This window comes from Cyprinus carpio, chromosome B23 (genome assembly GCF_018340385.1).
Source record: "Cyprinus carpio isolate SPL01 chromosome B23, ASM1834038v1, whole genome shotgun sequence".
NCBI lineage: Eukaryota > Metazoa > Chordata > Actinopteri > Cypriniformes > Cyprinidae > Cyprinus > Cyprinus carpio.
The window spans coordinates 1,424,574-1,568,752 of NC_056619.1; the positions used below are offsets into that span (position 1 = coordinate 1,424,574).

The 144,179-nt window shown below is 39.4% G+C and overlaps 1 protein-coding gene across 4 annotated transcripts; it reads right to left on the reverse strand.

Moving 5' to 3' along the window:
- Nucleotides 1-10,794: 10,794 nt before the first annotated feature.
- On the reverse strand, nucleotides 10,795-69,301 carry l1camb (L1 cell adhesion molecule, paralog b). 4 transcript variants are annotated; one of them, XM_042751246.1, is made up of 29 exons: nucleotides 69,144-69,301; nucleotides 55,757-55,953; nucleotides 53,833-53,847; nucleotides 52,350-52,452; nucleotides 50,991-51,160; nucleotides 48,521-48,646; nucleotides 48,249-48,419; nucleotides 47,479-47,593; nucleotides 43,859-44,043; nucleotides 43,625-43,756; nucleotides 42,728-42,871; nucleotides 42,426-42,537; nucleotides 41,771-41,931; nucleotides 39,981-40,140; nucleotides 39,524-39,651; nucleotides 39,341-39,442; nucleotides 38,635-38,835; nucleotides 38,084-38,154; nucleotides 37,601-37,826; nucleotides 37,338-37,453; nucleotides 34,839-35,064; nucleotides 34,632-34,754; nucleotides 33,258-33,434; nucleotides 33,035-33,148; nucleotides 28,123-28,260; nucleotides 27,919-28,050; nucleotides 17,291-17,360; nucleotides 13,443-13,454; nucleotides 10,795-13,349 (listed from the first exon to the last, which is right to left on the reverse strand). In XM_042751246.1, the coding sequence occupies exons 2-29, from the start codon at nucleotides 55,875-55,877 to the stop codon at nucleotides 13,085-13,087; spliced, it is 3,816 nt and encodes a 1,271-aa protein (XP_042607180.1). In that variant the 5' UTR covers nucleotides 55,878-55,953; nucleotides 69,144-69,301; the 3' UTR covers nucleotides 10,795-13,084. The 4 variants fall into 4 exon arrangements, with proteins under 4 accessions (XP_042607180.1, XP_042607179.1, XP_042607182.1 ...); XM_042751245.1 differs by having other exon boundaries at nucleotides 28,123-28,263; XM_042751248.1 differs by lacking the exon at nucleotides 53,833-53,847 and having other exon boundaries at nucleotides 28,123-28,263.
- Nucleotides 69,302-144,179: the final 74,878 nt, after the last annotated feature.

Below are 144,179 nucleotides of genomic sequence, written 5' to 3' on the forward strand. Positions count from 1 at the left end.
AAATTGGGAACACCTTAAACATCAAGCTCCAGTCTGAATTGTTCAATTTTCAGATGCTGTCGAGTTCTTGGTCGATTCACTGCAATTGACGGGTAATTTCACTTTCGGTTGAGGTCCAGGAAGGAAGTTGCATGGCAGCAGGAGGTTCCTGATGAAGAGTTCTTTGTGGACACTCTCTTGTCGAGGCCTCACAACATACACTGAGAACGTCTCCAGACTGATCTCTGGACAACATACACATCAAACTCCCACCTGTCGGCCAGCTTGTGCTTCCCTCTAAGTGCATGTGCACACTGAACAAGACTAATCGCCTTCCTTCAAGGTGGAGTCAAACCACATGCAAAAAAAACCTGGCTTTGTTGCGACTGGCTGTCTTTTTAGCATTCTCAGTTGCTACTTTGTAACTGTCTTCGAGTTGGGATTTCAGATTGCGAACATATTGCGAGTGTGAGCCTGGCTGGTGATTGACTGGTAGGCCAAAGGCTAGGTCAACTGGCAATCTTGGCTGACGCCCGAACATTAACTCGTAAGGGGTAAAACCAGTTGTCTCGTTTTTAGTACAGTTATAAGCGTGTGACTCTTTTTCTGATTCTTGTGGGTTCCCAACATGTTGAGCAGGGTCCTGTTGAAGCGTTCTACAGGGTTCGATCTCGGATGGTAAGGGGTGGTTCTTATCTTTTCAGTGCCAATGAGCTCACACAGTTCTTTTATTGTTCGGGACTCAAAGTCGGGACCCAAAGTCGGGACCTTGGTCACTGTGGAGTTTTTCAGGGATCCCATAATGGACGAAAAAGTGGTCCCACAGGCCCTTGGCCACTGTCCTGGCTTTCTGATTCGGGGTGGGGACGGCCACTGCATATTTCGTAAAATGGTCAGTAATGACCAGGATGTCTTTGGTGCTACTGGAGTCTGGCTCCACACTGAGAAAATCCATGCACACAAGTTCGAGTGGTCTTGTAGCGATGATGTTGACGAGTGGTGCAGCTTTCTCGGGCATAGTCTTACGTCGTATGCAGCAGTTGCTGGTTCTGACCTTAGTTTCCACCTCGGCTGACATTTTGGGCCAATAGAAACGCTTCTGGATGAGATCTAGGGTGTGCTCTGCGCCCATGTGGCCCATGTCATCATGGAGGCTCTTGAGGACTAAGGATTTCAGGTCTTCGGGGAGCACAAGCTGGTAGTGAGTCTGAGCACCCTCTTGCTGCTTGCGATACAAGACACTATTTAAGACCGTAAGTTTGTCCCACTCTCTTAATAAGAGACCAAGCTCAGGAAGTTCCTTCCTCAAGGATGGTGGGGGTTTCTCTTCTAACTCCACTTGCCTGAGTACTTCACGGATGCAGGGATCAGCATTTTGCTTGTCTCTTAATTCAGCTGGTGCTAATGAGGGGATGACAGGTAAGCCACCAAGCTGATCCTCTTCTTCAAAGCTTTGTGGGAGAGCCTTTGGATGATGGGCAAGTGACACAACCAAGGTGGTGCTGGGTGATGTTTCCCCAGAGTGATTGTTGATCATTTGGCAAACCAAGTCCTTCTCACAGATAGCTTTGATGGTGTTTTCATCCAGGTGTGCATAATCAGCCCCTGACAAGAGTCTTTTTGTGAATTGTTGTATCCTCTCCAACTCTTTTTGTGATGATGTGTCATCAGGTAATCTGCCGTGGGGACGCCTGGACAGCCCGTCTGCTTCTTGATTTTGCTTAACGGCTCTGTATTGTAGCTGGAAATCAAATGTCGACAGAGCGGCTAACCATCTGTAGCTCGTGGCGTCGAGCTTAGCAGAGGTAAGAATGTATGTTAATGGATTGCTATCGGTGACAGCAAGGAACGTATTCCCGTATAGGTAGTCCTGGAATTTATCTGTCACTGCCCATTAAAGGGCAAGGAATTCTAATTAGTGCACAGGATATCTGGACTCACATTTCGACAGACCTCGACTTGCATAGGCAACAACTCGCTTCCGTCCCTGTCGCTCCTGGTAAAGGGCAGCACTGAGTCCCTAGGTGCTCGCATCTGTGTGTAAAATGTAGGGGAGCTTGGGGTCAGCAAACCCGAGGATGGGTGCTGTTGTCAGTTTTTCGATTATGGTGTCGAACGCTGCCTGGCAAGCAGGCGTCCATCTGTCACCAAAGAGGTCCTTTGGGTTGTAGTATTTCTCAGGGTTCTTTGTGGTTTTAGCGTGGCGGATAGCCAGCAGTGAGCTCGTTGAGTGGCTTCACAATCTTTGAGTAGTCTTTTACGAACCGACAGTAATAACTGCAGAAACCCAGGAAGGTTCTTAGCTCTTTCAGGTTGTTTGGTTTTGGCTAGGTTTTTAATGCTGCTACTCTGTCTGGATCAGTTTCGATGCCCCTTTCAGACACAATGTGGCCGAGGTACTTTACAGAAGTTTGGAAGAACTTGCATTTCCCTGGTGAGAGTTTCAAGCCAAACTCTTTCAATTGGTTGAGCATGCACATCAACCTTTCCTTGCGTTCCTCCAGTGTCGAGGAAAAGACGATGAGGTCATCAAGAAAAACTAGGGCTTGCTTCAAGTTCAACTCTCCCATACAGTGCTCCATAAGCCTCTGAAACGTGCTAGGGGCGTTAGTTATCCCCTGAGGGGTAAGTTATCCTCACCAGTATAAAATTTATATAACATCCATCACCCAAACTGAACTATTAAGAACAGCATTGAAGTCACTGCAGAGGCCTGGGTAGTTCTGGTAGTTTAAAGGCAACATCAGAGAACAACCACATGTGTGAGATTAGGGCGACATTGGAAGTCACTTGTTTCAATGAAATTCACCAAGATTTGATTCCCAAAGAGCAAATCAGCCCCTGTGCAGAAGCGCAAGAAGTTATTTAAGGTGTTCATAATCCATTCCATAATGTACTTTTTCAGGAATCTTGATACACAGCTCTGCTGGGCTGTCATGACTTGAGAAAAAACAAGGATGTCCTTCGCACGCCTAGGTGCTGGTTTTTGCTCTTGTATAATGTTTGCTAGCTTTTGTGGTGACAAAGTACTAGCAAAAATCCTTAAGAACAGGTCTCCAGGATTCAATCACAAACATAGGGGTTTGGATGAGAGCTTTGTGGCCTAACTGTTCCAAAAGTTGAGGTAGATTTTCTTCAGTAGGCCTCTGGTGACAATCATTGATATCTACACCCAAAGCACATCTGGAATAGAGTTAATCCCAGAATTCTGTCAAGTAGTCACGAAAAACACCTGATCCAATGCCTTGTTCTTCTGCCGAATAGGGATTTTCATTCGAATACTGATCTCTTTGTCCATTATTGCTGGGTCATTGAAAGCTTGGATCAGATCACACAGAACTTGTCCTCTTCGCACCAAAATAATAGTCTTTGGAACATCCTCAGTTGGAACTGTATCATCCAAGCTTCCAAACTCACATGAACCTCCTCCAATTGTGACCTCATTATCAAATGATTCCTCAAATGGTGTCTCTTCCACATCAGTTGTGATCAGTTGTTCCTCTACATTTTGTGATGTGGAACTGGAGTTGAATGCCTCTGGGCTCCATACTTGCAATGTGTTCACATTTTCTGCAGTTAAATCACTTTCCTGACTCCATGTTATCATTTGTTCTTGGAAACTGTCCTCCCTGTTCTCTACCTCCATTAGATTATCAGTCTGCATGACTGATATTTGCTGGGCCATAATAAAAATTATAAAATAAAAAAACAGCTAGATGTTTGGTTCTCATCTTAAACATCAACCAATTCACCATCATTAAAAAAAAGACCCTATACTTTTCCTTCACATCTTTCATGCTTTCATTCAACATGACATCTGCTTCAGGATTTGTGACAGAGTTGTTGTCTTCTGTGTCATGCACTTTGTAAAAAGATAAAGTTGGAGAATTTTAATCTACTTGCTTCTTACAAATCTCCAATGGCATCTGGAAAAAATATACCCTCACATCTTCCATCACATAATTCACATCTAAATACACATCTACAAAGACCTATTTACCATCTGGAAAAAAGAGACCCTCTGCTTTTCCTGCACATCTTTCATGGTTGAATTCACATCTATAGAGTCTGGTTCCAGGACCTTTTGCAGACTGAACTTGTTTGAAGTCATTGTCTCTTGCATTGAAGTTCATCCAGCCCAGTTCCACACACTTGGATTTCTTCTTGGCATTTGTGTTTTCATACTCAAATGTACATACTCATTTCCTTAATCTCTCAAACAAGTTACTTTTCCTGTCAGTATTTTGGATAGAACACTGTTTTCTTTGACAAAAGGCCACAGTTGCCACACTTTCTCCATAACAAGGAATATACTTGGCTAGCTCGGTCTCTGGCATCAAGGGTATTACAGATCCATCAATCTGTCGAAAGAAATAATTCGTTTATTTCTATTTTATTTTTTATTTCTAAATCTACACATTCAGTATACAAAGTATGAAATAAAATTAAACTAAAATAGTTTGTGATACAATTTTACAATCTGATATTATATAAAAAATAGTGCTTTACCTTTGTACACTAAAATATTTTTCTCCACCTTTAGTTATACAGACTTGGCAATAATGTAATATTTAGTAAATTAATGTTTGCCAGTTCTTTGATTTTTTTTTTTGTTTTGCATACAGAGATGTTGACTGATAAAAGCCCTAAAATCTTATCTCATTGTCTTATTATGACTGAAATTTCTAAAACAATTTAAAGACTTGATATGACAAATGACGCATTTTTGGCACACTAAACTTTATTATATCATAAAAAAACAAACAAAAAAAACACGTAATTTCACAAAAACAAAATTGTGGCCAGTGAAAATGCTAGAAACTGACAAAACACAAGTGACAGTGGCTGTCAAGCCCTGCACATATTTATATATAAATATATATAATTTAACTTGTCTTGTTCGATTCTGGCTATGCTTTCCTCCTCAATGTTGTGTTCCCTTAAAAAATTCAAAGGATCATGCTGATCCATGGAAGTTCCGTAAACCTTCAACGATGTTCCAATGTGACTTTCGCAAAAAGCAGATAAAGAAATTTGTGAAACTTCACAAATACAGTAAATAACTATGAAACGAAGAGCCCATCGAATGCAATACAAAACACTTCAACATTAAAACTCGTGGCCATGAGAACCAAATGTCATTCCCTCAACATAAGAAGTCGTGGCCACGAGAAAAATATGTCGTTCCCTCATCTAGAGGCCTTGACATAAGGATGTTGTTACCTCGACAAAATGAACTCGTGGCCATGACATAATATTACGTTCCCATGAGTTAATAGGTCGTGGCCACGATAAAACTAAGTGAACCGACCATGTCACCTTAGGGGCACCGTAGATTCCTGTGTCATCATCACCACTGAACTAATCGACCATGGATACGAACCCAGATGGTCTGTATCATTACAAATTGAATAGAGCAATTGTTAAAAATCAAACCCTATAAAATCTAAAAAGAATGCTCACTTCCCCATTTAAGGGACTGCACCTACAATGAGAAGAAAAGTTCTCCAACTCAGTCGAGCAGATAAGCAGACATTCAGTTAATACTGATCTGGAAACCGTTTATGCCACATCCACATAGACAAACAACCTTCTGTATCAGCTGTGCTAACCAGTCTAGCCCAAACTGCTAACTTTAAACAATTAGGGCTGTGTATTGGCAAGAATCCGGCGATAAAATAGATATCACGATACAGGGTTGTGATACGATATGTTACGGTACACTGCGATACTGTAAGGCGATATATTAGGGATATTTCTTATTTTGGGAATAGGATATATTTTTAGGAAAGCCGTCATTAAGAACACACAACCATATGCAAATCTGATAAAATAAATACATAAAAATTGTTTAACCAGAACACACTGGGATCTGCATTTGCAATAATCAGTCCCTGTAACATTCAGTGTTATTATTGTGGAGTATTGTATAGTATACTACTGTGCAGTACGAGTAAAGGTAAAAAAATTCAAGAGCTTGCAGGATTATTTATTTAAATGTATATGTATAAAATGTATTTTATAAAAAGACCATAGGCTAATATATTTTTAGACCATGTTTTAAAGGTTCACAGTTTAAGTTTAAAACTGTGACATACAATGTCATAACATTTATCTGCTTAATATCAATGAAAAATGAAGTTCCTTCAGAATTCCTAAAGAAAACAAAACAATTGTAAAACAATAAAATAAATACAGATGTTAAAAGATCCTCATAATATAACTTAACATGTTCCGCATGGAATCACAGAGACCGCGACGCCCCAGCTAACGATTTTTGGTTCCCGGAACGTTCGTTTTTGGTTCTCAGAAGATGAGTTTTGGATTCCCAGAACTTTATTTTCTATTTTTATTTTTTATTTTTTTGCCAGGAAAGTTTTCTTAACGTACCCAGAATGTTAGTTTTTGGTTCCCAGAATGTTATTCTAACGTTCCCATAACCTATTTACACCGATATTATCACCCCTGCTGTACGTCAGTAACCATCCAGCACACTCGTGGCCCAGTTTTGGGACGCATTAATGCACTGGCTTCAAGGGGCTGAAGCACAGGGGACTACACTGGAAAGGGGGCCCACTGGCTACAGGGATTTTTTTTTATTTTTTATAATTATTCAAATGGGAGTTTGCAACAGTGACAATAGCGTTCATAAACAAACTCACACACTCATTTTTAGCGATGCTCTGATTGTAGTAGCCTATACAGTGAATTGCTCAGTTTAGGCCCACCCCCCACCACACAGTTTGTATAGTTGGTATGTTCCTCGTGTTCCATATACTGTAAGTGGAATGTACAATGCATTCGCTAGTAAATAACTGCAGCACTAAAGTATCTTTATGTCAACACAAAGATTAACAGAAACACAACACTGCTGTATTACAAGTGTATCTCACAGTATCTGTGAGGACCTGCAGTCAGGATTTAGATCGTATCATAGTACAAAGACTTCTCTCATCAGAGTTAAAAATAACATGCTCTTATCATCTGATCATGGTTGTATCTCTCTGATAGTGCTACTGGATCTTAGTGCTGCGTTCAACACTATCAACCACAACATTCTTTTGAATAGACTGGAAAATTATGTTGGCATTAGAGGAAGAGCATTGGCATGGTTCAAATCGTATTTATCTGACCGCCATCATTTTATAGCAGTGAATGAAGAGGTATCATACCGATCACAAGTGCAGTATGGAGTAACTCAAGGCTCAGTACTAGGACTGTTACTTTTCATGCTTTACATTTTACCCTTGCGAGATACCATCAGGAAACACTGTGTTAGCTTGCACTGTTATGCTGATGATACTCAGCTCTATATTTCTTCACAGCCCGACAAAGATCAATTTGCAAAACTCACAGAATGCATAGTCGATATAAAAAACTGAATGACATGTAATTTCTTACTGTTAAATTCTGGAGAGAAAAAAAAAAACAAGGTGTTAGGACCCAAAACCTCTGCATGTAATGACCTAGAACACTGTCTAACACTTGTTGGCTGCTCTGTCAATTCTGTGTCATCAGTTAGGAACCTAGGCGTACTATTTGATAGCAATCTCTCCTTAGAAAGCCATGTTACTAGCATTTATAAAACCGCATATTCCATCTCTATATATATATATATATATATATATATATATATATATATATATATAAATTACAACCTATGCTCTCAATGTCAAATGCAAAAATGTTAATCCATGCATTTATGACCTCAAGGTTAGATTATTGTAATGCTGCTTTATCTACTTCATCGTCCACCTGGCTCTTACCCACCTAGAAAATAAAAGCTCCTATGTCAGAATGCTGTTCACTGACTTCAGCTCAGCATTCAACACAATAATCTTAACAATTCCATCTGTAATTGGATCCTGGACTTTCTAACTGGAAGACCTCAGTCAGTCCATGTCAGCCACAACACCTCGAGCACTACCACACTGAGCACAGGTGCCCCACAAGGCTGTGTGCTCAGCCCACTGCTTTTCACGCTACTGACCCACGACTGCACTGCCAAGTTCAGCTCCAACCACATCATCAAGTTTGCGGATGACACAACTGTAGTAGGTCTCATCAACAACAGTGAGTAAACGCACTACAGAGAGGAAGTAGCACAACTGTCTGAATGCTGTGGCACTAACAACCTGTCCCTCAATGTGGAGAAGACAAAGGAGGTTGTGATGGACTTCAGGAAAAACTCTGTTGATCACCCCCCACTGACCATCGACAGCTTGACTGTGGAGAGAGTCAGCAGCACTAAATTCCTGGGGGTGCACATCACAGAGGATCTCACCTGGACCACCAACACCATGTCCCTCTCCAAGAAGGCACAACAGCGGCTGCACTTTGTCCGCCGGCTGAAAAGAACAAGTCCCCCTCCACCCATCCTCACCACATTCTACAGGGGCACCACTGAGAGCGTGCTGACCAGCTGCATCACTGTCTGGTATGGGAACTGTAGTGCAGCAGACCGCAAGACCCTCCAGCGGACAGTGAACACAGCTGCAAAGATCATCGGTGCCCCTCTCCCCTCCATCCTGGACATTTTCCTTACATGATGCTTCAGCAAAGCCAACAGTATCGTGAAGGACCCCACCCATCCCTCCCACCGTCTCTTCCAGCTCCTACCATCAGGAACCGGGCATCAGAGCCCACTCCGCCAGACTGCTCAACAGCTTTTTCCCCCAGGCTGTGCGAGCCCTGAACTCAAATCACCCAGCCCTCTTCTGAAACCCCCACACAAACCCTCTACCTCCTGAAACATGGACCATCTCCCCTCCTCCACTCCCCAAACACCCCCCAACCTTACCACATCACAGAAAACTGTCTGAAACATTCTCTTTTTTTGTGCAATTCTTCTCTATGTGCACTAGACACTTTTCACACACACTGCTGTGTGTACATCCCACAAAGACTCAAATATGTTTACATGCTCGTGCACTACAAATCATCTTGCACTATTCCCCAGCCAGCTGCTTGACTTACAATGTTTCTCTTTGCACATGTACAGTATTATGTGAAGCATTCGTATTGTCTATATATTTTTCCTTTTCAGTCTATGTATAGGTAAACATTTATATATCGTATATTCATAATCAAAATCTGTCAGTAGGTCAGTTGTGTATAGGTACAGTGTTTATGTGTAGCATTTGTATAGTTTGTATTTTGTTTTTAGTTTATGTATATGTAAACATTTATATATAGTATTTATAGTCAAAATCTGTCAGTAGGTTAGTTGTGTATAGGTTTATACTGTTTAATTCATTGTTGTATGTCTGTATTTATGTAGCACTGTGGTCCTGTGAGGCACAACATTTCGTTCCACTATATGTCCACACATGTAGCGGAATGACAATAAAGCTCAACATGACTTGAACTTGACTTGATTTGACTTTGTTGCAACCTAGAATTAAACTGGTTTATTCTGGCCACTGGAGAACTGCACATTATTTTCTCTCGATTTCTCTGTTTAATACTGTAAAACTGCTTTGACACAATCTGCATTGTAAAAAGCGCTATATAAATAATGGTGACTTGACTTGACTAGTTTAGAAAAGTATGACTGCATGTGCTAAGCCAGGGCTCTCGATCCTCCTGCAGAGTTCAGCACCAACACCTGTCAAAAACTCATGAACCTAGTCCAGGTGTTCAGTCCAGGGTTATTGAGTATGACAGGCAGGTTTGAACAGAAGTCTGCAGTCGAGCAGCTGTCTGGAGCAGCATGGGAGACCTCAGTTTTTTTTTACCCAAGGTTTTTTTCCCTCCATTTCTTTCACCGATGGAGTTTTGGTTCCTTGCCACCTTTGCCTTTGGCTTGCTTAGTTGGGAACACAATTTCTGGCAATATTGTTGACTTGATTCCACGAATACTATTTGAACTGAACTGAGATGGATAATGACCTCACTGAATCAACAATGAACTGACTTTAACTGGAAAACTGACTGTTTTCTATTGTACTCTTGCACTATAAGCACGTTTTCCTGTGAACTATAGCTATACTTTGGGCTTTGACTTATTGGTGCCACATTACACTGTACATCTGTTGAGCCTGGTAAGGTGGTACTCAGAGTTGAACTACAGCTCGATAATCCTTTATTTAAAAAGCATAATTAAGTCCTGTGGAACTGTTCATTAGAAGAAACCCCCAGACATCAGGAGAAGACCTCCTGCCACGGCCAGGACACGGACCGTACAGGGATTTGATTTGAGGCACTGCTGAGTCACTCCACAATATAATGAACTTGTTAGTGTCCCGTTTGTATGTTCTTTCAATACACTTGTTGTGATTCTTGTTATATTTTTAAATAAATTCTTACTTAATCACATGCAGTGATATTATACATACAACATCAGTTGTAGAGAGTCGTATGTGTAGTTAGATTTTTATCATTTAATTAAAAGCACCTAAATTCTCTGCCCCCTCTGATTGTCTTCTGTAGTTGGGACGGGCCCGTGACGTACCTGAATCAGCTGCTCTTGTTTCTTGTTCTGCTTTATGACTTTTCATCTTTTAGATGATTTGGTTGCTGCTCTGGAGGTCACACAATTATGTTTGATCTATTAAGAAGTGTAGTCATTTTAAGGCTTTATGGCTAAGTCATGATCAGTGAAGTCGTCATATTATGAAATGCATATTAAATGGAATGTATATTTTAAAGTAAAAAGTGTCACATTATTTTCTGCATAATCTAAGTCATTTTATTTTGTTGTATTTGGATACAGCACATGGTAGCACTGCGGCACTCAACTCATCACATTCCCACTGCATCCATCATACCCATCGTCTCTCAGCAGAGTTCAGAGATCACTCACAGAGGCTGTGATGCTTTGAAATATCACTCTGACTACATTTTTATTATCATTTTAGTGTTTTGATTTACAAATAGAAAGCAGAGGTAAGAAGAAGCTTACATACAATATGGAGATATCCCACAGAGCCAGGAGGGATGGTGACGTGCTTTAGGTCTTTCACAGCTCATCGTATAAAGCCATGCACTGCAATTCCACCCGTTTAACTCAAGTCCTTTTTGTAGTAAAATAGATTTTAATGCATACACAGGCTACATACTCTAACATACATTTGTTGTAAATATTCCAAGTATTTAATTTGATTTTAGGCGTTCGGAGCATGACTTTGATCAGTACAATTCAGGATGCTATGGCATATGCGAGAGAAGACATATGAGAAAACTCAAAGCTTTAATTACTGTCTGAAGATCTTTCTACCCATTCCATTATAAAACGTCACAAATGACTCACTCTACAGTCTTCAGACGGGTTGGTTGTGAGGTGATGTCATTAAACTGCAGGCCCATCAAGACATTATCACAGAGCATCCCCCCCCCCAATATGCATTTAATGAAATTCACAACAATATAGTAATTCAGGAGTCAATGCATTTTACTTCTGACCTGTTTTCTAAACTAAAGATCAGATTAAGTGTAATAATAACACTAAATCTAATAATAAAGGTGTTAAATGTGAAAACATACTTAATAAAAGTTGTAAAATATGACTTACATTCAGAATATATACCATCAGTTTGTTCTGTAGTTTGTGTCTATTCGCTGAACATCGGCTCGTCGTATTGTTCAAGGCTATTTCCTTCAGACAGGAACAGCCCAACTACATCAATTCAACAAATTCCCGCACCGGAAAGGACAATTGATGACATGAGACAAATGTGTGAAAGATTATACTGTATGACTGTTATTGTTAGTAATAATTCACTGTACATAATTAGCAATGTTTGAGTGTTAATATTTGCAAGCTGACAGACGGATGACACAGACACTGGAGCACAGCAGTTCTCCGACTCTGCCGGCCGGGGTTTGGCCTCAGCGTTACAGCAGAACAACAGGTACAGCCTCACACTACATCAACTAGCCTAGCACTACATCTCATGCTGTTATTTGCTGCAGGAAATCAGTTTTTGTTGCTGTTTTTTTCTTTTTTCTTTTAAAAATATATGTTAGTGTAAAGATCACAAAATTTGGCTTTAGTGCAGCGGATGTATGTACATCAAACGGATTTAACGTAATAAATTGCATCAAAAACACCATTATTTTAAAAACTTACTTGGGTAACACACTTGCGCAACGATACAAACGATACACCGTTAAAAGCCCTGAACTTTGATTATTAAGACAGAGAGACACATATGGCAGATTATTAATTTTCATACATACTGTTTTATAAAACACAAATTCATAAAGATAAATGCATTACAAGCAAAAATATTAATAATAATAATAATAATAAATAAATACAAATATGATAATATAAACCAAATATATTCGCCTTTATGAAAAAAATGATGTATATACTGTACAGTACATGTATTTCATATATTTTAAAAAAGAACATAAGTAAAAGAATAATACAAAAACAATACTTCAAATAATTGTAACGTTTTGTAATCGTGAATGGGAAAAGAATGCCTTCAAACCATAATGAATAGAAAAAGATTTTCGCTTTTCAGCCTTTAAGACCTGACTTCTATTGACCGCAGTGATTTCAGCTGATGTATTCGACATAAGGAATTGTTCAGAGAGGCAGCAAAATCGCATTGTTTTGGTTTAGTCTGAACAGTAAAAAAACAAATAATAATAATAAAAAATTCTGGAAATGCATCTTAGCCTGTACTGACTGAAATACTGACTACATCATCTAAAGAATCAACCTCAGTTCTACTGACCGTTAAAATTGGTGCAGGCCGTCACTCCTACCGGTCCTATCTTCAAAACAAATTGGATTTATGTGCCACGTGAACAAGGCCCAAGTCTGCCCTACACTCTCAAACAGCTGTATTCATGGAAAAACTTTCAGTGAGGGAGAATTTACAATCCAAACATCACTTGAAGCAGCGAAGTGAGCATTGTAAACAGTTTTCAGTGCTTGGATGGAATGTTAGAAGCAACTGTCCTGCAGGTTATTTGTGTCTGTCGAATGCATGTGTGTCATTATTAATGAGAGTGAAGTCGGCTGTGTTTGCAGATGACGTTTCTTGCGTCATATAGTAACGACTGTCTGTCCTGAAATCAATATCCTGTCTAATACCATCAGGGCCCCTCATTCAAATGGTCAAGGATGTGTGTGTGTGGTGGTGGAGTGTTAGTTTGGCCCCAGGAATCCTGTCACAGACGTGGGAAAGCTGATGCTGGGTGGAGGCATGTTGGGATTGATGGGAGATGTGGCGCCCGAGCTGCCGTGAGTGGCGTGACCGTTTGGATCTCTGCGTCCACTGTACTGGCCGATGAAGGAGCCATCCTCGTTAAACTGGATGTCGACACTGTCTCCGTAGTCGGCTAGACTGTCATTGCTGCTGCTCTTGCTCTCGCAGACAGACTGCTGATTGGTGGAGCACTTCTCATTATCACTGAAGGAGATACAGAGCAGATGCTTGGATTACAGCTGACCAGGAAATAAGAGCACAGTCACGACACAGTTAGTGAGAGAAAGCTGTTCTTACCTCTCCAGAGATCTGTGTGTGTGAGCGTTAGTATGGATGAAAGCAGAGACAAACAATTAGCGTTAGATGTTAGCAGGGTCAAAATTCACCCAAAATCTTTTTTTCCCCTACATTATGTCGTTATTTTCATTAAAATTAATTGGGATTGCTAGACTTATAAGGGCTTAAGGGCTTAAATTTTTGTGATAACCTCAAATTTGTCGGTAGCTCAAAAATAGCCTGTGCGCATTCCAACTTGCCAGCAAAGGGTCTCACACACACATACATACTGTATATTGACATTAGAAAAATAGCGTGTCGATAATGCAAAAGGCAACACTCAAATTTTAGTTAAAATCAGTTTCATCGTTGCCGGATTGTTCATCAGGGTTGTCATTGTCAGCTCAGTTCAAATATTATCTGTACAATCAAGTCGACAGTATTTCTGGAAATTATGAGCTGGGAGGATTGAAAATGCATTGAAAGCGAAGTAAAAAAGTGACTGTACGACTGAGCTCCCCTGGGGAACGAATAGCATGCAGGATTTAAGAGGGGATGTCGAGCGAGTCATGACATGCTACAGGAGCATATTCCGCCTTGATGGTTAGGCACTTTCGCACCGTGTAGTTCTAGGAACTTAGTTCTAGTTTACACGTAGTTCTAGGGACTAGCCAGCATGCTCATATCAAGTCAGTGCTAAACCGGTCTCTTATGCATCAAAAAGCGGTGTTACCATAGCTGTGGATGCCATATGCCCCAGAAACCTCTGAAATTATTACTACAGTACATATACCACTGCAGTAAAAACGCACACTTCACAGACTCCGGGGCCAGCTACATCTGTGCAAAGGGGATGCTTTCTTCTCAGCTGAAAAAAAAAAGGGGATGCTTTCTTCTCAGCTGACCTAAAGCCCCAAGTGGCTGAAGTACCTAAGCACCAAGTCCCTGTGCTTGCACAGCAGATCTTGTGAGTAAGCTAATATAAGCCAGTCATTGAAATAGTTGAGTATCCAAATTCACACTTCCTGTAGTAAGACAAAGGCACTGACCTCCGTGAACTGACCTGTTGTGACCCAAAGGGGGTTACTTCATACTGATATAATTGTCCAAAGAAACGGTCTGTGCTGAAGTAAGATTGAGACATGAAAGTACATGTCTTTAAGGTTAATCACTGCAAAACAATCTTGGGGCCAAATTCATAAAAGGATGTGTTTCTGTGTCACCATCCCCAGACTCCACACAAGCATCATCAAAGGGACGACTAATGTACCTGAAGGATTGTCATGGATTGCAGGTGCAGGCACCTGGCCCACAGCACTGTGAGCCTTGGAAGCCAGAGCTGAGGTCAGATAAAAGGCTTTGGATAGGAGTCATGGAGGATTTCTCCAAGTGGCAGCGTTTTGCGAGCAGAGATGTACCGCAATCCACTCTCCACCTGGGGAACATCCACATACCCTTGGCTGTCAAGCCATCAAGGGTAGTAAGGAGGAATGAGCTCAAGCATGTAGGGTACTTTCCATGCTTTAGTGAGCTCTTCATGCACCTCCAAGAAGAAAGGCACTGGGGCAGACCGTGGCTGCAAATCATGTCTAGAGCCTAGATGCCAGTCATCCACTTGCTCTTTTAGTTAGAGTGCCTTGAAATGCACCTTAAAACACAGCCTGAGAAGTCTCCCAAGTCTTTAACTTGTTGATTTTTAGAGGTCTGCTTATACAAGCATTCAGCTCCAAAGTAAAATCTAAATGAGCGGATGCACACTGCCATCTATTTTAACTGAGTGTATACCTAATATACAAGAAGTGGCTTGGCATGCAAATTCAATTACTTATTGCAATACTTATTGGCAGTTTCTTGTACTATCTCCCAAGCAAGACCCCATAATATCGGTTACTGTGACTGATTCTCCATGTTCTTGTTCACTTTTAATTAGAGACACATGAAAAGCGGTAAATCACAGGATTTTTTTTCGGTAGCAGCGTAGATGGTGTGCAATATTACTAATAATATTTATAATATTCTAAATATCTTGGCAGTTCTAAATAGTGGTTGACCGATATATCGCCAAGGCCAATATATTGGCCGATATTTGCTATTCTTCAAAAATGTTTGGCCAATGCGTTCGTGGCAGTTTTTGGCCAATGAACATTCTCCCTCGTGGCAGGTAGCAGGTGCTTTTATATTGTTAATAATAGAAAGGCAAACATTATAATACTTTCTCATTTGCCGTCAGCATTCAGCAAATACGCATTTATTTAATATAAAAAAATCTTTGAATGACTAATGACCATCTAATTTAAAAAACTTGCAAACTTAGTTGAAACCAGCTGTGAGATCTTGTAAAGTGTGCATTTGTATTCTGCACGATCTCGTAAGCTCTGCGTGACGGTTGATCCGTGGGAATTGAATGCAGACAGGAGGAGAGTTCAGCTTCACTGGAGATGTGCGATCGACAAACTTTAAACTCGTGATTTCAAATTATGCTGCACTTCATGCTTTTGCCCACTGTCATATTCATGTCATTTTCACTGTGTGCTGTGTGTAAAATGAGTGTTACCTTGACTTTATTTGAAAAAAGAAAAAAAAAATGTGATTCCCAATGCACACAAACTTCCCAGAATACTGAGTGCCCTGTTGGTTACAGTGTTTACTTCCTTTTTAATTATATTTTTATTCAATATTTGTTTATTTGTGAAAAATACTTTGTCATTTAAAGTAATAGCATGTTTATTTTACACTTTTTTTTAATCCATTTTCAAATGATTACAAATTTCTTAAATATTAAAAAAATTGTATTGGATTTATATCGGCCACCATGCTTTCCAAGATATCAGCAGTAAAAAAAAAAAAAATCGGTTGACCACTAGTTCTAAATTTAATCTCATGGCAAATATAAATTCACTACATATGAAGAAAATGCATGTGTGTTACATTACTGCATGACTAATATATAACTAAAATGTAACTAATCATACATCTTTGCTTTGTATTTAAAGCAGCACATTACGCTATGCATTAAAAAGTGTTGTGCCACTTGTCACTTACATTGAACTCAACCTCTCCCCCCCCCCCCCCCCCCCCACACTCTCTCACACACACACACAAGTAGATACATAGAGAGAAAGAGTAAATATACATAGGCAAATGCACCATGTTGATCAACCTGTCAATCAAAATTCCATGTAATAAGTCATCAAGACTTTAAATTTGTATTTAGAAACTGTACAGTGGTGTAATATTTCATAAAAAAGCATAATCTATACTACTGTCTGATATTCATTTTTAATTTATTAATTTTTCAAACTCCCGGACTAAAATAGGCCCCACTCAGGTCATGCCATAGAGTAACAGAGAGGGTCAAGGTTTTGGAGAGTGACTACAGACATGTATTTAACACACCTGCCCCATCTCAGACCTCTGTAGATCATCTTACATTTCATTATAGTTGATTGGTGATGAACATTATGCAGGGTAACAACTCACTGCATGCAGTAGCCAATAGAATGCAGTTTTATGCCGTTAAAATTCAAGAGATTGGGGGAAAAATGCCCCTGTAAGAGATTTTGTCTCATATTTATATCAAATGATATAATAATTATGTAATAATACATAATATAAAAATATATTGTATCTAGTATATAATGTTATATGATATAAAAAATATAGTAATAAAAAATATATATTATATCTAATAAAATCTCTCCAGAAATTCAACAGTCACTCTCCAGGCCACTGACCAGTTCTTGACAAGTTCTGTGAGATTAAACTCTTCATGTTAGATGTCCTGTGTTACATAATAATGATCACCACAAAAGGAAAATGTCAGAGCTACTTGTGTAAATACACAATAATGTAACATAAACTGCACTTACTTGTACTCTCCAAACTCTCCATCTTTCTTTGTGTGGGCCCCATTGACCTGATCCTCCTCGTTTTCTTTCACTGAAATTAAATAAATAAATAAATACATACTTCCTAACAAATTGCCAAAAAGACTATTCTTATCAAAAATTCCATACATTGAGTGCCTCTGGCAAGGGGTTGAGTAGGGAGGAAGAGAAAGAGCTTGATATATATATATATATATATAATATATATATATATATATATGCACACAGTATTGTATGGAGGCATTTTTCAGTATGGTGTAATGCAGTGGTTTTCAATTCTAGTCCTTGAGAACCACTAGTGCAGCGGGTTTTAACATTTTTATATCATAATTATAATTTGAATTCGTTATATTTATATAGCACTTTTCTAGGTACTCAAAGCACTTCACATTGTGAGGGGGAGTCTCCTCATCCACCTGGATGATGTGATGGCAGCCACAGTGCGCCAAATGACCACTACACACCAGCTTATTGGTGGAGAGGAGACAGAGTGACGAAGCCAATCAGCAGATAGTGGGATTGTTAGGAGGCCATGATGGTCAGAGGCCAATGGGAATATTTGGCCAGGATGCTTGAGGTCACACCTCTACTCTTTTCGAAAGACATCCTGGTATTTTTAATGACCATAGAGAGTCAGAACCTCAGTTTAATGTCTCATCTGAAGGACCGTGCTTGTTGACAGTATAGTGCCCCCGTCACTACACTGGGGCGTTAGCACCCACACAGACCACAGGGTGAGTAGCCCCTGCTGGCCTCACTAGCACCTCTTCCAGCAGCAACCTAGTTTTCCCAGAGGTGAAGGTGTTCCCATAATGTTATTTTTAAAGTGTTTTAGGTTTTTATGGTTTAGGTGATATGAACAGTGTCTTTTCATGGTTTTCAACAATATGTCAGATGTAACACAAGAAACACTAATATATGTATTGGTTACAAGCAAGCCTGTAACCAAGGTGGTGAGACTTGGTCTCCTGAGAATGTGGAGATATTGAAAGGCTGTTTTCTCTGTGCTCACTGGGAAGCACTGTAAGATTCAAGCACTGACAGGCATAATGAAATCAGGTCTGCATAATGGTCCAGATGGGCTACGTATGTAACCCCTCGTTCCCTGAAGGAGGGAATGGAGACGTTCCCGTCCCATCGCAAAGGCTGCTGTACCACTGCTGAGAAATGCATACTAGCACATGCCACCTGCGGTCCAGATGGGCCAGTAAGGTTCCATAAACAGGATCTGCTCCTTGTCTTCCCTGACCTTGCACAGTGTCTGTGCGAGAAGGGTCACTGGGGGAAATGCATACTTGCGCAGGCCAGCTGCGTGCCAGTGCGTCTGTGCTGAGCATTCCCTCAGTCAAGGAGTAAAACAACTGGCAGTGAGAGGTCTCTGGAGAGGCAATCAGGTCTACCTGAGTGGCTCTGAAAAGACTCCAAATTAGCTGGACCATCTGGGGATTAAGTCTCCATTCTCCAGGAAGCACAGCTTGTGACAGCTCGTTGGGTGCACGGTTGTGCAGGCACCGAATGTGAATGACATGAAGCAACCTCAGATACTTTTGACTCCAGAGGAGGAGGTGGCGGGCGAGTTGCGACATGTGACAGGAGCGTAGATCACCTTGTTAGTTGATGAAGCCAGTGTTGAAGCAGTCTCATATGAAGCAGCCCCAGCAGTGGGACAACCATCCTGCTCTTGAACATATTCAGGCAGTTCAACACCGACTGAGCATGTCCCTGCATGAGGCGTGCTGTCTGTTCGAGCAAATCCAACTCCGTACAGAGAAAATAGTTCCTCTTCCTCTGAGTTTGCTCTTTACCCAGTGACACCAAAGGCCCAACCGTTGCTGAGGTGTAAGCGCACCAAAACCCTGTGTTCGTACAACTGATCCTGAGACTGAGGTAGTATGACCCAATCGTCGAGGTAGCGATAATGCGAACACCCTGCTCTCTCTCAGGGGAACAAGGGGCTGGCTCTGCAACTTTTGTGAAGAAATGGGGAGGCGACAGGGCCATGAAGCCAGCCTGTTGAAGCAGTCCTCATATGATGCATAGCCCCAGCAGTGGGACAACCTTCCTGCTCTTGACATATTCAGGCAGTTCAACACCGACTGAGCATGTCCCTGCATGAGGCGTGCTGTCTGTTTTCGAACAAATCCAACTCCGTACAGAGAAAAGAGTTCCTCTTCCTCTGAGTTTGCTCTTTACCCAGTTGACCCAAAGGCCCAACCGGCTGAGGTGTAAGAGCACCAAAACCCTGTGTTCATACAACTGATCCTGAGACTGAGCAAGTATGAGCCAATCGTAGAGGTAGCTGATAATGCGAACACCCTGCTCTCTCAGGGGAACAAGGGCTGGCTCTGCAACTTTTGTGAAGAAACGGGGCGACAGGGACAGCCCAGAGGACAGGACCTTGTACTGATATGCTCGTCCTTTGAATGCGAACCACAGCATTGGTCTGTGGTGCGGAAGGATCGACACATGAAAGTACTCGTCCTTCAGGTCGATTGCTGCAAACCAATCTTGGGGACAGATGCACCTGAAGATGCGTTTCTGTGTCAACCTCTTGAATGGTGAAAGGTCCTGGTTCAGGACACGCAGGTCCAAGATCAGTCATAACCCACCACCTTTCTTGGGGTACAATGAGGTAGGAGCTGTAAAACCCTGTCTTCATATTGGCTGGAGGGACCGGCTGTTGGTCCATCCGTGACTCTCCATGCCTTCTTGGGACCCAGAGAGAGAGAAAACTCCTCTCTTGTAGAGATTTTCGGAAACCACATTCTCCACCCGGCCCTCCTCTGGGGGAGGGAGAGGTGCATTCACCATCCCCCAAAGAGCAGTTCCCTCTCTCTCTGGGTCACCCATCCCGGGGTCTCTTGCTCTTCCGCTCACCACCAGGTTTGACAGGGGCCAGGATGGGCAGGGCGGCCTACCTACGCCCAGCTCCACGGTGCCGCTTGCTCGAGGCTGCTGCTGTTGTGGTGCAGGAGCATGGGTGGACACAGGGGCCCTCCCTTGGCGACGAGCAGGCTGGGGCACTGCAGCCGGGGACGGATGGGTGGAGGGGCAGCAGCTGCCCGCCAGGACATGTCAGATCACCTTAGTCTGCTCCTGTGCAACCGAGAATTGCTGGGCCATGTTCTCCACTCCATTGCCGAAGAGGCTGGTCTGAGATACAGGAAATTTGAGGAACTGAACTTTTCGGTGTCCCCCATGTCGACCACACACAGCCAGAGGTGTCGCTCCTCCTGACCACAAATGTGGACATCACACGACCCAGAGAACTCACAGTGACCTTAGTCGCTCAGAGCACGAGGTCAGTTGCGGTTCATAGCTCTTTCAGAACTTCTGAATCGTGACCACCCTCATGCAGGTCCCCTTAGTGCTTTAGCCTAAGGAACCTGCAAGTAAAGCCACATGTAAGGTGGAGGCAGCTTCTCCCACAGGCCACATAAGCATCGCCGGACAGACCAGACCCAGTACCTACAGGCCCGGGAGGGGAGGCACGGTTTGCCCTGATGGGTGAAGGCAGTATTAGGACACAACTGCATCACAACCAACCGCTCCACCGGGGGGACCCCCTGTATACCCCCTAGCTGCATCACCGTTGAGAGTGGTGAGGGAGGAGGACTTAAACAGGTCGGTTTCCCGGCAGAAAAAGGTGCCCATTCACACGATCAGGTTAAGCCCCTCATGCACCTCCAGGAAGAATGGCACCGGGGCGGGCCACCCCAAAGAACCAATCGTCCAACCTGAGGGCTCGGAACATGGTGGGTGTCTCCACTTGAGCCCTACCCTCACAGCGGCCCCAGAAAGCATAGCCGTCATTTCCAGATCAGATTCAGGCATTGCTATAGTCCTGGAGGGCAGCAGCGCAGCTGAATCTTCCTCTCCAGAAAGCTCCGGCTCACCCTCCGATGCAGCGATCGACATCCATTCGTCAGGGAGGAGCACCAAGGATACTGCTGGTACGCTCCTTGTAGAGGGCCCAGCACGTTCCATTGGCAGCTCAACTGGTTGTGAAGCGCAAGAGGAGTGATGGTCCCTTGAGGGTTGGTCCCCTGGAGGATTTTCCCATCACTGTTACCCTCAGACCACCCATGCTACTGCCTGAAGTAGCCCCCGCCTGACTGCCACCATGACGAGAACTAGATCGAGGAAGAGGCAATGGAGCTCCGCCCCTTTTGAGGTAATGGAGCTTGGCCCGCAGATCTGAGATGGTCAACTTCCTGCAATGAGAACATGATTCAGCATGCTTAATGCCCAAACAGGCAGCTAGGCAGCAATCGTGACCATCATGCTGATGCTAAGGTAACGACTGCATCAAGAATGGGTGATACGTTGTCTGGTAGCAAGACACAATGTCATCTTTACAAAAGCGTAATTTTGAGGTTGCCAGATGCAACGTCATCTTTAAAAAGATGTGCCCGTGAATGCTCTTTTAGGGAAAAAGAGTTTTTATGTGCTGAGATGCACAGGGGAGATTGGCCAGCCTGCAACATAAAACAGGGGTTAGTGCAGCCTGATGTGTGAAAACCCACTCGACACGGGGAACCACCACCGCTGAAGCGCCTTACCGCCAACACAAAGAGCTTTCAAAGAGCGTGCTGAACTTGTTCAGTCATTTTCTCTCAGTAGAGAAGTCAGGAGCAGGAAAAAAGTTGGTATGCGTTGCACCTGCTACCTTTTTATTTGCTCACACTTTCTGATCAGCAGCAGCTCAATCATTGCATGCTAATGTTCATCTCTAACCGAGATCCCAATTCGTCGGATACGACGTGACTTGTAGTGACTGACTGAAAGGGAAGTCAAGCTCTGTGTAGATTATGTGATACTAGTTAAACAGGTCAAACATTTTCCCAACAACAAGCCTTATATCACCAAGGAGGTTAATGAGTGTCAACACACACACACACACACTTGGCTTTTAATCAGAAGGACCCTGAGAATGAAATAAATGGTCCCAAAATAGCTTAATCACAAAATAAGAGAAACTCATAAGCATTATAGAGATTTAATCGATATTGATTTAATAATTCAAAAATAGTTGTGGTCTAAGGTACGATAACTATTATAACTATTAGTATATATATATTATATATATATATATAATATATAATATATATATATGAGCTTAATGATTTTTACAGTGTAGATTTGATGTTTAACTCCTGTGATTTTAGTGATGTTCTGGGGGCTATTATGATCTATGATTCTGTGCTCGAGCTGCCAATAAGACTGGCTCATGTTATTAAGGTTTTAAAAGGCATAGACACTAAAAAGATGTCTAGTCTGAATGGTCTTTCTGCATTTTATTCTCATAACATTTGCAGAGGAATTAGCTCTGCATGGGTGTATATTTTCCAGAGTACTATTGCTTGACATATCTTACAGATATTAGGGGAAAAAAATTATTATTATACCAGTTCCTAAAAAAAAAAAAAATCAAGTCCTGAGGTGTATAACGAATATTGCCCTTAATTAAGTCAAGTCAAGTCACCTTTATTTGTATAGTGCTTTTTACAATACAGATTGTGTCAAAGCACTTTACAGTATTAAATAGTAAAATAGTGTGTCCCTTAATCTGCATGTGATGCCGTGTGGTGTGGAAGCTTAAAGAACAGGTTAAGGACCATCTTGATCCCTATCAGAACAAAAAGGGCACTGATGATGCTATCCTGACTATGCTGCATCATGCTGTAAAAAATCTGGAGGATCCTAAGGCTAAGTTCAGGTTTTTTCGTCCTTGATCTGAAATCTGCTTTCAATACCATGTAGCCAGACCTTATGCTCTCCAAATTTAACAGCTTGGCTTTCAATCCATACAGTATCAACACTTCCATTCATTTCTTACCAGTAGGACTTAACAAGTTCAAGTGAAGCAGACTCTTGCCAAGTACAGGTCCATTAGTATTGGTGTTCCCCAAGGGTATGTATGCTCACCACTTTTATTTAATCTGTACACGTAATGAGTAATAACAGTCACCACCCTGGGAAATTTGAGGTGGCGGGTGAGGTTTGCGACATTAGAGTCAGGACAGAGGCTGCATGTGACAGGAGCGTAGATCACCTTGTTAGTTGATGAAGCCAGTGTTGAAGCAGTCTCATATGAAGCAGCCCCAGCAGTGGGACAACCATCCTGCTCTTGAACATATTCAGGCAGTTCAACACCGACTGAGCATGTCCCTGCATGAGGCGTGCTGTCTGTTCGAACAAATCCAACTCCGTACAGAGAAAAGAGTTCCTCTTCCTCTGAGTTTGCTCTTTACCCAGTTGACCCAAAGGCCCAACCGGCTGAGGTGTAAGAGCACCAAAACCCTGTGTTCGTACAACTGATCCTGAGACCTGAGCTAGTATGACCCAATCGTCGAGGTAGCTGATAATGGCGAACACCCCTGCTCTCTCAGGGGAACAAGGGCTGGCTCTGCAACTTTTTTGTGAAGAAATGGGGCGACAGGGCCATGAAGCCAGTTGTTGAAGCAGTCTCATATGATGCAGCCCCAGCAGTGGGACAACCATCCTGCTCTTGAACATATTCAGGCAGTTCAACACCGACTGAGCATGTCCCTGCATGAGGCGTGCTGTCTGTTCGAACAAATATCCAACTCCGTACAGAGAAAAGAGTTCCTCTTCCTCTGAGTTTGCTCTTTACCCAGTTGACCCAAAGGCCCAACCGGCTGAGGTGTAAGAGCACCAAAACCCTGTGTTCATACAACTGATCCTGAGACTGAGCAAGTATGAGCCAATCGTAGAGGTAGCTGATAATGCGAACACCCTGCTCTCTCAGGGGAACAAGGGCTGGCTCTGCAACTTTGTGAAGAAACGGGGCGACAGGGGACAGCCCAGAGGAAAGGACCTTTGTACTGATATGCTCGTCATTTGAATGCGAACCACATCATTGGTCTGTGGTGCGGAAGGATCGACACATGAAAGTACTCGTCCTTCAGGTCGATTGCTGCAAACCAATCTTGGGGACAGATGCACCTGAAGATGCGTTTCTGTGTCAACCTCTTGAATGGTGAAAGTCCTGGTTCAGGACACGCAGGTCCAAGATCAGTCATAACCCACCAACTTTCTTGGGTACAATGAGGTAGGAGCTGTAAAACCCTGTCTTCATATTGGCTGGAGGGACCGGCTGTTGGTCCATCCGTGACTCTCCATGCCTTCTTGGGACCCAGAGAGAGAGAAAACTCCTCTCTTGTAGAGATTTTCGGAAACCACATTCTCCACCCGGCCCTCCTCTGGGGGAGGGAGAGGTGCATTCACCATCCTGTTGCCCGTCCTGGGGCCTCTTGCTGGGGTCACCCATCCCGGGGTCCTCTTGCTTGCTGCTCACCACCAGGTTTGACAGGGGCCAGGATGGGCAGGGCGGCCTACCTACGCCCAGCTCCACGGTGCCGCTTGCTCGAGGCTGCTGCTGTTGTGGTGCAGGAGCATGGGTGGACACAGGGGCCCTCCCTTGGCGACGAGCAGGCTGGGGCACTGCAGCCGGCGGATGGGTGGAGGCAGCAGCTGCCCGCCAGGACATGTCAGATCACCTTAGTCTGCTCCTGTGCAACCGAGAATTGCTGGGCCATGTTCTCCACTCCATTGCCGAAGAGGCTGGTCTGAGATACAGGAAATTTGAGGAACTGAACTTTTCGGTGTCCCCCATGTCGACCACACACAGCCAGAGGTGTCGCTCCTGGACCACAAATGTGGACATCGCACGACCCAGAGAACTCACAGTGACCTTAGTTGCTCAGAGCACGAGGTCAGTTGCGGTTCAGAGCTCTTTCAGAACTTCTGAATTGTGACCACCCTCATGCAGGTCCCTTAGTGCTTTAGCCTAAGGAACCTGCAGTAAAGCCACATGTAAGGTGGAGGCAGCTTCTCCACAGGCCACATAAGCATCGCCGGACAGACCAGACCAGTACCTACAGACCCGGGAGGCGAGGCACGGTTTGCCCTGCTGGGTGGAGGCAGTATTAGGACACAACTGCATCGCAACCAACTGCTCCACCGGCGGGACCCCCTTATACCCTCTAGCTGCATCACCGTTGAGAGTGTTGAGGGAGGAGGACTTAACAGGTCGGTTTCCGGCAGAAAAAGGTGCCATTCACGATCAGGTAAGCCCCTCATGCACCTCCAGGAAGAATGGCACCGGGGCGGGCCACCCCAAAGAACCAATCGTCCAACCTTGAGGGCTCGGAACATGGTGGGTGTCTCCACTTGAGCCCTACCCTCACAGCGGCCCCAGAAAGCATAGCCATCATTTCTGGATCTGATTCAGGCATTGCTACAGTCCCAGAGGGCAGCAGCACGGCCGAATCTTCCTCTCCAGAAAGCTCCGGCTCACCCTCCGATGCAGCTATCGACATCCAATCATCGGGAGGAGTGCCGAAGGATACTGCTGGTACGCTCCTTGTAGAGGGCCCAGCACGTTCCATTGGCAGCTCAACTGGTTGTGAAGCGCAAGAGGAGTGATGGTCCCTTGAGGGTTCCACCCCTGGCTGCCACCAGGACGAACTGTTACCCTCAGACCACTCATGCTACTGCCTGAAGTAGCCCCCGCCTGACTGCCACCATGACGAGAACTAGATCGAGGAAGAGGCAATGGAGCTCCGCCCCTTTTGAGGTAATGGAGCTTGGCCCGCAGATCTGAGATGGTCAACTTCCTGCAATGAGAACATGATTCAGCATGCTTAATGCCCAAACAGGCAGCTAGGCAGCAATCGTGACCATCATGCTGATGCTAAGGTAACGACTGCATCAAGAATGGGTGATATGTTGTCTGTAGCAAGACACAATGTCATCTTTACAAAAGCGTAATTTTGAGGTTGCCAGATGCAACGTCATCTTTAAAAAGATGTGCCCGTGAATGCTCTTTTAGGGAAAAAGAGTTTTTATGTGCTGAGATGCACAGGGGAGATTGGCCAGCCTGCAACATAAACAGGGGTTAGTGCAGGCTGATGTGTGAAACCCGCTCGACACGGGAAACCACCACCGCTGAAGCGCCTTACCGCCAACACAAAGAGCTTACAAAGTGCGTGCTGAACTTGTTCAGTCATTTTCTCTCAGTAGAGAAGTCAGGAGCAAAAAGTTGGTATGCGTTGCACCTGCTACCTTTTTATGCTCACATTCTGATCAGCAGCAGCTCAATCATTGCATGCTAATGTTCATCTCTAACCGAGATCCCAATTCGTCGGATACGACGTGACTGACAGCTCTGTGTAGATTATTAGATACTAGTTAAACAGGTCAAACATTTTCCCAACAACAAGCCTCATATATCACCAAGGAGGTTAATGAGTGTCAACACACACACACACACACTTGGCTTTTAATCAGAAGGACCCTGAGAATGAAATAAATGGTCCCAAAATAGCTTAATCACAAAATAAGAGAAACTCATAAGCATTATAGAGATTTAATCGATATTGATTTAATAATTCAAAAATAGTTGTGGTCTAAGGTACGATGTATAACTATTATACTATATATATATAATGAGCTTAATGATTTTTACAGTGTAGATTTGATGTTTAACTCCTGTGATTTTAGTGATGTTCTGGGGGCTATTATGATCTATGATTCTGTGCTCGAGCTGCCAATAAGACTGGCTCATGTTATTAAGGTTTTAAAAGGTATAGACACTAAAAAGATGTCTAGTCTGAATGGTCTTTCTGCATTTTATTCTCATAACATTTGCAGAGGAATTAGCCTCTGCATGGGTGTATATTTTCCATAGTACTATTGCTTGACATATCATTACAGATATTAGGGGAAAAAAATTATTATTATACCAGTTCCTAAAAAAAAAAAAAATCAAGTCCTGAGGTGTATAACGAATATTGCCCTTAATTAAGTCAAGTCAAGTCACCTTTATTTGTATAGTGCTTTTAACAATACAGATTGTGTCAAAGCACTTTACAGTATTAAATAGTAAAATAGTGTGTCCCTTAATCTGCAATGTGATGCCGTGTGGTGTGGAAGCTTAAAGAACAGGTTAAGGACCATCTTGATCCCTATCAGAACAAAAAGGGCACTGATGATGCTATCCTGACTATGCTGCATCATGCTGTAAAACATCTGGAGGATCCTAAGGCTCAGTTCAGGTTTTTCTTCCTTGATCTGAAATCTGCTTTCAATACCATGTAGCCAGACCTTATGCTCTCCAAATTTAACAGCTTGGCTTTCAATCCATACAGTATCAACACTTCCATTCATTTCTTACCAGTAGGACTTAACAAGTTCAAGTGAAGCAGACTCTTGCCAAGTACAGGTCCATTAGTATTGGTGTTCCCCAAGGGTATGTATGCTCACCACTTTTATTTAATCTGTACACTAATGAGTATAACAGTCACCACCCTGGGAATATTTTTGTAAAATTTTCAAATAATACTGCCATTCTTGGGCTTCTGTATAAGGATTGGGACTTCAGCATTATGCTACAGAGAGCCAATTTCATTGCACTGAGTAAAGAACACAGTCTTGTAATCAATAATACTACTACCTCCATCTAGTTTATGTTTTCGCACCCAAGGTTTAATTACAACCGGGACTAAGTCAAAAACATCAGACCACAGAAGGCTTCTTAAACATACTTTTTTCCAGGAAACTGTGGGAGGTGCTTTGTGCGTTACCTGAATACTTTCCTCCCTTGCTCTTCTTGATGTAGCACAGAATGAGCAGCACCAGCAGCAGCAGAACCATGGCGCTGATGAGTCCAATGAACCAGCCCTGAGTCGCAAAGCTGCTGGGCAACTCATGCAGCTCTGAGAAAGAGACAACACGTGAGAGCATGGAATTAATAAAACAACCCAGTGATGGTTGTTACTAGCCTGTACCTGGTCCAGCTGTTTTGAATTCCCAGGAGTTGTTTCCAGGATGGATCTTCAGGTGGTACTGAACGCCTGGCGTCAGACCCTGCAGCTGATAGAACGCCTGCGAGGAGTTGACCTTCTCTGACTCTTCCCATTCACCACCTTCTACCATACATACAAACAACATCATCATTGAGAAGTTCAGCATGAATTACATAATTTTTTTTTCCAGATTATCTCATGAAATCACAACTAATCAAAACAAACTACACAATAACATAAAAAATACAAAAAAAAAAATACAATGTAAAAAATAAGTGTCATTTTAACTGTACAATTTTGTAAAAACGCTACAAAAAAAAAGTGTTAATAGGTTAACAGTAAGTTCCTGTACTATATACAGGGAAAAACTGTAAAAGATCTAACCAGACATTTCATGTAATTTTACAGTAAAATGCTGTTAATTTTACAGTTTTTAGAAATAAAAAAAAGAACAAATCAATGTATAATTTACAGTCAAAAACTGTAAACTGATATTCCCAGAATTCCCTGTGTGGACGCTCCACATTTGAAAGTATTTTGTTTAAATAATCATGTTTTTTAATAGTTTTTTTGTTATCAGTTGTACATTTGGGCTTTATGTTACATCTTCTGATGTTTAAATGAAAGTTTATTGAATTGTTAAAGTATCGTGTGTCACCATGATGGTGTTTTGTGTTTGCATGAATGACTTTGTGCACCTTCTATATATTAATATAAACTTCTGCTTGTGGCGAAGCTACTTGTGATGAACTTCGATTCTTCATGTGGCTTTCTCTTTTACCACCTGCATTATTATGGTGGTTGTCAGTATGTTAAAGGTACAAAACAGATTTTAATAGCAGTGTGCGTTGTTGAATTTACTGGTTTACATTAAAATTTTCTTGTTTGTAAATAACAGTTTTTATACTGTAAATTTTACAGTTTTTGGCCGTAATTGTGTTTACAGTTTTTCTGTATTTTTTACAAAAGTATTCTGGCAACCACCGAAAGACTCAACACCTTAACACACAAAACACCAAAAAAATAACCGTACACCTACACCGTAACATCGATCATACCAATAAATTCAGCCAAAAGACTTAAGGCTTTTCCACACCAAGCACGAAACGAATATCGGTCACAATGACGCACTGGAATAAAACAATAGATTTCTGTGGATGCTTCCACATAGACCGTGAACATTCGTGCACACGAAAATGCTAATGTTTTTTTTTTTCCAACCAGTTCGACTTGGGATGTATATTTCAGTTATTTTTCCTAACCAAAAACCGACACTCATTAACCGATTATTAACTGTTAACCAACAAGATTATTTTAAATTAGAATTGAATTAAATTAGAAAGGATAAGTGTCTCTGACCCGTTAAAAATACTAACATTTGTTTCCCGGGAATTCATTTTACATGCGCAAAAAGCAGAAAACAACAGAACATGAGGTTTCACATGGTCATATCACATCACCCACCTGCAGCGCTTCTGCAAGCGGAGAAAAACATAATAAAGCTAGGCTATATATAGGCCTATATATATATATATATATATATATATATATATTATACAGGGTGCGATTTGTGAAAAAAACAGAGGGGGGGATTAATATATATATACAGGGTGCGATTTGTGAAAAAAACAGAGGGGGGGATGCTTTTGAAAAATTTTAAGAAATGTTTTTAATACGACGGAAATTGTATTTAGTGTGATCTCAGTTTAATAAAAACATTGTAAGCCTACGTTAGGCCTATTAATTGTAATGATTTAATGTCCACGGATATTCAAACAACAAATTACATAGAGAAAGCGAGCAAAGAACACAACGGAGCTCTTTGAAACTCCGAATCAGTTAAACCATTGCGTCGCAAAATGATTCACTGTTTCGAAGCGCTCCAATCGGATCGCGTATCGCGAATCATTTGATTCAGATCTGGACATCAGAGCGTGTATCGCGAATCATTTGATTCAGATCTGGACGTCGGAGCATCGCGAATCATTTGATTCAGATCTGGACGTCAGAGCGTGTATCGCGAATCATTTAATTCAGATCTAGACTTCAAAGTGCGTATCACGAATCATTTGATTCAGATCGGGACGTCAGAGCGGGTTTGCATGATGTTTTTATCCCCACCGGGGATAAAAGTTATTCAGCAGAGGCAGGGATGCATAGACCAGAGGGGGGAAATCCCCCCGGCAAATCGCACCCTGTATATATATATATATATATATATATAAATAACAAATAAATAGGCCTATACGAGAAATATGTTTTTACTTAAATAATAAATTAGGAAAAAGAACGAAAAACTGTGCAACAAGTATCCTAATATGCAGATTTTGGTTCATTTTTGTACTGCGCGAAAGGAATCCAGACGCCAGAAAGTGGCATCCTATTTTTCCTTAGGCTTATATTACAAAAGCACAAAGATTTGTTTTTATTGTGAAAATTCAAGTGATTACGCTGGCGCCGCATGCGCACACACAGTTAAGCATTGCTACCTTGACAATGCAGCCTGTTCATTATCATAATAAAATACAGTCAGTCAAACATATGAAAAAAAAAAACAACAACACACTGCTCAGTTTAAATATGTAGTAAAATCTGTGCCGTTAAGTGTCATCACCATACCATCGTGATGTTATGCAAAACATTTTGTTTTACATGGATATTGGAACGCCAGAGAAGTAGGCTACAAAATAAATAATAATTTGGCATTCAAATACATAGCGAATATGGAAACATTTGATTTTGTGTCGAATGAGAGAATTGCCATAGCTTCGTATATTTTTAATTCTTGTTCTTTTCTAAATACTGTTAATTGAAAGGCTATGTTGTAGAGTGAGGGGAACTAAAATAGCCTAGCTATGTTTACAGTGTTTATTATAATGTTTTTAAACATTTCGAGTCAGCATTAGACCTATTTCTGAATAAAATGCGACTTTTTTTTTCTCTCTCTAAAAAATTGTTTTTGTTTTATTCGCGTAGAATATTTTAAACATGCAGCAAACCTTTTTAAATACTTTGATAAATTACTGAAAATAAATAAATTACTTTTTAAACCGTTTGACTGATTGTATTAATCAGTAAAAATTCTTAATGGTTGGTTAACGGTTAACGGGTTAAAATGAACATCCCTAAGTCCAACGAATCTTTTGAGTTTTGCAAAGCAAAAACACGGGCCGTCCAATAAGAGTTGAGCTAGGATCATGTGACCAGATCAGCTGCTGTTGCACAAAAAGGCAAGAGTGTTGTCGCTGTTTCGAAAACCAGTGTAAACAAACACAGATGAAGAGTATCTCAGATAAGAGAGTGGATGTTGAGTTCTTGTTATTGTTGGTATTTGAGAACAGATTTATTCTCACATGATCTTTATACAGAATAACATTTCTATTAATTGTCCACTGAATTATGTGATCTGTAAAGCACCATCCATTTTCTTCCACGTGCGCTAGTGTTATTAGTCAGAGCGCATTCACTCTTTTCCTACACTTGAAATATGAAAACAAATAGACATATGATTATGACGATATATTTTCTGTATGTGTCTTGTATGCAGTTTGTGGTATTTTTATAGCAATAAAGGATGTTTATGACAAATATTAGCAGTGTAGCATTATTAAACATACAAAGATTGCATGTGTCTGCTTATTAATTAAAATTAACTAAAGATCACAATTGGAAGTTATTACAAGCACTCGACGAAGGTTTAAAGTGGGTAAGCAACTACATTAATAATTACAAGCATTTTCAAGTGTAGCTTGATGCTAACTGTATTTCTAATTATATTTTAAGATGTAGCCTATTCTTGTAAGCATTATAGATAGTTTGGTGTAGAACCTTGTTTATCTTAATTTAATGCTGTATATTGAGCAGCAGATGATGTTCAATCCATTTATGAGATACATATCTGAGGAAAAATGCATTGTTGGTTGGAGCCACCTAGTGTGCAGGCATGAATTAGCAGAAGGCGAACAACCGTTTCATGTTTTTGGTGTGAAAGCACCTTTTGTTGACGATTTGCCTCGCTTTTTCACATTGCACTCAGTGTGGAAAGGCTATATTCACCACCTAAATTCCATTTGCCATTAAAAAGCTTTCATTTGACATATTTTACTGACAAATTAGAATCCAGCTATGTGAGCCTTTGCTCCTGACCTTTTCTAATTTTAGAAATGAAGATGCTTCAATGTCATGGGTTTTTTTTTTAATTAATTAATTAATTTATTTATTTTTTGCCCTGGTTTGGGCATCTTTGTTTTAGAGGATAAACATTTATATGTGTCCCTGCAGCACAGAAGCAGTCATAAGTAGCACAGGTATATTTGTAGCAATAGACAACAATACATTGTATGGGTCAAAATTATAGATTTTTCTTTTATGCCAAAAATCATTCGAATATTAAGTAAAGATCATGTTCCATGAAGATATTTTGTAAATTTCCTACCGTAAATGTATCAAAATGTAATATTTAATTAGTAATATACATTGCTAAGAACTTAATTTGGACAACTTTAAAGATGATTTTTTTTAGAATTTTTTCAACCTCAGATCATTGTCCATACATCAATGGAAAGCTTATTTATTCAGCTTTCAGGTGATGTATAACTCTCAATCTCAATTTTAAAAAAATTACCCTTATGACTGGTTTTGAGGTCCAGAGACACATATCTCTTTATATATAAATAGCTATACATTTTAGATGCTACATTTAGATTTTAGGGTTTATCCGAACATGAAAAAATATACACTAGCTATAAATACAAATTACGATTACACACTTTTATCGCTAATGTTTGATGATGGCGATCAACATCAATGATGATACTATGACACAGGGAAAACACACTATGTTTCAGTCCTCCAGGATTCAGGAAAAGTAGATCAAAGTTGATCAGACTCTCACCTCTTTTTTTCAGGTAACGGAAGCTAAAGGCAAAATTACGCTGTCTTTCTCCTGGCACCCAGCTGACATTAACCGATGTTTGTCCAGCTTCAATGTTGATTGCAGATGGTGGTTCTGCAGAGGGAACATGTAGATAATATAATATTGTAGATCAGAAAAGGTTATATTGTGTCCTGTAACACACACAACGGAAAATGCTGGAATTTTGGCTGTGCAGTTTCACCTCCATCCAACAAGGTGGCGCCCTCTATTTCTATAGGCTCCCCATCACCAGCAGCGGTGAGTGCTCTGAGCATGAAGTGGTATTGGATCTGAGGATTCAGACCCTTCAGTGTGAACTCAGTATCGAGGGGCAGGTTGATGGATTCCATCAGCTGTTCGCTCGAAATTCCAGGCACAGCTGAATAGAGGACAGAACAGAATCCCATTAGAATGAATAAGACTTCACATTAAGCTTCCCTTTGTAAAGGTGCTCATTAATAACTGATAACTTGTCCTTAAATACATAAAAATCACTGATAGGCAGTGTTGGGGGTAATACATTAAGAGAGTTAAGCGAGTTACGTAATCAGATTATTTTTTTCAAGTATCTAGCAAAGTAATGCATTACTTTTTAATTTACAAGAAAATATCTGAGTTACTTTTTCAAATAAGTTACTTTGTTTTCCCATGTATTGACTGGCAACTCTTGTGTTGCCATGTTGAGAGAAATGGGGAGCAAGTGCAGAGGCGTTGTGTGCGCTGTGTGAACATGATGCTAATGTTGTTCTAGACTAAATGTCAACATGCATTAATTCATCTCACTACAGAAAAACAGATAAAAAACCCCCCCTGCTTTAAATATGTTAAATAGCACAAATATCCTTTATGTGTTTAATCCCATTTTATTAACCAGTGTCTTCAACTTTCTATAATAAAAAAAAACCAAAAATTAAAAATTAAAAACGTAAACTGACTTTTCCTTCAGCCTGAGGCTTATTAATTTTAGTTTTGGTGTGAAAGGGCTTTAACGTTTGTCAAAAATAGAACTTTTTATATTAAAAACAAACAAGCAAGCCCTGCCCAGGTTTAAAAAGTAATGCGCAAGTAACACAAATATAGTGCAAAAGTAACAACACAATTCTTTCTATAAAAACGTAACTAACGTTATTATTAACGTAAACATTATTTTAACACATTACTATTAAAAATAACTTTCCATAACACTGCTGATAGGCAGATATATCAGCATATCTCCAAGGTAAACAAGCTGTTTCCATGTGTACTATTTAACATTTTAAGGTAAATACCATCCATTTGTAAACTACTGACTGTACTCTGGCTTGGAATCATCAGTCACACTGCTGTAACAGAAACAATTGTAGCACTTAATTCACTGATACTGTATTATTTTCTTTGCTGCTTAAACTGCTGTAACAGAAACAATTGTAGCACTTAATTCACTGATACTGTATTATTTTCTTTGCTGCTTAAACTGTATTTATAATGGTTGATTCCTGCAAATTCTCACTGGTTTTATGTTAAAGCTGTTTCAAAGTGATCTATATTATATAAAGTGCTAATTTAACTTATAATAAATAATCCTGAGTTGACCTACGTTCATAGTACTGTAGCAGGTAGCCTGTGAGCACTCCGTTGGGTTTGTTTGGAGCTCCCCAGCGCAGGGTCATCTCTGTCTCAGATGGGCTCTCGAAGGTCAAGAATGAAACTGGTCCAGGAGCTGGATGCCAGAAGAGCACAAGTTCAGGTGATCTAAATCCACATTCATAGAGGTTTTCACATGCGCTGTAAAAAATGACCTTACCGCCCTCTGGAGTGCTAAAGTGATATGCCTTTGAATGCGGACCTTCACCTTTGCTGTTGAAAGGTGCAACTGTGAGAGTATAGTTCGAGTAAAACTGCAAGTCGCTCACGACCATCTCCACCTTATTTCCATGAACCACAATCACTCTGTTCCTGTCTGCCGCTGGTTCTTGCATCGGCAGGCTTCTTCGGCTGTGAGTTCTGGGGCCTTTCTTTCTCAGATGGATCTCGAGAGAGAGAAAGAGAAACAACTATGAGAATCAGCAGCCCCTCTAAAAATGTTTATGTTCTGGGAATGTTTTCAGCGGCAAGTTTTATATTCTGCTAAAAGGTAGGATAACATTCTCTAAAAACATTCTAAAAATGTTTCTTGATAACATTATTAGAACATTATCTCCTAACATTCTAATAAAGATTTTAGCGGGAGCTTCCCAGTGCACTAGATGTAGAATTGTGGATGTGAATAACAAGAGAAAATGTGATTAGATTCCGGCTGTTATCAGTTGATCAGATCCCTACACGATGATAATGTCTTTAACATCAACAAGTAGCCAACATCATCTAATCTATGCTATTAATTTCATTTTAATGACTGTAGTAATACATTTCAGCAGTATGAGATCCAGCAGTGCTTTAATCAGACAATCTATATTTTTATCTGCAGTGTTGAGGAAAGTTAATTTTAAAAATAATGCATTACAATATTGCGTTAGTCCCTAAAAAAGTAACTAATCACGGAAAGTAATGCATTACATTACTTTGCGTTACTTTTTCAATCTGGGCAGGGCTTGCTTGTTTGTTTTTAATATAAAAAAAAGTTATATTTTTGGTAAACGTAAAAGCCCTTTCATACCAGAAGCTAAAAAAATAATAATCATCATGAAGAAAAAATAAAGTAAATTCACCAGGGATGTGATTTTTCCGTATAAATATGGATTTCCGTATTTTCTGACCTCTGAGGGATTACCCACGTGATTTGTGTAGATCTGAGTTTTTTTTTGAGGAGGAGAAGGAGAAGGAGAAGGGGGGGGGGGTCAGGTTGGTTACTGCATGATGATTGAAATCGCGCAAATGGCCTTAAGCTAGCACCATCTGCAGGACAGTTCAAAACGTTCAAATGATTTAAAGCGCCAAACGCGAGCAGAATCAGCACTGAAACGTGTTACTCGACCCAGTGACTTTTTATGAATGCCGGTGAGAATTTGTGATTGGTAGTGCTGTCATAAAATTCACAACAGTTGTGATGTAATTATATAACAGGCTGTAGTGTGACGCGCTGCATGCCTGCTGTTACAGTACTGTTTTTGGTTTCGATTCACTGTTAGTGCTGCGCTTGGTTTGAGATGCTTTAATTTGCATTTGGGACGCAACATTCGTCATTAGAAACGTTTATAAATGTGTTGTTGTTTACATAATCCTTCAGAAATCATTCTAATATGCTGATTTGCTGCTCAAGAAACATTTCTCATTATTATCAATGTTAAAACAGTTTTGCAGCTTAATATTTTTGTGGAAACAATGATACCACTCAAACATTTGTGTAAGATTTAAAAAAGAGAGAGAAATTAATTTTATTCATCATGCATGAAAGTGACAAAAAGTGAGTGAAGACATTTAAAACGATTTCTATTTAATAAACGCATTTACAAATTTAATTCATATATTTGATAAATGTAAATAAATGCTGTTCCTTAAACTTTATAAATGATGAAGAAAATTCTGCTTTGCATCACAGGAATACCATTACATTTTATAATATATTAAAATTTTAACTTAACTTTTGTATTTGTAATAATATTTCACAATTTTTCTTTTTTTCTTTCTTTCTTTCATTTTTTTTACTTCATTTTGATCAAATAAATTCAGCCTTGATGACCAGAAGATTTCAAAATCATTAATAATTGCAATGTTTCCAAACTTTAATAATAATAACGATTCTATATACTTCACTATAATATATTATAGTACTTTATTATAATATATTATTATATTGTTGTCATGATTATTAAATGCTACTTTTTATTTTTTACGTTACACCCAACACTGTTTATCTGTAATTTTAAAAACACATTGTTCATGAATCATTTTGAACTACTGATCGCTTAGGCACACACAGCAAATAACCAACATTATCTAATCACATGTTTTCTTGCTGTTTTGTCATAACAAACATAGTTTGGGTTTTACTTTCAACCAAAATTAGACATCTGAGCAACATTTGAGTCCACATCCAATGTCAAATGGGAAGCATCCCACTAAAATCTTTATTAGAATGTTAGGATATAATGTTCTAATAATGTTATCAATAAACATTTTTAGAATGTTTTTAGAGAATGTTATCCTACATTTTAGGAGAATATTTTGGGAACTAAAATAAAACTTGCCGCTGAAAACATTCCCAGAACTTAACCTAATGTTCTCATAACATTTTTAGAACAATACAATTTCTAGCTTGGAGCCAAGTGCAGAAACTATAAATGATGGTTTATAGATCATGTACCTTGTAGCCAAGTAAGTGTCCGCGGACAGATTCCATGCTGACTGGACTCCATCTTACCAGGACAGTGGTTTTGTTCAGCTCGGTCACTGCCACCTCTGAAGGAGCTTCCAGAGGTACTGTGAGATATTGAGAGGCATTTCTATGAAACTGTCAAAAGATTTTTACAAATAAACTGAAAAATATATTTTTTTTCTGGAAATGCTGGGCTAAGATAAAGCAAAGAACAGGGTAAAACTGAAGCAGGAAAATGTTTAAGAACGCACAGTCTTCCCCCGAGTAGCCGATCTCAGCATCGGGTTCTGGTCCTACACCAAGCTCATTGACTGCCTGAACTTTAATCTCAAAGGGGATGAAGGTCCCGGTGCCGTTCACGATGAACGGAGGATTTGAGGCGCTACTTTCCTTCCAATGTGGACTACTGCCTGAAGCTTGACGCCAGTAGATCTTGTACTTAAAACCTGGTCCATTAAACTGTCGCTGCTCCAGTTCCTTTCAAATGTAAAAAAGTAAAAAAAAGAAAAAAAAAAGAGATTAATTGTGACGATTGCATCAAAATCACCTCTTTGTCACATGTAATATGGCTTTCTCTTTTGGAGAAGACTCCTGGACAGCGACCGTCCTGCAGACTTCAGCTCAAATGCCTGTCTGTAATGATCCACACTGAACACCTGAGCTACTTCAAGTGTGTAGGACTGGAGTTGAGCTGAAGTCTGCAGAATGGGGCAGCTCTGGAGATCGTTAATCACCTGCCATGTGATGACCATACTGTTAGAATCAGTAGACACCGTCGTCACATTCTCTGGGTTCATGTCAGGTTCTGTGTGCGAGAGAGAACATTCATATAATAAGGATTTTTTCTTCTATTTGTTAATATTTATTTTTGCCGTTTTTTTTTTTTTTTTGCTTTATTATGATAAGACAGTTGTTAGACCGGAAGTGAAGGGGAAGAGAGAGGGGGGTGAGATTGGAAAAGGTCAGTTTTGCAGTGAAAAAACCTTTACATGTCTGTGCCATGGAAAAGTGTTACTGCAGCGCTGGTAGCCTTGTGGGCAGTGCAGCGCTGTTACGCTCCGGACATCCCAAAATCGAATCCCAACTCGAGGACCTTTCAAAACCACAACCCCCTCAAACCCCATCCCCCAAACTCCCTCCCTCCATAACACTCACCCTATCAAAACAAAAACCTAGCTAAATAAAAGCAAAATGCCAAAAATAAATGTTATTGGTCACTCCTGTAGCTGGAAGCATGAGCACTGAAGAGCTTGTGGAATATGTTTCAGAGCTCAGAGAGTCTTACTGGCTGCTGGCGTGCTGTATGAGTCTGAGGGAGGACTGGGCTCGCTCATTCCTATGCCATTGACAGCTCTGACCCGGAAGTGATATGTGTTGTATGGCTGCAGGTGGATCTCCAGGTGTCTGATGTCTTGAGGAACTCTTCTGTACTCCTCCCAGCGGCCCTTTTCTGGATTCTGCTCCTCTTTCCTCTCAATAACATACTCTGATGGACAACAGAGATGAAAGGTCAGTCAAACTGTAGCAATGTCTGATCCAAAAGGTTCTTGAAAAAACTTTTTGTCCTAATCCTAAAACGAGAGTTTTTTTTTTTTTTGGTGGAGCATCTAGAGTGTATTGAGGATTTGATAAAAGGGGTGCTCCATAATGCTCACTTCGCCTTATTTTGGGTAAAAAAAATTAAATAAAATAATACTCTTTTTTTAAAGAAATGTGAAGTAAGGATATAAGAATCCATCAATATTGAGGAACAGTGTTTTGTAAAGGGCTCTGATGAGAAGCCAGCAGGATTTTTCCTCAGTGGATGTGTAAGATTTTTTTCATATTACATACACATGAACAAATTGCTGGCACTATAAGAAGTTTATAATAAAACAGAGGTCAAAAAAGTCTTGGACCTTTCTAATGATGTATAATGGTGTCAAGATTGAATAAACAGAATACAAGCAGTGGGCTGTTGTGAGCACAGTCAAAGATTTGATTTCGATTACCAGATACAGGACTGTTGTTTTCAGCGCCTGGCATCCAGGACAACGTGACACTTCGATCCTTCTTTTCAGACAACCCCAGAGAGTGAGGAGAACCAGGCTTATCTGAGGAGTGTCCAACACATCAGTGTCTTTCAGAAGCAAGGCAATGTCAAACATTGTATTTGGTGCCAGTGACAGACTCACCCTGTACGGTGATGGAGCCGGTGGCGCTGACCGAGTCCAGTTTAGTGCTGATCTCACAGCTGTAGATTCCCGAGTCCTCCATCTGAACGTCAGTGATCTTCAGAGAGCCATCGGTGTATTCACTGTATCTGCAACCATTGAGATCCCAAACTATAAACACCAGCAGATCCACTGCAGGAAAATTAGGCTCTTATGACCAGCTGGTTTTGGCAGCAGTGCACTGGAGTTATCGCCATGTGTGATGTTTACATACTCATGGGACCGTTTTGTTCAATTAGTTGCACACGCTGATACAGGCATCTCTAAAGAGAGCGGCCAGTGAACTTTTACCCAATATTTACTCAAAATAAACACAAAAATGAACAGATTTAACAGGAACTCAGCTTTGACACCACTTCTGTTAACTGATACCGATGAGCTCAAAATAGCAGAGATAAGTTTTATGTGGTGTGTTTACTTGTCATCATTAGCAGATGATGTGATCTTGTGTTTGTCCTTCTTCCACTGAATCGTGGGTTGTTTTAACTTGTGGTCCACTGTATATTTGCACTGCAAAACAGCATCATCTCCACGTAAAACCCGCAGATCCTGAGGAGGGTCCACAATCTTAGTTCTGTCTGGAGACAATAACATGAAACGGCATTCACTACACATTTAACCTCATTAATGTGACATACAGGAGAAAGATTCAATGATTCAAAGACCTGAATGTGTTTTTGGACTAGGTTTTTGGACTACTTCCCCTCCTTCAACCCACACTGTAGGGAGCATTCTAGGATGTGCACCCATCTATCTACCCACCTGTGGCTCAGTGGTAGAGCATTGCATTAACAGTGCAAAAGGTTGTGGGTTCAATTCCCAGGGCACACACAAAAATATGTATAGCCTGAATGCACTGTAAGTCGCTTGGATAAAAACGTCTGCTAAATGCATAAATGTAAATACCTGCATAAACTATTGGCATGAATTTGGAAATATTAACACAACAGTAGCCTCAACAATGTCAAAAACACCTATTATAACAGTTATTTGACAAACATTAACCAAGAGAGTGTGTGGAAAATAAAGTTCTTACTACTCTGCCTTTCAAAAGGTTGGGATCAGTGAAATTTTAAATGTTTTTTTGTTTTGTTTTTTATGGAGTCTCTTATGCTTAATTTTTTGGGACCTGTAAGACTTTTTTCTTTGATTCTTAGATGAATAAAAAGTAATAAAAAACAAAAAAAGTAAAAGTATTTATTTCGTAAAAAAAAAAAAAAAAAAAAAGACTAACTTTTGAATTGTAGTCAGGGGCGGTTTCTTCATTAGGGCGATAGGGCGATGATTTTTTCTAAAATTTTTAAAGGGATAGTTCACCCAAAAATGAAAACTAAGTTTATTTTTTCCTCACAGTTTTTTTCTGTTTTTCTGTTTTTACTGTATACATAAATTGTGAAAAATGAAAGATACAAATGTTTTAATCTACCTTGAAATACGCTTGCAGAAAATATATTTTTGTGGGAATCATCGTCAGTCTGTAACTTGGTAAAACATGATCTTTATTTAAAATGTTTCAAGTCTTAATACTTTTCCTTTTGTTCTACTGGGATAAATAATACCAGGATGTACGTATGCTAAAATTGTCGGATATGATGCCCTACCTCGAATATTGTCCACCAATTGCCACTGAAAGTAGTGTATATTGTAACACAAAATTTCTATTTTGAATTAACACTGTTCTTTTTAACTTTTTCATTTATCAAAGAATCCTGAAAAAAAATAAATAAATAAAAAAAAAAAAATAAAATAAAATTCACAGATCACAGGTCCCCCCAAAAATATTAAGCAGCACAACTGTTTTTTTTTTTTTTTTTGTAACATTGATTGTAAATCAGCATATTAGAATGATTTCTGAAGGATCTGAAGACTGGAGTAACGATGCTAAAAATTCAGATTACCTTCACAGACTTAAATTATAATTTAAAGCATATTAGAAAAGTGTTACTTTAAATTGCAAATATATTTCACAAAATCAGTTATTGTTTTTTATCCCCCATATTTTTGATCAAATAAATGCAGCCTCGATGAGCATAAGAAACTTCTTTAAAAAACATCAAAATCTTACTGTTCCCAAACTTTTGCATTTTGAAAACAAAAAAACATTTGTGTATAAAGCAAGCAGATTGTGTAATTTTGATTGCATGTTGAGCGATAAGCTACTGCACCTTCAGTGTGAAATGTGATAGGTTTGCATGGATTTGGACTTACTCAAGACCTGCAGCTCAGCACTGATGCTCCTGTTGCTGTGTCTCACTGAGCACGTGTACATGTTGCTGTCATCTTCACTCACGTCACTGATCTGAAGATTTCCATCGCTCGTCTGAGACATTTTAGCATTGGCCAGAGCTGGACCAGAGTTGAAAATCTCCCTGCATACATTCAAATCCACTGCGTTATAAACACATCCTCCAAAAAAGCTGATTACTAGTGCATTATTTTTTCTCTAATTTCCAGAACTTCAGAACACGTGTTATAAAATAATTATATTTGTATTATAAAAATGGGTCTTTTCATCAAACACTAAAGAGACGACATATATCATTGCTTCTCATTGAAAGTTTTGTGGATTTTTATGTTAATATGTTGAATAGGCTCCCTTATTATGCTAGCAAAGTTTTTTTGCACAAAAATAAAAATATATATGTGAGAAATTATTATTTTCAACTGGATAATGTCATTGCATAGGAAATAGCATCCTATTCTATAAATGCTTTGTCCATAAGAGGGGTATTTTAAGCTAAGAAACTTGCAGTATGTTTTTATGGTACAAATACCTGTTTTCTGGAAAACTGATTTCTCATGTCACGATCCCTTTAAAACATAGCAAACGTGTTCAAAGCCAAAACAAAAACCCCATGCTCACCAGTCGACTTTGGGTTGTGGGGAGCCAAAGGTGTGGCACTGCAGCAGAGCCGTTTGCCCTTCTGTGGCCTTGTACACGAGTCCGTCTGCCGTCAGGATCTGAGGAGGCAGCTCTGGCAGACAGAGGGGAAGCGGTTTACTCACATATAGCACCAAAAAGAGTCACGTTTTCCATGTGCTGACAGCATTCATTTTTAAACACAAACCCATATTCACACTGGAGTGACAGCGTTCCCAGGCTTTCTCCAGCGTGGAGCGAACACATGCAGATAGCTGAAGGGCACTGGATTAAATGGTGCTCACCAACTACATGGACGCGTGTGTTGACCAGGATGTTGCCGTGTTTATTGGTGGCCTCGCACTGATAGACCGCCGTATCGCTGTACTGAACGTCAGTCAGGATCAGTGTCCCTGAACTCACATGCCGTCTCGAGTCCGAGTCCGTTCCTGCCACACACAGAGACCAGACGTAGACGTGAACCACAGAGGTCCACAAAGAGTAAAGTGCCTCAAAAGAGTTAGGAAAACAATGACACATTTCCTATTGCGTGGCGTTTACCAGAGAAAAGATCCATTGGATAATTATGAATTAATGTTTAAGACGATTTCTTGACATACACAGTCATATTTAAACACTTCTCTCTTCCTCTTATGTCCCTCATTTTCGCCCAACACTACAAAAACATGTGAACTAACACACCAGCACACACTGTCATGTCTCCTGCGAGTCACATCACCAAAGTTTGCAGCTTCGCAGAAATATACTGTATCTGATATTTATACTAAATCTCAAACACTTACGTAAAGCACCAATGTAAGGACACGTAAGCTGAAGTAGTGAGGCTAGGCCACCTGATGGCACTATAAATGAGAAAATCGTGCTAGAACTGCAGAAACCGCTGGTCCAATTCACTTCTAAATTGACCCGCAGGATATTTGTGTCTCATGAAAAACATGGCCAATCATAAGAACAGAAGAAAATATGAGCCTCCTGGTGATGCTGTCAGTGGTGTCATGTATATTCAATCAGTTATTTTGGTGTTATTAGTGGTGCTTTCAGCTGTTTCTTTAATATAGTAATAAAGCCATCAAAACTACACAAAGTAAGTATACAGAGACTAAGAAACGTATTCTGGAGCACACTGACAGCTCTTTGCATTGCGTCAGCTGATCAGTGTTTGGTTGTGCATCTGTTGGTACCTGCGATGGGAACGCCATTGATGCTCCAGGTGATGTTTGGGGTGGGAATCCCCTCAGCTTGACAGTCCAGCCTCACAGTCTCTCCTGGGGCGTACAGGTGGTCCTCAGGACGCCTGGTCCAGTACGGAGCAGCTGCCAACAATAAAGACCGCTCAAGCTGTTATAAAAGCGTGTGATCTGTTGTAGTACATACTACTGTATGTCATCTGGCAAGTGTCAGCATGTGTGTCTTACCCTCTACTGTCACGGAGTAGTGGTGTTTAACGGAGCCCTGGCTGTTTTGGGCAGTGCATGTGTACTCGCCATCATCCGCCTCCGACACGCTCTCGATCTGGAGCCAGCGCTTGTATTTCAGCATCCGGACCCGCGCCGGAGACAGAGGGCTGTCCATCCGTTCCCACTGCACCTCTGGAGTGGGGCTTAAACAGAAGCAAAGTGATCCTTAAAGACTGCTGCCACCCCAGTCGAATGAGACCAGCCCATCTGACCCCTCTCCAGCGCTCAGACCGAGAACTGAGGTGCAAGGGCCTTCCCTCATGATAAACTGAACAATCATCAAATGAATATTATTGCTCTGTTCCTGCTCTTTGGAAGCTCCTGCAGATAAAAGCATCTGCTAAATGCATGAATGTAAATGTCAGTTTGTTTGGTTTCACAGTGTGTGTCGCCTTTATGTACTTTCTCAAGACAAAAATGAAGAGAGAATATTAAAAGCAGAAGATTAAGAACTTAAAAACGTTATTTTACATTTCCAGTAAACTCTTGCTCTGCAAACACCATTCACAGCTTGAACATGTCTGTTTTGGCCAGTGCCCATGACAGAAGCAGCATCATTATTATTTTAATACGGCTGTTTCTACTTGGGCGATTATTGTCTCAACGTCCTTAGCTGTTATATACACAATATTACATATGTATAATATCCATTATAGGCTGCATGCCTTGTTACCTGTTTATTGGATTTATGTCTGCTATATGTTTAGCCATGTGTCAGTGCTGTCTTTGTCTTGAGAAGAATGGTTGATACACTGTTAAAAATCGCTGTAAAAAAACGGCCAAATTTTGACGGTAACATACTGTTTTTCATTAAAACAGTGCATTCTGGGTAATATTCATCTTTTTCGAGAAGGTAGCCTGCTGCTATATATCGTAAATTAACAACGTTCAAAGTCGACACTCAGAAGCTGTGTTTCAAATCACACCCTACACCGTCATTCACTTTTCCCTACATGAGTTTACTAATACAGTCCACCTGACAGAGAGAATGAAAACTAATGAGTGAATTCAGACAGTGATGAGCAGAATCACTGAAGAAAAGAGAAACAAGACAAACACAAGAACTACAACTGACTTCAGCCACAGCCTTAGATGAAATCAGCTGAAGATTTAAACAATCAACAAACAGCTTTACCAGCTTCACTCATTACTAACCAGACTGACTTTATTTCTTTCAGATCAGAGATCAAAAGATCTTATTGAGAGTTATAGAGATTCAGATGATGATGTTTTACTGTTTCGTTTGACGTTTCCATTGCGAAGATCAGTGTTTGCTTTAGTTAGGCTCCTGACCCTTGAGTTTTGAACTTTAAATTCTGTTTGATTGTTGTATTTGTGTCTTAATGATACATCTGTTATAGCTGTGTTTATTTGGATGGTCAAGTGATTATGACTGTTTCTGTCAGCCATGATCAACTAGACTGACTTAAAATGTTGCTAGAATAATTTGATGTTAAAACATGTGTGAATTAATTTTTTTGTTTTAACTTTATAAGATTGAACAATAATGTGACAACTAAAACATATTGATATGAGAACAGCTTGGGCTTGAAGCATTTAGAGTTTCATTGTCAGAAAAAGACATCAACAATCAGCATATGAATCTCAACAATGGTGACAATCAAAAGGTTCATGATGCAGTGCATGCTGGGTACCAGCACAGGACAAAACTCATGACTCCCAGCATGCATTGCTGCATGAATAAATTATGCCCCTAAATTGTCCACTTATTTTCTTGAATTCTCATGTGCTTATATTTTTGCTTTTGTCTTAAGTTTTAGTAGCATGTTTTGTGATGTTCAGAACTTAACTGAATATTTATTTTGTGGATTGTCACCATTGCTGTGATTCAACACTGATTCTTGATGTGTCCGTCTAAATTATAACAAAGGTTTTTTTTTTTTAAATGAGTGATATTTTCTTAACAGTCTTTCATAACTTGCAGTTCAGCAGTGTTCTTCTTTTGCTGTAGTATCTTTCCAAGTTCTAAAGACACATTGTTATTGCATATTAAAAAAAAAAAAAAAAAAAAAATACCCTTAGTGTTGAGAAGTCACGGTTCAAGAGCGCAACTAAAGTAAACACTGATCTCCATCACGGTAGTGAAAAAAACACCTAAACCTCTGTAACTCTCAATCAGATCTTCTCTAGATGTCTGACAGAAATAAAGTCAGTCTGGTTAGTAATGTGAATCTGGTGAAGCTGTTTTAGGAGTTGTTTGATCAGATCTTGAGAGATTTAATGTCTTTTATTTCAGTTGATTTCATCTAAGGCTGTGGCTGAAGTCAGTTGTAGTTCTTGTGTTTCTCTTTCCTTCAGTGATTCTGTTTGTTAATAGCAGCTGTTCATCACTAATGCTCAATCATCAGTTAATCACAGAATTATCTCATTAACTTCACTGATTCAGTGTTACTCGAACACTCTGTAGTGTGCACACATTATCAGTGTTCATTTAAAACTGAGGATTTTGTTGTGGGGTTTAAAGGGTTAAAGATTTAAGATGAAGAAAAAACAGCATGAAACATAATTTAACAGTAATAAACTGTAATTAATTTACAGGAAACAAACTGTAGAAAACCAGTTATTTACTGGCACCCCTGCTGTTTTTCTACAGTTTGTTGCCGTTGTCAAGGATAAACAGCAATATACTGTAAAATGTAAAAGTCAGATTTACCAAATGAAAAAAAAGTTAAGCAAAGTCATACACTGATGATGAGATTAAATACTGAACTCAGCTGTATTAATGTGTTTTTGCACAAGAGAGATCTGTTAGTTTAATGTAGTTTTGTGGTTCACCATTGTGCTGGAGAGTAGAGCCTGTGCTTCACTCAATGATGAGCCACAAACACTGATGTTCTGCTGCTTTATTTAAAGACAGTAACTGTGGAGTTGTTGATACAGTGATGATATCTGTGTTAAGTATTTAAGCACATACATGTGTGCTATAGCTGACAATGAACTACTGTGATTTGAGTAAAAGTCATGCATTTAGTTACTTTATTACTACACATTAAGTGTTTGCAGTTTTATATTAAGAAATCTTCCTTTTCACTGGACTCAAATGAAATAAATTCATAGTACTAACTTTGTAGGAATGATAGTTTTTAATCTTGAACTGTTTGAAGCAGTGGGAGTGGAGTTAGTTTCCATGGTAGAATTTACAGTAAAACACTGTAAAAAAAAAATCAAGAGTGGTAAATAAACTTTTAATATCAGTAAATTAACAGTACTTTACTGGCACCCCTGCTGCCAGTAAATTACTGTTATTTAACGGCAATTTTTTTTACAGTGTAAACGCCACTGTGCGTGTTGGATATTGAACGGTAAGGCTTTTAATGTGATTTTTGAACTTCAGACAGCAGCAGCAGATTCCTCCTCACGCTTAATGTTTTATTCAGACATTTAAACTGACAAAACACCTGTAAACCACAGTAAATACGTGCAGCACACACGTCAAATTCAAATGTTACTTGGCTGGTTGTTTTGGTTGCTGTCAGCTGAAGAGTGTAATGTCTGTTAGTGTTGTGCTGCTGATTGTAAAGTCAGCGGCCCTGACAGGACACTGGCTGAATACTCACAGGCCTTTTGGGATGCACTCTAGAGTCAGCGTTTGGCCCCTGAGCACCAGGTAAGAGCTGTGGGATCCCGCTGGCTTCTGCAGCTGGGGCCGCCGGTTCTTCACCACAGAATTTGCTGTGAGAACAGAAGAACACATTTAAGTGTGTAACATATGTAACCCTGCATGGTTCCCTGAGGAGAGAATGAGGCGCCGTGTCTTAGTCACACTTCCCTCCACAGATGTCAATATTCAGTAAAATTATAATAATCATAATACTTAGACAAAGTACTGTAACTGCTGCTTGCAGTGCTAGTATTATTAATATTTTTTTTCAATGATCCTCTTTAGACCATATTCTGTATACAGTCTCCACTTCCTTTCAGTATAGAAAAGTGAAGTCAAAACCTCGCGTCCGCGCAGTAGTGATCACAGTTATGACACCACACCCCCGTTTTAAAGCATCAAATAATTAAATAATATACATCAGTATGATAAAAACTACCTAAAATGATGGAAATAATCTTTGGGGAAATGTTTTTGAAGTTTAATCTGATTATTTAGTTTACGTGGAGAGGGCGGGGTTTATGGCCAGTGCTGCAGTCAGCCACCAGGCTTCACTTTACAGGACGAGTGCAGCACACTTGCTGTGGACATGCTTCAGCTTGCTTCTTTTGGTTTTGTGTTGTAAATCATCCCTGGGTTTTGTTATCGTAATATTACTTGATTTGAAACAGCCTGCATATTCACATGCACAGAGTATGGGACTGAATCAGAAGAGAGTTTACACACAGGGTGTGACACTGATGGAGATGCGCTCTTTAGGGAGGATGACGCTGGCGCTGATGTAGTGGGCATTGCAGGTGTAGTCTTCTCTGCTGTCATTGACTATTAAGTTGGCAAAGTACAGATTTCCATCAAGACTCGTGGTCACCCGCTCGTTCAGAGGGATGTGGCGCAGCTCTGAACAACAAATACATAAATAAAGAGAGAGAAAATGAATCGATTCAAATATAATGCAGGGCAATTGAGTTTGGCAAAAGTAGATTCAATAGAAGACTTACGTATGTCCATCCAGTGTATTTTGGGAGTGACAGAGCTCTTGGGAGGGTTACAGTAGAGGACTGCGCTTTCGCCCTCCTCAAACGATCTTGTTTTCTGCCTCTTCTCTTTGGCCAAGGTTGGGATGGCTGTGAAATAGCCAGAATAATTCTTTAAGGTTTGTGCTTTGACAGACAGCAGCAACTCTAATGACATGTCACATGGTCACATTCATGCATGAATGACTTCAGACTCTCACACTGTTTTGGAATGAAATACTGGAGTACTGTGTACTGCCTATGGTCTTAATTCAGCGATAAAACGTTGTAATGCTGTCGTCACATAAGCTTACAGCACTGAATGAGTAGTTCAGCACTTTTAGTCTGGGGCATCTTTTGCATGTGAATTCAGTTTGTGAAGTATGGCTTACAGGAGACCTCGGGCTCGCTCTTGTTCTGATAGTCTGTACACTGACCTGATCTCTCTGGAGCCACAAAGTCTGCTCACTAACTGAGATATTGATCTGTCCTTCATTTTGTTTTCTCCAGCTAGCTTAAAACACACATCAATAATGGACATTGATTCATTCTTGATTTTTTCTTTTTTTGCATGTACGTGACAGTCAGTGCTGGGAAGGTTACTTTGGAAATATAATAGCTTACAGATTACCCTATTTAAAATTTAATTAGTACTATTTCAGTTACTTTATTAAATTAATGTGACTAAATACATTTTATTACTTTTCAAAGATTTCTAGCAAATGTTTTCAATTGTTGAAAGGGTTAACCTTGCAGTGGGACTCAACACTTATCACTTGAATTAAGATTCATTTTAAAACAGCCACCACAAAATCAGACTTTAGCACCTCTTTTCACTTTGAGATCGTTCTGAGGTTAAATACAGATTTAAAATCATAAGATTGAGTTTAATAGCTATGATGAAATCAAATTTTTGCATAGATATGACAGGTAACATTGTAATCTAACAAAAACATCAAATAATAAAAAAAAATATATTCAATTATGCAATAAAAATACTCCCTAGAAGCTGCGAAGACCTGAGAAAACTTTTAGTTTACTTTTTATGTACTTCTCAGAAATGGGCTTTACGTAATCCTCAGATATATACTTAAAATGACATTAAGTATACTTGTCTTATACTTACAAAAAGTCTAAATATATTTGAGCTATACTTGTGCGCCTAGAATCTGTGTTTTCATTGTTGTACAGTAGAGGGCGCTAGTACACACCTTCTGTACAGAATTACCAAAAAACACAAGTGAAGAAGAAGAAGAAACAACAGATACTAACACATGTAATCTAACACCATCATCTGACATGAAACAGCATCAAAACTGTAACGTTCTGGAATAAAATATTGACCGATGAAGAGGTAATAATTACAGTCAAGCTTTGGGGTGTTGATCAACTCCATCTACGTTTTGATTATCATTCTGAATCCAATTCATAGTTTTTTTTTTCAGCTTTTTGTTCAATATGTTATTTCTTTATTTTTATGAAACTTACCACATTAAAATGTTAAAAAAAAAAAAGAATGCGTGAAGCTAGAATAAAATGTTTTTGTTTACAAGCAGATACTCTGTTCTTTCTTTTGATGTTTTGTATGTTCAGATATTCAAAATATATACAAATTAAAACCTAAATAAGGACGTAGTAGCATACTTAAAGTATGATGTAAAGTTCACTTAAAGAAAACTTATGAGTATACTTGCAGTATAAAACTACTAAACTAGTAGTTTCCTAGACTATACTTCAAAGTGTACAAAGTATTTAATTAGTAAACTATCAGTATACCTATAAGTTCACTTTTAGTATAATTGCAGTACAAACTACAGACATAGAGGTGAACTAGTTGTGTACTCAAAGTTTGCTACTGTTATACTTATAGTATACTTTTATATACTAGAAAGTGGGCCAATTTAGTCCCAATGAGTACTGAACTAGTACACTTACAAGTATACTACTAGAACACTGATAGTTGTATACCTGCTACATAAAGTATACTTAAAAATATACTTGACCTTTACTTAAGTATACTTAATAAAATAAACTTGAAGTATACCACTTTTTGGTAAGGGTTGGAAGAAAACAACATTAACATTTAACATTTTCATAAGTAGCTGTAATTTAACTACACATTTTTTCTCAGTAACAGTAACTGATTTATTTTGTAATTAAATTACGTGATTCCATTACATGTAACGAGTCACTCCCCAACACTGGTGCCAGTCTGCTGCATTGCTTTGCTCTGCACTTGATGCTGCAGATCTTACTCTCAATCTGTGGTCATCCCAGTTCGTTTCATCACCCAGACAGGGTGTGTGCACTCAAACTGATGCATGCTGTCATTCTGAGAGCAGCTGTTGACTGTGCTATTGTGGAGAATGGCACAGGTAACCATGCTGTATACATTCTGCTTTTGCAGTCGTAGCCACTGAGACATCGTGCTTGTGGCGCTTGAGGAGAGACTCACGCTCTGTGATCAGATGCGCCAGGTCTGAGACGGCGGTTCCCAGCTCATTGGCCACGTAGCAGCGGTACGAGCCCTGATAAGACCGGAGCTCCTCTTTAACTTCTGCTGTCAGGGTCCCGGACTCAAACAGTTCCCTCCTAAACTCTTTGCCATCTTTGACCCAGCGGAAACTGTCAGTGTGAGGCGAGAAAAGAAAGACAAATTTAAATCTAAAGACGGACAGATGGAGAGAGAAAAACACAACACACACGTACAGTTGTGCTCAGAAGTTCACTGCCCTAAACTACAGACATTTCTATATGATCCACAAAACAAAATAATGAGCCCGTTCACCTTTGCTTGATTCTTAATATGTGACCCTGGAGCACAAAAGCAGTCTTAAGTCTCTGAGGTATATTTGTAGCAATAGCCAGAAAACATTGTATGGGTCAAAATTATAAATTTTTCTTTTATGCCAAAAATCATTAGGATATTAAGTAAAGATCATGTTCCATGAAGATATTTTGTAAATTTCCTACCGTAAATATTTCAAAACTTAATTATTGATTAGTAGATATGCATGGCTAAGAATTCATTTGGACAACTTCAAAGGCGATTTTCTCAATATTTTGATTATTTTACACCCTCAGATTCCAGATTTTCAAATAGTTGTATCTCAGACAAACCATACATCAATGGAACGCTTTTTTTATTCAGCTTTCAGATGATGTATGAATCTCAATTTCAAAAAGTTGACACTTAAGACTGGTTTTGTAGTCCAGGGTCACATATCATTACCTGGGTGATCCACGACTGTTTGTTTTGTAAGTCCCTTGTTCATCCTGTCTGCCGTTCAGTAAAATCCTCCAGCTCCTGCACATTCTTTACTCGTCTTTTGCGTATGTGAACCCTTTCCATTAGCAGCTGTGTGGTTTTCACACTGAGGATGACTGAGCGATCATTACAAAAGCTGAGCACAAATATCAGGGCTGTCCAGTGCTGTCCCTGGAGATGCACCGTCCTGCAGCGTTCAGTCCAACCCCTGCTGCGACACCGCTGTCTGTGACCACGTGCTCTTGAGGATCTGAATGAACTGCTGAACGCTGCAGGAAGGTACAGGAGATCTGCAGAAACCGGACTGGGCAGCCCTGCTGTATATAGTGACGTCAAAGAGATTATGAATCACCAAGAATGATTTACTGTGAAAATCAACAAAAAACTCTTATGATGTCTCTGACTTTCCAAGTCCTGGGTGTCTACAGTCCTGCACATTTTGTTCACAGTTACAGTATGTGAAACACCTGGTTCTAATGATTTGACACACAGTAATGTGGCAAAGGGGTTGATGTTTGGCAGGAGGAAGGACCGTCTCAGACTCACCTGGGCGCCGGGTCTCCACTGCCTTCACAGGCCAGATTGACATCATCCAGAGAGAAAGCGGTGTGAGACACGGGCTGAACTGTGATCTTTGGAGCTTGTTTTACTGGGGAAAAGATGGTTGCAGCATAAACAAAATCGTCGTGAGAAACCATGGTTGTAAGCAGTGTTTTGAGTTAATGGTAGAGTTCACATCTGCTGGACAATACATGCTCCTAAACCTAACTTTCTCATGGTGTTTCCTAAAACACCTACAGACATTTGAATTAAATCTGTAAAAAATAGTGACCAAATCAATCCTTTGTTTTAGTACAGGGTTCCTCAATAGGCGGCCGTGGGTAACATCAGGCCAGGGAGAAGAAAAATGTTTGGCCCGTGCAAATTTCAAATAATGTGGCATTAAAATTCAAACGCAGCTTCAGAAATCAAGATTACATCGTGTCTACACCGGGCGCGAGAGGCACAACAAAATACAATAGAACCCATTATAATCTGTGATGCTAGATGCAGCGCAGTGCAACAAATCCCGACAGAAAACTGCTGACTCGTTCTATTAATGGTGCACTGACACAAAGTTCAAATGATTTGCAATGCTTTATAGCGTCCAGTGTAGATACGATGTGACAGCAAAAACATGGTGAGTGAGTGTGAAGAAAAGAAAAGTGCGGAAAATAGATCATTCAAATGTGAATGGACTGAACAGTTTTGAGTGAGTGACGGACTGATATCTTTATGGAATACACGTGTTGGTTCGCAGTGAGTTCATGGTTTTACCGTACAAGTTTGCTTTAATTTATTTTCAAGATCTGAGCTAAAATATCTTGCTTTCACTAAGGCTATAAAGATCATGCAAAATAATATTCAAGCTCACATATTACACTCTTTTAACTTAAAAGTACATAATTATTACCTGAGATTATCACTATCATATTTTGTAAGTTATTTCATCCGCAACGTTGCAGAAAATAAAAATCGTTTCTAAAATAGAATCCCGTGTAGCTTATTGTCACGGATGGTTAGGACAAAAATTACATGGAAAAGATGATTTTTACCGCGTCACGTCGTGTCTGGTTGGGACACAATTTGATCCCCCCACCCCCACCCAAAAATTAAATAAATAAATCTAAGTATAAAAACATTAATGCTGAAAGATCTAATAATTGAATCTGCAGTCAGGGAAAGTGGAGAGAAGAGATCCAGGCTGGAGATGAGCAGGAACAGTTGATTTGTATGGCAGACACGGAGATCCAGATTTTTGTTTGTTCATTTGTTTTTAATATTCAACAGGCAAAGTTCTTCTGTATCTAAATGCAAAAATGTTCATACTTGTTTGAATAAAATAGACTACTGGGGGAAAAAAATCTGAATATATCTTGTGACCATCTTGTGACTATTTTAACAAAAGCAACAATAATATAATACTACTACTACTACTACTAATATAAAGAAATAAAGGAATATATACAGAGGAATCTGAAGTACTTACGGTTGTAATATTTGTCTGATAGAGCGCAGAAGGAAGCAGTGAATGGAGAGAGAGAGAGAGAGAGAGCACAGGGTTAGGCAGACTCATCCAGGCACTCAGACTATGAGGCGTTTCTGTTGATGTGGGACAGCATCCTATAGAGAAATGCATTTGTCCAAGTGTTTTTCCCACAAAGAAACCAAATTCCTGAAAGATTCAGTCAATGAGGTCACTCCTTTACACGCATTCAAGATTTAAGGGATTAGGCAACTTTTCTGTAATTCATCAGACAGAAGGAGTTCAGCACAATATAACTAGCTGTCTGGAGGAGACAAAGAAACGGAAAAAAGATTTGTTGTGACTTATTGGCTAGCTACTCACCTTGCATATACACAGTAGGGCTGTTGATTCATAACATAATTAACAAAGGGAAAAAATGACGAGTTAAAATGAAGGCATTTAAGGCACCCGGCTGCCCAGTGGATCAGTGACGAACAGCTCACTGCCTGATATAGATTGCACTTAAATGCCCTTAAATGCAGGACAGAGGGACCTGTTTGCGTTTTTGTCTCATATTTATATCATATCAATAGCAACAAGTGCAATATCACATGTTCTGTTTTGTCCCGAACACCACAAGAACCAACAGTTAAATTTTCGATTAATTAATAATAGCTTATTTCATCGCCACATTGTGTAATCATCATCTTTTCCTCAGAAAACAAAACAAAATTAAACATGACACATTCTAGTGTATTGTCTGATTATTTCCAGTGAATCATTTGCAGTTGGATCCTGCTCTCCTTCGTCTCTAAGTTCAGCCGCATTACAGAAGACGTGACCCTGAATAAGGATCCAGCAGATCTAACGGCAATGTTGTGCTCTGACTAGCAGCTGTCAATGACCTGTTTCTTTTTTCTTTTCTTTTTTTCTCAAATCGATTTGAATGAGCCCATGAAGTCATATTTACCAGGAGGTAGACCAGGGCATCAAACTCAGTTCCTGGAGGGAAAACTCAGTTGAAGCTACACTCTGAGGGACAGTGGCTCCAGGAGTCAAATTTGACTCGTGTGTTTTAGACTTTTACTTTGTACTCTGTTTCTCTTCCACAGCGCCCTTGTTATGTCCTGATGGTTTTCACCTGTTTCTTTTTAGTCTATTAGCCTGTGTATTAGCCCTTGTGTTTTCAGCATTCTTTGCTGGTCTTGTCCACTGTTGGATGAACTGTATGCATGCTTAGATTTGTCTCTTTATGTTCCTAGAGATTAACTTGGTATTGTTTTATATTGTCTCTTTATTTTGAATAAATATAAACAATCTACAATTAGCATGTCTGTCCTTTATCTCTTTGCACATGCTATATATACCAGGTTGCCAGCATTCATGGATAAGCAGAAGCTCTTGGTACATTGATTGTGTAAAATGATGTCATTTTTCAAAACACTTTTTATCTACGAGTAGTAACGATCTAGAATCCTTAACCAAAACTGCAAGTAGTGTGGTAAGATTTAAATTTATCTGAATGAACATACTGAGAAATATGTATGTTTTAATTTTAAAGATGTGAATCATTATTCAAAACACAAAACACTCATTACACAATATATGTGCTTTCGGTTGTTCCTACATTTTGTCATAAATTTAGAATAAATCTTGGTACGGTAATTGATGAATCATGATGTGTTTGTCAAAACACTTTTTATGCATTACATTAGTGAACGAGACATGGTGTCTTTGACCACATCACTGCAAATTAAAATGCTGATTTAAAAGTATTTCTTAACATACCACCAAATGCAGTTTTATATCAAAAAGAGTGAAACTGCACCTACTTGGAGTTTGTTATTCAACATTCGAGGAATGACACTTTGCAAAACACTGTACCTGCACATTATAGAAGATTCTTTCTGAAAGAGGTTTAGAGTCTGAATGGGGTGCTACTCACAGTCAGGAGGGATTATAATGTATCCATGTGTTTGTAGCACACTGAGGAAGAGGAGCAGCAGATGAAGCTGTGTCTTGTTGCTCCCTCTTCTGCCTGCCGGCTGACACTGAACTAGAGGCATTCTGCATGCAAACACAGCTGGGTCCAGACAGCCTCCACCGGAGCGAGAGACGGCTCACGTCTGACTCCGCACGCTTCTGCAGGAGAGAGAGGAGAGGAGAGGCGATGAAGGGAGCCCAGATACAGAGCAGGTGAAAACCACTGAATCAATGTTAAAAATAGTTGATTTGTCAATGTTAATGGCACTGAATCAATATCACGTTTGCACCCGCAATAAGTGTTTAAAAAATATTTTAAATTCCCACAAACCACCATTATTGTAATCAGTGTTTGCTTTAGTCTGGCTCTTGACTCTTGATTTTCATCAAGTCAGTTCTCTCTCAGTGCTTACAGTAGTGATTTAATATAAACATTTGTGCATTAATAAAGAAAGAGATGTTTTAAAGTTAAGTTGGAGTAGATTACTTTTTGTGATGGTATCAAGCTGTAATAAATTTGAGAAATAATTCTAAATTAAAGTTGATCTTTCATTACTGATGTAAATGTTGTTCCACAAATGCAAGGATGCTGTGGCAAAACATACAGAAAGATTTAGACATCAACATACATCATGCAAACCTCAACGATGGTGACAATCATCAAACAAATTCAGATAAACAGATCAACTGCAATGCATGCTGGGAGTCATGAATGAGTTTTGTACTATGTTGATACCCAGCATGCATTTCAGCATAAAATCTTCTTTTGTTTATTGTCACGATTGTTGAGTTTTATTCGCTGAGTCTTGATGTCTAATTGAGTCAGCACTTAAATGATTTTTTTTGTTAGTATTTTTTGTTAATTCATAGAAGTGTGATAGCCGTATCACTACTTTAATCTCACACTGTAGTTTCACACATAAAAAACAATACACTTGTGAGCAATTATTTAAATAAAAATGATTACAGTCACCATCACCTGATCCCAATGGATCTTAGTTTTCATTGCCTCAACAAATGTATTTTAGCACATTGTTACAACAGGCAATGAAAACCTAACAATAAAGTACAAGAGTCAAGAGCCCAACTAAACACTGATCACAATAATGGGGTTATGTTGATATTTCAACATTTTTTTCCACATTATTTTTTTATTTATTTTTTTACACTGAATCAATGGCTGCTAGCTATCAGGGAGAGACCAAAATAGAACAGAAGACACATGTACCTTTACTCACCAGAAAGCATTGAAAATCCAATAGAGAAATTAAACCAGAAAAGAAGAAATGTCCACGAAACCGAAAGGTGCATAAAAAGACAAAATCTCATTATGCATTGATTAATGCTAATGACACCATTCTAAAAACATGAACTTCCCTCAAGAAATGTCATTACCTACACAGAAGAGAGAAAATAAAGAAAAGGACAGATTTGGGTATTACTTTAAAGAGCAAGAACACTCATATAATGGAGTAGGGTGAACAAGAGTATTTTTACATTATCCTGCGGAGCAAAGCGAGGTTTGACTGTTTACTGAATATCTCTCATGTGACCACACACAATATGATCAGCTCTGGGTCCTACAGAATCTGACATATCTACAATCAGATACTAAATACAGATACCAATGACTTCTAACAGTGGCATTAATATGATTGACTGCTTTAAAGGAAAGTAGACATTGAAAAATGCATGCATTAATATATATGACACACATCTAATCTTTATCTAAATAAGTGGATGAATGAAAATTTAATGCCAAATCTGGAAGAAAAAACAAAAAAACCTAAAATACATACACATAGTTAATTAGGGCTAAGATTGTAACAGCTAGTTTTTTAAAGTAATAACTCTCCCCTCTTTGTCTTGAACATGAGCAGCAGGGAGGGGTGCAGCACAGCGTGTGCGTGTGTGTGTGTGTGTGTGTGTGTGTGTGCCCGCGCGCGCGCGCACTGAAATATTGAGCAGTGGCAGCTGTGGTGGTAAGTGCCATTAATGGATGAAATGGGGGAGCTGTCCATCCGTCCATCCATCTGTATTTGTTTTCCAGACAGTTGATTCGATCATGCTGAGTCATAGGATTCGCTCTGTCTGCCACACCCTGCACTTTTCCAATCTATCATATCCCTTTTCTTGGGTCTTCCTTGCATGTGTGTAGGTGTGCATGATTTTAATGTGTGCTCATATTATCTCAGCGATTTACATACAGATGTAATACAGAAACCAGTATAATGCTGTTCCCGCCTAACGCGCGTGGCTCACCGCCTCCTCTCCAGCTCCGTTTCCATAACAACAGAATCCCCCCGGGATCCCCGGAACACACGGACACGGCAGCCGAGCGCTCAAAGACGGACGCAAACGCTGTCATGGATGCCTCTGCCGCACTATTGTGCACGCAGACTGCAAATATTCCAGAAACCAGTGAAGTGAACGCTCGAAATACATTATTTAGGTAGCACTTTACAATAATAAACTAACACGTTAATACACTTTAATACATTAACTAACATTAACTAATCGAACCATATTGTAAAGTGTTACAATTATTTGTTATTAAAGTATATATACGTTCACAAAAACACTGTTAAAAAAAAAAAAAAAAAAAAAAAAAACAACCCCACAATTAAAAATACCAACTAAACAAATTTTTAATAGCCCGGAAGGAAGTGATTAAAACTGCAATTCATCGACTGGACGCTTGAGGCTGGCTGCAAAAGGGAGTCAGTCCCATAGTCTCCCCATGTTAAAATGCCCAACTTTACAGCAGAAAAAACTTGTTTACAGTCTGGTTCAAAACATGATTTTGGTCTATATAGCTAATTTTGCCCTTCATGACAACTGTGAGGGGGTGATTTTTTTTTTATAACTCATCCGTTTAAATTATATTAAGCCTTAAAGTTCTGCATAATCAAGGGCGTGGCCTCTTGAGTGAGAGGAGGATTGCTGCTGCTGACATTGCCGCCAAGCTTTATTTAAATTCTGAATATATTATCATATATGACATTCAAAGAGTGCTCCCTTTAAATTTATTAAAACCTATCACTCATTCGTCACGAATTCACAATGTCTTTGTTAGAAAAAAGTTATGAGCACGACAGAACCAAGCGGCAACCTCCTGCTCTCTCGTGAAGCCAACAAGGAAGTGACAATCTGCAATTCATCGACTGGCCGCTTGAGGCTGGCTCCAAAAGGGAATCCCATAGACTCCCCATGGTAAAATGGGCAACTTTACAGCAGAAAAAAAAAGAAAAAAACTTGTTTACAGTCTGGTTCAAAACATGATTTTGGTCTATATAGCTAATTTTGCCCTTCATGACAACTGTGAGGGTGGTGAATTTTTTTTTATAACTCAAATTATATTAAGCCTTAAATTTCTGCATAATTAAGGGCATGGCCACTTGAGTGACAGGTGGATGGACGCTGCTGACACTGCCGTCGAACTAGGTGGGCGTGGCTTCAGAAACAGCTCCCGCCTTTTTGCCCAATTTCAATGATCTTGGAGTGACGCGCGGTGCCCGTCACTGTTAAGAGTATGACTAATACTAATTAAAAAGCATATAAGGTAAGGCTATTAAATAGTAGTCCCAATACTAACATGAACTATTAATGAAACATGGAAACTGCTGCTGAATAGAATGAATATCATACCTTCATGCAAATCCTTCCCAGTTAACACACACAGTACCAGTTATGTTATTTATTGTTACTGTACTTTTATTTCACACGTTGCATGATCTTATAGTTTCTGCGCTTTAGTGAAGTAATATGGAGCGCATTGTGGGCAGCGCTAAACAGGCAGTGATGAAGAATAGGTGGGTGGGGCTAAATAGGCACTGATGTAGAATGGGTGGACGGGCCTTAACAGAGATCGATTTACAATTGGAAACAACATTTATCAAATAAATAACAAAATAAAAATAAAAAGTTTTCTGAGGTGAAAGACTTTTTATTTCATAAGTTACAAAATAACAATAGAATAATGACACTGACATTAAGCCTATCAATATCTCATCTGACTGCATTCTGAATCGGGACAGCGCATTTTTCTCAAGCACTCTTTTTAAACTGCATCTTACAGAAGTGTCAACGGCTTTCATAAATGTATTTTAAAATAAAAGTCTCGCATCAGAAAAAACATTTAGAATTACCGCAACACTCCACAACCCACTCAGAAAGGTCTTGCAACCCACCAGTTGAGAAACACTGGTCGAAAAACTGCCAAAACGACTGCTTGCAGAATGTGCCACTCTATGATGTGATAGTGTAGATAAGCGCCACCACTGTGCCCACCGATTCTACATCACTGCCTGTTTAGTGCCACTAACCGATTCTACATCAATGCCTGTTTAGCCCCGCCCACCGATTCTACATCGCTGGTTGTTTAGCCCCGCCCACCGATTCTACATCACTGCCTGTTTAACCCCCCCGCCCACCAATTGTACATCACTGCCTGTTTAGCCCCACCCACCTATTCTAATTACTGTCTGTTTAGCCCCACCCACCTATTCTAATTACTGTCTGTTTAGCTCCGCCCACGGCTTCTACATCACTCTCTGTTAAGCCCGGCCCACCTGTTCTACATCACTGCCTGTTTTCCTCCGCCCACTGATTCTACATCAGTGCCTGTTTAGCCCCACCCACTTATTCTACAGCATTGCCTGTTTAGCTCTGCCCACCCATTCTAATCACTCTCTGTTTAGCCCCGCCCACCTATTCTACATCACTGCCTGTTTAGCCCTCCCCATGATTCTACAGCGCTGCCTGTTTCACCCCGTCCACTGATTCTACATCGTTACCTGTTTAGCCCCGCCCAATGATTCTACATCGTTACCTGTTTAGCCCCGGCCAATGATTCTACATCGTTACCTGTTTAGCCCCGCCCAATGATTCTACAGCGCTGCCTGTTTAGCCCCGCCCAATGATTCTACATCGTTACCTGTTTAGCCCTGCCCAATGACTCTACAGCGCTGCCTGTTTCACCCCGTCCAGTGATTCTACATCGTTACCTGTTTAGCCCCGCCCAATGATTCTACAGCGCTGCCTGTTTAGCCCCGCCCAATGATTCTACATCGTTACCTGTTTAGCCCCGCCCAATGATTCTACAATGCTGCTGTTTAGCCCCACCCAATGATTCTACATCGTTACCTGTTTAGCCCCGCCCAATGATTCTGCAGCGCTGCCTGTTTAGCCCCGCCCAATAATTCTACATCATTACCTGTTTAGCCCCACCCAATGATTCTACATCGCTGCCTGTTTAGCCCACCCACTGATTCTACATCGTTACCTGTTTAGCCCCGCCCACTGATTCTACATCGTTACCTGTTTAGCCCCGCCCACTGATTCTACATCGTTACCTGTTTAGCCCCGCCCACTGATTCTACCGCGCTACCTGTTTAGCCCCGCCCACTGATTCTACATCGTTACCTGTTTAGCCCCGCCCACTGATTCTACAGCGCTGCCTGTTTAGCCCCGCCCACTGATTCTACATCGTTACCTGTTTAGCCCCAGCCCACTGATTCTACATCGTTACCTGTTTAGCCCCGCCCACTGATACTACAGCGCTGCCTGTTTAGCCCACCCAATGATTCTACATCGTTACCTGTTTAGCCCCGCCCACTGATTCTACAGCCCTGCCTGTTTAGCCCCGCCCACTGATTCTACATCGTTACCTGTTTAGCCCCCGCCCGATGATTCTACCGCGCTGCCTGTTTAGCCCCGCCCAATGATTCTACATCGTTACCTGTTTAGCCCCGCCCACTGATTCTACATCGTTACCTGTTTAGCCCCACCCAATGATTCTACATCGCTGCCTGTTTAGCCCACCCAATGATTCTACATCGTTACCTGTTTAGCCCCGCCCACTGATTCTACATTGTTACCTGTTTAGCCCCGCCCACTGATTCTACATCGTTACCTGTTTAGCCCCGCCCACTGATACTACAGCGCTGCCTGTTTAACCCCCGTCCAGTGATTCTACATCGTTACCTGTTTAGCCCCGCCCACTGATTCTACAGCGCTGCCTGTTTAGCCCCGCCCACTGATTCGTGCATGTAGTTATGAGTGAGGCGAATGTGCAGGTCTACACAGAAACCAAATGATAAAGATACTCTGAAGACAAGAAGACTGTGCCAAGCTGTGGAAAAACAGTGTTTGCACTGCCTTCCTTCTGATCCCAACATTACGAAAGAGTGGATTTTTAATGAAGTTCCAGAATGCGTCAGTGAGAAGTTGGTCCTTTGTTCTCTTCATTTTACCACAGATTTGTTTACAAAAGGCACAGTTCAATGCAGGATTTTCAGAAAGATTGAAACTAAAAGATGCTGTGCTGAATATATTGGATCCGACAGTAATGTCGCAACACAAGTGTGACTGTAACTGTTTTTAATACATGGTCACTCAGTCCAGTGCCTGATTAGAAAACCAACACATTCAACTTACATGTCATCTTACTTATGTGAATATAATTGACATTTAAATGATGTGACTAATAATGGTAAAGAAACAAAGCTCTTTTTGAGCCAGACTGTGAAATCTAATCATTCTGTACTTGGTGAGCACACCACTCGCCTGTTAGCCTGCTAGCTTATGGAATCTCATCTATGATCATTTGGTAAGAACATGCAAATAATAAACTGGAAAAAATAAATCAATACACTTTTCCCCAAATGCACAATACAGCAGGCTGTTAACACATTGCAATAGAAAACTGATAGTTCCACCAAGTTGTAGTTTCGTGTAACAGCAGTGGCTCCGCACCAAACCAAAAGCCTGAATTTGATTGGTTAGCCAGTGTTTAATTTCAGGACATCATCAGACACAGACCATCTGCAGACTGTTCCAGTATTACACACAGCAGAGCCCAGAATTAATGATCTCCCGATTCCCCACAGAACCCTGACAAAGTAACTCAATGATCCCGACCCTAGAGGTACTCCTCCAAACAAAAGCAGGGCGTCCCATGTGTGTTTCCCATTCAAGCCTCTCTTCATGCTACATGTCAGCTGTCAGAACATATTCACATTTACACTGAAATCAGCATAAGACTCTGCGCGGGAATTTACAGTTCTGTATTTTGGGAGGAATTAACACAATTTAAATAGTAAATAGTAAAATAACAAACCAAAAAAGGGATTTCAAATAGTAATTACAACTCCAAATTCATAAAGCTGTATTCATAAACACTGGGCAAAATGACACTGCATGCATTACCATATATTATTAAATCATTAACAGAATATACATGACTATTTAATGATATCAGAGCTGCATTATAGAGCTGGGATGTGATGCTGTCTTTCTCAAGAGCTCCTTTATCACATATCAGAGCTTTGCCAAAGCATTTCCTGGAAGACTTCTGGAATTGTTCATGTATAAGAGCCCCATTCAGTTCACAGAGTTCACACACACACACACACACACACACACACACATCACATTTTGGGAACACACACACACACACACACACACACACACATTTCAGTAAAACGGCATGGGTCACATTTTGGGAATTTGGGAATAAATGTCAGTAAACTGCTGGCTATCCATCCAGGGTGCCCCTGCCTATAGCATGAGATGCTGGGATAAAAACAAAACAAAACAAAACAAAACAAACAAACAAAAATACTTCAGTTGTATATATAAAGTACAGTGCATAAATAAATATTTAATAATAAATAAAACATAAAAACACCTTACTGATGGTGACAAAACTATTTTCCAGTTAACACAACATTTTGTCAAAACTATATCCCAGCTTTGTAAGGTGAATGCACCATATATATATTTACATACTCTAACACTCTCTGTTCTTTTTCTAGTCTATCTACTTGTTTTCTTTTTATTTACTATAATAAATCTGTTCTTTTTTAACTTTCTGTGTGTACTTGGAATCGTTACAGTACTTACTTATTATTTTATACATATTATTTTGTTGGTTTGATTGCTTCTATTGTCCACATTTGAAGTTGCTTTAGCACCTGCTAAATGATTAAATGCAATGTCAATGTCAATATGTCAATATGTATCCATTAATCAATGTGGTTTGTGTTTTATTTAAATGCAAATCAAATCTTCCAGTGTCAGTTTGGCTCAAACCAATGAGTGAGCATGTTATTACAGTAAGCTGGGCTGTTTGCTGGGAGCTGGTTAAGGGCCCAGAGAGAAGCAGGGAACCAATCAAACACACTCTGGTTTGAGGGAAATGAAAAGAATTGCAGCCTTGGGCAGATCAAGTTTTTGCGGTGGTTGAGGGACTGTAATGCTGAAAACCATGTGTGATTATACACAGAGATGATAGAGTCCCAGCAGATTATACTGTTCTAACAGAAACTCCAATTACAGCACTGAGAAATGCTGAAAGTAATCATTTTGATTGCAATGATTTGGAAAGGCTTGTCCCACTCATATACTACTATGCACAATAACACAAAGTGATGTAAATATAATGTATGCAGAGTTCAGGTCAAGTCACCTTTATTTCTGTAGTGCTTTATACAACACAGATTGTTTCAAAGCAGCTTTACAGTGATGAACAAGAGAATACTGTAGTGATTCAGTGATACAAACAACTGAAAAACAACAGTAAACAGTTTGTTGTGGTTTGGGTTCAGTTCAGAGATATTGTGAGAGTATTAAAAAAACTCAAATGATGACTCCATGAAGCGCTCGAGACATTACACTCTACAGCTGCTGTAGTGTAGCTGACTGAAGATGAGTATTGAGGACAAAAAAAGAGAGGCATTTAGTGAAATTCGCAACACTTACTACATAAGTCTAACGGAAAGAAAGCCTAACCTTTCTAAAAAAAAGAAGAAAGAGAGTTTGGATGCTTGAAAGGAATTTTGTAGCGTATAACAGAAATGACTTGACTCTCCGGACACAGGGAGGATCCGTGACATTCAATAACAGAAGAACACTGAAAGACAGGACAGACTTGGGACGCAGGCGACGAGGGAATAAGAGAGCTCCTCTGTATGTGACTGACCTTATGACACTTTTGTAAAATCTAGTTGTTATTATTATTATTTAACAGTGTGTCAGTTCTGTTTCTCCATTAGCTGATTCCTGAAAGTATATATATATTAAAAAACTGAAACACAGAAGCACTCTGGGGACTTGCTGATATGCTCACTGTTATTCAGAGTAAATGAGTCAATGAAGAAAACAAAGACTCCTTTCTGTTTGAGGACGTGAAAGAGTGAATGTGTGGAAAGACTCAGAGGCAGACGTAGATGAAGACAATGAGTCAATAAAGTTTGGTGAACGAAAGACAGCATTCATTGGGAAAAAAAGACCTTTTTTTCTTTGATAAAAATTGGCATCTCTTTAAAAGAATAGTTTTTTGAGGTATTCACCCGTCCTCATGTGTCACGCTTCTTTCTTCTGCAGAACATGAGAGAAGGAATTGTGAACGATGTTGCAGTTGTTTTGGTAATGTGGTCTATTCCTGAAAAAACACACCTGTCTGTAATTCTGTAATGACTGAATGTAATGATTACTTCAAGATTTTTGGGGACAGTTATATTGTGCAGCTCCGTCTTTTAAGTAGTAACTATTTGAATTAAATATATGAATGTACAGTATATATATACAAAACGTGTTATATCGATGAAGCATTTTGAGCAAATTAAAAACTAAGACTCAAATTTTGAAAAAGCAAGCAGTAATGTCTGACTTCTTTCAGCTTCAAAGGATTCAACATGTCATCTGATGCTGATGAAGCATTTTGAGGAAAGTAAAAACCAGGGCTGCCAACTCTCACGCTACAGACTCTGTTCTCACACTATGAGAGCATTTACTCACGCAGTGCCAGTGACGTTTGTCTGTATGAGTTCTTGTTCTTTATATTTGTAACATATGGTACAGTCGTGCTACTGTATGTCAGATGAGGAAGAAGAGTGCTGTGTTCACGAATATAAACATGACTCTAAATGTGATATTGATTCTTGTTCAAAAACAAGTAATGGCTTACAGTTCAGAAACAGTATAGTGTTTTTGCTCTATCCTCCTTTTTCCTAGCGAGTCTGTTGCGTTTGAAATTATGGGAGGTTCTTCCGGTTTGTGAAAGTCCCACTCAGAAAGACTGAAGCAACTCATTTTAAATCATAATGCTGCACTACAAACAATCATTATCTGTCAGTTCAACTGAATGAGCTGTCATTTGTTCTATTTTCAGATGTCAGAAGAGTAACGTAACGCTTGGTATTTTAATGTGATGTGGTAAAACACTGCAAGAGCTCTTCTCAGGCCGCTGCATTCTTTTTCTCCTGTTTTTTCTTTCTCTTTTCATTTGTTTTCTGCTGTAACAATATGAAAAAAGACAACATATACTGCACATTTCTGGTCTGCTCTCTACTGTATATCCCATGAAAGTTTCACCGGAATGCACTGAGAGTCTCTCATTTACTTCTCCCCAAACCTCACATCTTAGATGTGTTAAAATGTAATTGTTTCCCTTTTTCACTTCTAAAGTATTTGTTATTTGCTAAAATGATGGACATGTGAAATATTATCACTCAGTCTTCCAGTTAATGAACATTTTAGATTCAGGATGTTGCACAATATAACAGAACTCTGACTGCACGGCTGCTCGAAATCTGACATTTGGAGAGGGCTCAAAAACTAACCATAAACATAAACCAAACAATTTGAATACCAAATATTGTTTAACCCTTGTGTGGTGTAATATTTTTGTTACTCAGCCAGTGTTTATGGGTCTGGTGGAACCGATGCAGTTTGGGTGTTTTATTCAGCACAATCAGAAATTATATGTTAAAATACCCAACAGATGTTTACTTCACCCCGATTACAAGCTAAATAAACATAGTTGATACTTGCCCTTTACCTTTATTAGATCACATTTATGAATTAAAGTGCTACAACCTTGTGCAGGAATGGCAGGGACAGAAACACAAACTCACACCCCCCCCCCCCCCTAAAATTTCTACTCTTTTTCCCACCACACACATAATCACACATATACATATAAATAGGTACACGGGACCTAAAATTTCTACTCTTTTTTTTCTTTTCTTTTTTTTTTTTTTTTTTTTTTTTTTTTATGGTTGAGTTTTTGAACCTGCAGACAGACCAAACATTTCCATTAATATTAACCAAAACACAAATCAAATATTTTAAAAAATATTTAATGATTCAATATGCAAAGCGTCACTGGACTTGGGGAAAAAAGCAGATATGATGAAAATATTTCCAATTAAATCCATAGCTCCCATCTCTAAACTACACAGGTGTTTGGTTCCTGAATGAACAAACTGACTGAGTGAATGATTCAATAGCCCATTCACAAAATCATGAGTCACTTGCTTCATTCCTGAATAAATCAGTCCTTTTCAACAAACTGAATGATCCAATGGCTCATTACTTAAGGCAGTGACATATTGTAACATTTAAATATAAGTTTGGCATGTGCATAATAACGATGCATCAGCCAATGTGTTATTATATTAAATAAATAGAAATATTCTCTCATTTAGTTGTTATTGCAAAATGTGCTGGCTAGGGGCCTGGGTAAACATTTACAGAATGTATAAATGACTTATGACTTTTTATAATATTTTGTAAAAATATTATTATATTATTCTATGACTTATAAACAGGCATGAAGTTTATTTACATATTTAGTGGCTATATTTTAATTAAAGATTAAAGGTTATTATGGCAAAACTATGAATACTAATTTAATAATGCAACTTAATTAGGTTGTGAACATGACTGAAATATACATCTAATTCATGGAGATAGTAAGGATTAAAACAATAATATCACTAGTTTCAACACAACACTAGGGTCCCTCTGTGCCATTTTCTTAAAAGTCATTCTCTAAAGTCTAATTTTAACTTTTTTCTTCTAAATAAAAACAAATCTAACAAATCTAACAACGTGAATGTGTCCACAGATCCATCATTAACAAGCAGACACAAAAACCTTTGAAAATGAATGCACCGGTGAGTGTGTGATGGTAATATGACTAAATATCAATGAAAATGTTCACAGTAATCTAAAAACAGACTTTCATTTAGTTTGGACACACTTCCGGTTCAAGCATGATAGAGATGATTCTGTCACTACAGCTGCAGATTATAATGACTCCTCCGCTGCACAGCCCTAATACGGAGCGCTTCAGATTTCCAGGGTTGTCAGAAACAGAAGTCAGCTTCTATAACGATGAATGGCAAACCAAACTAAAAACATCATCTTCAGTAGATATAGACACAATAGAATTCCCCCAAGAAGGAAAAATACAGAGAGATTGAGAGAGAAAGACGGTGACAAATCTATCGCCATTCCTCAGCTGTCGTGGTTGTAGTGTTTTAATGTTATTTAATTGTATTATATGTATTATTTAATGTTGTTATTATGAGTATAATGGGTAATTTAACAAAATATAGTGGCATATTTATTTATTGTGCAGTATTTAATTATGTGATGACATGCTTATGATTCAGCATTTTGCCTTCTTATAATTGAGGACAGTGAAATCAAAGTGAAATTTAGTTAATCCTGGGGAATTTAATTTAGAAATAGATTATTACTAATAGATTATTATCATTTTACATATATAGTTCTACATCATAACAACCACGCCACATGAAGAAACAATGGCTGAGCCCGTTCACCTGCTAGCGACACACACACACACACACACACACACACACACACACACACACACACACACACACACACAGAGAGAGAGAGAGAGAGAGAGAGAGATAGGTGGAGACAGCTAAAAAGCAGAGAGCATTGCTAAAAGAACACAGAATTTGTAAAATACATCTTTCACTCAGACGTATCTGATGATATTTCAGTTCGTGTTCTTCAAATGTGCCGTTACGCAGCAGTCAGACGGACTCAAGACTGCATTACACAAGAAACAAATGAGCTGCAATGTCTTACTGTTCAGCAAACTGCTCCCAAGAATTTAATGGAATACAAATTTTCCTGCTTTTACATTAATGCTTGTGTAATAATGTTTCAAATGATGAACTATTCTGAATGATTCTATCAAAATAATTCCCAATTATTGGTAGTTATTGGACATACTAACGACACACTGCAATGAAGAAAACACCCTTTTATTTCTGATAAGAGTTCCATCTGTCTCCAAGCGCAAAAGACTTTAATCTGCCGAGCTCCTTCACACACACACACACACACACACACACACCCACACAAACACACACACACACACACACACACACACACAGGCCAAGGTGTGTTCAGGCTGTCTTTGGCACCTTATCACCAAGGTATTTTCATCACACACACACACACACACACACACACACACACAAACACAAAGACACATCTGTGAAATGATCAAAGACTCTTACCTTCACAGACAGAGTAAAGGTTTTGGGTTTTGGGCTCCTCTCTGTTGGCACGGTGACACGCCTTGTTCTCCGTCTCCTCTGTGTTTCTCTCTTTCTCTTTCTCTCTGCTCATCCCTTGCGCTGACTGAGGGCTGCTGGGATGCTGCAGTGAGGGGAAACACACCCTTCTGCCTCTCTGCCCTCCTCCCACACACCTCTGATTGGTGGAAGAGCAGAGGTGACATCATCTCTTTCTCTGCTCTTTCTCTTCCACCCATCCCCTCCCTTCCTCTCTTCCTCTCTCTGCTTCTGTCTGAGCCACAATGGAGAGGTTTGGGCTTTTCCTTTTCTTACCCTGCATGCTCCCCGAGCACTCCAGCAGAAACAAAGTCAACTCTCCAAGGCCTTTTCCAGAGAGGACAGCCCTTAATTACTGTCTTCACAACAGCCTCACTCTGCCCCTTCGTTAGATTTTCCTGTTACTGTAACACCCACATATTAGGTACATTTATTTCTACACAATGGTGGTGGCAGTGTCTTTATTTTAGGAATATTAATGAGTGCAAGCCACGTATCGGATGGGAATCGTCATCATGGAAATGATGTAACGAGGCCTACAAGGAATCTTAACACAGGATGATTTTAAAACAAAATGTGTTTTTTTTTTCTGTCCAGTTGAGTGAGAGATGTCACCTACAGTAGTTTTGTGAGGTTCACTCTTGTGTGCTACAATGGAGTTGGCTTTGAGTGAAGAGTATGATTATTGTTTTTTTGGCTGAAATTTCATCTATCTATATTTAGACATCTATGGGTATTCTAAAAGGCCTAATAAAAGTGTAATTCACTAGAACATGAATATGGTTGAAAAACCCAATATGAGCATCCCCACCCCCTGCTGAGCAGCGGGAGCAGATGGAGCTGTGGGTGTGGGGGGACGGGCTGAGGGCCTTTGTCACACACATACGGGCTCTTTAATATGACGCTGTTACATGCACTCGTCTCAATGAACGTGACGTCTGCCTCTGTTAAATTTCCACATTGTTGTGTTGGTTTATGTTTTCCTTTGAAAAGTCTGGATCTTACATGTATTTGTCATAATACTACTGAGTAAAATTATTATTTTAAAATTATGAGTGTTATTATTATTATTTATTCATAGCACCAGCTGTTTGTTTCTATAGGCTACACACACACAAAAAGATCTCTTGTGTTTAAGAACTCATTCCACTCACTCATAGTGTCAGTTTGTGATGTTAAAATTTATATAATCCATATAGATAAAGTCCAGTCTTGTGCATATTCAATGATTGTAGTTTACATCACTGACAGAGTGCAGTGTTATATTGACATCATGGAATTTCTTATTAGTACATTCAAAAATGTATTTGAAACATTTTTTATTTTTTTTTGCATTTGTAATTTTGCAGTGTAAATTATTTAATTTGACTTGTAAAAGCCCTACAGTGATATATTATAATTGAATTTAGGTAACGTGTATTTTGACTGTCCAGGTGGGTGAGGGCAGAGTAAAGTGCCGTAGAGACGGCATCCTCTGTTGACCTATTGCGGCAATAGTCAAATTGGAATGGGTCTAGTGTAGCAGGGAGACAGGACTTTAAATGGGATACAACCAGCCTCTCAAAGCACTTGGCAATGAAGTGGGTGAGTGTGACAGGACAGAAGTCATTAAGGGCCGAGGCAGTGGGGTGCTTCAATACTGGCACGATGGTGGAGGTTTTGAAACTAGTGGGGACAGTTGTCTGGGCCAGGGACAGATTGAAAATGTCCCTGAAGACCTCAGCCAGCTGCTCCGCACAGGCTTTAAGCACACTACCAGGTATACCGTCAGGGCCAGCTGCCTTCCATGCATTCACCTTACACAGAGTGGAGTAAACATCTGAGGTGGAGAGTGTGAGAGGCAGTTCATTTGGTTGATGCTCAGCTTTGAGGGAGACCTCCTTATTATTTTGATCAAAACGAGCATAAAAGTGATTGAGCTCATCAGGGCGGGAGGCAGAGCTGGAGGGAGGCACAGTGCTGGGTGGTTTGTAGTCTGTGATAGTTTGTATGCCTTGCCACATACGCCAGGGGTCTGAAGAATTGAAGTGTTCTTCAATCCTCCATTTGTTTGTGAGTTTGGCCTGGCAGATACCTTTCCTCAGGTTGGCTCTGGCTGAGATGTAAGCCTCCTGGTTTCCAGACCTGAAGGCTGCATCTCTTGCTTTGAGCAGGAGACAAACCTCTCTGTTCAGCCAGGGCTTCTGATTGGGGAAATTTTTATTATTTTTTGTATGGTCACTCTGCCCACACACCAAGACAGAGTTGGTGTAAGTGTCAATGTTGATCTGAGAGTTTGTGGTGGCCTGGGCAGCAAACTCATTCCAGTCTGTGTGCTGTAATTGATGTTGAAGAGTGGAGTCAGCACCTTTCAGACAGATTTTAACAGTTCTTATTGTAGGTTTCACACGTTTGATGACCGGGGTATACTTGGGGAGCAGGAACAAAGAGAGGTGGTAAGACCCAGGTGGGGGAGGGACGTGACTTTGTCAAGTCAAGTCAAGTCACCTTTATTTATATAGCACTTTATACAAAACAGATGAACAACATTAATTAGGAAAACAGTGTGTCAATAATGCAAAATGACAGTTAAGGGGGTTCATCATTGAATTCAGTGATGTCAATTTTCAGCTAAGTTCAGTTTAAATAGTATCTGTGCAATCATTTGCAATCAAGTCAACAAAATCGCTGTAAATGAAGTGTCCCCAACTAAGCAAGCCATAGGTGACAGCAGCAAGGAACCAAAACTCCATCGGTGACAGAATGGAGAAAAAAACCTTGGGAGAAACCAGGCTCAGTTGGGGGGCCAGTTCTCCTCTGGCCGGACGAAACCAGCAGTTCAATTCCAGGCTGCAGCAAAGTCAGATTGTGCAGAAGAATCATCTGTTTCCTGTGGTCTTGTCCCGGTGGTCATCTGAGTAACAAATTTTACAGGGGATCTGTCTCTGGGGCTCTAGTTGTCCTGGTCTCCGCTGTCTTTCAGGGCTTTAGAGGTCCTTTCTAGGTGCTGATCCACCATCGGGGCTGGATACATACTGGATCCGGGTGACTGCAGTGACCATCTGATCTGGACACAGACTGGATCTGGTGCCTATGGTGACCTCGGAATAAGAGAGAAACAGACTAATATTAGCGTAAATGCCATTCTTCTAACGATGTAGCAAGTACATCGGGTGTTATGGGAAGTGTTCCCGGTTCCGGTTTACCTAATTAATGCAGCCTAAAAATCAACTAAAAGATTTTGACATCATAACCAATTTAGTGTGTTATGTGTAAGCCAGGTTAAAGGGATAGTTCTTTAATCTAGATTTAAACTGCAAGAGTGTGTCTGCCTCCCGAACAATGTTAGGTAGGTTATTTCAGAGTTTAGGTGCTAAATAGGAAAAGGATCTGCCGCAGTTGACTTTGATATTCTAGGTATTATCAAATTGCCAGAGTTTTGAGAAGCCTGCGGACGTGGAGGACTATAATGTAACAAGAGCTTATTCAAAAACTGAGGTGCTAAACCATTCAGGGCTTTATAAGTAATAAGCAAGATTTAAAAATCTATACAATGTTTGATAGGGAGCCAGTGCAGTGTTGACAGAACCAGTCTAATATGGTCATACTTCCTGATTCTAGTAAGAACTCTAGCTGCTGCATTTTGGACTAACTGGAGTTTGTTTATTAAGCGTGCAGAACAACCACCCAATAAAGCATTACAATAATCTAACCTTGAGGTCATAAACGCATGGATTAACATTTCTGCATTTGACATTGAGAGCATAGGCCGTAATTTAGATATATATTTTGAGATGGAAAAATGCAGTTTTACAAATGCTAGAAACGTGGCTTTCTAAGGAAAGATTGCTATCAAATAGCACACCTAGGTTCCTAACTAATGACGAAGAATTGACAGAGCAGCCATCAAGTCTTAGACAGCGTTCTAGGTTATTACATGCAGAGTTTTGGGTCCTATAATTAACATCTCTGTTTTTTCAGAATTTAGCAGTAAGAAATTACTCATCATCCAGTTTTTTATATCGACTATGCATTCCGTTAGTTTTTTAAATTGGTATGTTTCGCCGGGCCGCAAAGTAATATAGAGCTGAGTATCATCAGCATAACAGTGAAGCTAACACTGTGTTTCCTGATGATATCTCCCAAGGGTAACATGTAAAGCGTGAAGAGTAACGGCCCTAGTACTGAGCCTTGAGGTATTCCATACTGCACTTGTGATCGATATGATACCTCTTCATTTACTGCTATGAATTTATGGCGGTCATATAAGTACAATTTAAACCATGCTAATGCACTTCCATTAATGCCAACAAAGTTTTCTAGTCTATGCAAAAGAATGTTGTGGTCAATAGTGTCGAACACAGCACTAAGATCCAATAGCACTAATAGAAAGATACAACCATGATCAGATGATAAGAGCAGGTCATTTGTAACTCTAATAAGAGCAGTCTCAGTACTATGATACGGTCTATATCCTGACTGGAAATCCTCACAGATATCATTTTTCTCTAAGGAGGAATATAATTGTGAGGATACTACCTTTTCTAATATCTTGGACAGAAAAGGGAGATTCGAGATCGGTCTATAATTAACTAGTTCTTTGGGGACAATTTGTGGACATATCAGAGAGAGGCTTAATAACAGCCAGGTTGAAGTTTTTGGGGACATATCCTAATGACAATGAGGAATTAATAATAGTCAGAAGAGGATCTATGTTTTCTGGAAGCACCTCTTTTAGGAGCTTAGATGGAATAGGGTCTAACATACATGTTGTTGGTTTAGATCAGGGATCCTCAAATCTGGCCCATGAGATCCACTTTCATGCAGAGTTTAGCTCTAATCCTAATCAAACACACTTGATCATGCTAAACAATGCCTTCAGGTTCATTAGAAAATCAAAGGTAGGGGAGTTTGAACATGGTTGGAGCTAAACTCTGCAGTGCATTGGCCCTCCAGGGCAAGATTTGAGGAACCCTGGTTTAGATGATTTAACAAGTTTATACAATTCTTCCTCTACTATAATAGAGAATGAGTGGAACTGTTCCTCAGGGGATCTATAGTGCACTGTCTGATGCGATACTGTAGTTGACGGCTGCATGGTTACAATTTTATCTCTAATAGTATCGATCTTACAAGTAAAGTAGTTTATAAAGTCATTACTGCTGTGATGTTGGGAAATGTCAACACTTCTTGATGCTTTATTTTTCGTTAATTTAGCCACTGTATTGAATAAATACCTGGGGTTATGTTTGTTTTCTTCTAAAAGAGATGAAAAGTAATCAGATTTAGCAGTTTTTAATGCTTTTTGGTAGGATAGGTTACTTTCCCTCCAAGCAATACGAAATACCTCTAGTTTTGTTTTCCTCCAGCTGCGCTCCATTTTCCGGACTGCTCTCTTTAGGGTGCGAGTGTGCTCATTATACCACTGTGTCAGACTGTTTTCCTTAACCTTCCTTAAGCGTAAAGGAGCAACTGTATTTAAAATGCTAGAAAACAGAGAGTCCATAGTTTCTGTTCCATCATCAAGTTGTTCTGATGTTTTGGATATGCTAAGGAATTGGGACACATCAGGAAGATTACTTACAAAGCAGTCTTTTGTGGTAGAAGTGATGGTTCTACCATACTTGTAACAAGATGTAGAATTTACAGTTTTAGCTATGTGAAGTTTGCAAAAAACGAAATAATGATCTGAGATATCATTACTTGGCTGCATAATTTCAACACCATCAACATGAATTCCATGTGACAGTATTAAATCTAGAGTATGATTTCGGCAATGAGTAGTTCCTTAGACGTGTTGTCAAACCCCAATAGAGTTCAGAATGTCTATAAATGCTGATCCCAATGCATCTTTTTCATTATCAACATGGATATTAAAATCACCAACAATTAAAACTTTATCTGCAGCCAGGACTAACTCAGATGTAAAATCAGCAAACTCTTTAATAAAGTCTGTATGGTGCCCTGGTGGCCTGTATACAGTAGCCAGAACAAACATCACAGGGGATTTATCATTAACATGGGTTTCTCTGGATAATGTTATATGAATCACCAATACTTCAAACGATTTATACTTGAAGCCTGCCCTCTGAGAAATACTGAAAATATTGTTATAAACTGAAGCAACGCCACCCCCTTTACCTTTTGGACACGGCTCATGTTTATAACAGTAATCTTGGGGGGCAGACTCATTTAAAATAATGTACTCATCAGGTTTTAGCCAGGTTTCTGTCAAACAGAGCACATCTAGGTTATGATCAGTGATCATATCATTTACAAAAAGTGCTTTTGTAGAAAGGGACCTGATATTCAATAAACCAAGCTTTATCATTTGTTTATCCGTATTGCATCTGTTTTTTATTTGTTGAACATCAATTAAATTGTTACTCTTAAATTGGTTTGGACGTTTTTTGGATTTTCTAGTTCGGGGAACAGACACAGTGTCCATAGTGTGATATCTAGGTGAAAGAGTCTCTATGTGCTGAGAATTAGCTGACTTCTGTGACGTGAGGCGGCTAGCAGACAGTTTTCAGATCTATGCCTTTAGCCAGTCTGTCTGCTTCCTGACCTGGGCCCCAGTTAGTCAAGTACAAACTCTAAGACTATAGCCTTCAAATATAGTGGTATTTTTCATTATGTTGTTGAGATGCCTTCACACGACATCAACACCTCCGTGCAGCTGCGGTTGGACAGAAAGCTATTATCATTGGTCCTGACCATTCAACCACTGAATCAAGCAATGTCCCCAGCAGTGTCCACCATAATATCGAAGTAAGTGGGCATCACTGATCATTGTTCTTGCTAAAATATTTCTCATAACATGTGATCTGTAGTTTAGTTTAAAGATTAATTATTGTGCACCTATAGCACTCCTCACTGTCTTTAAAACATAGCATACCAAATGAAAATTATTTAGCCTATTGTTAATAAAATTATTTTCAGTGTTTATCTCCATTAATGCCAGTGGAGTATTTAATGTAAATGTGTATATCAACATGAAAACAGAGTTTGAAATTGCTGTTTACTTAATTACTTTTTCACTCCAGAAAAAGAGTTTGTACACATGGTTTAGAATGTTCGTACGGTGCGTACATATTTACGGCAAGTTTATTTTTTATAAATCATGATATGTGCGTGGAAAATTGCGTGTGCATGTTTCTATGACCATTTTGTGCGTACGCAAATTTTATAAATGAGACCCCTGGTCTGCCCCAAAAGCTCGTCCAATTGTCTATGAAACCTATGTTATTCTGCACCACTTAGACATCCAGCCATTGAGTGATGACAATCTGCTATGCATCTCATCACCACGGTATGCAGGGAGGGGACCAGAGCATATTACAGTGTTTGACATCATGCTTGCAAGTTCACACACCTGTTTAATGTTATTTTTAGTGATCTCCAACTGGCGAAGTCGAACATCATTAGCACCAGTGTGAATTTCAGTCTTACTGTATTTACGTTTAGCATTAGCCAGCACTTTTAAACTTGCCAAGATGTCAGGTGCTCTGGCTTCCGGTAAACATTGGACTATGGTGGCTAGTGTCTCTACTTTTACATTCCGTACAATAGAATCGCCAATAACTAGAGCACTTTCATCAGGTTTCTCAGTGGGTGCTTCACTGAGAGGGGAGAACCTGTTTAATGTTTTGATCGGAACAGAAGAGTGGTGGTAAGACCCACGACTATGCCGCCTCACAGTCACCCAGTTGCCCTGCTGCAGAGGCGCTATTACCAGAACCGAACAATGTACAGGACTCCCTGAGCTAGACGCATCCAGGGTCATGTCTAGAGCCCTAACATTCTTACTGTCCTCAATTAAAGTTTGGATGTGTCTCTAATTCTGAAATCTTCTCTGTCAGCCTAACTATTTCCCTGCATTTATCACATGTGAATCCCTCATCACCGACAGAGATAGATAAAAAAAAGTGAAAAGTGACGTGACATACAGCCAAGTATGGTAACCCATACTCGGAATTCATGCTCTGCTTTTAACCCATCCAAAGTGCACACACACACACACTGTGTGAACACACACCTGGAGCAGTGGGCAGCCATTTATGCTGCGGCGCCCGGGGAGCAGTTGGGGGTTCAGTGCCTTGCTCAAGGGCACCTCAGTCATGGTATTGAGGGTGGAGAGAGCGCTTTTACATTCACTCCCCCCACCTACAATTCCTGCCGGCCCGAGACTCGAACCCACAACCCTTGGATTGCAAGTCAGACTCTCTAACCATTAGGCCACGACTTCCCTCTAAACTATACATGTGGCAAGTGGTGCAAATAACAATAGCAGGAGAAGCCATTACTTTCCGCGACTGATTAAAGATTCTTACCACAGTTGTTTGATGAACTTGTGAAAAACCGGAGCGAGAGAGTAGCGAGAGAGAGGAGAGGAGAAAAGAAAAAAGAAAAGAAAACAGTGATAGGCACGAATGGAAACGCTAATGACAAGCTAATGAATGCTAATGCGATGCAGGTGTGGTGCACTCGCGGATTTAGAATTAAAGTGGATGATCAAATTAACCAGATTAGATTGATAGATAATATCAGGAATATGGTGGGAATTAAGTTATATTTTATCACTTTAAACAACAGAGAGTGATAGTAAGATGAGTGATTCTACAGAAAAACAAAGCTACACGGAGTTACGATCACAAACCAGCAGCTTGGCAAACAGGAAGCAGGAATAACAGGCATCATTCACATTGGTATATACATGGCACAATATCAAATAACCCAATAAATTTCACAATACATCAAATAAAAAAAAAGGGAGAACAGATCTTAAAGTGTAGTGATTAAAGTCCCCAGAAACAATAAAGGCTCCATCCGGGTGCAAGGTTTGTAATTTGCTAATAGCAGCCCAAAGTTCTTTCGTAGCCACGTTAGCATTAGCTTCCAGTGGTACATAAACTAAGGGGGCCAAACGTGCCATTTTCCCAGGACACGTCCTGGCCAGGATTTCTATATTACCTAAAATATCCAGGTTTTGGCTTTGGTTTCCTGTTTTCATATTTAATGAAGGTAATGATCGTTTGACCAATAACATGCAGACATTGTACGTAATCGACCAATCGTGGTGTGTGAGAAGATGGGATCTACAGAGTATGGTCGACTACATATTAGTGTTGGACTAGAAGCAGCACTGAGCATACCGATCGGTGTATGACATCAAAGTACCGTGAAAGCGATTCAAAAACACAAGAAGCCGTCTGCTCTCTAGAGCTCTCACGGTACTTTATACAACAATTGGTCTGCGCAGCGCAAACAAAGCCAAAACTTGAATATTTGAGGCAATATAGAAATCCTGGCCAGGACGTGTCCTGGGAAAATGGAACGTTTGGTCACCCTAACATAAACTTCAGCAGCAACAATGCAAGTAAACTCACGTGGTAGGTAGAATGGCCTGCACTTGATAATCAGAAACTCCAGATCAGCAGAGCAGTAGTGAACAATGACAGTGTCTGTACACCATGATTTGTTTACATAAATGCATACTCCACCACCCTTGTTTTTACCAAAGATTGCTGCTACTCTGTCAGCCCTGAAGAAAGAGCATCCATCCATATGCACCACGCTGTTTGGGACATCGTTACAGAGGCATGTTTCAGTGAAGAACATAACATTGCAGTCCATAAGCCATTTCTGTGTGAGGGTCCAGATCTTTAGTTCGTCCATCTTGTTCATCAGAGACTGTACATTGGCAAGGAAGATGCTGGGCAGAGCTGGTCGATGTGGGTTTAGCCTTATCACACAGCCCTCCACGCTTTCCCCGTCTTTGATTACAATCTCGACGCCGAACACTTCCGGTTGGTGCGAGTGATCCGCTTGTCCGCGGTGATCTCTGTAGCTCTGGCGGGAGTTCGCTGAAGTCGAAAGGATGATCTAAAACTATGTTGGAACATCGTTTGTTGATGTCCAAAAGTGACTGTTTACTGTAGCTGTAGTTTGCATAACTGAATCGAGTGAACACAAGGAAATAACCAGGTAAATGAACACTATTTTCCAAAATTTGGTAAGACACTGAGCTGAGATGTGTTTGTGCCGCCATCTTGTCACTAGATACACTTAATGTGAATCTTTACGTTTATTTTTTTTAAAAAAAACCTTTAAAAGTAGCATTTAAAAGAATTTGGTGTGTGGTCATGGTATAACAGTGACGCTACAAATGAAAATTATTATTTTTCTGCAGGCCACAAAATTACTCTAGTTTGCCTCTTGCGTTGAATTTTAAACCCTTTTCACTATTATAACCTTAGGTACAACACTAACTAATTTTAATATAAATATCGTCCGGGCAGAACTATTGTTCCAGCCACCAAAGACAGATTCACAAATTACCTGCCTGATTTATCTCAACTGCTCTGTGCACCCATAAATACACATGGACTAGACAAAATGACTGGCAACATGGGCACTATCTTCTCTAATACATTAGAAGCTGTTGCCCCCATCAAATTGAAAAAGGTTAGAGAAAAATGTACTGTGCCATGGTACAACAGTAATACCCAGGCTCTCAAGAAAGAAACCCGTAGCCTTGAGCTCAAATGGAGAAAAACTAACTTGGAAGTTTTTAGAATTGCGTGGAAAAACAGTATGTCCAGCTATAGACAGGCTCTAAAAACTGCCAGGGCCGAGCATATCCACAAACTCATAGAAAACAACTAAAACAATCCAAGGTTTTTATTTAGCACAGTGGCTAGATTAACAAATAACCAGACGCCACCCGATCTAAATATTCCCTCACAGTTAAATAGTAATGACTTTATGAATTTCTTCACTGATAAAATAGATAACATCAGAAATACAATAACAAATGTAGATTCTACAGCGTCTAATACTTTAGTTTTATCCATCGCACCCAAAGATAAACTGCAGTGCTTTACAACTATAGGACAGGAAGAGCTAAATAAACTTATCACTGCATCTAAACCAACAACATGTTTATTAGATCCTGTACCCACTAAATTACTGAAAGAGTTGTTACCTGTAGCAGAAGAACCGCTTTTCAATATTATAAACTCGTCGTTATCTTTAGGTCACGTCCCAAAACCATTCAAGTTGGCGCTCATTAAGCCTCTTATTAAGAAACCACAACTAGATCCTATCAAACTTGCAAATTACAGACCCATTTCAAATCTTCCATTTATGTCTAAAATTTTAGAAAAAGTTGTGTCTGCTCAATTGTGCTCCTACCTGCAAAAAAAAAAATCTCTCTATGAAGAATTTCAGTCGGGTTTCAGGCCCCATCATAGCACAGAAACTACAATTGTTAAAATGACAAATGACTTGCTTCTTGCTTCAGATCAAGGCTGCATCTCATTGCTAGTTTTACTTGATCTTAGTGCTGCGTTCGACACCATAGATCACGACATACTCACAGATAGATTACAAAACTATACAGGTATCCAAGGGCAGGCTTTAAGATGGTTTAGATCCTACCTGTCCGATCGCTACCACTTTGTTTATTTAAATATGGAGTCATCTCATTTATCACCAGTAAAATATGGAGTGCCACAAGGATCTGTCCTATGTCCTCTGCTATTTTCAATATACATGTTGCCCCTTGGTAATATCATTAAACAATACGGGATTAGTTTCCACTGTTATGCTGATGATACTCAACTATATATCTCAACAAGACCACACTGTAAAACCTGACAAGTCACGTAACTCAAACCGTTTGAGTAAACAGATTGCCTTTACTTAAAGCATGTAAGTTTTAAAACTTTGCAATTATGTAATCAAGTGATTAATTAAGTGCTGATTGTTGCTTTATTGATGCTTTATTGTTTCATTTGAAGTAACCATGTTAGAGATCAGTGCTCTCTTTATTTTGACTCAATACACTTTACATCATTATTAGTATAAATTACAGGTTGTTGTAGCCATGTGTTCTTGAAACATGTTTGTTATAACTCAAAAACCCAGAGAAAATATTATCAGGTATTGGTTGTTGTACAGCATACTGGTGATGACAATCAATTATGAAGCTGTTCAGAGTTCAAAAACTGACTAAATAGGTGTTGTATTATTAGTTCAGTTGATTACAATGAAAGCCATTCAAAAAGTCAGTGGTTGTGTTAGAATCAGTTAATATAAAATATTTTCCAAACAGTTTAGTCTCCTATGGAAGCAACTAGTCACACACAGACATCAATAATAAGAATATGAACCTCAACAATGGTGACAAAAAAAAAACATGCTGCAATGCATGCTGGGTACTATTGTAGTACAAAACTCATCCATGGCTCCCAGCATGCTCTGCTGCATATTTTTTGTTTGTTTGTTTGTTTGTTTGTTTTATTATTATTTTTTTTATGGTCACCATTGTTGAGGTTCATATGCTGATTATTGATGTCTGTGTGTGACTAAATGACACCATAGAAAACCAAACTGGTTGGAAAGTTCTTTATATTAACTGATTATCACAGAACCACTGGCTCTTAGAATCACTTTTACTGTAATTAATCCAACTAATTACACAACACCTATTTCATCAGAGATTAGACTCCAAACAGTTCAATAATCAATGATTATCATCGCCAATATACAGTATAACAACCAACAGCTAGGTACAGGTTAGATTAAAAAAAATGCTAACCTGAATGCACTGTAAGTTGCTTTTGATAAAAGCAGTTTCTCAGAGTGTGAGTATAACACCTGATGATATTTTCTCTGGGCTTTTAAGTTACAACAAACAGTTACAACAGCCAAAAAAAAATAATCTAAGACAGAAGTCAAGGGTCAAGAGCCCAACTAAAGCAAACACTGATCTCTAACATGGTTACTTCAAATGAAACAATAAATCAACATCTAGACCTTAGTTAATTCTCAATAAGATCTTCTGTAGACGTCTGACAGAAATAAAGTCAGTCTGGTTATTAATAAGTGGAGCTGGTGATGCTGTTTGTGGGGTTGTTTTAATCAGATCTTGAGAGATTTAATGTATTTTATTTCAGTTTATTTTATCTAAGGCTGTGTCTGAAGTCAGTTGTAGTTCCTTTCTCTCTTTTCTTCAGTAATTCTGTTTGTTAACAGCAGCTGTTCATCACTAATGCTCAATTATCACTCAATTAATCACTTAATTATTTAATTGCAATGTATATCTTCTTTCAGTGAACTCAACTGAATTAAGTTCAGAGTACTCATAACTGTTAGTTTTAAAACTTAAATGGTTTAAGGCAATCAGTTTCCTCAAACGGTTTGAGTTAACATAACTTGTCATGTTTTTAAGGATATCTGTTTACTCAAACGGTTTGAGTTAAGTTACTTGTCGGGTTTTACAGTGCAGGTGAAACTTCAAAATTATCTAAGCTAACAGAGTGTGTTAAAATGTTAAAGATGTCCAATAATTTTCTTCTATTAAATTCAGATAAGACAGAGATATTACTTGTTGGACCAGAAAACATTACACAGAATCTCTTGGATTACAATTTGCAATTAGACGGATGTACTGTTACTTCCTCTACTGTCAAAAATCTGGGTGTTATATTAGACAGTAACTTGTCTTTTGAAAATCATATTTCCCATGTTACAAAAACAGCATTCTTCCATCTTAGAAACATTGCCAAGCTACGAAACATGTTACCTGTTCCTGATGCAGAAAAGCTAGTTCATGCGTTCATGACCTCTAGACTGGACTATTGTAATGCACTGCTAGCTGGTTGTCCTGCATCCTCAATAAACAAGATACAGGTAGTCCAAAATGCAGCGGCTAGAGTCCTTACCAGGTCAAGAAAAATGATCATATTACCCCAATTTTACAGTCTCTGCACTGGCTACCTATTAAGTTCCGTATCAGTTACAAAATATTATTACTTACTTATAAGGCCCTTAATGGATTAGCTCCTGTGTGCCTAACTAGTCTTCTACCACGCTACAATCCATCACGCTCCCTAAGGTCACAAAATGCTGGACTTTTGATAGTACCTAGGATAGCAAAGTCCACTAAAGGAGGTAAGAGCTTTTTCACATTTGGCTCCCAAAAAATAGAAAAAAAACACCAATAATGTTATTCATACAAACACACATCCTCAATACAAACATAGAAAAAAAACTCACACCAAATTTGCCAACAATCCAAATACCCACATAGCAAACGGACTTGGCCCAAATGTGGCTTCAAGCTGGCACTGCTGGCCTCCTGTCAGCAATGGCATGTACCCTTTCAGCCAGAGCTGGGCCATGTGTGGCAATGACGGCAGGGCGGTGATCGGCAAAACAACATGAGGGCCGATTGTTGGTGGGAGGAGATGGCATGGCCCAGATCAGTCAGGTGAATATGTGGCCAACCAACAGCTAGGTACAAGTTAAATTAAAAAAAAATGCTAACCTGAATGCACTGTAAGTTGCTTTTGATAAAAGCAGTTTCTCAGAGTGTGAGTATCACACATGATTGATATTTTCTCTGGGCTTTTAAGTTTACAACAAACAGTTAAACAGCCAAAAAAAAAAACAGAATCTAAGACAGAAGTCAAGGGTCCAGAGCCCAACTAAAGCAAACACTGATCTCTAACATGGTTACTTCAAATGAAACAAATAAATCAACATCTAAACCTTAGTTAATTCTCAATAAGATCTTCTGTAGACGTCTGACAGAAATAAAGTCAGTCTGGTTATTAATAAGTGGAGCTGGTGAGGCTGTTTGTGGGGTTGTTTAATCAGATCTTGAGAGACTTAATTATTTTATTTCAGTTTATTTTATCTAAGGCTGTGTTTGAAGTCAGTTGTAGTTTTCCTTTCTCTCTTTTCTTCAGTAATTCTGTTTGTTAACAGCAGCTGTTCATCACTAAAGCTCAATTATCACTCAATTAATCACTTAATTATTTAATTGCAATGTATATCTGTCTTTCAGTGAACTCAACTGAATTAAGTTCAGAGTACTCATAACTGTTATTTTAAAACTTAAATGGTTTAAGGCAATCAGTTTTCCTCAAACGGTTTGAGTTAACATAACTTGTCATGTTTTTAAGGATATCTGTTTACTCAAACGTTTTGAGTTAAGTTACTTGTCGGGTTTTAACAGTGCAGGTGAACTTCAAAATTATCTAAGCTAACAGAGTGTGTTAAAATGTTAAAGATTGTCCAATAATTTTCTTCTATTAAATTCAGATAAGACGAGATATTACTTGTTGGACCAGAAAACATTACACAGAATCTCTTGGATTACAATTTGCAATTAGACGGATGTACTGTTACTTCCTCTACTGTCAAAAATCTGGGTGTTATATTAGACAGTAACTTGTCTTTTGAAAATCATATTTCCCATGTTACAAAAACAGCATTACTCCATCTTAGAAACATTGCCAAGCTACGAAACATGATTACCTGTTCCTGATTCAGAAAATCTAGTTCATGCGTTCATGACCTCTAGACTGGACTATTGTAATGCACTGCTAGCTGGTTGTCCTGCATCCTCAATAAACAAGCTACAGGTAGTCCAAAATGCAGCGGCTAGAGTCCTTACCAGGTCAAGAAAATATGATCATATTACCCCAATTTTACAGTCTCTGCACTGGCTACCTATTAAGTTCCGTATCAGTTACAAAATATTATTACTTACTTATAAGGCCCTTAATGGATTACTCCTGTGTGCCTAACTAGTCTTCTACCACGCTACAACCCATCACGCTCCCTAAAGGTAACATGCTGGACTTTTGATAGTACCTAGGATAGCAAAGTCCATTAAAAAAGGTAGAGCTTTTTCACATTTGGCTCCCAAACTCTGGAATAGCCTTCCTGATCCATTAAGGTGATTAATATGACCAAATATGGTCTAAACCTAGATAAAAAACACACCTGTCCCAAATGAAGCATTCAAATACCCACATAGCAAACGGACTTGGCCCAAATGTGGCCTCAAGCTGGCACTGCTGGCCTCCTGTCGGCAATGGCATGTACCCTTTCAGCCAGAGCTGGGCCATGTGTGGCAATGACGGCAGGGCGGTGATCCGGCAAACAATATGAGGGCCGATTGTTGGTGGGAGGAGTGTGGCCCAGATCAGTCAGGTGATATGTGGCCCAAATCAGGCTATGATCTGGCAGCATATTATGTGACCCAATGATAAACAAGATAAATACAATTTTGCATGATAATGGTTAAATGATCACACATACATTTTTAATGAAGTGTAGTATTGTTAATATGTATCTTTGAAATGGCAAGTCAAAACAGAATGAAACATTATCATTTCAAAATTAAGCAAATCAGTCAAGTGCATTAAACTGCACTTAATTATATTTTTATTAAATTGTTTATTATTTTTCTTGGTACAAATAATTTTAGAAAATTTACATGAAAAGAGAGAGAGAGAGAGAGAGAGAGAGAGAGAGAGAGATCATTTAACCATCATGTAATAAGAGAAGAGATGATGCTGACCCCTCAGAGGACCTCAGATGATGCTAACCCAGAGACAACATACAGAACTACCACATTTTGCTATAAGTTTGATTGCATAATTGCTGTTAATAGTGTTAATCGTCTGTTTGTTTACATCTTTTATTGATTTTTCTGAACATTTCTGCCGTATACACATAAACTAACAGTCACCACTGATAAGCTTCTACTAAATATTGTAGAAACTTAATTTTCTGTAAAGTTGCTTTGCAATGATTTGTATCGTAAAAAGCGCTGTACAAATAAACTTGAATTGAATAGAATTATTAAAATATATATATATATATATATATATATATATATATATATATATATATATATATATATAGTATATATATATTTTAAAGAGTCATAATGCCGTCAACGTAATAATCAATGCACAATAGGATTTAATGTGTCACATCTCTGTTTTTCATAGGCTCTGGCCATTAACTGAGGTGCTACAGTGCTCATTAAGTGAGCCAAAACTGAATTTCATAATTAGACTTACAAAACTGAAAGCTGAGCACACACACACAGACACACACACACACACACACACACAGACACACACACACACACACACACACACACAGAACTAAGTGCCTCACCCAAACCCTTACCTTAAACCTAACCTTTACCCAATTATAACTGGACCCCTAAAACCAGGTCTTGACCCTCAAAAAGGTTTTTAAAGGGCTCTCAGAAAGTGAGGACCGACCAAAATGTCCTCACTTTACAAGATTGTCCTCACTCCACTGATCTAAGACTCAAACCGGCCCTCACAAAGATAGCTGTACAAGTGCACACACTTGTGAGTGTGTGTGTGTGTGTGTGTGTGTGTGTGTGTGTGTGTGTGTGTGTGTGTGTGTGTGTGTGCATGCGTCTGTGTGTGTGAACGCAAATGAGGAATACATCTCTCTCAGAGATGCTTCTCTCCCTGCATCATTAACTCTCTGTATATCACTCAACTTTAGCAGGATCTGTCTGGCTCTGTCACTCCAGTCCTATATATTTTACTTGATCAGTATCTTTTTTCTTGGTTTCCACTAAAGCATATCAAACTATCCATAAAACAGGAGAAATTTACCTGAGAAAACCATTTGGATTTTGTTGGTGCAGTGTTAGCATTCTTCTGTTCTTTATTTTCTGATTTAATTCTACACGCTAAGTGCTCTTTTCTTTCCCATCTCATAATTTTGTCATGTACAGATCTCCTCGATCTGCATTTGAACACGACTCACATTCTCCTCCATCTGCGGCTCCGTTCTGGGTCCGTCCCCTTCCTGTCATCCATCCTTTTACAGTAAAATGACTCAGCAAATACACGCAAGAATAATCTATGAACAACAATCTCACTGACATTCTTGGCTTTTCTCCAGCATATGCTAAAAGGATGAAAAACTGATACGATTATAAAAACATAGTCAAGTCTCAAATTTACTGTAAAATTTTATTGTGGCATTTAAAAAGACAATCTGTGACACTTACCATGCATATTGTTTCTTATTGACTTACTCAAAGGAGATTATTGTATTGTGTTTTTTGGTAATTATCTGTTCTTATTATATGTCGTGGTGAAGTGCTCTATGCAGAAAGTTCCAGAACCTAATAAATCTATTATTTGTTTGTTTGTTTTTATGTGTGTGTAAAATGATTATGATTATAAATGATGACTAAAAATAAACACACACACAGGTCTGGTCGCAATCTTTAAGTAACACTATTTCTCTTTTTCTCTCTATTTGTACAGATAGGTGTGGTGAAATATTAGGGATTTCGAATGTGATGATTGGGCCTCCAGTAAATGTCTCCATCTGCTGGCTGATCTGAGTTAAACAGGGCTTGCAGTCTTACAGCACATGTCCTGATTTTGCGGCGTTAGATAAGTTCCTTGGTCAACATATTTTGTTGACACTGGAACAACATTTTAATCCAAAAATGTAGTCTTGACCATATCCCTACATCTAAATCTAACCTTAACCATGAGTAATCCCTAAAATCAGAGGAAATGATAGATGAATGACACTGAAATGTAGCACCAAACACACTGATTGTAAGCCTAAACTTCACAAAAACTATAAACTGGTTCTTCAAATCTGATTGGTTAATCACAATGTTGTTCCAGGCTCAACAATGATGTTGATCCAGGAAGATGTGGCACTTGGTAAAATCAGGTTCTGCGTCCTGAACCAAGGATCAGTGTGCTGCTAAATCATGATTCGTGAAATATTTTGAGATGAGTTAAGGATGTGCACGAGTATGATGCATGCAGTGTAATCTTATGAGAATTAATTTAGTTTGCAAAAAACTATGAATGTCAGATAAATCAAATAACAGAGGGTCAGTCAAATAGAGACATTGGAATGATAAGAATATAAATATGAATGAATGAAACATTTTCTTATGTACTACTGTGAACCAAAGCGTTGTACAATCATATAGATGATGCGGCTACAGCTAGAGAAGAGAGAAGGACAGAGATCATTAAGAGGCCTTAATTGACAACAAGGGCCAGCGGAGGGAATCTGACCAGGACACCGGCATACACCTTACTCTTTACAAGAAGTGCCATGGGATTTTTAGTGACCACAGAGAGTCAGGACCTAGCTGGCCTCACTAACACCGCTTCCAGCAGAAGGAGGTCTCTCATCCAGAGTCGGATCAGGCTTAACCCTGCTTAGATTCAGTGGGGAACCGCTCTTGGTCCATAGGGTCATATGGCTATGTAATTCAACCAATGAAAAAAGCGCTATACTTTTTGTCCTTAAGGGAAGTCAAATAAAATAGGAATTCAAACAGAATGATTTTGCTCAGTTGTTTATGATGAATAATGAAGATGTTTGAAAGTACTGGAAATTGGAATTATTAAATATTAACACCATGAATTATTAAATTATAATGTAAGATTTAAAACTCCAAAAACAGACCGACAAATCTTTGTAGATAAATTTGTAGTTCACCTTTATCCAACAACAACAAAGAATACTACTGTTTCTGATAGAATAAATGGATTTTCAGATAAACGCATGTTCAATTCTGAAAGGAAATGATTTGTTCTACTTATGAGGTCAAATGAGTTCAGAATTTAGTCAAAATTAGCTGACAGTTTGATGGGTGAAACTGCATAACCCAGCATGCTAAGCTTAACTCAGTCTGTGCTTTGCCCAGTTCACCAAGCGTTAGGCTATCAGTACGGATATTTTTTCCCCAGACATTTTTAGACTGTGTGTTTGAATCAGTGCGATGAACAGAAATGGAAAGCTGCGAGCTGAGAATAGAAACCGGTGGTTTTCAATCCTGTTCCTGAGGATCTACAGCTCTGAACATTTTGCATGTCTTCCTAATTTAACACACTTGATTTATCAGTGGCTCATGAGAGAGAACTGAGCAAAGTGTGCCAGATAAGAACAAGTGCTGTGGGAGCCCAGGTCCGGGGATTGAAAAACTGCTTCATACCACACTTCAGTGTTTCATCTGCATGTTTAAAAATCATCCTCCGAATCCCCAGAGCCGTTCAAACCTGTTCTGCATGTTTGTTTCAACTTTCCTTTCACTTTTATTTGAAAGGTCTTTGTGCTTTTCTAAAGCCTAATAGTGAAACTGACTTGAATACTAGAAGAACATTTCAAGACATTAGATGAGAGAGAGCACATTGCACATAAAAACAAATCTGACAGAAGCCATGAGCTCACGCTGACCAGGGCTGAGTTTCTCACACAAACACGTAAACTGTTGATTAAAGATCAAATTGCACGACAAATAAAGTTTTGTGTCCTAAAAATAAGAACTGATTCTGAACTGCTGTGCTGAAATTACCCTGCATCTCAATGTGCCTACTTATACTATGCTCTTAAAATATGTACTCTTTTGGTGAAGATAAAGTACGCACTTTTGAGTGTGTAGTAATAGGCAAGCTTTGGGACATACTATCGCGTCATACAATTGCGTCTTTAAAGGACTGCTCTGTCGCACCTGTCACTGTAAACTGGCCTGTCAATCATCTCATAACAGTTAACATCCTCCACATTTAATTTCATTTAACTTCCTACCGTACTGGAGAGAAAAGTAGTTTGTTGATCTGCCAGTCGCACGTCTTTCATGCGGAGAACTCTGCTCATATTTTCTGCATAATGATGCATTTAAAATTAAACGACCAAATGGATGTTTATAAAAGTTCACATTGCTGTTGCAGATGAAATATAACACAGATAACAATAAATAAATATTTTTTTACCAGGTTAAATGTTGATTATTATTAACCCAAACGTTTAAGCCACGTTTGTAGTTTTTCTAATGCGTTTTATTCGTGTTTGTAGTTCTGGACCGAATCTTTCACCAAAACACAATGGATTGTGTGCAATTTTAGCCATTAGAGTGTGCACAGATCCACACTTCAAAAATGTACCTGAAATAGTAGACCATCCAGGGACTTTTGGCATACTCTTTTCAACATACTATGCTTTGGGACACAATTATTCTAATCTCACATACTATTTATTATGGATAGTATGAACACTGAGATGCAGGGCTTGTGTCAGGTACTCCAGTCTCACTTCCTGTTATCAATTACCTGTTAGGTTTGTTAGCATAATGCCAATCTATGGTCTTCATTGGCTGTCCCTCAAACATCTACTCTTATCTGTCTCTGTATCTTCAATCACTGTAGTTGTAGCTGAGGCTCTAGAAATGGCAGGGTTTATAAGGATGTATGTGTCATTAAGAAATTGTCAATTTTGAGGGAGTTGAAATGTGAATTTTATTTTGATCTTATGATTTTACTAGTAATTATGTTTGTTTACATTGCTACATTTGAGATGCTGTGCAGTGAGCTGGTCAGTGATGTAATGTTCCTGTAATGCAAGTTTGCTCCACAAAATAAAGTGGTCCAGGAAATATATGAAAATGTGAATGTTCATGATTTAATTATCCAAAACTAAAGCCTTCAGGTACAATATTTTTTTTATTTTTTTTATTTTTTTTAATGACTGTCTGTGCAAATTGAAACCAGATTCTTTATGCATTTCAAATGCAGGAAGATGTTTCAATAACTTCTGGAGACTTTAAGAAACTGGCTTTGAGAAGATATCTGGCAAGGCGACTTATGGCCTGGTTTAAAGGGAGCACGTTCAAACTACAGCAGTTTAAAGATACATCTGCTATACCTTTTTGTTGTGAAATGTTCCTGTGTATTATACATGCATTTAATTATCATATGTTGATGTAAAAAAAAAAGAAAAAAAAATTGTAATATAACTTTGTTTGTTTGTTTGTTGGTTTTTATTGTATTTGTTATACTTGTATTTTTAATTGTTTTTGCCATGAAAATAGCTTTAGATGCTGACATGGCATTAAATAAATACAAACAACAACAAATACATTCAATTAACTCAATTTATTTATAATATAAATTTAATATGTTAATAAAAAAAAAAAGAAATATCTCCCACCTACTTCCTCTTTCTTCTCTTTTTCTCTGTCTCTCTCTCTTTCTCTCGCTCCGTTTCTTTTCTCTCAGTAGTGTAATCATATCCTAAGTGTCAGATTGGAGATTTATTACCCTGATTTATGGCTTGATTTGTGGAGGGTCCAGTCAGCGTTGATTGACAGGTTGTGATATGTCCAATGTGTACATGGTCAGATTTATGTGTTGATTTATCGCTATATGGCCTGTCTGTCACAGTGGTTGCCATGTCACTGGGTGCTGTCACCCTTGATTGACATGACAGAGGTGTGTGTAAAATCAAAAGATCAAAACAGATCTCAGATTTGACTTGTGTTGCATTTATTACTGGACATATGTTGGTTGTATCTGTAACCAGAGCTGTGGGGGTTTCTGTGGACTTCCTTCCTGAGCAGTTACTCACTTCCAGTCAGGAGGAGGTGTTTGGGCTCTTCCTGGAATAAAATGGCTGAGCAAAAGTGAGTGTATTTACACCTTGACAGGATCAATGTTTGTTTGATCTATATGGTATATGGTATGTTGGTATGGTATGTTAATACCAGTGTGGCTACCGACTGGTCTACATCTAGCCCTAAGCAAGGAGGTTGTCTGGGCCTCTGGCTTCCGTGTTTGTGTTTTAGGTCAACACCTTTGGTGGATTGGTTTCTAGACACCAGAACCCAAAGCTTTTCCCCTGTCTGTTTTCCTCCTGTGATGTAGTCTGTGTCCGATATAATGCTTTAGTATGTTTGTTAATGGGAATGTGGTTTGTTTAGGGTTGGAGGATATCCAGACACGTGACCATCTCAAACCTCTAAAAGGTTCAGTTCTGCTTGATCTATAGGCTCAATATTGATAGCTAAGCCATCACTGTTTTGATTGTGTTTGCAACAATACTGGAATGCTCTGGCAATACAAATGTACAACATATTTTCCATGTCAATAAAGCACCTGGAAAACTGAAACATAGAATTAAAGAGCTCACCAAGAACATTACCCATCACACTTTTTATATGCTTCTGAAAAGATGTTATGTTTGAGCATGTTCTTTCTACCTCATCTGTATGTGTGTATGCTAACACCTCTGTAGGATCAGTACAACCTAATCTGTAGGTTGAATAGATAAACTTATGAGGAGTCTTAAGTTAAAAATGATTCAACATCCTTGCTCACCGACTCTATCCACCAAATCCACCTCACCTAACAATTTACTCCTGACTGTGAAGGTGTCTAACTGACAGTGGGTAATATTATCTTCTACGTGCTTGTGTTAATGGCTTTTACAACATCCACCTCATATTATGCGCACAGAATCATGCTTTAGTTCAGTTCATTTTATTTATAAAGCACAATAAAACAACAATTGTTGACCATGGTGCTGAACAATATTGTTAAAAAGAAATCAAAGTACATAACATGATATGACAAGACAAAACAAATTTTAAATAAACCGTGGTTTAAACAACGAATCAACACTTTAGCTAATTCTTTGGTCTCTCTCTCTCTCTCTCTCTCTCTCTCACACACACACACACACACACACACACACACACACACACACACACACACCCACATGGTGCGGTTTCTATGTTTTTATGGGACATCCCATAGACGTAATGGTTTTTTATACTGTATAAATTGTATTTTCAATCACCAAACACCAACCTTACACATAAACCTACCCCTTACAGAAAAAACTTTGTTCATTTTAAGATTTTCAAAAATACTTCATTCTGTATGATTTATAAGCTTGTTTCTTCACGGGGACAAAAAAAATCCACAAGGACAAGGATTTTGGATATTGCCATCATTGTCCATATAACGTAGGATATACCTGAACCACACACACAGACACACACACACATCTGAGTATACTGAATTTAAAGTATGACCAAAATCATATTTGTTGTTTTTATTTTTTGTTGTTATTTAAGAAATGTTTTCATCTTAATCTAATTGCTTAAACTCGGTAAAATAATTACACCTAGAATTTTAAACATTTAAATGGTTAAACACATTGTGTGTCACTAAAGCAAGGCACACTGTCTATTGTCTTTTTTTTTTAAATAACCTGATGACCAGCATTGTTTCTTTAGATCATTTATGCACCCAAGTGCTTTTCTCACACGAGTAGAAAACTCTTTGGATGTGTTTGTGAAACAAATAATTTTTACTTCAGAAAACTTTTTAAATGTATGACTGAACTTTTCTCATTCGACAGAACTACTTTTTTCAAATTATTTACCTGGCCTATAACACTTGGTGTAAATGTTCTTACCTAGAACAGAAAACACTATTTTGTAGGCATCATGTTATTTTTAAATTATTCGCTAAAAGATTAAACACACTAGAATCTGTGATTTTCAAAATGAAAGAAATGTACAAGCTAAGGATGTTTCAACTGTTATCATCATTTCCTTTTGACCCTGATAAACTGGTAATGAATTTTCTATGCAAGTGACACGATATACAGTTCTCATACTATGATTGTAAATAGCTGTGCTAAAACATTTATTATTACATGCCAACAGATTGTGTCAAGGATGTGTCACATCTAAGAATCACAATGTTTTGTAAATTACAATTTTCTTACACAACTAGTTTTAGCCATATCAAGATTTTGGATGGCCGATCACAATTTGTTTGTTGGACTTTGTAAGTTTTTAGGTGAAGACATCTCTTTGTGAGCTGTCATCATAATAAGAATAATAAAAATTCCACAAAGTCCACAAAGCGCGATCACATGAAGCAGCAACACAAAAATGAAGTCTAGCTGTTTTACCCTTAAAACTATTACAACTGAAACAAATCAAATGGTTCCACTGAAAGCTGCACACTCGTTAAAGTTTGAGCATGTTAAAGTTTTCCACACTCTTGTGTAGATTCATTTTATCCATAACCTTTCGTGTATTCAAGCGACCAAATCACTAAGAAAGAGAGCATAGCAAAGAAAACAAATGTCTAAAATGCATATAGAATTCAGAATACAAATGTTATTTTATTTTTTTATTTTTTAAATGTGGATTTGTGAATGATATTTTTATTACTCAACTAAATTTAGTCATCTTGTTCAGATAGCGGATGGCACAATTCACATTTTGTTTGTTTGGCTGTTTTTGTTTTAAGACTTCTCTGTAAGTTCATGCTAATCCTTGCATGGGATAGAGAGCATGATGAGCACACACCTATTCATTTAAGAAAAATTATTAAACATTTGACTGAACTTTTTTTTTATTATACATTGACAAACCTCCATTACAAATTATTTCCCCTGATGTGTTTATCCACAGAATCTTTTCCAACACATAAACATTAAAGAATTAAAGAATTCCTTCTCATCATCTTCGTTGACTCAAATAAAACAGTCTCTGGTGTATAAGCATCTACAATGTGTGCTGTGCTAAACATCTTTGTTTCTCCACTTCTCCCATATATTTAGATGTAATGCAAACACATTTAAGGACTATGGTGTTCCACACTTTTGTTAAGGTTATAGAAAACAAAAATCAAACAATCTTTACATAGGAATTATCTTTGCACAAAACAAAACTGACTAAAAATCATTGAATTACGAAATGCAGAAGTGTGTACGGGATTTGGCAAAAGAGTGTTTTAGCTATAATGAGCACATGAGACAGAAATCCTTTCTTATGTTCTATTGTGAATGTGTAAATTGTAAACACTATTTTTCCACCAGAGATAATCTGTTTACATTTTGTTTTTGCATAGTTTTCAGGTGTTGAGCTTTTTCTGATTGTGCTCAAACATGCAGTTCATGTTCATAGTAATTTATGAACAACTACAGCATAAAAATAATTTATCACTACATCTAGTGCTCTCGTTCATATAGCTGATGAAGATGTTCACATTTTTTATTTGTCGTACTCGTTTGTTTCAACATTTCCGCTTGACATTTAAGAGCAGACCTATGTGTACTCCCCTTCGGTCATAAGCATAAGCATCTACCTAAGTGTGCTAAGATTTTTCTGTTTTTGTCCACTTTTGGCAGATTTGCTAGAGGGACTATGTCACCTTGTTGTAATGTGATTACGTTTAAGATCCATAAGTTTGCACTACTACACACCCCTGAATACAGTAGGTTATAGACATACTCTTTTATACAGGAAATATGTTTGCACAACAGAAATATGTGTCAGAATAACACATACCTAATAGTGAAATCCTCTCTTCTAAACTATTGTGAACACTTTTAATGTTGGTTTTGATGTCTGCTCCACCAACACACAGACACATGTTTTAGGTATTCATCAGACCAAAAGGTTTGATCCGGGAAACACACACGACTGCAACGGCATGTTGTCATGACGGTCTTCATAATTGATCTACTTTTATAAAAACAATATAGTGTGAAGTTACTGTCTTCAACAGCACGGTCCCAACTGAAACATTGTAGTATATATATATTTTTTTTCACTAAATATCTAAACATTTATCTGGCTTAAAATATTAGTTGTTACGTGTTTACAAAGTTGTCATGTCTGACGTTTATATTTTTAAGAACATTTGATATAGTTTATCGTTTTTAATTTTATAACATATATTTCACCAAACCTTAAGGGACAGAAAAATAGGTTTAGCATCAGTCCAAATTTCAGCTGTGAGGCGAGGCGAGATTTCATTACTGAGATAATCTACAGAATGTGAAACTAGCTCACAGTTACATTAGAGTTTTTGAATTCTAGTTTATGTTGAATAGTGTTTGTTACTGGTTCCACATGTTTAACACCGCATTACTCCATTGTGAAGACACGTACGGTATATATCACACATTTTTTTTCACTGTAGTAGGCCTGAAGGTAACTCTGAAACCAGACCAAACAAAAATTAGCTTGAGCCTTAGTTGTAGCAGTATGAAAATCATTGTGTTTTATCTTTCCATGATTTGTTCATGTTGTTCTGAACCACTGTTTCATTTTTTACCATACAGTTTGTATTGTATTGTCATGTGTGACTGGAAAAAGTTTTGTATGTGAGTCTCTGTTTTTTTTTTTTGTTTGTTTGTTTATTGCAAACAGTACTGCTGTAATGTTAGCGAGCTCTTTGTGTTCTGGCTTCGCTTCGCTTTGTTCATAGACATCATTATTCCTTGAATTTGCTCAATTAAATTAAGTATTTAACACAATTTTGGGTAATGTGTGTGTATGAATATAGAATGCAGCACAAGGATCTTTGAAAATATTTTATCCTGAAATATCCATGTAGCACTCGGAATCGAGACTGCTTCTTTTAAAATAATAATATAATTAACTAATTTTTTTCATGAGCTCAGACCCATCGTTTCCTAAACCACAAAAGATTAAAAAGTGATTCAACATTTTATTTCAACAATAAATTTTTTGAATATACATTCATACATTGAAGTAGTGAAGAAAAATGGTCAAATTGGCATTACAAACAAACAGTAGTAATGATATTACAGGTGGTCTAGCCAGAAAAGAAAATCTCTACAGGCCAGCATGTTTTGTTCTAATATGTAGTTGACGTAAGTTTGAACAATCTCACATGTCATGGAACCATAATTTTTTGAAACGAGCAATGTACATAAATCTGTTACACATGTACACAGACAGAGAACCTTGTTAATGTCCATCTCATCGTCACATCCAGAATTTTTCTAGTAGTTACAGAGGCTGATTCTTTACTGGTAATAAACATACTAGTCAAATCAGGCCATGGGTTATTTTTCAGGCTTCTTACAACGTCCATTTCGATCTTAAGATTTTTTACACACTTGGTATCCCCGGTACAATCATGATTTGGATTGCACGCATGCTCGATGACCGTATGCATCAGTTTGAACATTTGTCCTCGGTAATGCGGTTTAAACATAGTGTCTATGTAGTCTAAATTCAAAAGATAAACTCCCCGGGGAGCAGTCGCACTTCAGCTGATCATCCGTAGCGGCGCCAGAACTCCAGTTGCAATCCATCAGCTTTAGCCCAGCATCAGACATCCATTTCAGAATTTAATTCAAAAGATAAACTTTGTCCCCTAACCAATATAGAATGTTGTCACCATTTCCTAGAACCTGGACTGAATTAATCCACGATGGTCCAGGCCTTGTGCAATTTCAGTTTCAATTTCTAGTTTATGGTTCAGATCCGTCAAAGCCTTATTAACTGAAAAATTAGAGAGTGCATCAGGCTCAGACAAATTTGATTGTTGAAGCTGATTCTGTCGGTCCACATAGATAATGTTTTGATCAACAAGATGTTGCAGTATCTCCGTCGACCATGCTGTCAAACCCTTGTTCACAGATCAAGGAACGCCTGTGATAACTACAGAGTTTATGAGGTCAGCCGCTCATAGGGGATGTAGACTAGCCATAGTCACAAGGAAGTAGTGGCAGATCTTCTGTACATTCGTACAAAAAAACGAAAAAAAAAAATGGGTGGTCTTGTTTCTACGTTTCAGATGTTGCTTGGTTGGTTGCTGAGATGGGGGTGCTGCACTCAATAATGGAGGAGGGTGAAGGGGGCCTAATAAGGGATGTGTTTTGACAACTTATGTCACCAAAGAGAATTCTGTCGTTTTCACTGGAAGATATTTTGATTAAAGATTACAAGTTAAGACGCTTGTCATTTTTTTCAAGTAATGGTAATTTATTACCAGCTTTGGAAAACTTAATCCAATAGCCATTTATTAAACATTCAGCAAGGAACACATAGATGGGTGAGTAAACGCTGAAAAAGAAACATTACAATATCATTGTTCCGGTTTGTTATACCGAATACACTATTATCAGACAGATCATTCGTTTTTAAACTACATTTAAATTGACTGAAATAGCTTGTTTATCATTGAAAAAATTGTGTTTAACATGGGTATGTCACATTGCTCGAAATATAGACTCGTTTTGCAGCATTCGAAAGGGTTGACCTCAGGAAGAGGCCAGTCATATTAAACTCATCAGAGTCAAAGTTTGTTTCAAAGTCCTCCTGACTTTTATTTACCGGCATTAGATAATTCTGGTCATGAAGCGTTTTTGTTCCAACAGGATGCTATGGATAAGTAGTCTGGTGGCTTGCTCACATGGTACCGCATACCAGGCGTTGTACCATCCCATTGGAAAATGTACCAAATGTGTTCATCCATATTAAAGTTTCTCCAAATTTGATTGTAGAAGTATGCCCAGTCTACGGCGGTCAAAAAAGCAGGTAGGTGCATTCAGATGTATATTCTTCGTAAGATTCCAAAACGTAGAGTTTCACAATCTGCAACTCTTTGTCAAACACAAATCTCCCCACATGATCATAAGACACAGTGAAATCTTGTTTCACAATATCTTCATCTTCACTGAGAACCTTTCTTAGGCTCTTCCCTTGATTTTTCCTTGGTGCAAAAGTCAGCTCCTCTCTTATTTCAACAGAACTTCTTGGCGGTGTTACACACATCATTTCAGGACTGTTTGGAGCAGCGGCAGCCATTGTAAAAGGAGAATGCAGAAAGTCTTCTGTGGTCAACTATATGCCCATAAAACCTTATTTAAATATCACACTGGGGATGTAGGTAGGACCCCGCAGGTGTGAAACGAACAAGGATGTGACACCTTCGGTAGTCATAAAACATTGGATGCTTTGGCACATTCAGTGAGATTATTTTCTCTTAAACAACTTACGTTTTTCTTGCAAACAAGGCATTAAAATTATCTTGCTAGTAAATCTAAAGTACACTGTCTAAAATACACAGTATTTTTGTTTACACCCTAAGTTTGTGACGACCTCTAATATAATTTTTTTATTTAATAATGTACAAATCAGCCGAGAACTCACATTTACATCTCTTGTAAAATGTTAATGTGTTAATTATATTATTATTTTAAAAGAAGCAGTCTCGATTCCGAGTGCTACATGGATATTTCAGGATAAAATATTTTCAAAGATCCTTGTGCTGCATTCTATATTCATACACACACATTACCCAAAATTGTGTTAAATACTTAATTTAATTGAGCAAATTCAAGGAATAATGATGTATATGAACAAAGCGAAGCCAGAACACAAAGAGCTCGCTAACATTACAGCAGTACTGTTTGCAAATAAACAAACAAACAAAAAAAACAGACACTCACATACAAAACTTTTTCCAGTCACACATGACAATACAATACGAACTGTATGGTAAAAATGAAACAGCAGTGGTTCAAACAACAAAAACCAAATCATGGAAAGATAAAAACACAATGATTGTCATACTGCTACAACTAAGGCTCAAGCTAATTTTTTTGTTTGGTCTGGTTTCAGAGTTACCTTCAGGCCTACTACAGTGAAAAAAATGTGTGATATATACTGTACGTGTCTTCACAATGGAGTAATGCGGTGTTAAACATGTGGAACAGTAACAAACACTATTCAACATAAACTAGAATTCAAAAACTCTAATGTAACTGTGAGCTAGTTTCACATTCTGTAGATTATCTCAGTAATGAAATCTCGCCTCGCCTCACAGCTGAAATTTGGACTGATGCTAAACCTATTTTTCTGTCCTTAAGGTTTGGTGAAATATATGTTATAAAATTAAAAACGATAAACTATATCAAATGTTCTTAAAAATATAAACATCAGACATGACAACTTTGTAAACACGTAACAACTAATATTTTAAGCCAGATAAATGTTTAGATATTTAGTGAAAAAAAAAATATATACTACAATGTTTCAGTTGGGACCGTGCTGTTGAAGACAGTAACTTCACACTATATTGTTTTTATAAAAGTAGATCAATTATGAAGACCGTCATGACAACATGCCGTTGCAGTCATGTGTGTTTCCCGGATCAAACCTTTTGGTCTGATGAATACCTAAAACATGTGTCTGTGTGTTGGTGGAGCAGACATCAAAAAAAAAGACAACATTAAAAGTGTTCACAATAGTTTAGAAGAGAGGATTTCACTATTAGGTATGTGTTATTCTGACACATATTTCTGTTGTGCAAACATATTTCCTGTATAAAAGAGTATGTCTATAACCTACTGTATTCAAGGGTGTGTAGTGCAAACTTATGGATCTTAAACGTAATCACATTACAACAAGGTGACATAGTCCCTCTAGCAAATCTGCCAAAAGTGGACAAAACAGAAAAATCTAAGCACACTTAGGGTAGATGCTTATGCTTATGACCGAAGGGGAGTACACATAGGTCTGCTCTTTAATGTCAAGCAGAAATGTTGAAACAAACGAGTACGACAAATAAAAATGTGAACATCGTCATCAGCTATATGAACGAGAGCACTAGATGTAGTGATAAATTATTTTTATGCTGTAGTTGTTCATAAATTACTATGAACATGAACTGCATATTTGAGCACAATCAGAAAAAACTCAACACCTGAAAACTATACAAAAACAAAATGTAAACAGATTATCTCTGGTGGAAAAATAGTGTTTACAATTTACACCTTCACAATAGAACATAAGAAAGGATTTCTGTCTCATGTGCTCATTATAGCTAAAACACTCTTTTGCCAAATCCCGTACACACTTCTGCATTTCGTAATTCAATGATTTTTAGTCAGTTTTGTTTTGTGCAAAGATAATTCCTATGTAAAGATTGTTTGATTTTTGTTTTCTATAACCTTAACAAAAGTGTGGAACACCATAGTCCTTAAATGTGTTTGCATTACATCTAAATATATGGGAGAAGTGGAGAAACAAAGATGTTTAGCACATGATGATGATAGGAACTGATAACATTCTTTAATGTTTAATGTCGTTGTGTTGGAAAAGATTCTGTGGATAAACACATCAGGGGAAATAATTTGTAATGGAGGTTTGTCAAAATAATAAAAAAAAAGTTCAGTCAAATGTTTAATAATTTTTCTTAAATGAATAGGTGTGTGCTCATCATGCTCTCTATCCCATGCAAGGATTAGCATGGACTTAGAGAGAAGTCTTAAAACAAAAACAGCCAAACAAACAAAATGTGAATTGTGCCATCCGCTATCTGAACAAGATGACTAAATTTAGTTGAGTAATAAAAATATCATTCACAAATCCACATTTAAAAAATAAAAAAATAAAATAACAATTGTATTCTGAATTCTATATGCATTTTAGACATTTGTTTTCTTGCTATGCTCTCTTTCTTAGTGATTTGGTCGCTTGAATACACGAAAGGTTATGGATAAAATGAATCTACACAAGAGTGTGGAAAACTTTAACATGCTCAAACTTAAAATGAGTGTGCAGCTTTCAGTGGAACCATTTGATTTTGTTTCAGTTGTAATAGGTTTAAGGGTAAAACAGCTAGACTTCATTTTTGTGTTGCTGCTTCATGTGATCGCGCTTTGTGAGACTTTGTGGAATTTTTATTATTCTTATTATGATGACAGCTCACAAAGAGATGTCTTCACCTAAAAACTTACAAAGTCCAACAAAACAAATTGTGATCGGCCATCCAAAATCTTGATATGGCTAAAACTAGTTGGTGTAAGAAAATTGTAATTTACAAAACATTGTGATTCTTAGATGTGACACATCCTTGACACAATCTGTTGGCATGTAATAATATAAATGTTTTAGCACAGCTATTTACAATCATAGTATGAGAACTGTATATCATGTCACTTGCATAGAAAATCATTACCAGTTTATCAGGGTCAAAAGGAGATGATGATAACAGTTGAAACATCCTTAGCTTGTACATTTCTTTCATTTTGAAAATCACAGATTCTAGTGTGTTTAATCTTTTAGCGAATAATTTAAAAATAACATGATGCCTACAAAATAGTGTTTTCTGTTCTAGGTAAGAACATTTACACCAAGTGTTATAGGCCAGGTAAATAATTTGAAAAAAAAGTAGTTCTGTCGAATGAGACAAGTTCAGTCATACATTTAAAAAGTTTTCTGAAGTAAAAATTATTTGTTTCACAAACACATCCAAAGAGTTTTCTACTCGTGTGAGAAAAGCACTTGGGTGCATAAATGATCTAAAGAAACAATGCTGGTCATCAGGTTATTTAAAAAAAAAAAAAAAAGACAATAGACAGTGTGCCTTGCTTTAGTGACACAGCAATGTGTTTAACCTTTTAAATATGTTTAAAATTATAGGTGTAATTATTTTACCGAGTTTAAGCAATTAGATTAAGATGAAAAACATTTCTTAAATAACAACAAAAAATAAAAACAACAAATATGATTTTGGTCATACTTTAAATTCAGTATACTCAGATGTGTGTGTGTGTCTGTGTGTGTGGTTCAGGTATATCCTACGTTATATGGACAATGATGGCAATATCCAATATCCTTGTCCTTGTGGATTTTTTTTTGTCCCCCGTGAAGAAACAAGCTTATAAATCATACAGAATGAAGTATTTTTGAAAATCTTAAAATGAACAAAGTTTTCTGTAAGGGGTAGGTTTATGTGTAAGGTTGGTGTTTGGTGATTGAAAATACAATTTATACAGTATAAAAAACCATTACGTCTATGGGATGTCCCATAAAACATAGAAACCCAATGTGAGTGTGTGTGTGTGTGTGTGTTTGTGTGTGTGTGTGTGTGTGAGAGAGAGAGAGAGAGAGAGAGAGAGAGAGAGACCAAAGAATTAGCTAAAGTGTTGATTCGTTGTTTAAACCACGGTTTATTTAAAATTTGTTTTGTCTTGTCATATCATGTTATGTACTTTGATTTCTTTTAACAATATTGTTCAGCACCATGGTCAACAATTGTTGTTTTATTGTGCTTTATAAATAAAATGAACTGAACTAAAGCATGATTCTGTGCGCATAATATGAGGTGGATGTTGTAAAGCCATTAACACAAGCACGTAGAAGATACTATTACCCACTGTCAGTTAGACATCTTCACAGTCAGAAGTAAAGTGTTAGGTGAGGTGGATTTGGTGGATAGAGTCGGTGAGCAAGGATGTTGAATCATTTTTAACTTAAGACTCCTCATAAGTTTATCTATTCAACAGATTAGGTTGTACTGATCCTACAGAGGTGTTAGCATACACACATACAGATGAGGTAGAAAGAAACATGCTCAAACATAACATCTTTTCAGAAGCATATAAAAAGTGTGATGGGTAATGTTCTTGGTGAGCTCTTTAATTCTATGTTTCAGTTTTCATGTGCTTTATTGACATGGAAAAATATGTTGTACATTTGTATTGCCAGAGCATTCCAGTATTGTTGCAAACAATCAAAACAGTGATGGCTTAGCTATCAATATTGAGCCTATAGATCAAGCAGAACTGAACCTTTTAGAGGTTTGAGATGGTCACGTGTCTGGATATCCTCCAACCCTAAACAAACCACATCCCCATTAACAAACATACTAAAGCATTATATCGGACACAGACTACATCACAGGAGGAAAACAGACATGGGAAAAAGCTTTGGGTTCTCGTGTCTAGAAACCAATCCACCAAAGGTGTTGACCTAAAACACAAACACGGAAGCCAGAGGCCCAGACAACCTCCTTGCTTAGGGCTAGATGTAGACCAGTCGGTAGCCACACTGGTATTAACATACCATACCAACATACCATATACCATATAGATCAAACAAACATTGATCCTGTCAAGGTGTAAATACACTCACTTTTGCTCAGCCATTTTATTCCAGGAAGAGCCCAAACACACACCTCCTGACTGGAAGTGTGTAACTGCTCAGGAAGGAAGTCCACAGAAACCCCCACAGCTCTGGTTACAGATACAACCATCATATATCCAGTAATAAATGCAACACAAGTCAAATCTGAGATCTGTTTTGATCTTTTGATTTTACACACACCTCTGTCATGTCAATCAAGGGTGACCGCACCCAGTGACATGGCAACCACTGTGACAGACAGGCCATATAGCAATAAATCAACACATAAATCTGACCATGTACACATTGGACATATCACAACCTGTCAATCAACGCTGACTGGACCCTCCACAAATCAAGCCATAAATCAGGGTAATAAATCTCCAATCTGACACTTAGGATATGATTACACTACTTCTCTCTCCCACCATTTTTTCACAAGTGAATCAAACAACTGTGGTAAGAATCATTCATCAAACACGGTTAGTAATGGCTTCTTCTCCTGCTATTGTTGTTTGCACCTTTTATTACATGTATAGTTTAGCTCTCTCTGTCATCAACGAGGGATTCACATGTGATAAATTCAGGGAATTCAGTAAGAATGTGAGGGCTGTACCCAACTAACAGAATTTTGTTATAAGAACGTTCTCCAAATATTCGGTGTTGGTTCTGGGAACATAAAATAATATCCAGTTTTTTTGATATTAGAGGAACGTTTCTAAAAGGTATGATGTTCCTCAAATGTTCTTTTGATTTAAAATTAAACATTCTAGGAATGTTGATTTGTAACATTCCAAGAACATAAAAATATCCAGTTTCCTTAATGTTAGTAGAATGTTATTTAAATGTTGGTAAGATGTTCCTGAAACATTATCTCAATCATTCAAACACCTGCTGTGAACAAGCACTGAAAGAAAGATACATAAGAGAGCAGCCCGGAAAATGGAGCGCAGCTGGAGGAAAACAAAACTAGAGGTATTTCTTATTGCTTGGAGGGAAAGTAACCTATCCTAGAGAAAAGCATTAAAAACTGCTAGATCTGATTACGTTTCATCTCTTTTAAAAGAAAACAAACAACCCCAGGTATTTATTCAAAACAGTGGCTAAATTAATGAAAAATAAAGCATCAACAGGTGTTGACATTTCCCAACACCACAGCAGTAATGACTTTATGAACTACTTTACTTCCAAGATCGATACTATTAGAGATAAAATTTTAACCATGCAGCTGTCAGCTACAGTATCGCATGAGATAGTGTGATAAAGATCGCCTGAGGAACATTTCCACTCATTCTCTACTATAGAGGAGGAAGAATTGTATAAACTTGTTAAATCATCTAAACCAACAACATGTATGTTAGACCCTATTCCATCAAAGCTCCTAAAAGAGGTCCTTCCAGAAGTCATAGATCCTCTTCTGACTATTATTAATTCATCATTGTTATTATGGTATGTCCCCAAATCCTTCAAACTAGCTGTTATCAAGCGTCTCATCAATAAACCACAACTTGACCCCAAAGATCTAGTTAATTACAGACCTATTTCGAATCTACCTTTTCTGTCCAAGATACTAGAAAAGGTAGTATCCTCACAATTATATTCCTTCTTATATAAAAATGGTATCTGTGAGGATTTCCAGTCAGGATATAGACCGTATCATAGTAGTGAGACTGCTCTCCTTAGAGTTACAAATGACCTGCTCTTATCATCTGATCATGGTTGTATCTCTCTATTAGTGCTATTGGACTTAGTGCTGCATTCGACACTATTGACCACACTATTCTTTTGCATAGACTAGAACACTTTGTTGGCATTAATGGAAGTGCATTAGCATGGTTTAAATCATACTTATATGACCGCCATCAGTTCGTAGCAGTGAATGAAGAGGTATCATATCGTTCACAAGTGCAGTATGGAGTACCGCAAGGCTCAGTACTAGGTCCGTTACTCTTCACGCTTTACATGTTACCCTTGGGAAATATCATCAGGAAACAAGGTGTTAGCTTTCACTGTTATGCTGAAGATACTCACCCCTATATTTCTTCGCGACCTGACGAAACAACAATTTGAAAAACTAGCGGTTAGGGATAGGGTTAGGGACTAATGCATAGTCGATATAAAAAACTGGATGTCGAGTAATTTCTTACTGCTAAATTCTGAATGAACAGAGGTGTTAATTATAGGACCTAAAAACTCTGCATGTAATGACCTAGAACACTGTCTAAGACTTGATGGCTGATCTGTCAATTCTTCGTCATCAGTTAGGAACCTAGGTGTGCTATTTGATAGCTATCTTTCCTTAGAAAGCCACGTTTCTAGCATTTGGAAAACTGCATTTTTCCATCTCAAAAATATATCTAAATTACAACCTATGCTCTCAATGTCAAATGCAGAAATGTTAATCCATGCGTTTATGACCTCAAGGTTAGATTATAAACAAACTCCAGTTAGTCCAAAATGCAGCAGAGTTCTTACTAGAATGAGGAAGTATGATCATATTAGCCCGGTCCTGTCAACACTGGACTGGCTCCCTATTAAACATTGTATAGATTTTAAAATCTTGCTTATAACTTTTAAAGCCCTAAATGGTTTAGCACCTCAGTATTTGAACGAGCTCTTGTTACATTATAGTCCTCCACATCCGCTGCATTCTCAAAACTATGATACCTAGAATAGAGGGCGACAGATGCTTTTCCTATTTAGCGCCCAAACTCTGGAATAACCTACCTAACATTGTTCTGGAAGCAGACACACTCTGTCAGTTAAAATCTAGATTAAAGACCTATCCCTTTAACCTGGCTCACACATAACACACTAACACATTTCTAATATTCAAATCTGTTAAAGGATTTTTAGGCTGCATTAATTAGGTGAACTGGAACCAGGAACACTTCCCATAACACCCAATGTACTTGCTACATCGTTAGAAGAATGTCATCTACTCTAACATAAGTATGTTTCGCTCTTATTTCGAGGTCACCGTAGCCACCAGATCCAGTCTGTATCCAGATCAGAGGGTCACTGCAGTCACCCGGATCCAGTACGTATCCAGCCCGGATGGTGGATTAGCACCTAGAGATGACCTCTACAGCCCCAAAAGTCAGCGGAGACCAGGACAGCTTGATGAGCCCCAGATACCCTGTAAAGACCTTGTCTCAGATGGCCACCGGGACAAGACCACAGGAACCAGATGAGTCCTCTGCACGATGTGACTTTGCTACAGCCTGTAACTGAACTGTTGGTTTTGTCTGGTCAGAGGAGAACTGGCCCCCCGACTGAGCCTGGTTTCTCCCAAGGTTTTTTCTCCATTCTGTCATTGATGGAGTTTTGGTTCCTTGCCGCTGTCGCCTTTGGCTTGCTTAGTTGGGGACACTTCATTTCCAGTGATATCATTGACTTGATTGCACAGATACTATTTAAACTGAACTGAGCTGGATAATGACATCATTGAATTCAATGATGAACTGCCTTTAACTGAAAAATGAGTGTTTACTATTGTCATTCTGCACTATTGACACACTATTTTCCTAATTAATGCTGTACAGTTGCTTTGAGCCAATCTGTATTGTTAAAAGCTCTATATAAATAAAGGTAGCTTGACTTGATTTGACTTAACATTGAATGAAACAACATCAACATTAACAAACAACAACAAAAAAAAAAAAAACAGTCATTTTGGTTATTTTTTAATTTTTATTACAAGTCTTAATTTCTCTGCATTAGCCTAAAAGAACATTAAGTGGTTGCACAAAGATTGGCATTGGGATCTTTTGCAATCACATTTAGGTATAACCAAGTCAACTCTGTGAGAGAAGTCCTATTCAGACGGTAATTGTTTCTCATGTGAACATATGTAAAAATTTATTTACATGGCACCTCAGTGATAACTTGTGGATTTGATGATTTATTCATCTAGGAACGCACTGCTGACATTGCCAGTTGCAATGTTGTCTGCTATAAATAAAATCACATATTGTTGGAATAATAAATAGATTTAAATGTAATAATATACTATTTATTTTTTATTTAAATCTCTGGTTTAAAAATAGTAAAATAGACCCACTAAAGCTGAAATGGTTTTCTGAAATTTTATCTCTCAAAATGATGCATGTCATTAAAAATGTGGAGATTAGTAGAAATAAGTTAATGCAACCTCTTAGTTACATGAGGTAAACAAAGCTGCTTGGTTTAAATTTTTTTTGTATGTAATTGTATACCTATACATATTTTAAAATTGTATTGCATACCTGTTACTGCCATAATAATGACCCATTTAAAATGTTTACATGCTTTACTGGTCTTTTTGTTCTTAACAGCACCCAATTGCTGTGGTGGAGCAGTTATGTTCTTGTAAACACTTTCTAGCATTTCCATATTTTTTTCAGTAATAAATATGCATGCAAAGTATAACAGTATATGGTGTTAAATGGTGGTCAAAAAAGGATTTAAACTAAAAGAAATCTATTTCTTCTCAGAGATGTGGATTTGGACAGCAGTTAAATAACCACATGACCTTGGTAATTCAGCTGTAATGATGAGGCTGAGGCGGTGTTAGAATCCATTTGCAGAAGTTTATTATTAGCAGATTGAGTGACAAAAATGTTAGGCCAGGCAGAGAGTCAATACCACAATAACAGTCCAGTCTTTCAACATACACAAAGAAGATCTAAGAGGCAGAGACGAGTAAGCAGGCAAAAGGTCCAAACACAATCATCAGTCCAAATCAGGCTTTCAATCCAAAGGGGTAGTCCAACAAGCGTAAAACAGGTAATATTTCAGAATCAAATACAGAACAGGCAGGCAGAAAACAATGGAAACTCTCGGTAAGGCAGGTAAACTGGCAATACTTTGCAATGAGCAAACACACAACAGCTGTGTCCCAAAGTTGAGTGTACAAACTTCAAAGGCCACGGACTTCGAAGACCAGGCCTCCAAATCCCAATAACGGCACCCCAAGATGCGCGTGAGATGCTACACCTGAGGAACATCATAAAACCTCCGCTACCAGGTGTCGCATAGCAATGGTGTGAGAGGAAAACTGACGAGAGGACAATCCTGCCAGGATAGGTGGAGCCAGAATTGCTCGTTTTTGCTTTTATGTTTTATGTCATAATGGAGGAGATGGTGATGTACCTCAGGCTTAGCCAAGACCAAGGCCAGGTAAATTACACTGGTTTGATTCGTCCTTTGTCGGATTACAACTTTAAATGCAGGAATTGGCTTGGAACTTACTTGAATAATGTAATGATACATATGAAAAACTACATAATACACACAAATACACACACAGCAGTTCAAATGCTGACTGATATCTTACAAAGATGTTTTTTTTATATATATATATATATATATATATATATATCTATATATATATATATATATATAGTTTTATTGTCTTGACCAAGGTGATTATATGTAGACGGTGAGCTGTAAGTGCTGAACAGAAATAAAAAAAAAGAGCATTGTACAGCTCAGTGTTCAAACACATCTCTCACAGCTCAACACCTATCCCTTCAACTGGTCGGAGTCCTTCAGATGCAGCCTTCGATATAGTTAGTAACAATTTGTTAATATTCTGACATAAATGATGTTACATTCATTTTCAAAATAATCAGTAGTGGACTGTAAGGAAGTACATTCTTTAAATATTCTTGTACAAATGTTAAGTACTAAGTTTTCTTTTTTCCTCACAGGATAGCAACACTACGAAAATATGTTTTTTACAACATGATGCATTGTTGTAGATTAAACTACACAACAGTTTATGAAGTAGGCAACTTTAAATTTAATAAACTTGAACATATTCAAAAGTAAAATGCAACAAACACAGTAGTGCAGCATTAATATTAATGCAAAACCATCCTGACTAATTCTTTTTTCAGAACAATACTGTATACCTTTAGTATATTAAAGTATGCAAGATAATACTTTTACTTGAACGATAGTTCAGCCAAAAATGAAAATTCTGTAGTCCTTTACAGACCCTCAAGTTGTTCCAGGTATGGAATTTTCATTTTTGGGTGAACTATCCCTTTAGCTAAGATTTAAATATAACTAGTAGCTTTTCCCCAATATGGTATTACAGGGACGTCGTTAGGCCTATTTTAGGGGGGCTGAAGCTACCCCAAAATGTTCCTAAGCCCCCCTAAATGATAATAAGAACAATAACAATTTGATTTATCAACAACCATATCCTCATTCATATTTAGACGCAACAAATGATATATATCCAGCTACAAAAAATAGCCGAAAAGTCAGAAGTTGGATAGGAGTACAAAGAGTCTTTGTGCTATCAAGATGATGCACCGCACCGTCTGGATCTTCCGAAAAGTGAACGTCAACAGTGATGAAGTGTCCAGACCCTGCTGTTTCTCTTCTGTCTGCCAGTTGTACATCATACAGAGTGGTCTCCAGAGTGTTTGACATGTGTCTTGTTTCCACTGTCACCACATTATCCTCCAAGTCACTGAGGAGGTGCTGGCCATTTGTCAAGAGATTCATCTCCTGAAGACCCCAGAACACATGGATGTGTTTTTCTGATGTTAAACTTAAAAAAAAAAAATTGAGGACAAAAAAAAAATAAACAAATTATAATTATAAGCTGCATTTAAAAAAAAAAAAAACAATCACACATGTGAATATGCAAAACAAAATACAAAAAAAAACAAAAAAAACTAATCATCATTCACAAACAAATAAAAAATAAATTACAAATAAATTAAAACTTATTAACTTCATTTTTAACTTGCATCACAAAAATAAACTACAGAAATTAGGTTGTTTCACTGCCAATCTGACATTTAAAAAAAGATATTGAAAAATTGTAATGTAACGTTACCCATTTTTCCACTGCTTTCTCTTGGTTAATAGAGAATGGCTAATATACAATGCATTTGTTAAGCATTCTCTCAAGAAGAGAAAACAGTCCCTCCATTCTCTCCCCTTATGCTCTCACCAACAGCACACCTCTGTCTCTCTCTGGAGTTTGATGTCCTCTCTGAGCAGCTCCACCAGCTTCTGCTCACTCCCTCACCTGTCCCAGGACACTTGCAATCTTAAAGCAGAGCAAATAAACCATGCCTGTTAACAACAACAGCACAATGAACTTCAGCAGAAATGTGTCTATTAACTTGCTTACTTTGTATTTTTTTTTAAGTCTTTCTGCAGCAGGCTCATTTTCTCCTGAATAGTACTAAAACAAAAGAAAATGGAAACACTTATGAAAAATATAAAGACATGTTAAGATTGCAATGCAAACCTTAGAAAATACGACACAGCATACAAAATACTGAAGTGCTAAAGTTTGGTTAAAACATTTGTAGATATATCTTGAAGCACTACAAAAACACAACAGAGGGAAAGATTATTACCTTATATAGTGGTTATCTTATTGTTTCGCTGTGACACAATTGGACTTTGCCGTCCACACACTTACATTTGGGACAGGCTTTGTCGCGCTGCAGTGACGCATTCACACTTCAAACGCACCCTCCGGAGTCCATGCCCTTAAGTTTGGGACACAGCTAGTATCTTGCTAAATACTGATCAAACAGGAAATGAATGTAGAAGCAGAGGGAGCGGTACACAGTCAGTACTCAGGCGAGGGCTCCCTCTGCTGGTGAGGTCTTACAGAACCCCCTCTTCTAGGAGCACCTCCTGGCGCTCGACGTGGGCGCCCCCGTGGTCGTGGTGCTGGTCTATCAGGTCTGGCTCCATGAAAGTCCTCCATGAGAAAAGTGCTCCAGGGATGTCACCGATCTCTAACACACGATCTCTCCTCAGGTCCATAGCTCTCCCAGTCCACCAAATATTTAAGCACACTGACCCCCTCTTCGTCTCGAGTCCAATAACTCATTCATTTACATTTTACATTTATGCATTTAGCAGACGCTTTATCCAAAAGTGACTTACAGTGCATTCAGACTATACATGTTTTATTTTTTTTATCATTCGCCTTGTAAGCTGGAGTTCCGTCAACATCCAGCAGCGGTGGTGGCTCTTGAGTATCATTGCCAGGGTCAGCCTCAGGGTGGTCTGGTTTGAGGAGTGAAACACGAAAGGATGGAGAGATACGATAATTAGCATGAAGCTCTAACTGGTATGTGACCTCATTTATTTCTTCTTAGAATTTGAAAGGACCAACAAACCTGGGGCTTCTGCTTGGTAGCCACAATTTGAGGTCCCTCGTGGAGAGCCAGTCCAACTTGGTAGGGAGGATGTGGGTGACGTCGTCTATTGGCTTGGAGTTCCTGTACTCTCACCACTCTCTGAAGACGTACGTCTGCACTGTCCCACACCCTCTCACTACGCCGGATCCAATCCTCCACTGCAGGGACCGATGAGGGTTCGCCAGACCACAAAAACAATGGAGGTTGATACCCAAGGATGCACTGGAAGGGAGTCAAACCAGTGGATGAATGAGTCAATGAATTTTGTGAATATTCATCCCATGGAAGGAATTCAGACCAGGGGTGTTGTTCTCGGCTACAATATGATCGAAGATATCTGCCTATCTTTTGGTTTAATCATTCAACTTTTTTCCCTTAGGGTGGTATCCTGACGTGAGGCTTGGAGGAGACCTGAATTTAACTCCTTGGGAGTCTTTGATTGGGCACAGACTTAACAGGCTTTTACATAAGTAGTGACATCCTTGGTCATCGAGGGCCGTAGATTTTGTGGAACATACTGTTTGTCTGTTGGGCAGTTGACAGGTGCTGGTCTTGAGTTGTTTCCCTTTGTATTTCTCATTATGTCCCAGGTGATAGAACGTGATGACAATAGAAGCTGGGAGTATGCATTCTTGTGTGAGGCTTTCAATGGCGGAGATCATAACTGCCTGGATAGAGACATCTCCCTTACTATTCTTTCTGCCTGGGCGAATATGTCACAGTAAACTGGAATCGGGTTTAAAAAAATGGCGACCAACGAGCCGGACGTGGGTTTAGACGTTTGGCACTCTTGATGTGATATTCTAGATTTTTGTGCGGTCAGTTATTACTTGAAAGGGTGTGGAACTGCTCCTTATAACCACTGTTTCCATTGCTCGATGGCTGCTTTGATGAAACAAGAGTTCTTTGTTCCTAACATCATAATTTCTTTAGCTCAAGCTGAAGTTAACTTTCTTGAGAAGAATGCGCAGGGATACAGTTTACTGGGTTGGCCATGGCATTGGAGAGACGAGCACAGCCTCCGATTCCACAGTCTGAGAGCACGTCTACCTCCGCCACAAATTGGAAGATTGGGGTCAGGATGTTTCAGGATGGGGGCTGATGCAAACCTTTCCTTCAATATTGGCTTCCTCCGTCCATTTCAACTTCGAAGGCTTTCCTTTCAGGAGGTTTGTCAGAGGGGAAGCAATCATACTTTAATTTCTAAAGAAATCATTTAAAGAAGAGAAGCGTCTATAGAAGTTGGCAAACCCCAGAAACCTTTGAAAGACTCTTTTATGGTGGCATGGTTGTGGCCATTCTGTGACTGGCTTGACCTTGGATTCATCCATTTTTACTCCTTGGTGACTGATATGGTAACCCAGGAATGAAGTCTGTCAAGTTGTCAAGTCAAGTCACCTTTATTTATATAGCGCTTTAAAAAAAACAGATTGTGTCAAAGCAACTGAACATCATTAATTAGGAAATAATGCAAAAGGACAGTTAAAGGCAGTTCATCATTGAATTCAGTGATGTCATCATGCAGCTCAGTTCAGTTTAAATAGGATCTGTGCAATCATTTGCCATCAAGTCAACGATTATACGCTGTAAATGAAGTGTCCCCAACTAATAAGCAAGCCAGAGGCGACAGAGTGGCAACGGAACCAAAACTCCATCGGTTGACAGAATCAGAGAAAAACCTTGGGAGAAACTAGGCTCAGTCGGGGGGCCAGTTCTCCTCTGGCCAGACGAAACCAGCAGTTCAATTCCAGCCTGCAGCAAAGTAAGATTGTGGACTCAACTGGTTCCCGTGGTCTTGTCCCGGTGGTCATCTGAAACAATCTCTATATAGGATATCTATATCTGGCTCACATATATTTCCCCTTCTCCCCTCACACACACAGCTCTATATAAGATGCTCATACACAACATCTGCTCTATACACACACTATACCCGTGACTACAGCAACCACCCTCTGACTTTGGATACAGACTGGATCTGGTGGCTACAGTGACCTCGAAATAAGAGAGAAACAGACTAATATTAGCGTAGATGCCATTCTTCTAACGATGTAGCAAGTACATCGGTGTTATGGGAAGTGTTCCTGGTTCCAGTTTACCTAATTAATGCAGCTAAAAATCTTTTAACAGGTTTGGATATTAGAAGCGTATTAGTGTGTTATGTCTAAGCCAGGTTAAAGAGATGGGTCTTTAATCTAGATTTAAACTGCAAGAGTGTGTTTGCCTCCCGAACAATGTTAGGTAGGTTATTCAAGAGTTTAGGTGCTAAATTGGAGAAGGATCTGCCACCTGCAGTTGACTTTGATATTCTAGGTATTATCAAATTTCAGATTTTTAAGAACGCAGCGGATGTGGAGGACTATAATATAACAACAGCTCGTTTAAATATTGAGGTGCTAAACCATTCAGGGCTTTTTAACCCATAAGAACCCGGACCAATTTCCCCTTATAGGAAAATTATGGGGCATATAAAACAGACTAAATGGACCACTTAAAACATGTTTCTGCAGTTGTTTTTTAAATACAACAACTCCTTGTCAAAGATGTGTAATGTTACATATATGTGACATTGGGCGTTTATGATAAATTTTTAATGTTACATATTTGTCACATTGGGCTTTTATTTCTCATTTGAAAAAATAACATTTTGTCAGTTTTCTTGCTAAATAACATTTTTTTTCTATTTATTTTCTTTTCCACAACATTTTCAAAATTATAACTTTTCTGGGAAGATAAATTAAAAAAAAAAACTTTTTCAGAAGTAATACAGTTTTTGCATTTTATGTAAGTCACTTTGGATGAAAGCGTCTGCTAAATGCATAAATGTAAAATGTAAATGAATGAGTTATTGGACTCGAGACGAAGAGGGGGTCAGCTTAAATATTTGGTGGACTGGGAGAGCTATGGACCTGAGGAGAGATCGTGGGTAGAGATCGGTGACATCCTGGAGCACTTTCTCATGGAGGACTTTCATGGAGCCAGACCTGATAGACCAGCACCACGACCACGGGGGCGCCCACGTCGAGTGCCAGGAGGTGCTCCTAGAAGAGGAAAAGGTTTTCAGGTATACGGTTTAACCAGAAATACATTTTTAGATTATTTTTTCACAACTCGAAAATGTGCAAACTGAATAAAAATAAATAACTACCTCACACTGGAGGTCAACATGTTGAACATGCATGTAGTGCAATAACATTGCAAAAATGTGTATATTGTGCAATAAAACTGTAAACAAACAAACAATACAATGCTCAGTGAAAAAAAAAAAACTTGTTCACTCTGATCAAACCATTGTTATCACTTTTCTGGCAATTTAGGGCAGATGGAAGTTTTTGAAGCAATTTCTGTGCTCAGTGAAGCAAAGCCGCACATCACATTTCTCACAGACAGTGGTGGTTGCAAGGACTTTGCAGAATTTGCAACGGCCACGTGTGTCACATTTTGCAGGCCAATGTGCAACCTGGTTTCTTTTTTGATGAGAGGCTTAACAGACAGTTTGAAGGTTTTGGGGACATATTCTAATGACAATGACAAAATAATAATAGTCAGAAGAGGATCTATGACTTCTGGAAGCACCTCTTTTAGGATCTTAGATGGAATAGGATCTAACATCATGTTGTTGGTTTAGATGATTTGACAAGTTTATACAATTCTTCCTCTCCTAATAGTAGAGAATGAGTGGAACTGTTCCTCAGGGGATATATAGTTCAGTGATGCGATACTGTAGCTGACGGCTGCATGGTTACAATTTAATCTTTAATAGTATCGATCTTAGAAGTAAAGTAGGGCTGCACGATTAATCGCATGCATTTGTCATGCGTGTCTCATCAGTAAAGCTGGTTCCGTGATTAGCGGTAAATATCCGTCCCCTGTTTTTCAAATGCACCGGGAGCTTCATAGACAAGAAGCCGTATGACTCACTAGACAAGCTACGCAATATCGTGTTCATAATCGAATGCGATTAATCTCAATTATGAACAGACTATTGCGCTAGCTTGTCACGTGAAGGTACGGCTCTGTTGTATTAACTGCCGACTCTACCCTTTTGAAAACGGTGGGGATCAGGACATTTACCGCTAATCACGGAACCGGCTTTACTGATGAGACACGCATGACAAATGCATGCGATTAATCGTGCAGCCCTAAAGTAAAGTAGTTCATAAAGTCATGTCTGACATTAAACTCACATTTTTCTGCCTTGATGTACAGTTGGTTTGCTAATAGTTGAGTGAGGGACGGGTCTTGACCATGGTTGATAGTTTCACCTTCAGACTCTCTCTAACATGAAAATGAAGACTGGGAAACAGCTGGAGCATTTTGGCAAGATTCCCCGGAGGACATAACTTGATATTCATAGTGCCCCCTAGTGGGGAGGAAGGCAGTTTTCCATTCATCACCCTCTTTGATTCTGATCAGGTTATATGCACTCTGTAGGTCAAGTTTGGTGTAAATGGTAGCCTCACAGAGCTGTTCTCACTCGATGCCATCAAGAAGACATGGCCACCATACTGATGAGAAGAAGATGGAAATGGTTTGGACACACCATCAGGTGAAACAATCCTTCCATCTCCAAAACTGCCCTCCATTGGACCCCCTGATGGAAACGCCGCAAGAAAGGAAGACAGAAGAACACCTTGCGCAAAACTGTAGAAGGTGAACTGAAGGACATGAAGCAGTCCTGGGGGCACTGTGGAGAAGATGGTGCAGGACCGGCAGAGGTGGAGGACATTTTGTTGCTCGCCCCTACATGCCAGCCAGCATAACGGGCAATAACTAGTATATATATATATATGGGGCAGATCAATCTAGGGAAATGTCCATTTTTCTGGACCCTAGCCTTTACAGAAATATTACACTGAAAAACCAACTTTAGTGGTGATATGAAAATAAAACAATGTGTTATTAGAACATTTACACCTTCTTGAGCCATCAATGTGGCAATATTTGTTTTTAATAAATTATAAAGAATTCCAAGCACCAAAAACTGTCTCATCCCCACAGTCATGTAGAGAGGGAAAGTGCTTTATTTTGAGGTCAAAAACAGGTTTTTCTACCATTTAAAATAAAATGATGTATTCATAACTATCAAATATATGATGTAAATGACATAAACAAAATGGCAAATAAATTATTATAAAAATATATAAACAATGAATATTAGTGGTTCCTTGCTGAGTTGTGTCACTGGGTGTTACCGTTTAACAAAAATATTGTTATTTTCGAAATATCAAAAGTCACACTGATGACGACATCACCATGACTTTCTACCGCACTATCCCATTTCCTGAAGATTCTATGAAAAAACGGCCCATGTGAAGTCCACTGTCTCTTTCAGTTATCAGAAATTTCTCATTGTATACTCAGATTTCCATATGAAGCTTTTAGTGGACAAGGTACTAGGAGCTATAAATGGATTTAAACTACTCAGTTTAACGTGGTAGGTCTACCATGATGGACATATCATTGTTGGTTACCCACCTTTTGTTAAAACTGCGATTCTTTCATGAAAATTGTCCACCGGTAGTTACTGTCAACTGGCTTTGTAACCCTTACCTGTATGGGTAACACCAGTTGACAGATCAAGTTTATAGTTTTAAATGCTACTATTACTAACATGCTGCTGCCACTAATTTGCCAATATGTATTGACCATAATGCCCACCAATTTGAGTCTGTATTGTAACTTGAATTATAGTTATAAGTCAATATAGGAATCTTTGGTTCTTTATGCTACAGTAAATATCAGACCAAGATAGACGTGGGCGTGGGTGGAGGCGTACACACTTGGAGGCTCATATGCATGACTCTGCAAGTTGTTTGTCCAACATTTTACGCTAGCAGTATTTTTCCATGCCTCATTCTCCGTCGGTGTTATCTGTTCGTAGTCTAGAACAGCTTTTGCTGTAACCCCTGAGGTCTAAGGGCGGTTTTGGCTTGCTGTTAGGGCGCCCTGGACGAAGTTTTACAATCCCGACACTTGATGCATGCCTTTTTTCAGTCTGCCGTTAATTCTAAAACAGTATTACGACAGGACTAAAGTCTGAGAAACACATATGTTCAGTAGATAAACAGTATGGCTATAGTAATATAAATATATAGCATCGGATGTCACTATGATTGTGTTTTTGGAGCGAAAAACAAATCGTGTTATGCTATGGTTATGTGAAGAAAACTACAGGTTTTATAGTCACTGAAAAACAGGTCATATAAACACATACAGAACATTTGTTCACAAGATGCGTCAAACCTAGGACCTCTGTAGCACCTAGCAATTTTTGCCCTTCAAAATAGATGTGTGAAAAATCACTTCTTGTTTACACTCGCTCACCAGAAAACAATAGATTGATTAAATTTTTAAGACAACCTTTTGTGTTTTGAAAGGCAGCATATGCGAGAGCGTAAGCGCGGTGACTTGAACCATCCAAGTATTAAGTTTGTGATTCACAACAGCTGAAGACAAAGACCCGGACCATAATTGAGCCTTTCAGCCAGTCGGTTTTGCTGACAAGAGGGGCGAAGACCGGATACAATAAAGAATTCTGATGGAACAAAAAATAAATGTATATATTTTATTTTCGTGTAGCTTTATTTAGAATATATTTAATTCGTTATCCCTACAAAATAAGCTTGAGAATGTTCTACCTTGTGAGTACAGTTCAAAGCTTGACTGTGTCAAAGGCCGAGTTTTTAGCATCGATTACTCGGATGTCATCACCAATCCGCTCAGAGCTATCTTATTGTAAGTGTAGTTCTAGAATTAAAGTATTGCTACTCAAAAAAAATACCTTCGATTGGAATATTATCTATGAATGTTGGACAAGCGGGGTATTGAATAGGTTTTTTTTTTATTAATTAAAGAGAGACAGCCATCGTTCATGTCAAGACATTGAATTATTGGATATATATGCATACTTGTGCTGCTAAATAAGTTGTGTATATATGTATATTTATATATATAATATAGTATATCTATATATATATATATCTATATATATTTATATATCAACACATATAGAACACGATATATACGGACTCCCAGCTTTTTGAAGGCGTGATAGTGCCTATATTGTTGTACGACTGACGTATGTAAGCACTGGAGTAATGGCTGCGGAGAAAACAAATTAGGATTCATCACAGGAATAAATTAAATTTTCAACAACGAAATATATTCAAATAGAAAGCAGTTACATTTCTAAAATAGTTGAACAAATAAGCTTCACAGATATTCTTTATTGCCGGTTTCAGCTAAACATGCCAGTTACGCTCTTCCGTGAAGGTTTGTGGACGATCAAATAAATGCCAGGCCGTCATGTGTCATGTTGAAATTATATAAATGAACATCACAGTACCTGGTCGCATTTCTCAAAATGTATATTGTTTATCAGGCTGCTGAAGCGGACATAACTTATTCTTTTGAAGAGATGACTTGAAGAGATGGGAGTGTGCTGCCTCACTTGGTCTTGTAGCTGATGTTCCAGGTTCCTGAGTGGGGTCTGACTTATTTGCATTGGCTCGCCTTTGCCAACAGGTTATGTATTTATCTAAAATAAAAAATTAAGCTACGTCTTCAGTTTTAGCAAAAAGAAACTAGCCATCTATTCAACATTTATTGTGATGGGTCCACTGTCAATACAGTAGCGCAAGGAAAAAACAGCGGAGAAAAAAAGATACACAATTACCACATAGGAGTAAGTAGAATCATTATACATGTGACAGTAGTGTATTTAACAGGGTATCGTAACTTCGATACAATTATACCTCAGACGATTGGCATAACACAATAACGGGGATATATAAACACATTCATAAATAGTTTAACACCAGAGCAGGAGTATTTTCATGGAAGAAGAAGTCTTAGTTAACATCCTTTCAAAAAACAAAAGCCTGCTTTGTATGTGGGGCCTATACCATATTATATATGATAGTTATAAACAACTATATCGGCGGAGTATAGAATCGCATAGCGACAAGTTGCGCACAGAGGGCATAGACCTTATCACATGTAAAGTTTTGTCTAAATCATTCTTACTGACCATTAAGCCTGGACGCAACATTATAACTAATAATTACTTTTGGATATTCGTATTGCCTTAGTCTTATGTGTATAGAACAATTAAAAGTCTAAATAGTAAAAATGTGTCTCAAGTATATAGGAAAAACTAATAACAAAGCAGTATTAAAATAAAAAAAGACACATCGTACTCCATGTTTATGAGTACTCCTGGTGGGTAGGACTCAATGAACTGCTTTCATTGTCTTCTTTCTGATCAGGTAATCCAACATCTGGTATCCTCCTCCGCGCCGTGCAGTATTGAGGTGAACGTCATGTCTTATTCCGCTAAGCGTGATGAAGCAAACTGCTAACATCTTGAAATAATGTGAAGTACCCCGTGCTTGCTGCTTTGTTTGCCTGTTGAAGTGGGCATTTATCCCACCCGCACGAACTTCACACATTTTGTATGATTGTGTTGTGCCACTTTTCCAACCAGTTTTATCCTGTCAATCTCGACCTCATCCCTGAAGGATGACTCCATTGAACAACCAAGGGCTACGCACCCTACCCAGCCGGCCTCGCAGCGAAAGTGCTACGCAGGCGACAGGGCGTCAAGATCATATAGCCAAAGGCACTCAGCGGAAAGCGAGCGACGAGGTTAAGAGCCTAAGCCTAAAGGCTAACCACCGCTACCGGCTGTCGTTTATCCAGCATTTTCCTCGACCTAATGCTGCGCGTCACATGAGCGAACTAAAATGGACGAAGTTACGGAACAGCTGCGCATGAAAGCACAGCAGTAACGAGACTTTTGGATTGCCGCAATGTCATGGTTGGTTCACAGAAAACATGGGCTACACAGCGACCCGCTACGTACAATAATGCACTATTGAGCTAGCCGGATGCTACTACACAATCCGAGCAGATAGGATCAGCCTGATGCACTCTCCAGCATAGGACAAGCAGGCAGCGGATTGTGCTGCCATCTTATGTTAACAAAGCCCTTGTGGGCTACGCAACACCCGTGTCAATGTTCTAATGGTAAACGTAGACTCTTAGGTTTATCTGCTGTGCGGAGGTCACTTCAACCGATTATAACTAGGGCCAGGGTTATCTAATGTCAAGTTTGCTTATGAACGTGCCGATTGCAGCCCATGTAGGTAAAATTGCAGACTGCCTCACCGGAGGCTCTAGCCTTTTATTGTAGCAGTAGCTAGTGAGTAAATCCAAGTACTAATTAATAGGGGACGAGCTCAGTGTCCCTCCCCAAATTCCTATACAGCATGCTTTCCCTTAGAGGCCACACCTGGAGGAGGGACCAAAACTATTGGATCATGTTTACATCAACAACTGATGCGGGCAAACTTACACTCCTGAAACCACCTGGCTCCCCACCACGCACCCGAGAGGGATGTCAGTCTGATCGACAACCTGTTACTTTGGTTTAAGCATCTCATAAGTATCTCACCCCTTCATCAATCAGTTGTGTGCAAGCCATCAGTGAGGACCATGCAAAAGTGGTTGGCCAACTGGAGCAGGGGACTCTTTAACTTCAGGACAGATTTCAGTACAACGGACTGCAGTATTAGTATGTTTGGCTCTCCAAGCGCTAGCCTGTGTGCTCTGACACACGGGGCCCATTGATTAGACTATAACCTCCTCTGTACTGGATACATCAACGATAGCCTAATCAAGAAGCCAAATGCCGAATAAACCCCCCCCCAAGAGTGTAGCCCGAACTCCTTGCTGAAAGCCCATGCCCAACACTTGACCTTCAGATCAGATGACGTCATCAGGCCTATCAGCCCAAATCCAGCGGCTAACACTGAAGAAGGGGCATCAAAAAGGACCAAGTACTGCTACAAGCGTGAAGGTAGATGGACACTTGTACCCAACTCTGACCCCATGACGCCACCTCCACAGATGTCCCACACTGCCATTGAGCTGGATCAACGCACGCCAAGGGACTGCTGGCATTACCCCCCCCTCGGCAACATTCCCTGGACGGCCTTCTGACGTCTGCTTGTGGGCATGTGCCCGATTTGCAGCCCTTGCAGGGGTCTAACCTTCACAGACGATTTTCAATCCTGTCTCCTCACCCAGAGCAACTCCCGTGCCAACATGCTTTAAGTCCAACACTTCAGTTGTGCCAAATTAGCCAAAGAACACTCCTCCCCAAGTGCTGACCGGAAGACGACCACTTTCAGGCACATCGAGGCCACCCGCGTGGGCACTCACACCTATTGTTTGATTTCTTATGCCAAGTGCTTTGAATGTGACTGGTCACTAGCACACCTCAAGGACTGCTCCCTCCCACCTCACACTGGACACCACCACCAATTTGCCTACTCATAGCAAGAGTGAGCCATAGAAGCGACAACAGTATGCACAATGCTGTTACTCGCTAATCTCTGTAAAAAACAGAGGATTGTTTATTATAGGGATCTAAAAAATCTCTGCATGTAATAAACCTAGAACGCTGTCGTAAGATTTGATGGGACTGCTCTGTCAATTCTTTGTCATCAGTTAGGAACCTAGGTGCTTGTGCCTATTTGATAGCCAATCTTATCCTTAGAAAGCCACGCTTTGCTAGAAATTGCACCTAAAACTGCATGTTGTCCATCTTAAAAATATATCTAAATACAAGACAAAAAACTCTATCGACTCTCAATGTCACAATGTAAACCACAGCTAAGTGACCTGCCGAGGAATGCTGCCTAGCGCAGGGTGCACCCATGCCCCCAGAGAGTACAAGATCTGGGACCAGCGTAACACGAGGAGGTGAGGGGTTTGGACCCAGTGGAGTGAAGGCACGCCATTCCAAGCCACCCTCAAGACTCTGCCTTAAGCCAGTGCTGGAGTGAGATCCATATGTAACAGGACGCAGCGGTTTGTAAGTGCCCGTCATGCGGCTCGTCATCACCTGCCCCAGGCCAGCCTCTGAAAAACGTTTCAGGTGGCGACCACAGTATCCATGCCATTTGAAATTCGTAATTTCTAAGTAAGGCTAGCCAGAGCCGACTACAGCACATTCCTATGTTGAGGCATGCATTGTCTGTTCGATTTACTGGGAGGGGACAGAATCCAACATCAATACCGAGAAAAGAGATCCTCTGTGTCGGTGAGACGTTTGCTCTTTTTCCCAGTTGAACCCGAAAGGCCCAAACAGGCTGAGAAGTGGCTCTTGCAGAGCACCAAGGCGGCCATGGGTGCTACGAACAACTGATCCCAAATATGAGCTAGTATCACTGCCCAATCGCTCTAGATAGTTGACCGGCGCGAAATACCGCAGAAAAAGCGTCTGATGGCTTTTCAGAAGTGAATTGATACTTGAAAGTATGCACGTCCTTCAGGTCTATCGCTTTCTGCAAACCAATCTCGGCGTGGACAGAGGTTACGGACACACCCGAAGATGCTGCCTCTGCAGTCAACATCTTGAACGCGTTAGCCGATGAAGGACCGCGGTTCAAAAACTCGCGGATAGCGGATGAAACTTGCGGCAGGGGACGATGGGAAAACTGAATCGCATAGCCGAGAGTGCTGGTCCGCCCAGAAGCCAGCACGAGACGGGCTGGGCTAGCCGCTTCAGACCAGAGTGCTTAGAAACCTTACAATCAGGGGGGAACATAGCCGTACCACAGTGGGGCAGACGAGGGTCGGAACAACAGGGAACCCCAACTTAGGCTGGCGTTGTGAGCAGGCCGATGAGAGTGTGCCGTGCCGAGCAGCTGTGGTCTGCAGGGCTTTTCACCTGGGTTCCAGGGTTGGCAGAGGGGTGACAGTAGGGCTTGCCGTGAGTAGGCGCCTTTGTTGACAACCTCGAATCACAGAGGATGCCGCCATATGGCCGAAGGAGGATGATGAGTGAGGCTTCTGTGTGGGTGGCAGCTAATGGTTAAAACTAAACAAGAGAGCCTAGTGGGAAAATTGCAAAAGGAGTCGTGGCTCATTTGTCAAGCCATACGAAGCTTTTGGCCCCCGGAATAAAATGGTCATTCTGAACCCCTTTAATTTGATGAATTGAGCTGTCTGCTCAAGCGTTCCTAAAAGCAATTGAAATATTAGAAGTTTCTGCCTCAAACTACCAAACAAATGAGGCTGCTCATGGTAACATTTTAGGAAGACATCCACCCTATAACACTTGTTTTGCTGGATATTTCGATAAACCTTATACTTACTTAAATGTGTGAATCGTCGACGCCCACTGATGTCCTTCACCCGGCCATGTTAGTTTGAATATTAATTCCATCACCACCTGGGCACACAATTTTATTCTGGACAAGAAAGCAGGTGTCCACACTAGGTGTACATGTTCCAGTATATGTAATAGGCTATTTTAAATTTAACAACCGTGAACATATTTAGAAGTTAAATGCAACCTACACAGTAGTGCAGCAGTAATATTAATGCAAAAACATCCTGCAACAAATTCTTTTTTATACATACTTTTTAAGTATATTACATTATGCAAGATAATACTTTTACTTAAAGGGACTGTTCATGCAGAAATGAAAATTTGATAATTTACTTACCCTCAAGTTCTTCCAAACCTGTATATATTTCTTTGTTCTGCTGTGCACAAAAGAAGATTTTTGGAACAATGTTTGTAACCAAGCAGATCTTGCCCCCATTGACTACCATAGGGAAAAAAATACTATGGTTGTCAGTGGGGGTTAAAATGATGACTGAATTTTCCTTTTTGGGTGAACTATCCCTTCAACTAAAGTTTTAAACATGACTAGTACATTTCCTCAATGTGATAATAGTAGTTACTAAAAATAGTGTCCTAAAGTATCTCAATATTTCTTCTACTAATTACTTTCTCATAGCTCTAAACAATTTCTCTTTTCCTTCTTTCCCTAAATCAGACCAGACCCCTGTACTGCAGGATAAAGCTGAATGTGCCAGGACTGGACAGGTTTTTAATGGTTTTTGGCTGAGCAGGGAGGCCCTGACAGTGCTACTGGATCTTAAGAGAGGTGTCACAATCCAGACCCTAGTGTTTCTCTTCTTTCTGCCGGTGGTACATCATACAGAGTGGGCTCCAAAGTGTTTGACATGTGCCTTGTTCCACGGTCACCGCATTATCCTCTGAGTCGCTGAGGAGGTGCTGGCCATTCACCAAGAGATTCACCTCCTGAAGACCCCAGAACACATGGAGGCAGGGCTGGGCTCAAAACGGATGTTGTTTTTCTGATGTTAAACCTAAGCTATGTTGTAAATAGTTGCAAAAAGTAATGTATTGAACTATTTGTTTTAATGTGTAAAAAAAATTATTTACAGGACAAAAAAAAAAAAAAAACAGAAGAATGTTTTGTGAAAAAATTATAAGCTGCATTAACAAATTATCAGTGTAGATGATTCTCTTTTATTTGCATGTGAATATGCAAAACAAAAAATACAAAATGTATAGAGAGTACTCAGGCTCATTTACAAATAAATTACACTACAAAAGTGAACAATGTATACAACTTCATTCATTTTTTTCATTTCAATTCATTTCATTTTTAACTTTCATCACAAAAATAAACTACAGAAATTAGGTTGTTTCACTGACAATGTGACATTTAAAAAAAGATACTGAAAAATTGTAATGTGACGTTACCCATTTTTCCACTGCTTTCTCTTGGCTAATAGAGAATGGCTAATATACAATGCATTTGTTAAGCATTTTCTCAAGAACAGAAAACAGTCTCTCCATTCTCTCCCTGCTCTCCTCTCCTCTGTATCTCTCCTGTGCTCTTCTCTCCTCTGTCTCTCTGGAGTTTGATGTGCTCTCTGAGCAGCTCCACCAGCTTACACCCACTCCCTCACCTGTCCCAGGACACTTGCAATCCTAAAGCAGAACAAATAAGCCATGCCTGTTAACAACAACAGCACAATGAATTTCAGCAAAAATGTGTCTATTAACTTGTTTACTTTCTATTTTTAAGTCTTTTCCCAGCAGGCTCATTTTCTCCAAAAAAGTCCTATACAAAAGAAAATGCATACACTTATGAAAAATATAAAGACGCACTGTCCCAAACCCTCACTACGCCGATCCAATCCTCCACTGCAGGGACCGATGATGGTTCGCCAGACCACAAAAACAATGGAGGTGATACCCAAGGACTGCACGTGTGAAGGGGTCAAACCAGTGGCTGATGACGTCAAGAATTTTGTGAATATTCATCCCATGGAAGGAATTCCGACCAGGGGTGTTGTTCTCGGCTAACATATGATCGAAGATTCTGCCTATCTTTTGGTTTAATCATTCAATTTTTTCCTAGGTTGATCCTGACGTGAGGCTGGAGGAGACCTGAATTTAACTCCTTGGGAGTTCTTTGAGTGGACAGACTGAACAGGCTTTTACATAAGTAGTGACATCCTTTGTCATCGGGGCCGTTAGATTTCTGACTTGGAACATAACTGTTGTTCCTGTTGGGCAGTGTGACAGGTGGCTAGGCTCTTGTAGTTGTTCCCTTTGTATTTCCTCCCATTATGTCCCCAGGTGATAGGAAGTGATTGACCATAGAACTGGGAGTATGCATTCCTTGTGTGAGGTCTTTCAATGGGGGAGATCATAGCTGCCTGGATAGAGCATCTCCCTTACTATTCCTTTCTGCTGCTGGGCGGATAGGGTCACAGTAAACCTGGAATCGGGTTAAAAAAAGGGACAACGAGCCTGTACTGGGGGTTTAGAAACGTTTGGGGGCACTCTTGATGATATTTCTTAGATTTTTGTGTCCAAGTTTATTACTTGAAAGGTGTGGGAACTCGCTCCCTTATAACCACTGGTTTACCGTGGGCTCGATGGTTGCTTGTTGATGAACAAGAGTTTTCTTTGTTTGCCTAACCATCATAATTTCTTTCTAGCTGAAGTTAAATTTCTGCGAAGAATGCGCATGGATACAGTTTGACTTGGGTTGGCCATGGCAATTGGGAGAGCACAGCTCCCGATGCCACAAGGTTGAAGCGTCTACCTCCGGCCACAAATGGAAGATTGGGGTCAGGATGTTTTTTCAGGATGGGGGGCTGATGCAAATCCTTTCCTTCAATATATTGTTATTGCCTGGCTGGCCTTCCCCTCCGTCCATTTCAACTCGTAAGTGCTTGTGCCTTTCAGGAGGTTGTCAGAGGTGGAAAGCCAATCATACTTTAATTTCTAAAGTGAAGCGTCTATAGAAGTTGGCAAAAACCCAGACAACTTTGTGAAGGCTCTTTTATGGGTGGATGGTTGGTGGCCATTCTGTGACTGGCTTGAACCTGGATTCATCCATTTTTACTCCTTGTGTGACTGATATGGTAAACCAGGAATGAAGTCTGTCAAGTTGTCAAGTCAAGTTTCACCCTTTATTTATATAGCGCTTTAAAAAAAACAGGTTGTGTCAAAGCAAAGTGTCTGAACATCATTAATTAGGAAAGTTTGGTCAATGCAAAATGGACAGTTAAAGGCATTCATCATTGAATTTCGTGATGTCATCATGCAAGCTCCAGTTCAGTTTAAATAGGATCTGGGCAATCATTTGCCATCAAGTCAACGATATCGCTGTAATGAATGTGTCCCCAACGAAGCAAGCCAGAGGCGACATGAGAGCCAGGAACCAAAAACTCCAATACCGGTGACCCAGAACAGAGAAAAAACCTTGCGAGGAAAACTAGGCCTCAGTCGGGGGGCAGTTCTCCTCTGGCCAGACGAAACCAGCCGTTGCATTCAGCCTGCAGCAAAGTAGATATGTGGACTCAAACTGGTTCCCGTGGTCTTTGTACCGTGGGGTCATCTGAAACAAGGTCCCTTTGTAGGGGATCTGTATCTGGGGGGGGGCTCATCTAGTGGTCCTGGTTCTCCGCTGACATTCCAGGCTGGAGATGATGGTTGCGTGATCCACCATCTGGGCTGGATACGTACTGGAATACGGGTGACTGCAGTGACCCGCTGACTTGGATACCACTGATCTGGTGGCTACATTGACCTCTAAGCGAGTGAAGGGAGGTAATAAGACGGAGAAACAGACATCTAAGTCAGGGTTTAGTCGGTAAGATTGGCGGCATGGCATATACTAGGACAGTTGTAGTGCAAAGTAGAGGGCGGTGGTCGTGTGTTGTTGTGGGTAGATGTTGCGATGGGCGTGTTTGCCGAGGTTGTTTGACCTAATAAATGCAGCCTAAACGGAATCTTTTAACAGGTGTGGATATTAGAAAGCGTATTAGTGTGTTATGTTCCGAATAGCCAGGTTGAAAGTAGATGGGTCTTTAATCTAGATTAACACTGAAGAGTGGTGGTTTGACCTTCCCGAACAAGTTAGTCTAGGGGATTCAAGAAGGTTTTAGGTGCTAAATTGGAGAGGATCTGCTCACCTGCAGTTGACTTTGATATTTAGGTTTTATTATTTATTTTTTATCATCAAATTGCAATTTTTAAGGAACGCAGCGGATGTGGCAGGCACTATAATGAGAACAAACAAGCTCGTTTAAAATATTGAGAGTGCTAAACATGAGGGGCTGTTTTAACCCATAAGAACCCGGGACAAGTTTCCCTTATAGGAAAATTATGGGGCATATAAAACAGACTAAAATGGACAACTTAAAACATGTTTCTTCTGCAGTTTGTTGTGTTGAAATACAAACAACTCCTTTGTCCAAAGATGTGTACATTGTTAATATAGTGAATTGGGCTCCGTTATGATAAATTTTTAATTTATCATATTGGTCAAATTGGGGCTTTTATTTTCTTCATTTGAAAAAACTAACATTTTGTTCAGTTTTCCAGGGGCTAAATAACATTTTTTTCACAATTTATTTCTCTTTCCACAACATTTTCAAAATGTATAAACTTTTCTGGGAAGATAAATTAAAACAAGAAAAAACTTTTTTCAGAAGTAATAGCAGTTTTTTGCATTGTATGTAAGTCACTTTGGATGAAACGCGTCTGCTAAATGCATAAATGTAAAAATGTAAATGAAGAGAGGGGGGTATTGGACTCGTGAGACGAAGTAAGGTGGGTCAGCTTAAATATTTGGTGGACTGGGTGAGCTATGGGAACCTGAGTGAGGAGATCGGTGGTAGAGGATCGCCTGACATCCTGGAGCACTTTCTCATCGAGGATCTTTCTATGGAGCCAGACCTATGAGCACCAGCACCACGATACACGGGGGCGCCCACGTGTCGAGTGCAAGGAGGTGCTCCTAGAAAGGAAAAGGTTTTCAGGTATACGGTTTTAACCAGAAATACATTTTTAGATTATAGGTTTTTCACAACTCGAAAATGTGCAAACTGAATTATAAAATAAATTAACTACCCTCACACTGGAGGTAAAACATGTTGAACAATGCATGCGGTATGCACTATAACCATTGGCAAAAAGTGGATATTTGTGCATAAAAACTGTAAACCAAACAAACAATACAATATGCTCAGTGAAAAAAATATAAACCTTGTTCACTCTGATCAAAAAACAATTGTTATCACTTTTCTGTTCTGGCAATTTAGGGCAGAGAGGCGAGGTTTTTGAAGCAATTTATGTGCTCAGTGAAGCAAGCCGCAAACATCACAATTTCTCACAGGACTAGTGGTGGTTTGCAAGGACTTTGTCAGAAGTTGCAACGGCCATACGTGTGTCACCTTTGCGGGAGGCCTCACTGTGACATAGCCTGGTTTCCTTTGTTGAGAGATTGGATTAACAGACAGTTTGAAGGTTTTGGGGACATTATTCTAATGAATGACCAAACGATATATAGTCCCAGAAGAGGATCGAAGGACTTCTGGACGCACCTCTTTTACGTGATCTTAGAGATGAAATAGGCATTCTAACATACATGTTGTTGTGTTTAGATGATTTGACAGTTTTATACAATCTTCCTCTCCTATAGTAGAGAATGCGTGGAACTGTTCCTGCTACCTAGGCGGTATATATAGTTCAGTTGATGCGATTACTGTAGCTTACGGCTGCATGGTTACAATTTAATCTTTAATAGAGCGATATTGAGATAACATGTAGGGCTGCATCGCATAACTAATCGTCATTGCATTTTGTCATGTATGTGCCTCATCAGTAAAGCCGGTTCCTTGATTAGCGGTAAATATCCGTCACCTGTTTTCAAAGCCACCGGGAGTTAAGACACAGATGATTAAAAAAAAAACCCGTAGTTCACTCGACAAGCTACGCAATATCGGGTTCATAAATATCGAATGCGATTAATCTCAATTATGAACAGAATATTGCGTAGCTTTGTCAGTGAAGTCACAAGGAGACGCTCTGTGTATTAACTGCCGCTCCCCCCGTTTGTAAACCAGGTGGACAGACATTTACCGCTAATCACGGTAACCGGCTTTTTTACTGATGAGGAAACGCATGACAAAATGCATGCGATTTAATCGTGCAGCCTTAACGTAAAGTAGGTCAGAAAAAGTCCTGTCTGACATTAAACCTCCACATTTTTTCTGCCTTGCATCGTACATTTTGTGTTTGTGCTAATAGTTGAGTGAGGACGGTCTTGACATGGTTGATATGTTCACCTTCAGACTTCTCTAATGAAAGACTGGAAAACAGCTGGAGCATTGGCAAGCCCATAACTTGATATTCATAGTGCCCCCTAGTGGGGAGGAAGGCAGTTTTCCATTCATCACCCTCTTTGTGGTTCTGATTCAGGTTTATATGCACTATGGTATGGTCAAGCTTTGGTGTAAATGGTCAGCCTCACAGGTAGCTGTGTCTCATACTCGATGCCATCAAGAAAGTACATGGCCACCAACAACCTGACTGAGAAGTACGATGGAAATGTTTTGGACACACCTATTCAGGTTGAAACATCCTTCCATCTCCCAAAACCGCCTCTCATTGGTACCCCTGATGGAAGCGCAAGAAAGGAAGCCAGAAGAACACCTTGCTGCAAACTTGTAGAAGGGGAACTGTAAGGACCATGAAGCAGTCCTGGGGGCACTGGTTGGAGACGATGGTGTCAATGGAACGGCAGAGGTGGAGGACTTTGTTGTTTCTCGGCCCTACATGCCAGCCAGCCATAACGGGCAAATAACGTTATATATATCGCTATCGTGGAGAATCTATGGAAATGTTACATTGTTCTGTGCCCTAGCTTGTTACAGAATATAGGACACTTAGAAAAACACTTTAGGGTGAATAGGAAAAATAAAAAATCAATGGTGTTATTAGAACAATTACACCTTCTTCGAGCCTCAATGTTGTGGCAATATTTGTTTTTAATAAGTATAAAGCAGATTTCCAAGCACCAATAAACTGTCTCATCGATCCCACATGTCATGTAGAGAGTGGAAAGTGCTTTTATTGTTGAGGTCCAAAAACAGGTTTTTTCCTACCATTTAAAATAAAATGATGTATACTTCATAAACTATCAAAGAGTATCATTGATGTAAATGAACAGAAAACAAAAAGGCACATAAATATTATAAAATATATAATGAAAGTAGTGGGTTCCTTGGCGAGTGCTGTCACCTCGCGGTGTTCTAACCCAGGCTTAACAAAAAATATTTTATTTTGGAAATAAAAATCACACTGATGACATCACATGCCTTCTTACCGTCCCAATTCCTGAAGATCTATGAAAAAAAAGGCCCATGGGAAGGTCAACTTTCTCTTTTCAGTATCAGAAGACGGTGTTTCAGTAGAGCGCTCTATTCATCTCCATATTTCATATGAAGCTAGGGGGTGTGCGGCGTGGAAACAGTTCTAGCGTATCCAAATGGTATTAAACTAAGCGCAGGGGACCGTGCATCGGTGTACCAATGATTGACAACATGTGGTAAAAACATTGTTGTAAAATGGATTTTTCATGAAAAATTGTCCCCTGGTGTTACTAAGTCACTGGAAGTGTAAACACCCTTCCTTATGGGTAACACCAAGTGAAGATCGTTTATGTTTAGGCTCTATTACTAACTCTGATTTCCACTAATTGCCATATGTATTGCAAATGCAAACAATTTAGTCTTATTACTTAATCTACTATGTTAAAGGAATAAGGCATCTTGGTCTTATGTACAGTAATTATAGACCAAGACGGTGGAGCGTACACAGTTGTGAGTCGCTCAGACATTCTCTTCAAAGTTTTTTGCAAATTTTTGTGCAGGATTTTTTGTCTCTCTGCGCTCATGCCTCGTCTGTTCGTAATGAACAGGCTTTGCCTTAACCCTCCTGTAGGTCTAAGGGGGTTGGGGTGTGCTTCGGGAACAGCTTTGCGACATCTAGCCCTGACCCTGTTGTGCTTTTTTCATTGCGTAGAAACTAATACACTGGATAAAGTCTGAAAACACTATATTCAGTATAAACTAGGGCTATATTATATGAAAAATAGCATGTATGTACATGATTGTGTTTTTTTGAGAAAACAAACGTTTTAGTGCATGGTATAGTGAAAAAACTACAGTTTTTAAGTCCCTGAAAAAAGGTCATAAAAACCACATACAGAACATTTGCTTCACAAGACTGTCAAACGCTGGACCTCTCGTAGCCTAGAATTTTTGCTTCAAATGATGTGAAAAAATCATCTTGTTTACTCGCTCACAGAAAACAAGTAGATTGATTTAAATTTTTTAAGACACTTTTTGTTTTGAAAGGACATATGCGAGTAGGCGCTGATTTGACCATCAAGATAGTGTGATTCACACCTGAGAAGACAAAGGCGACCCGCATAATGAGCCTTTCAGCCAGGTGTGTTACCAAGAGGGAAGAGTTACAATAAAAGAAGTTGAGGACAAAAATAAATGTATATATTTTTATTTTTGTAGTTTATTTAGAATATATTTAATTATCCCACAAAATAACTTGAGATTCACTTGTGAGTACAGTCAAAGCTGACTTTCAAAGCCGAGTTTTTAAGCATCATTACTCCAGTCACACAATCCTTCAGAGATCATTGTAATATTCTGATATGCTACTCAAAAAAAAATTATTAATATTATTATTAATGTTGAAAGGTTGAAGGTTTTTTTTTTATTAATTAAAAGAACAGCATCGTTTGTAACATGATTATTGTATTTATCATCACTTGTGTGCTAAATAAGTTGTATATATATAATATCTATATATATATATATATATATATATATATATATACCTATATATATATAGAATACACACATATACATATATATACGGACTCCCAGCTTTGAATGGTATAGTGTATATTGTATGTACACTTGGGTAAGACTGGGAGTAATGATGCGGAAAAAATTAGCTTTCATCACAGGAATAAATTAAATTTTAAATATATTCAAATTGAAAGCAGTTATTTAAAATAGTAAAAAATATTTCACAATATTATTGCTTTAGCAAATGCACACTTTCTGTGTTTTGGATCAAATAAATGCAGGCTCATGTGTCATGTTGAAATATATAAATGAACATCACATACCTGGCATTTCCAAAATGTATATTGTTTATGTGCTCTGAAGGACATACTTTTTTTTGAAGAGACTTTGAAGAGATGGGAGTGTGTGCCTCACTTGGTCTTAGGTGTGTTCCAGGTTCCTGAGTGGGCTGCTTATTTGCATTGGCTCGCTTTGCAACATGTTATTATTTATCTAAAATAAAAAAGTAAGTATTCTGTTTTTGCAAATAAACTGCATTATTAACATTATTGTGATGGTCACTGATACTAGTAGGAAAAAAACAGGGAAAAAAAGAACACAATTACCACATAGAACATATATTGTCAGTGATATTTACAGCTTACTTGATACAATTATACCTCAGACGATTGCAAACACCAATAACGGGGTATAACACATTCAAAATATTTACACCAGAGCAGATTTTCATGAAAAGAAGCTTAGTTACATTCTTAAAAACAAAAGCATGCTTTGTATGTGGGCCTATACAATATATATATAGTTATATAACATATATGGCTATATTCCAGAACAGAGAATAGCCTATCACAGTAAAGTTTTGTCTAATCATTCTTACTGACATTAAGCTAGCAACATTATAACTAATATTACTTTTATATCGTATTGCTGTCTATGTTATAGAACATAAAAGTCTAACTAGTAAAATGTGTACAAGTTATATGAAAACTAATACAAGCAGATTAATAATAAAAAAGACTTACTCATGTTTATGATCTCTGGTGGGTCAAGCTGCTTCATTCTTCTTTCTGAGGTAATCCAAATCTTATTCCTCTCAGCGGTCTTATTGAGGTGAATTATGTCTTATTCCCCTAAGCGTGAAGCAAACTGTAACATTTGAAAAATGTGAAGTACAGTCTTGCTGCTTTGTTTGCTGTGAAGTGGGCATTTACCCACCGCGAACTTCACATTTTGTATATTGGTGTGCACTTTTCCAACAGTTTTATCAGCAATCCTCGACTCATCCCTGAGATCTCCAGAACACCAAGGCTACGCACCCTACCCAGCCGGGCGAAAGTGCTCGCAGGCGGCGTCAAGATCATAAGCAAAGGCAGGGGAAGCGCGGAGGTCTAAGAGCTAAGCTAAAGCTAACACCGCTCCGGCTGTCTTTATCCAGCATTTTTCCTCGCTAATGTGCGGTCCCTGGCGAACAAAATGGACGAGTTACGACTGCGCATCACCCACAGTAAGAGACTTTTGGATTGCAATGTCATGGTTTTCACAGAAACATGGCTACAACAGCGACGTACCCAATAATGCTATTGAGCTAGCCGGATGCTACACACTCCGAGCAGATAGGACAGCTGATGACTCCAGCAAGACAAGAGGCAGCGGATTGTGCATTTATGTTAACAAAGCTTGGTGTACGAACACTGTCATTGTTCTAATGGTTAAACGTAGACCTTTTTATCTGCTGTGGGAGTTCACTTCCACCATTATAACTGCAGGTCTATAGTCAAGTTTGCTATGAACGACCTGCTTGCAGCCATTAGTAAACAACAGACTGCTCACCCGGAGGCTGCTTTTATTGTAGCAGGTGAGTTTAATCACTCCTAATTAAAGACAGTGCTCCCCAAATTCCATCAGCATGTTTCCTGCCACACTGGAGGAGACAAAACTTTGGATCATGTTTACACAAACACTGATGGAACTTACATCCTGAACCCCCTCCCCCACCCCGGACAGTCTGATCACCTTTCTTTGTTTCTCACTCCTAAGTATTCACCCCTCATCAACAGTGTGAAGCCATCAGTGAGGACCATCAAAGTGTGGCCAACTGGAGCAGACTCTTTACTTCAGGACAGATTTCAGTACACGGACTGGAGTATGTTTGCTTCTCAGGCTGCCTGTGGCTCTCACACGGGCATTGATATCTATACCTCCTCTGTACTGGATTACATCAACGTAGCCTAATCAGAAGCCATGGATAAACAAAGAGGTGCGACTCCTGCTGAAAGCCTGCAACACTGCCTTCAGATCAGATGACGCTCAGGCCTACAGCAAATCCAGGGCTAACCTGAAGAGGGGCATCAAAAAGGCCAAGTACTGCTACAAGCTGAAGGTAGAGGGACACTTTCCCAACTCTGACCCCCGACGCACCTCCACAGATGTCCACACTGCATTGAGCTGGATCAACGCACGCAAGGCTGCTGGCCCGGACGGCATTCCTGGACGTCTGCTTTGGGCATGTGCATTGCAGCTTGCAGGGGTCTTCACAGACATTTTCAACCTGTCCCTCACCCAAGCAACTGTGCCAACATGCTTTAAGTCCACATTCATTGTGCCAATGCCAAAACACTCCTCCCCAATGTGCCTGAAAGACTACCACTTTCAGGCACATCGGGGTGGCACTCACACCTATTGTTATGAAGTGCTTTGAGTGACTGGTCCTAGCACACCTCAAGGACTGCCTCCCACCCACACTGGACCCACACCAATTTGCCTACCATAGCAATAGGAGCATAGAGGACACAGTATGCACAATGCTGTACTCTGTACTCTGTAAAACAGAGGTGTTTATTATAGGATCTAAAAACTCTGCATGTAATAACCTAGAACGCTGTCTAAGATTTGATGGCTGCTCTGTCAATTCTTTGTCATCAGTTAGGAACCTAGGTGTGCTATTTGATAGCAATCTTTCCTTAGAAAGCCACGTTTCTAGAAATTGTAAAACTGCATTTTTCCATCTTAAAAATATATCTAAATTACAGTCTATGCTCTCAATGTCAAATGTAAACCACAGCATGCCTGGAGATCTGCTCTAGGGGCACCCCTGCCCAGAGAGTACAAGATCTGACCACGGGGTGAGGGTTTGGACCCAGTGAGTGCCGCGCTTCCAAGCCCACCTCAAGACTCGGCCATAAAGCCAGTGCTGGAGTGGGCTCATATGTAACAGGCCGAGCGGTGTAAGTGCCGCTGCGGCTGTCATATGCCCCAGGAGCCTCTGAAAAAGTTTCAGTGGGACCACTGTCCTGCCCTTGAACGTATTCAAGCAGGCTAGCACCGACTACGCACATTCCTCTGTGAGGCATGCTGTCTGTTCGACCGAATCCAACTCCATACCGAGAAAAGAGATCCTCTGTGTCGGTGAGAGTTTGCTCTTTTCCCAGTTGACCCGAAGGCCCAACAGGCTGAGGTGCCAGAGCACCAGGTCCCTGTGCTCGCACAACTGATCCCAAAATTGAGCTAGTATCAGCCAATCGTCTAGATAGTTGAACCGCAAACCGCAGAAAAGGTCTGTGGCGCAGAAGAATTGATACTTGAAAGTATGCGTCCTTCAGGTCTATCGCTGCAAACCAATCTCGGGGACGGACACACCCGAAGATGCGTTTCTGCGTCAACATCTTGAACGGTAGCCGATGAAGGACCCGGTTCAAAACTCGCGGATAGCGCTGAACTTGGGGGGACGCTGGGCAAACTGAATCGCATAGCCGAGGCTGATGGTCCGCAGAAGCCAGCGAGACGGGCTGGGTAGCGCTGACCAGGTGCTTAGAAACCCTACAAGTGGGACCATAGCCGTACCCACAGTGGGGCAGCGAGGTGGAACACAGGGACCCAACTCGGGCGGCTTGTGAGCAGGCCGGAGTGTGGTGCGAGTGTGGGGTGCAGGGCTCACCTGGTTCCACGGGTTGGCAGAGGGTGCGTGAGTAGGGCCTTTGTTGACACTCTCGAATCACCCACTGCTGCCATATGGCGAAGGAGGATGATGAGTGAGGTCTGGTGCTTGGCCGTCTGCAACTCTTCGTGCCCTCCTGGGACCCAGAGATAAGGGAAATTGCTCTTTTGTCGAGTATTCGGGCAGCTGCTGCCTCCACCCGTCCACCGGCCGCAGCACCCCAGCCTGCTCGTCGGCGAGGGCAGGCCCCCACGTCCACCCACTCCCAAGCCGCAGCAGCCTCCAGCAAAGCAGCATCGTGGAGCTGGGTGTGGGCGGGCTTCCCCGCCTGTCCAGGCCCCCGCCAAACCTGGTGGCAAACGCAAGAGCAAGCGGCCCTGAGACAGGCGACCCAGCCTCACAGCCAACGGCGGGAAAAAACGAAACAAAAGATTCTCCACCCGGCTGCGGCCGGCGGACGGGTGGAGGCAGCAGCTGCCCGCCGGGGCAGGATTTGTCGGATCGCCTCAGTCTGCTTCTGGGCGGCCGAGAACTGCTGGGCAAAGCTCTCGACCGTGTCGCCATAGAGGCCGGTCTGGGACACAGGGGCATTGAGGAACCGGACCTTGTCGGTGTCCCTCATGTCTGCCAGACACAGCCAGAGATGGCGCTCCTGGACCACAAGCGTGGACATCACATGACCCAGGGAACTCGTGGTGACCTTCGTCGCTCGGAGCACCAGGTCAGTGGCGGTACGGAGTTCTTTCAGAATTTCTGGATCGTGACCACCCTCGTGCAGGTCAAATGCAGTTTTACAAATGCTAGAAATGTGGCTTTCTAAGGAAAGATTGCTATCAAATAGCACACTTAGGATCCTAACTGATGACAAAGAATTGACAGAACAGCCATCAAGTCTTAGACAGCGTTCTAGGTTATTACATGCAGAGTTTTTAGGTTCTATAATTAACACCTTTCTTTAGCAGTAAGAAATTACTCTTCATCCAGTTTTTTTTTTTTTTAATATATTTTTTTATTAAGCAGATTTTTAAATAACAATGTGCATGACGTGAAAAACACACAACCTGCTTTTTTAACATCAATAGAAATGAATAAAGAAAAATTATACAAATATACAGAACACTCTTAACACTACCCAACCCAAAACATCCCATACACACACACACACAAAAAAAAAAAAAAAAAAAAAAAAAAAAAAATAATAATAATAATAATAATAATAATAATAATAATAATAATAATTAAAATCTCCAGTGAAGGTGTTGTCTCAACAAAGGAGATAATAGGATTCCACACTTTATAAAATGAGTTAACAGAGTCCCTGATGGATAGTTTAATTTTTTTCCAGGTGTAGAAAGGACATTAAGTCTTTCAGCCAAGAAAAATTAGAAGGGGGGCATGAGGATTTCCATTGCAACAGTATTCGTCTTCTGGCCACCAATGAGGCAAAAGCAATAATATCAGCATGACGTTTGTTGTACAAGCCATCAACAGGTGTTATTCCAAAAATTGCAATTATTGGGCAGGGTTTCACAGTGAGAGCCTTTGACAGTGTATCAAAAAAAGAGGACTAGAATGAATACAATTTAGGACAGGTATAAAATGTATGAGTGTGATCTGCTGGGGAGAGCGAACATCTATTGCACCTATCATCTTCTATTAAAGAAAGTTTCTTCAGTTTAGCTTTGGTGAAGTGAATTCTGTGAACAATTTTTAAACTGAATAAGATTCCAAGCTAGCACAAATGCAGACAGAGTTAATTTTAGCTAGAGCCTTATTCCACAGCTCCTCGTCAAGCTCCAGTCCCAGCTCTCTCTCCCAGGTTCCCTTGAGTGCAAGAGAGGAGGGAATTGCGAAAATCGTAACAAGCCATAAAATTGAGGAGATATGACTATGCGATTTCGGGAGAGACATTATATCTTCAATTAAAGTTTTCATTGGCTGGTGAGGGAAGGTATTAAAGTGTGCTTTAGCAAAGTCACGCAATTGAAAGTAGCGGAACAAATCGGATCTAGATATTTTGAATCTACTCATCAAATCATTGAATGACGCAAATACCTGATCATTAAGAAACAAATCATGAAATAGAACAAGGCCCTTCTCTCTGAGCTGTGCAAAAGTTGAATCTAAAGTAGAAGGAACAAAAAGATGGTTACCGCAAATAGGCATTAAGGTGGACAATGCGTTTAATTTAAAATGACGACAAAATTTTTTCCAAATTTTGAGTGATGAGAGCACAATTGGGTTGGAGGTGTATTTAGGAAGGGCGTTTCAAATTGGGGTCAAAAACTAATGCCGATAATGAGGATGATAAGCAGGAGTTAGCTTCTATTATACACCAACCGATATTCGGAGAATTACACCATGCATATATTTTCTGAATATTAGCTGCCCAATAATAGAAAAGAAAATTTGGAAGAGCGAGACCCCCATCCTGTTGTAGTTTCTTTGAAGAGTTGACTTGTGTACACGCGGAGGCTTACCAGCCCAGATATATGAGGATATAATGGAGTCGAATGATTTAAAAAAAGATTTAGGAAGAAAAACAGGAATAGTCTGAAATAAAAAAAGTATTCTTGGTAGAATATTCATTTTTATTGATTCAATCCTGCCTACTAAAGAAAGTAGAAGATTGTTCCAACGCTGAAGATCTACTTTAATACGGTCCACTAATTTAGTAAAATTTTCTTTACGCAATGACTTGAATGAGTTTGAAATATGAACCCCTAGATAACGGAAACCTGTAGAGGACATGTGAAAAGGGAGCATAGCTGGAGGAATTTGTTTCGCAAAAATCACCTACAGGAAAACACTCACTTTTAGCATAATTCAACTTATAACCTGAAATTAATCCGAACTCATTCAACAGGTGCATTATATTATCTATGCAGTTAAGAGGGTCTGAGACATATAACAGGAGGTCGTCTGCGTACAGTGATACACGATGCTCTAGGGCTGTGCAAAAAATCGAATACGATTTTCATGCGCATCTCTTCAGTAAAGAAGCTCCTGTGATTAGTAGTATATCTCCAGCATGTGCGTTCAGATCAGGGTTGCCAGGTTTTCACAACAAATCCTGCCCAGTTGCTTCTCAAAACTAGTCCAAAACTAGCCCAATCGCGTTTCCAGGAGGTTCCCCAATAAATAAAAGTTGCATCCCGGGGTAAAAATATACGTTTTTTGTCAGGGTTGCCCTGGTAATATTCACATTTTAGGGGCTAAATATCACGTTATTGGTATTGGGGTCGCTTCAAACCAGCGGACATGAAAAACAACCACAGACTTGGCAACACTGGTTCAGGTGAAGCAGCATTTACTACACAGAGCCGTAGTCCACCGACAAGCTACACAAAATCGCTTTCAAAATCGACAAAGAATCGCCTGCGATTTTAAAATCGATTTTGTGTAGATTGGCAGTGAATTACGGCTCTGTGTAGTAAATGCCAACCAGTGTTGCCAAGTCTGCGGTTGTTTTTCATGTCTGCGGGTTGAAGCGACCCCAATACCAATAACGTGATATTTAGTCCCTAAAATGTGAATATTACCAGGGCAACCCTGACAAAAAAACTTATATTTTAACCCTGGGATGCAATTTTTATCGGGGAACCTCCTGGAAACGCGATTGGGTTAGTTTTGGACTAGTTTTGAGAAGCAACTGGGCAGGATTTGTTGTGAAAACCTGGCAACCCTGATCTTAACGCACGTGCTGGAGATATACTACTAATCACAGGAGCGTCTTTACTGAAGAGATGCGCATGAAAATCGTATTCGATTTTTTGCACAGCCCTACGATGCTTCCTTCCTCCTCTATAAATACCTGTAAACACTGAAGACGATTTTAATGCTATAGAGAGAGGCTCTATAGCTAAGGCAAAGAGGAGAGGCGAAAGTGGGCAGCCCTGACGGGTGCCGCGAAAAAGAGAGAAATAAGGGGATGTTTCAAAATTAGTTTTCACACAAGCTGATGGAGTGGAATATAATAGACGAATCCATGATATTATTTTAGGTCCAAACCCAAATTTTTGTAAAACCATGAATAAATAATCCCACTCCACCCGGTCAAAAGCCTTCTCCGCATCTAGCGAGATAACCATTTCTGGCTTTGATGACTTAGATGGAGTAAAGACAACATTTAGGAGTCTACGTATATTAGAAGACAACTGACGACCAAGTATAAAAACCAGTTTGGTCATCTGATATAATTGACTGGAGATGAGCTTCCAAACGTTTGGCCAATACTTTAGCTAGTAATTTAATGTCATTATTAATTAGGCTAATAGGTCTGTAACTGCCACAAAATTTAGCATCTTTGTCATTCTTTAATATTAAGGAAATCAAAGCTTGGTTTAAGGATGATGATAGGAAGCCTTGATCTAGGGAGTGATTGTACAGATCTAATAATAAGGGGGATAACTGAGTGGAAAACTTTTTTAAAAATTCAGCAGGGAAGCCGTCAGGGCCAGGAGCTTTGTTATTTTTCATGGTTAGGATACAGGAGGCTATCTCTTCCAGGCTAATAGGCTCATCGAGGCTGTTGGCTATATCAGGACTTATCTTAGGTATCTCTAATTGGGAAAGGAAAGACTGAATAACAGCAATGTCTACGTTGACTTCTGATTTGTAAAGATTAGAATAGAAAGAAGAAAACTCTGAGTTTATTTTAATCGGATCATTAATAAGGTTATTTGAGGAGTCATACACCTGTGTGATTAACTGAGAAGCAGTTTGATGTCTGAGCTGAGATGCTAACAGACGGCCAGCTCTATCTCCATGCTCATAGTAGGTTGCTCTTGTGCGTTTTAGCAGAAACTCTGCCTTGTTGGTTGTCAATAAGTCAAATTCAGTTTGTAGTTTTAGCCGTTGTGTCTCTAAAACAGGGTTTGGTGACCTGGCATTTAGCCTATCTATCTCAAAAATTTTATCAACGAGTTTCTGTTGTTTTAATTTCCTAGCTTTAGTCCAATATGCATTAAAGGAAATTATCCTCCCACGTATAAAAGCTTTAAATGTTTCCCATAGAAGTGATGGCGAAACCAAATCTGATTTGTTGGTTTCCCAAAAAAAATCAATGTTCTTAGAAATATAATCGCAAAATTCTTTATCAGCTAACAACCCAGTATTGAGCTTCCAGCCTCCAGCATGTCTACACAAGTTTTGTGAGAAAGAGAGGTCTAAAATGTGTGGGGCATGGTCTGAGATAATTATCGCTGAATATTCTGTAGCTTTAACTTGAGATAAAAGAGCCTTGTCAATAAAAAAATAATCAATACGTGAATAAACATGATGAACATTTGAAAAAAAAGAAAACTCTTTTGCAGTTGGATTAAGAAAGCGCCAAGGGTCTATGCATCCTGTCTGATCTGCTAGAAATGAGAAGGACCTAGACATTGACACAGGAGCTGATGACTTGGGCTGTGAGCGGTCTAAACTTGGGTTAATTGTGCAATTAAGATCCCCGTCTAAAATAAGGCGATGGGTATCCAAATTTGGAAGATGGGAAAAGAGCGAGGTCATAAAAGCAGGGTTATCAAAGTTAGGGGCATAAACGCTAACTAATATAACAGGTGTTTGGTATAAAATTCCGGATACTATCACGTAGCAAACATCACCAACACATATTACACGTAGTCATAAAAAACCACAAACCTTTGTGTATTACAATTGCGGTGCCTCTAGATTTACTATTAAAGTTTGAATGAAAAACTTGACCAATCCATGGTCTACGTAGTCTTACATGATCACTAACCCAGAGGTGAGTCTCCTGTAAGAAAACAATATCCGTAGACAAGCTCTTTAAGTGTGAGAACACCCTTGACCTTTTAATTTGACCACCTAGACCCCTAACATTTCAAGTAACAAATTTGACATTATGACCAGCCAACCCCTCTGTGTTCACTTTAGGACTCATAATTTGTTATCGTGAGGATCTAAGAGAAAAAGAAAAGAAAAAAAGTCTGAGACGAATAAATTAAAGGTGTGAAAAGGGGGAGAAAAAAAAAAGAAAAAAAAAGAGAAAAAAAGGAATCTTATACTTACAAATCTGATGGTCGTCTTTTTGAACATGACGAGTAGCCAGAACAACAATTCACACAACCGATTAACCACGTAGAACTGTCAACTCCTAAAAGTTAGATATACACCCAAAGCAGCTATCAAGGCATAGATATCTGCAGAGAAACTATATAACAAAATAAATTTAAAAAAAATATAATAATAATAATAAAAAAAGTAGATGATCAGAAAACATACATACAAAAAAAAAAAGTCAAAGTTGGCAAGTTATATAAGCGATCTGCCACAAGACGGCATTACCAACATGGATCAGGAGGTATGACATCAAAAATCATCAAACCAAATAACTTGTGCAGTCCATAAAAATATATAATTTGGGGGATGCGTGAATAACATCTAAATAAAACAGACAAATGCACTCGTAGTGTGGCAGACTAATTTTCCTTCAAGGCAAATCGTAAGTACAGTGAAGAGCTCAATGATGTCCTAAAATTATTTACAGCAGCTTGTACCTGTTGAATTTACCATCCCAATTCGGACACGGGTATTAGTCCACGACCTAATTAGGAAAGTTTTGATGGTAAAAAAAACGTCTCCGCTGCCTCAGGGGAATCAAAGATCCGTTCCACGCCGTTACGACTCACTCGAAGGCGAGCAGGGTACAGCATTCCAAAACGCACTCCTTTCTGATAAAGTAGGCTCTTGACCTTGTTGAAAGCCGCTCGTTTCTTCGCCACCTCGGTGCTGAAGTCCTCGTAAATCTTGATTTTGTGGCCCTTGTAAGACATGTCTTTGTGGGATTTAGCCCAACTCATCACAGTTTCCTTCACGATGTATCGGTGAAATCTGATAATCAGCGGATGTGGAGATTCCTCTGCGCGAGGTCTGGGCCGCAGGCTACGGTGGGCACGATCCAGCTCAGGTGGTTCTGTAAGAGGAAAGTCACCGAGGAGTTCAGAAAGCAAGTTGGTCATGAACTCTCTTGCGTTTTTTCCCTCAAGGCCCTCAGGAAGGCCCACCACACGTATGTTATGGCGCTTCGAGCGAGAAATCAGATCTTCTACGCTAGCTTAAGCGCTATGTTTTCCTTTTTCCATTGTCGTCAGCTTTGATTTGAACATCGCTTACATCATGCTCGAGCTGAGCTATTCGGTCGCTATGGTCTGAGAGACCCGATTCCATCTCGCTTATGGTTACTGCCTGTGTTGTCAGGGTCGTGCCGATCGATTCAATTGAAGATCGAATTGGTTCCAGAGAACTATTTAGAACTGCAATGAACTCCCCGGTCATGTCTTTTCTGAATCTTTCGAGCTCTTTGACTAGAGATTCGATTGTGAGCTGTGCAGATACGGACTCGTTTTCCGCCATTTTGCTGCTTTCTTGAGAGGCCTGTGCATATTGAACTTGAGACTGTTGTTTACCTCCCGTCCCATAAACAATTAGTCAATATGCATTAGGGCTGCCCTCGACTAAATATTTTTCTG

Excerpts from the sequence above, each read along its gene's own strand:
- l1camb (XM_042751245.1), bottom strand. The coding sequence starts at position 55,877 with ATGCCTCTAGTTCAGTGTCAGCCGGCAGGCAGAAGAGGGAGCAACAAG. Across the intron at positions 38,155-38,634 it reads ATACAGCACGCCAGCAGCCA|AACCTGACATGAACCCAGAG; the intron begins GTAAGACTCTCT and ends TCTCGCACACAG. Across the intron at positions 37,827-38,083 it reads GTATGGTCATCACATGGCAG|GAACTGGAGCAGCGACAGTT; the intron begins GTGATTAACGAT and ends TACATTTGAAAG.